Source organism: Xyrauchen texanus, chromosome 17 (assembly GCF_025860055.1).
Source record: "Xyrauchen texanus isolate HMW12.3.18 chromosome 17, RBS_HiC_50CHRs, whole genome shotgun sequence".
Classification (NCBI taxonomy): Eukaryota; Metazoa; Chordata; class Actinopteri; order Cypriniformes; family Catostomidae; genus Xyrauchen; species Xyrauchen texanus.
The window spans coordinates 9290338-9434516 of NC_068292.1; the positions used below are offsets into that span (position 1 = coordinate 9290338).

General features: G+C 42.2%; 2 protein-coding genes across 3 annotated transcripts; one reads left to right on the forward strand and one right to left on the reverse strand.

The window, feature by feature from the left end:
• Positions 1 to 8218: 8218 nt before the first annotated feature.
• On the reverse strand, positions 8219 to 31258 carry LOC127657563 (ELL-associated factor 1-like). The gene is made up of 6 exons (XM_052146421.1): positions 31045 to 31258; positions 27970 to 28064; positions 27656 to 27792; positions 27376 to 27542; positions 26357 to 26557; positions 8219 to 9447 (listed from the first exon to the last, which is right to left on the reverse strand). The coding sequence occupies exons 1-6, from the start codon at positions 31145 to 31147 to the stop codon at positions 9398 to 9400; spliced, it is 753 nt and encodes a 250-aa protein (XP_052002381.1). The 5' UTR covers positions 31148 to 31258; the 3' UTR covers positions 8219 to 9397.
• A 4950-nt stretch (positions 31259 to 36208) lies between these two features.
• Positions 36209 to 66475, forward strand: pmvk (phosphomevalonate kinase). 2 transcript variants are annotated; one of them, XM_052146423.1, is made up of 5 exons: positions 36209 to 36401; positions 36480 to 36543; positions 38016 to 38168; positions 39619 to 39748; positions 66422 to 66475. In XM_052146423.1, exons 1-5 carry the CDS (start codon positions 36313 to 36315, stop codon positions 66460 to 66462), a joined length of 477 nt encoding a protein of 158 aa, XP_052002383.1. In that variant the 5' UTR covers positions 36209 to 36312; the 3' UTR covers positions 66463 to 66475. The 2 variants fall into 2 exon arrangements, with proteins under 2 accessions (XP_052002383.1, XP_052002382.1); XM_052146422.1 differs by lacking the exon at positions 66422 to 66475 and adding an exon at positions 39834 to 41060 and having other exon boundaries at positions 36217 to 36401.
• The last annotated feature ends 77704 nt before the right edge of the window (positions 66476 to 144179 follow it).

Below are 144179 nucleotides of genomic sequence, written 5' to 3' on the forward strand. Positions count from 1 at the left end.
AGGTGTGGATGAGAAACGTCTCGGTTACTGTCGTAACCTCCATTCCCTGATGGATGGAATGAGACTTTGAGACAATGAACGAGACAATGATAATTGGCGAGTGGAATCTGCATGCCACTCCCTCTGACATACGGGTATATAAGAAGCTGGACTAACCTCCTCCTGGGGCAGTGCTTGCAGGTTCACCACCTGGAGGCTATGCTTGGAGGTGTCCGTCATTACCACGACGTGCCTGGAGACCTGGCCAAGGGGAACTCCTGCCCATACAGACGATGGCAGTCCTACGTGATGAACATGTGGTGTGCGGCGTGGCGCCATACCCATCTTGTGACGCGGTCTGTAGCCAGTGCTGAAGCGGTCTCATATGCATCAACCCGAGTGCCATGACAGCCGCTGAGGTTCACCACCTGATCCCTGAATGGAGTCATGGGAACCTTGGGCACATAGTCCGGTTGGGGTCTCAGGATCACGTGAGAGTAACCCAGACTGAACTCCAGGCATGGTTCGCTGACAGAGAACACCAGCAGGTCCAATACCCTCTTGATGGAGGTGAGCGCCGTCAGGAGGGCAGTCTTCAAGGAGAGTGCCTTCAACTCAACTGACTCTAGTGGCTCAAAAGGAGCTCCCAATAGGCCCCGAAGGACCATGGAGGGGTTTAAACTCCTCACGCCTCTCAGGAAACTGACGATCAAGTCATGCTTCCCTAAATACTTACCCTCTACTGCATTGTGATGTGCCGATATAGCAGCAACATACACCTTCAAGGTGTGCTGTCTGCTGTACTGTTGAGGTGGCCCAGGATATGAGTGGCCCGCAACGACTTAAATCACTGGTGATTCCAGAGGAGGAGAAGGTGGGCGAGTTGCGATATTTGACGAGAGTATAGGCCGCCTTGGTGATTTATGTATGCAATCATCGCTGTGCTGTCCGTCTGGAGCAGCATGTGCTTGCCCCGGATCAATGGCAAGAGCCTCCGCAGGGCAAGTAATACCACCAGCAACTCGAGGCAGTTGATGTGTCAACGCAGTCGTGGGTCAGTCCAAGGGCCGACGGCTGCGTGCCCGTTGCATACGCCACCCCAGCCATGCTTGGAGGCATCCGTCATTACCACGATGTGCCTGGAGACCTGGCCAAGGGGAACTCCTGCCCATACAGACGGCGACAGTCCTGCGTGACGAACACACGGTAAGCGCCACGGCGCCATACGATCTCATGACTCGGCCTGAAGCCAGTGCAGAAGTGGTCACCCGAGCGCCGTGACAGCCGCTGAGGATGCCATATGCCCCAGGAGCCTCTGAAAGGATTTCTGTGGGACTGACGTCTTCTGCCTGAATGTACTCAGACAGTTCAGCACCTCATAGAGACTGAGTCTAACTCCATACCGAGAAAAGCGATGCTCTGAACCGGGGAGAGCTTGCTCTTTTCCCAGCTGACCCGAAGCCAAAAAAGGTTGATGTGCCTGAGCACCAGGTCCCTGTGTGCACACAACAGGTCCCACGAGTGAGCTAGAATCAGCCAGTCATCGAGATGAGGATGTGAATGCCCTCTTCCCTTAAAGGGCTAAGGGCTGGCTCTGCGACCTTCATGAAGGCAAGAGGTGACAGGGACAGTCCGAAGGGGTCTATGTAGTAAGCATCCTACATGTCTACCACCGCGGGCGGAGTCTGGGACGGGAGAGGAAGAAGTTCGTCCTCATGACCCGTGGAGGCCTCACATCTGGGGTGGATTTGTGCCACAGCTGGGCGTGCAGGGAAACCCGACACAAAATCAAAAGAAAATAAGGATTCTCCACCAGGGGAAGGAGTGGTCTTCTTACCAGCTCCTGAAGTGCAGGTTCCGGACTTCCTGGGCTGCCCATCTCAGGGGCGCTTCGAAGCTTTTCTCTTGTTATTGGCTGCCGGCCGTGAGACGGGTGGCATCTATTTCCTGCGGGTGGCTCGACACTGAGGCCGGCCCACTGGGGCAGGCTGTGGTGGAGCCGGTGTTACCTCTGTAGGGGGACGCCCTTGGTGATAAGCAGACATGGTGAGGGGTCTTAGGCTGCGCAGGATGTGTTGAAGAGCCTCCGTCTGCTTCCTCACTGTCAAAAACTGCAGGGAGAAGTCTGTTCCACATCAGACATGATGAGCCCACTCTGATGCAGCGATCGATAGCTCATCCTCCTCACGAGACCGCAAACTCCCTGAGTCAGGTCTCATCCCAGAACTCGACCGCGGCATGCAAGCGTTCTGGGGAATGGGAGGACCGTGGGGGTTTTCCCAGCGGAGAAGCTCCCATTGAAATCCCCAAAATGCCCCCAGTGCAAAGATTTACCAACAATGGAAGAATTCATAAATTTACTTTTTACACAATGATAAATTTGTGTTCGGGTTTAAACAGGGGCGTAGCCAGAAGTTTTTTCAGGGCTGGCCAGGTAAGACCCAGTGATTTTATTGGGGTGGCCAAAAAAATTCACTACTGTACCAAAAGCAAATTCTACAGACATAAATTCTGTAAATTCTACAGAATTTATAGATCACAATTGTACTTAAAGTTATCAATTTATTTACAATGCCATACAAAAGAAGGAAAATATTTATTGGCTGCATATCTAAAAAAAAACACGGCTGGGTTGGTGTGGATGTTTGATGCATGTTTGTACTAGCTGTACCAATGTAGTCAGAACCCAACTTGATCCACTTTTCCATGTTGCTGAATGTGCCTTTATATACTTATCCTACGTTGTCATCGTTGGCACGGCTACATGCAGTTTATTTTTCTACGATACTGCAGTGAAATCAGAAACAACTGACCAAGTGTCCCCATGTCAATAATTAATGCAATAATGTTGGCTTGAAGTTCTTGATTCACAAATAGTCACAAATTTAGGGACAGTCTCTAAAGATACAGCAACAATGGAGCATACAAATACAAACCATTTACAAACATTTCCTTAACAGAGTATACAACTTCAGTAACATTTGAAGCAAATGATTTAAAGGCATACAACCAACTCCAAAGTGTGCATGATGGTGTCAGCATTAATGCACACCTTTTAGATTTTTTATATAATAAAAAAAAGCACATTGTTTCCTAGAGCTGGCAGAAAATACTCAAAACAGACAAAAGCAGTGTATGTATCAACCATTGGAGTGACGTCACCTCCCCTCTTCCAATAACTGGCTAGAGGAGGAGCTGTCGATCAAGAACTAGTGGACCAATAGGGATGCAAAATGCCCCCTGATTTACATGAAACTCTACTCACAAGTTTTGGAAAATCAAGTGCAGAACTTAGAAACAAAAGCAAAGAAAAATACAGGGTAACGTCCAAAAAAAATAAAAATAAGAGCAAAATTGTGAGAGCACAAAAAACAGTAATATAACCAATGAACACATGATTTTGTGTGCAATTCTGATGACTTTGCTTTAATTTTTCTGTTGTTTTTTGTAGCATATTTGAAATGTGTTTATATATTTTTGATTCATGCTTGTTATTTTTTTATCTGTGCTTATTGATTATTCAAATCAAAAAGTAATTTTTTGATTCACGCTTATTATTTATTTATTCAAACATATTATTTTTGGATCCGGGACCACAATATACAGGTGAAACTCGAAGAATTACAATATCGTGCAAAAGTTCATTAATTTCAGTAATTCAACTTAAAAGGTGAAACTAATATATTATATAGACTCATTACAAGCAAAGTAAGATATTTCAAGCCTTTATTTGATATAATTTTGATGATTATGGCTTACAGCTTATGAAAACCCCAAATTCAGAATCTCAGAAAATTAGAATATTGTGAAAAGGTTCAGTATTGTAGGCTCAAAGTGTCACACTCTAATAAGCTAAACACCTGCAAAGGGTTCCTGAGCCTTTAAATGGTCTCTCAGTCTGGTTCAGTTGAATTCACAATCATGGGGAAGACTGCTGACCTGACAGTTGTGCAGAAAACCATCATTGACACCCTCCACAAGGAGGGAAAGCCTCAAAAGGTAATTGTAAAAGAAGTTGGATGTTCTCAAAAGTGCTGTATCAAAGCACATTAATAGAAAGTTAAGTGGAAGGGAAAAGTGTGGAAGAAAACGTGCACAAGCAGCAGGGATGACTGTAGCCTGGAGAAGATTGTCAGGAAAAGGCCATTCAAATGTGTGGGGGAGCTTCACAAGGAGTGGACTGAGGCTGGAGTTACTGCATCAAGAGCCACCACACACAGACGGGTCCTGGACATGGGCTTCAAATGTCAAACGTCTTACCTGGGCTAAAGAAAAAAAGAACTGGTCTGTTGCTCAGTGGTCCAAAGTCCTCTTTTCTGATGAGAGCAAATTTTGCATCTCATTTGGAAACCAAGGTCCCAGAGTCTGGAGGAAGAATGGAGAGGTACACAATCCAAGATGCTTGAAGTCCAGTGTGAAGTTTCCACAGTCTGTGTTGGTTTGGGGAGCCATGTCATCGGCTGGTGTTGGTCCACTGTGCTTTATTAAGTCCAGAGTCAACACAGCCGTCTACCGGGACATTTTAGAGCACTTCATGCTTCCTTCAGCAGACAAGCTTTATGGAGATGCTGACTTCATTTTCCAGCAGGACTTGTCACCTGCCCACACTGCCAAAAGTACCAAAACCTGGTTCAATGACCATGGTATTCCTGTGCTTGATTGGCCAGCAAACTCGCCTGACCTGAACCCCATAGAGAATCTATGGGGCATTGCCAAGAGAAAGATGAGAGACATGAGACCAAACAATGCAGAAGAGCTGAAGGCCGCTATTGAAGCATCTTGGTCTTCCATAACACCTCAGCAGTGCCACAGGCTGATAGCATCCATGCCACGCCGCATTGAGGCAGTAATTAATGCAAAAGGGGCCCAAACCAAGTACTGAGTACATATGCATGATTATACTTTTCAGAGGGCCACCATTTCTGTATTTAAAATCCTTTTTTTTTATTGATTTCATGTAATATTCTAATTTTCTGAGATTCTGAATTTGGGGTTTTCATAAGCTGTAAGCCATAATCATCAAAATTATATCAAATAAAGGCTTGAAATATCTTACTTTGCTTGTAATGAGTCTATATAATATATTAGTTTCACCTTTTAAGTTGATTTACTGAAATTAATGAACTTTTGCACGATATTCAAATTTTTCGAGTTTCACCTGTATTTGGCAGGATTTTGATCCCATACAATGCAACAGTCGTGATATGACGTCACGGTTTGTGCCGCGTGAGCAGTTCGCAGCTGTTTATCATGAATAGTGCAGGCTGTTTGTGTAATAGAGCGGCGAAAATAAGTCACCTGTCTGTCAATGTTGTCAAAAGTGCTTTGCACAACAGGAGTGTCCAAGCTTCAATAAGGGGTGGCACTGGCCACCACGTAGCTTCACCCCTGGGTTTAAAGATGTGGAAGGTAGCCTACCAAGGATACTCCCCAAAAAAGATAAAGGGTTTTGTTCACTGTATGACTGAATCAACCAAACTGTGTAAATACTACACTGTAGCATTACCAATGTTAATTAAAGAATTCTGTTAGCATTATCTGACATTCATTACTTTGCACAAATATGTTAACACGTAAACACAAAGTTGAAGATTCTGCCTGGACCCTGTACTAAAACTTTTAGAATATGAAAATCTATTTGTGGTGATTTTTTTATTTTAAGGTATCATTGTATCTGTATAATAACTGGACTAGCTGGCACAAACCTTGAGAAATTAATGATATATATATATATATATATATATATATATATATATATATATATATATAAAATACAGAGATTTAAATTTTTTGTTTTTGTCAAATAAAAATCAATAAATCAGACACAATGCAGAATATAACCACATATACAGTGAGGAAAATAAGTATTTGAACACCCTGCTATTTTGCAAGTTCTCCCACTTAGAAATCATGGAGGGGTCTGAAATTGTCATCGTAGGTGCATGTCCACTGTGAGACACATAATCTAAAAAAAAAAATCCAGAAATCACAATGTATGATTCTTTAACTATTTATTTGTATGATACAGCTGCAAATAAGTATTTGAACACCTGTCTATCAGCTAGAATTCTGACCCTCAAAGACCTGTTAGTCTGCCTTTAAAATGTCCACCTCCACTCCATTTATTATCCTAAATTAGATGCACCTGTTTGAGGTCGTTAGCTGCATAAAGACACCTGTCCACCCCATACAATCAGTAAGAATCCAACTACTAACATGGCCAAGACCAAAGAGCTGTCCAAAGACACTAGAGACAAAATTGTACACCTCCACAAGGCTGGAAAGGGCTACAGGAAATCGCCAAGCAGCTTGGTGAAAAAAAGTCCACTGTTGGAGCAATCATTAGAAAATGGAAGAAGCTAAACATGACTGTCAATCTCCCTCGGACTGGGGCTCCATGCAAGATCTCACCTCGTGGGGTCTCAATGATCCTAAGAAAGGTGAAAAATCAGCCCAGAACTACACGGGAGGAGCTGGTCAATGACCTGAAAAGAGCTGGGACCACCGTTTCCAAGGTTACTGTTGGTAATACACTAAGACGCCACGGTTTGAAATCATGCATGGCACGGAAGGTTCCCCTGCTTAAACCAGCACATGTCAAGGCCCGTCTTAAGTTTGCCAATGACCATTTAGATGATCCAGAGGAGTCATGGGAGAAAGTCATGTGGTCAGATGAGACCTTTTGGTCATAATTCCACTAAGCGTGTTTGAAGGAAGAAGAATGATGAGTACCATCCCAAGAACACCATCCCTACTGTGAAGCATGGGGGTGGTAGCATCATGCTTTGGGGGTGTTTTTCTGCACATGGGACAGGGCGACTGCACTGTATTAAGGAGAGGTTGACCATGTATTGCGAGATTTTGGGGAACAACCTCCTTCCCTCAGTTAGAGCATTGAAGATGGGTCGAGGCTGGGGCTTCCAACATGACAATGACCCGAAGCACACAGCCAGGATAACCAGGGAGTGGCTCTGTAAGAAGCATATCAAGGTTCTGGCGTGGCCTAGCCAGTCTCCAGACCTAAACCCAATAGAGAATCTTTGGAGGGAGCTCAAACTCCGTGTTTCTCAGCGACAGCCCAGAAACCTTACTGATCTAGAGAAGATCTGTGTGGAGGAGTGGGCCAAAATCCCTCCTGCAGTGTGTGCAAACCTGGTGAAAAACTACAGGAAACGCTTAATTGCAAACAAAGGCTACTGTACCAAATATTAACATTGATTTTCTCAGGTGTTCAAATACTTATTTGCAGCTGTATCATACAAATAAATAGTTAAAAAATCATACATTGTGATTTCTGGATTTTTTTTTTAGATTATGTCTCTCACAGTGGACATGCACCTACGATGACAATTTCAGACCCCTCCATGATTTCTAAGTGGGAGAACTTGCAAAATAGCAGGGTGTTCAAATACTTATTTTCCTCACTGTAAATGAAGGGGTCAGACTATAAAACATACATTTTCTATTTCCACTCTTCCTCTAAACATGTGCACATAACTAGATTTGAAGATCAACATCATCTAACCTATTTAAAGTATTATTATTTTTACTGATGAGCAAATTTGGCCCTCATAGACAATTCTCTCTCTATATATATCAAACGTACCACACAGGTCGAGTCTGACCATTGTGTGACAAAGTTTATGCTGGAATTTTAATGTTTGATGTTTGAAATAAATGACTGGTAACAAAAATAATAACTCTGTCTTGTCATTGTTACACAATCAGATTTGACTGTGGAGCATCATCATTATTGGATATTGGAGCATTGTTGCAAAATCTGACACTTCAGCACAAGTGGTTTCCAAAACATACTACAATTTGACAAATAATATTCTAAATATATGTCCAATGAATAAGTTGTGATAATTTCAAGAAGTTAAGTTTGTTAGAACATGAGCATAGAGATCAGCCAATGCATAGAGCACTTAAGTAATCTATTGACCATAGTTATTTCATGTAAAAAAAAAAAAACAGGGACCCCCAATGCATGACAAACATTTTGATGTTTTGACACTTTCAAATAACTGCATTTTTTTCTTATTGAAGTGAAGATGAAATGGTGTAATTTAGTAAATTAGAGGTAAATAAGGTCTAAACTCTTAATACCATGAAATCCCACCAAAAATGCACAACTTCAGTATTTTTACTTTAGTCAAATGAGTGTTATTACATATCTTTAAAAAAAATTTATTTAAAAAAAAATATTACACATGTATGTTTGCATGTATTGCAAATGTGACTCACAAACAAACAGAAATAATAATAAAGTATTTCACACCAGCAGAAAAAAAAAAAAAAAAAGGAAAAACCGTTTTCTCTGTAGAAAGTCAATCTACCCACTGTGTACCTACTACAACCATTGGAATATGAAAATATCATATTAGTGAATTCTTGTGATTTTTTTATTTATTGAATACTGTGTGCGTAATTAGACATATTGGAATAATATTAGCTGCAGTAAACCATGCACACTAGAAACCTACAACCATTAGATGGAATGTGAACATGTAATTATGGTGAATTTTAGAGATTTATTTTTTGTTTGTTTTGTTTTTCAAAAGTAGTTGAATGCTGTATCTGTAAATCTCTTATATAGTAAGTCAGCCATCACACTTTAAAAAAAAAAAAAAAAAAGATGAATATCCAACTAAAATCTAACCTGAAACTCGAGTAAAAGCTCAGAGAGAAAAAAAAACGGTGTTCACCTGACCAGTGAAGCACTACAATGAACACATTCAATTCCTGTTTGTTTTTACTTTAAACTTACATAAAAAATGTGTTATATACAGCATTTATATTGTTTACAGTCTGAATGGATATAATGTATTTTTTAGTTAAAAACAGTCTTATAGAGTTCACTGGATCATAGACTGCGTGTTTGGAAACGAAATTACATTTTAGTCCTTTGTATTGGAAGTTTATCAAATCATATCAATTCAAACTGTAAAGCTGTTAACACACTTGACATGCTATGCCAGTTAGAATGAAGATCATGCAGTAAGTAGGTATATGTAACACACCAGCAAAAAGCCATGAACATGCCATGTGACTATTGGACAACAATTTTGACGTTTCAGTTTCATACAAAAACTGTACAACAACCAAAGTCATATGGTGCAATATCACACATATTTAATCTTTAGGTATGTTGTGTAATCTGGAAATATGATGATTTAAACCCTTATCTGTTTTAGAACAGATAAGGGTTTAAATCATCATATTTCCAGAATATTAAATATTAGTATTTAAATTAGCAATAACAAAATATACATCTTTAACATATTCAACATTCTTCAAAAACTTGTACAACATCTCTATGTTTGCATAAAACCATAAAAGCTAAAGATAAAACCACTGCAAATGGAAACACAATGTTTTCAAATGAAAGAGTGATGTGTGGTGTACAGCAAAGATCTCAGTCAATGTCACTGTCACTGCCAGATTCACTCAGCTGAAGATCATTCCCTGAGAACACAGAAAACACAAGAATCAATTCACACTGCCACAGAAAACACATTAACCACTTTCCACCATCGAGGCTGAACGGTTCTGAGCACAGTGAGTAACGGTTCCAGTAGCATTTCAACTTGAGCATCATTTGGTATGGAATGATTCTGGTTCCGGTTACTATTACTCAAAAGGGCTGATGGATGCCTTAAGTACGTGGTGACTCACAACTGTTCACTTGGTCAGTCAGTTCATCTAATCCTGATTTTGCATCACCACAATTAAAAAAGAAATCAAAATTGTCAATTCACTTTGTGATATGTGCCTCTGTACTAGCTATTTCTATTATCTACAGTCACACAGGCTGGGTTCATAGTGGGTGTCAATTGTTTGTTATAAAACACGTGTAAAGCAGTTCAATGGATAGGATGCGGCGAGAACCGGCTTGGCAATATAAATACTAGTTTAATCATAAACTGAACCAAAAACACACTACCATAAACACACAGAGCAGCTGCCTGTAATTCTCTCTCTCTCTCTCTCTCTCTCGAACTGTCAGGCTGATTGGGGACTGGGCGTGCGTTGTTTCAGACCGGCCCCGCCCTCCTCTGCTCTACACTCCTCCCGGCATTGCCTCAGGCCGGGGAGCCCCCAGCCGGGGGGGTGCCTGCCTTGCGCCCTGTCTGCCTGTGGGTCATCCCCACCTTGCTCGACCTGGGAGGAGGCAGGAGGGTAAAAACCAACAACAAAACAAAATAGGCGAGGGATAAAGGCCAACACGGAGCGACAGAGAGAGAGGAAAGAGAACACCGGTTCTCTGATGCACAGTCACGTGGTCCCCGATCACCCCTCCACCCTCCCCGGGCGGACCGGAGTCAGATCGACCCCCAGCGGACAGAAGGCCCCTCCGCATTCTCGGCAACCTGTGGGGACTCTCCTCCGCCCCTGGCAGCGGCCCTACAACTCCAGGCGGTTGGGGAGTCGCTTCCCTCCTCCTCTCGCGGACGGCGGTCCTCTCGACCCCTCCGTGTTTCTGGGGGCCGGCAGGGCACTCCTCCGCCCCTGGCAGTGGCTCCTTCGCTCCACTCGCTTCGCGGAAGCCGGCCGTTCTCCGCATCCGGGCGGTCAGGCTACTCAGTTCCCCGGCGGATGGCAGCGTCACTCCCCTGGGTGGACGGCAGTGTCGAGGACTTCGTAACAGACATCCCTCCTCCTTTCCGGGTTTCGGCACCAATGTAAAGCGGGTTATAAGGGAAAGGAGGCGGCGAGAACCGGCAATATAAATAATAGTTTAATGAAGAAATAAACGAAGAACACACAAACATAAACACACAGAGCAGCTGCCTGTACTTCTCTCTCTCTCTCGCTCTCTCTCGAACCATCGTCACCGTCTGCCTTTATCCCTCGCACGCCCCCATCAGGCTGAGCCCGGCCCCGCCCTCCTCTGCTCTACAACAGGTTTTAAATGTTCTAAATGTAGATTGCACTAATTGGATCAGAATGTATTTAAAAATTTTCCATTGTCACCACAATCAGCATGTGTCTTGTGTTCTGCCAGCCTGTAAAACAGGCAAATTTCACATGCTAACCCTAAAGAATAGTATATACTTTGTATTTCCATCTGTGTTACTATTTAAGACCAGCCTAGCACTCTAGCCTTTTGAAGAATACTCTTTTGACCGCAAACTCGTACATCCACCCATCACTGCATGCACACTACTATTCTCTTTAGTACAGTCAACAGCATATGCAAACGACACACAGAGATGCAGACTGTCGCATGTATAGAAGAATACCACACATATTGCGCTGATGACAAAATTTGCACCAAAGTAGACTTTGACCCTGTGCCATCCTATTCTTGCTATTTTCGCTAGGTCTATACTGCAGAAACCAGGGCCCGTTCTAGACATTAAAATGCCCTAGTCAAAATTTATGTTGGACTACTGATAGATAGTCATAACTTCTGTTAGATTGATAAAACTGACAATATTTAGCCAGGTTGAGATTATCAGCCAAAAACTGTACCCAATTGGCCGATTAATAGATGTAGTTACTTACTGTGATACTACGACTGTCAATTTAATGCGTTAATAACGTGCAATTAATTTTACAAAAAATAAGCTTGTAGTACCACCCGTTTACTCCAGAGGGCAGAAAGTGTAATTTCAGCTGTGCTGAACATTAACAACTCTTCAACATAAACGTGCGAACCAAGGGATCTCAAGATGTGTTTAAAGATTGAGTATTAAACTATATTTAACTTGACACAGTGACCTAAACATTTTATTTTTATGACGCAACACACCAGAGACGCGATACAAGCATGTCTGACGCAGGTCGTATGGTCTTTACCTCACAAATATTTAATTACCAACAAGGTTAAGGAGGTGTCATTTAAAGATAGACTGGGTAAAAATGGTGTAACAGTTTATTTAAGAAACATGCTCCCTGAAATAGATCCACTTTGCTCCTTCTGTAATGCTGTAGATGAATCTGCCCCTCACATTGGGAATGTGTCCACGCGGTAGTATTTTGGAGAAAATTGTGTTCCCTTACGACTTCAGTCCACTTGACATTGCGTTACTAACGCATATGGGGAGTGTCTTCATACACAACCTATTTGAAACCTCTCTACAATAACGCCAATATTCTAATATTGGCTATGGTGTTTGAGCCAGCCTGTTTTGGCGCGAAACTGACCGCTCGTTTCGGCGTGAACTGACCGCTATAAAACAGGTGCACAGACACCATTTCCTCCGAATTTCTTCCTTCAAGACAGCGATTACCTCTTGTCTCAAGGGCTCTACCTTCGCCGTCGATTCACAATAGTCAGCGGACGGAATCTTCACGGCAGCGAGAAGACTCTCCCCTGCAGTGCTCCGGCGAACATCACTCCGCCTCGCCGCTTGACGCTTCGCTGGTGAACGGACCTTAGCGAAGTTTACCGCTGTGTATAAATGTAAGTTATATAAGTTACATAAATATAAATCTATATTTATATATCTAGAAGAGCCACTTACGTGTTCACATCTTTTTCAAGATGTTGTTCCGTAAGTGTTCCTTGTGCGAGAGACACATCCCGCCGTCAGACAAGCATGAGAGCTGCGTTTTCTGTCTGGACCGCGCCCACGCAGAGTCAGCTCTCATGGAGACAGACTGTCCTCACTGTGAGGACATGAGTCTCAAGTCGCTTCGCTCACGAATCGCCCTCGTTCTGAGGGACGATTCAGCCTCTCGCACCCTCCCACCAGCCTCTTCTGTGATTCCCGAGGGTTCACACGAGGCGGCACGGCGGGGCCGCGAGGCAGAGCAGGACGAACTTGAGGTGGATTTCGTGCCGGCACACGCCCCACGAGCCCCTCAATCTCCACGAAGCGCATATATCCCCATACGCTATGTGCGAGAGGAGCTCCGGCCCTCTGATGAGCGTGCGGCCTCGTCTCGTTTGGTGGATCTGACGCTGGGGATGATGACGATGTCATGTCTCTCGCCACATCAGGCAAATGGTCAGTGGATAATGCTGCTGCCCCTCCCCCAGCGAGGGCGAGGAACATGCACGCGCCACTGACAGGGAGATGCTCCGCGTCCTTACAAGGGCAGTCGAAGAGCTTCACCCTGACTGGTCTCCCCCAGAGGAACAGTCTCGCCTCGATGAATGGTTCCAGCAGTGCGGGCGCCGTTAAACGGTAGCATCCCGCACATTTTTCCCTGAAGTTCATAATGAAAACTATTCAAGTCCTGGTGCGCGACCTTATATGGGCGCGCTCGCGCAGTGACGCCATCCTCTTTAATGTGGATCATTTCTTTGGGAAAGAAAACGGTTATGCCCAATTACCCCCTGTGGAGGAGGCTGTAGCGGCACACCTCTGCCCAGCGAGTAACATGTACATCCTTCCAAACCGTGTCGACAAACGTCCGCACTAGCGGGAAAAGCTTACTCAGCAGCAGAACAAGCTGGATCAGCACTCCACACAATGGCGGTGCTCCAGGGCAGAAATGAGTGATAAAGAAAATGCCACTCTTTTAGATGCTCTTGTGTCTCCAGCCGGCCTTTTTGGTGGCTCTATGAATAAGTTTGCTGAGCGTTATGTCGCGATTCAGCAGCAGTCACAGGCTATGAGACACTTTATGCCCACATGGAGTATATCACAGCCGGTTCGCCCTCGCTCTGTTTCGAGTAAGCGTGCAACTAAAAGCCTCACAGGCACCTGCGTATCATTACGCGCAGCAAAGCGCTCCTGACGGGCAATAGCATTTGAAGCGGAAAGCAGACCCCGCGATTCCCTCCGGGGCTGCTCCAAAAACGGCTCGATTGGAGAGACACAAAACACTGTTCCCCATCTCCCCACTTTTGTTGGTCGGGAAAGGGATTTTGTTATTCAAAATGTTGTTTCTGTGTCTTGCACTCAAATAAATGCAAAAATAAAAATAAAAATGCAATAAGTGCAAAAAAGAAAACAGCATTCGTTGCAAATGCACGAGATGCTCACACATTCTCACTAAAGAGCCCCCTTTTCCTCTTCAAAGCACACACATTATGCGCAACCGCTTCTCTAGAGTGAGCGTCACATCATATCATACAGTGAGCAAACCAAACTGCCCTCTGTCCCACTATGCGGATGTGTGGCGATCCCCAATGGGTATTTCAGAATTGGTGGAAAAACGATCGAACAAGGTTATACGATCCTTATTTGCACACCGGCCACGCAGTTTCAACAAGGTTCTGTCTTCTGTCTTTCAGAAAAGGATCTTATCGCATGTACGCCCACATGATTGGTTTGCGTTGATAGATCTGAAGGATGCGTACTATCATATGCAAATTGTATGACATCACAGGCTGTTTTTGAGATTCGCGTTCAAGGGAACAGCGTATCAATTCATAGTCCTGCCCTTCGGACAGACTTTGGCTCCTCGCACATTCACAAAGTGCATTGATGCGGTTGTTGCCCCTCTGAGACTGAGCGGCACGTGCATCCTAAACTACCTCGACAATTGGCTGTTACTGCCGCAATCAGAGGTTTTTTTATGCCGGCACAGTTTTACTGCTTCAGCCATTTTACAGTGTCCATCTCAGTTAAAACTGGGGAGAACATTTCCACTGAAACTAGTTTCAGAAAGCACTGGGATTTGTGGAGGCGGCATATATATAAACCGCCAAGGCAGAATTCAGGAGACTTCACCCTCAAACTGTATTGAGGATTTGGGAAATATCTTGCAAAGCAGAAATCAATCTATTTGCCTCAGTGGAGAATACGCACTGTCCCCTCTGGTACTCGAAGTCCCAAGTTGTCAGGCGAAAAGAGGTGACCACGGATGCTTCCAACACAGGTTGGGGGGCGGTGTGCAATGGACACCCAACTTTTGGCACCTGGACAGGTGTGAGGAGGGTGTGGCACATCAACCGCTTAGAGGTATTGGCTGTAATTCTAGCCTTAAAGGCTTTCAGTCTGAAATAGTGAGCTGTCACGTCCTGGTTTGCTCAGTCAACATGACAGTTTTGGTATATACAAACAGCCAAGGCGGAATTAATTCACCGCCACTGTCGAGAATGACGCGTCACCCCCTCCTATGGAGCGAGCATCATCTCTTCCTGAGAGTGACATATGTCCCAGGCTGCCTGAATTACTGTGCACGTCTACTGTTACGCTAAGGGGCGATACCGGGCGAATGGAGACTTCATCCTCAAACTATACTGAGGATTTGGGAAATGTTCAGCAAAGCAAAAATCAATCTATTTGCCTAAGTGGAGAATGCCCACTATCCCCTCTGTTCTTCGAAGTCCCAAGCCCCGCTGGGAAGGGATGCAATGGCACACAAATGGCCGGTGAAAAACAAATATGCGTTTCCTCCAGTATACCTGATCCACTCTGCCATATGCAAAGTCTGAGAGGACAAGGAAACGTTCTATTAGTTGCACCGAAATGGCCAACCAGCCAAGGTTTCTGGAAATGATGGAGATGCTGTACAGCTCACCATAGGAAATACCACTGAGGAGGGATCTCCTCTCTCAGGCACACAATTTGGCATCCCCAGCCCCAGCTGTGGAACCTGCATGTGTGGCTCCTGAATGGAGCGTACTAAATGCACCAACTGAAGTGTTCAGTCATAAACACCATTTTACAAGCCACAGCACCGTCCACTAGACACCTCCATGCACTAAAATGGAAGGTGTTCGCTGATTGGTGTCTCTCACACAGCAAGGGCCCCATACATGAAATTGTAATATTTCTTCAAGAGCGATTAGCCGCAGGACTCACCCCGTCAAAGCTCAAAGTGAATGTGGCAACTAGATCTGCGCATCACGCACATGAAACCGGTGCCTCTATAGGCAAGTATGATTTAATCATAAAGTTCCTTAAAGGAGCAAGACGATTAAACCCATCTCGGCAGGCTACAGTCCCGACTTGGGATTTAACTTTAGTCCTAAATGCTCACGCAGGGCCCCCCCTTCGAGCCTTTAGACTCTGTTGATTTGCGTATGCTCTCTATTAAGACCACACTACTGCTGGCTCTGGACTCAGAAAAACGGGTCGTTGACCTACATGTATTATCAGTCGACAATTCATGTCTGGAGTTTGGCCTGGTCTTTCAAGAGCCACTTGACCACACCCTTCAAAAAGCGCAGGTGGTTCATCTTCAGGCCTTCTCCCCTCCTCCATTTAATTCAGATGAGGAAAAATCATTGCATTTGTTATGCCCTGTGCGGGGCACTACATACATACGTTGAGCATACTTGCCAGTGCAGACTGTCTGATCAGATCTTTGTATGCTATGGAGGATGTGCAAAAGGGATGTCCTTCTCCAAGCAAAGACTTTCTTACCCTGGCTTATGAATCGCAGGTTAAGACTTGTCCAATTGGTGTCAAGCACACTCAAATAGAGGCATGGGCATGGACGAATGGTGTGTCCTTACAAGACATATGTTTTGCAGCAGGATGGTCCTCGCAAAACATGTTTGCAAGGTTTTACAACCTAGAAGTAACATCTCTTTCTTCACAAGTCCTTGCTATTCATTGGCTATATATATATATATATATATATATATATATATACACACACTCACCTAAAGGATTATTAGGAACACCATACTAATACTGTGTTTGACCCCCTTTCGCCTTCAGAACTTCCTTAATTCTACGTGGCATTGATTCAACAAGGTGCTGAAAGCATTCTTTAGAAATGTTGGCCCATATTGATAGGATAGCATCTTGCAGTTGATGGAGATTTGTGGGATGCACATCCAGGGCACGAAGCTCCCGTTCCACCACATCCCAAAGATGCTCTATTGGTTTGAGATCTGGTGACTGTGGGGGCCATTTTAGTACAGTGAACTCATTGTCATGTTCAAGAAACCAATTTGAAATGATTCGAGCTTTGTGACATGGTGCATTATCCTGCTGGAAGTAGCCATCAGAGGATGGGTACATGGTGGCCATAAAGTGATGGACATGGTCAGAAACAATGTTCAGGTAGGCCGTGGCATTTAAACGATGCCCAATTGGCACTAAGGGGCCTAAAATGTGCCAAGAAAACATCCCCCACACCATTACACCACCACCACCAGCCTGCACAGTGGTAACAAGGCATGATGGATCCATGTTCTCATTCTGTTTACGCCAAATTCTGACTCTACCATCTGAATGTCTCAACAGAAATCGAGACTCATCAGACCAGGCAACATTTTTCCAGTCTTCAACTGTCCAATTTTGGTGAGCTCTTGCTAATTGCAGCCTCTTTTTCCTATTAGTAGGGGAGATGAGTGGAACCCGGTGGGGTCTTCTGCTGTTGTAGCCCATCCGCCTCAAGGTTGTGCGTATTGTGGCTTCACAAATGCTTTGCTGCATACCTCGGTTGTAACGAGTGGTTATTTCAGGCAAAGTTGCTCTTCTATCAGCTTGAATCAGTCGGCCCATTCTCCTCTGACCTCTAGCATCAACAAGGTATTTTCGCCCACAGGACTGCCGCATACTGGATGTTTTTCCCTTTTCACACCATTCTTTGTAAACCCTAGAATTAGTTGTGCGTGAAAATCCCAGTAACTGAGCAGATTGTGAAATACTCAGACTGGCCCATCTGGCACCAACAACCATGCCACGCTCAAAATTGCTTAAATCACCTTTCTTTCCCATTCTGACATTCAGTTTGGAGTTCAGGAGATTGTCTTGAGCAGAACCACACCCCTAAATTCATTGAATCAACTGCCATGTGATTGGTTGATTAGATAATTGCATTAATGAGAAATTGAACAGGTGTTCCTAATAATCCTTTAGGTGAGTGTATATATATATATATATATATATACTTATTCCCCCTTTTAAGTTCGGCTCCACATCATTTACACAACCGCCTACATTCAGGCTGTTATAATGCCATAAATCACAAGCACTTCATTATAAATAAACTCCCTTCCCGGCCGGGTTCATAAGGAGTAATTCATACTATATGGCTATAGCTCATATAATCATTATGAGTGCTCTCCTCCTGGCCATCATGAGGATCACTCACTGCGGCATACACATGTCGGTCGCCGTCCCATAAGACTGCGCCGCCATGTTTCCTCTCTAGGAAGTTATGTCGTGTAGTGCGGTGTGATGGGATTCTGTTCCCCATATGCGTTAGTAACGGAATGTCAAGTGGACTGAAGTCGTAAGGGAACGTCTCGGTTACGTACGTAACCTCGGTTCCCTGAGACGAAGGGAACGAGACATTGCGAACGCTAGCCGCACCACAAGACTCAGAGTTCTTAAGGCACGAGCAATGCGCTCCTTGTTCTCAGTCAGAAATTCTGAGGAAATGGTGTCTGTGCACCTGTTTTATAGCGGTCAGTTCGCGCCAAAACGAGCGGTCAGATTCACGCCAAAACAGGCTGGCTCAAACACCATAGCCAATATTAGAATATTGGCGTTATTGTAGAGAGGTTTCAAATAGGTTGTGTATGAAGGCACTCCCCATATGTGTTAGTAACGCAATGTCTCGTTCCCTTCGTCTCAGGGAACCGAGGTTACGTACGTAACCGAGACGTTTGTTTGTACGTACCTCAATTTTAACTAGTTTTTCTTTGCTTTATAAAGATGTTTTATTTGGTTTTCACAGTTTTGATAACTTACATTAATATTTTCTGATTAATCTGTTTATTTTTCTTGCCAAGTTTTTTTTATACATAAGTGTAAATTTATGTCTATAGAGCCCCTATTTGCACTTTTTTGTAAAGACTTAAAATATTATTTAAATACTCTTTGTACCTCCAACAACTCCAAAGCATTGAAAACCATTGCACTCTGTAATGAATATAATGTCTTGGCATTATTGTCAAATATATCTGTAGTATTGTGTACTATGTATTCCCCTGGCTTGTTTAAAAAAATAAAAAATAATCGAGTTTTGCCTCTATATGGTTCATGATTTTTTTGGTTCACGATATATTAAAATTAGGGCCGTCGATTTAACACGTTAATTCAGTGCGATTAATCTTACAAAAAACGCGTTAAAAAAAATTTACGCCATTAATCGCAATGCCCCCGGACCATAATAAGGAAGATTCCTGAGAAATGCAAATTGTAGTACCACCTGTTTACTCCAGGGGGCAGTAAGTGAAACTTCAGCAACGTGCAGTTTATACAGTGAAGAAAACAACACTTCAGTAGGCAGAACAACACAAACATGCTGTTTTCAAGAACGTAACGCAAAAATGCGGACTAAGGGATCTCACGTGTTACGATCTCGTGTTGTCCGTCTCGTGTTTTCCGTTTTCACTTATCACGTTCCGTGTCACGCTCCCTTGTTGTCCGCTCCGTGTTTTCTGTCTTACCGCTCACGCTTCCTGTCATGTCTTCCTTGTTGTCCGCTCGTGTTTCACTGTCTCTGTGAAAAACTACACTTCCCTTCTTCCCGTCTTTTCCGGCCCCGTCACTGTGTTATTGTCCGCACCTGTCCGTCATTTTGTCATCACCGTGTCTCGTTATTTAAACCCCGCTGTTTTCCCTTCCCTTTGTTGTGCGTTAACGTTTCGTGTTTCATGGTTACCTTCTATGCTCATTCTCGTATTTGTCCATGCTCTGTATGCCCTTTGTACTTGTTCCCTGCAGCCTCCAGCCGTTCGTGTTTTCCCTGTTGTGTCGCCCGTTCAAGGACTACCCTCCCCTTCGTGGAAGTTGTCTGCCTGCACCCCTTCCTGTGTCTTACCCAGCACTTATATTTTCCCATCGTGGACTTTTTATTTGTTCCAGCGTTTGTTTGTTTTCGTGTTCCTACTCAATAAACTGCATTTGGATCCCAATCACCCTTCTGCCTTCTCCCACTTCCTCAGTTCATTACAGAACGCACGACCAAAATGGATCCAGCAGTTTTACGGGCCAACTACCGGCTGCTCTGTTTGCGACAGGGGGACCGTCCCATAGAAGACCACATCCAAGACTTCCTTGCTCTGGCAAACCTCACCGACTTCCCGGACTCTGCCTTGGTGGTTTTCTTCAGGGATAACCTGAACCCTTCGCTGAAGGAGCGGTTGCCTCAGGCGATGCACGGCTGGACCCTCTGCGACTTCCTGGAGGCGACCCTACTGGTGTGCGGCTCTCCGTTTACTGTGGGCGTGACAAAGGAGGACCCTACCTCACCACCCACAGTGGAGACTCTCCAGCCATCCCTGGCGCACCCTGCCGCACCAGCCCCACCTGTCAGCGAGCAAACCCCCGCACCAGTCGCCCCCCAAGAGCCCACGCGGACCACTGCATCGGCCCGGAGGAAGAGAAGACAGGCTTCCGCCTCCCGGTTCACGTCAGCCACGGTCAGCGAGCCTCAGCCCTCGTCAGCGAGCCTGAGCCCTTGTCAGCCACGGTCAGCGAGCCTGAGCCCTCGTCGGCCACGGTCAGCGAGCCTGAAGCCACGCCGACCAGGAACAGCGCTCCAGCGCATACCACGGTCAACCAGCCAGAGCCTGTCGCCCCAGAGGTCAGTGAGCCAGTGCCTGTACCCTCGACTGTCCCGGAGCCAGCACCTGTAGCCTCGACCGTCCCGGAGCCAGCACCTGTTGCCTCGACCGTCCCGGAGCCAGCGCCTGTAGCCTCGACCGTCCCTGTCCCAGTGCCAGTAGCCATGACCGTCCCTGTCCCAGTGCCAGTAGCCATGACCGTCCAAGAGCCAGCGCCAATAGCCAGGACCGTCCAAGAGCCAGCGCCAGTAGCCAGGATCGTCCAAGAGCCAGCGCCAGTGGTCGTGCCCGTCCTAGAGCCAGCGCCCCTCGAGCCTTCCAGGGCTCCACCTCTCAAGTCTCTCGAGTCTTCCAGGGCTCCTCCTCCCGAGCCTCCTAGGGCTCCGCCTCTCCAGTCTCTCGAGTCTTCCAGGGCTCCTCCTCCCGAGCCTCCTAGGGCTCTGCCTCTCAAGTCTCTCGAGTCTTCCAGGGCTCCTCCTCCCGAGCCTCCCAGGGCTCCGCCCCTCGAGTCTTCCTGGGCTCCTCCTCTCGAGCCTTCCAGGGCTCTGCCTCCCGAGTCTTCCAGGGCTCCTCCTCCCGAGCCTCCTAGGGCTCCGCCTCTCAAGTCTTCCTGGGCTCCTCCTCCCGAGCCTCCTAGGGCTCCGCCTCTCCAGTCTCTCGAGTCTTCCAGGGCTCCTCCTCCCGAGCCTCCTAGGGCTCCGCCTCTCAAGTATCTCAAGCCACCCAGGGCTCCGCCTCTCGAGCCTCTCAGGGCTCCGCCTTCCGAGCCTCCTTCGGCTCTGCTCCCAGAGACTCCAGAGCCTCCTACGGCTCCGCCTCCCGAGCCTCTTACGGCTCCGCCTCCCGAGCCTCCTACGGCTCCGCCTCCCGAGCCTCCTACGGCTCTGCTCCCAGAGACTCCAGAGCCTTCCAGGTCTCCGCCTCTTAAGCCTCCTACGGCACCACCTCCCTCGGTTCCGCCTCTAGAGCCTTCCAGGTCTCCGCCTCTTAAGCCCCCTATGGCGCCACCTTCCTCAACCCCGTCTCCAAGGCCTTCCTCGGCTCCGCCTCCTGAGGTACCCTGTGCTACGCCTCCTGAGCCTCCTTCAGGTCCGCCTCCGGAACCTCCCTCGGTTCCACCTCCAGAACCTCCTTCAGTTCCACCTACTGAGCCCCCATCGGCTCCGTCTTCAGAGCGTTCTTCGCCCTCGCCACCTACGGCTCCGCCTCCTGAACCTCCCTCGGTTCCGCCACCGGAGTCTCCTTCAGCTCCACCTCCTGAGCCACCCTCGGCTCCGCCTCCAGTGGCTCCCCCAGCTCCGCCTTCTGAGCCTTCTACGCCATCACCTCCCTTGGCTCCGCCCTACACTGTTCCGCCTCCTGACCCCCCCAAGGCCTTACCACCTGAGTCTGCCACGGCTCTGCCTGTCTCTGCTCCGCCCCCAGGGGCTCCGGCGTCCTTGCCTACGCCTCCTTCGGCGCCGCCACCCAAGGCCAGGACTGCTCCACCACAGAAGTCCCCCTTGGCTCCGCCAGCTTCCCCAGTGGCCACTCCTCCTCCCAGGCCCCCCGAACCGGCCCCTGCCCAGCGGACGCCCCCCAGACCTCCTGAACCGGTCTTTGCCTTGTGGCCACCTCCCTGGTCTCCTGGACCTGTCCCTGCCCGGTGGACGCTCCCCAGGCCACCTGACCCTGGCCCCGTCTCACACCCCCATGGACTGCCTGCTTGCCCCCTCGGCCTTCCTGGTCTGCCTGTCGGCCCCTTGCGCCTCCGTGGACTGCCAGTCTGCCCTCTCGGCCTCCCTGGTCTGCTTGTCCGTCCCTCGTGCCTCCATGGACTGCCTAATTGCCCCTTGTGCCCCCTTGGTCTGTCTCTGTGTCCCTTGTGCCTCCTTGGTCTGTCTCTGTGTCCCATGTGCCTCCTTGGTCTGTCTCTGTGTCCCTTGTGCCCCTTTTGGTCTGTCTTTTCTCCCCCTCTTCTAGCCCCCCTCGCCTGGAACATTTTGTGTTTGTTGTTTTTAGGTTTCTTTAGACCATCTGGAATCCGGTCCTTTTGAGGGGGGGCTATATTACGATCCCGTGTTGTCCGTCTCGTGTTTTCCATTTTCACTTATCACGTTCCGTGTCACGCTCCCTTGTTGTCCGCTCCGTGTTTTCTGTCTTACCGCTCACGCTTCCTGTCATGTCTTCCTTGTTGTCCGCTCGTGTTTCACTGTCTCTGTGAAAAACTACACTTCCATTCGTCCCGTCTTTTCCGGCCCCGTCACTGTGTTATTGTCCGCACCTGTCCGTCATTCTGTCATCACCGTGTCTCGTTATTTAAACCCCGCTGTTTTCCCTTCCCTTTGTCGTGCGTTAACGTTTCGTGTTTCATGGTTACCTTCTATGCTCATTCTCGTGTTTGTCCATGCTCTGTATGCCCTTTGTACTTGTTCCCTGCAGCCTCCAGCCGTTCGTGTTTTCCCTGTTGTGTCGCCCGTTCGAGGACTACCCTCCCCTTCGTGGAAGTTGTCTGCCTGCACCCCTTCCTGTGTCTTACTTTAGCCTATATTTTCCCATCGTGGACTTTTTATTTGTTCCAGCGTTTGTTTGTTTTCGTGTTCCTACTCAATAAACTGCATTTGGATCCCAATCACCCTTCTGCCTTCTCCCACTTCTTCAGTTCATTACAATGTGTTTAAAGATTGAGTATTAAACTATATTTAACTTGACACAGTGAACTAAACATTTTATGTTTATGATGCAACGCACCAGAGACGTTACACAAGCATGTCTGATGCAGGTCTACATTGACGGGTCCTTAAACAAGCCCTCACAATAAATCTCCAACTGATTGACAAATTCACTTGTGAAATGGATTGCTGTGAACTGTATGCCAATGATTGACTTATATGTTAATAATAATAATATGTTAGTAAACAATACATTGTATTCTAAAGCTGCTTTTTGTATTGTCTTATCAATGATTAACTATTCTGCCACAAGAATGTAATGCATTTTAATTATCTGAATAGTTTTAATTTTATATATATATAATTTTTTTTATATTTAAAGATAACTATGTATAATTATTTCATCATTATATATTGAATTATTGTTATTTATAATTTTTTAATATTTAAAGATAACTATGTATAATTATTTCATCATTATATATTGAATTATTGTTATATGAGGGGCTATCTCCGCAAATATTTGTATGTGCGATTAATTAATCGGGACACTATGTAATTAATTTGATTACAAATTTTAATTAAAAACGTTAACTGATAAACAATTTCTGTATTCTGCATTGCTTGTTTAGTAAGTTTTGAGAAAATATTTAAGTTTTGTTTCATTTAAACAATTTTATGAAGTGTTAATTCTCAGACAGTTTTACATTTTAGTGATACAAATGCCCTTTAAATTAAGTCAATATTTCATCATGTCATATTCATTCATTTTAGGCAATTTTTTAGCCATTTCCGGAAGATATGGTAGTCAAAGTCACACCTGACAATGAGTTGCACAGGGTCAAAATTGCATTGTTGAGAGAAATAAATACAGATATGTTGCATCTGTATATAAGTCGCACTGACAGAGGGTGCAAGCTGCAGCACTAGGACCCGGGAACAGCTGCCTGACTTCCCTTTACCAGTTTTAGAGATTCTTGACCAGTTCAGATGTCAAATGCACTCCGTGAAGATTACAGTACCTCAGAATCTACACATTGTATCACAATGGTTTGTTTTAAACTTTAGAATTTGCTTTAAGAAATCATGTGTAACAGTTTCTCATGAGAGAAACGTGACAAGTAAGCCAGCCACATCGGTTCATAACATCTGTAACTTTATGCTGTGCACAAATAAACAGCTTTTAGTCTGTGAGTAAAACAATACACCTGTTGTTTGTTAGAACAATAATGTTACGATGGACAAAATAATTAAACCGGTTACATAAAGTAATTTATAAAGGCAAACTATTCTGAATTGGCAAATTTTAAAACTCTTCTACCATCTCCATGACTGATGTTTTTATCTGTTTTGGTGCAAATGTGTTTGACCAGCGTGCATCAGTTACGTATAATACGTGCATTCAGAAAGAATTCAGACCCTTTTTCAAAAAAAAATATTTTGCAGCCTTATGCTAACATGCATTAAAAAACAATTTTTCACATCAATCTACACTCCATATCCCATAATAACAAAGCAAAAACCAGATTTTTCATAACTTTGCACATTTATTCAAAAGAAAAAACTGAAATATCATAAGTATTCAGACCCTTATCTCAGTACTTAGTTGAAGCACCTTTGGCAACGATTACAGCCTCAAGTCTTTTTGGGTAAGATGCGACAAGCTTTGCACACCTGGATTTGGGGATTTTCTGTCACTCTTCTTTGCAGATCCTCTCAAGCTCTGCCATGTTGGATGGGGACCATCGGTGAACAGCCATTTGCAGGTCTCTCCAGAGATGATCAATCGGGTTCAAGTCTAGGCTCTGGCTGGGCCACTCAAGGACATTCAGAGTTGTTCATTAGCCACTCCTGCATTGTCTTAGCTGTGTAGTTAGGGTCATTGTCCTGTTTGAAGGTGAACTTTCAGACCAGTCTGAGGTCCTGAGCACCCTAGACCAGGTTTTCATTAAAGAGATCTCTGTATTTTTCTGCATTCAGCTTTTCTTCAACCAGTCCCCAAGTTCCTGCTCCTGAAAACACCCTCACGGCATGATGATATCACCACCATGATTCACTGTTGGGATGGTATTGCGCAGGTGATGAGAGGTGCCTGGTTTCCTCCAGACATGACGCTTGGAATTGAGGTCAAACAGTTCAATCTTTGTTTCATCAGACCAGAGAATCTTGTTTCTCACAGTCTGAGAGTCCTTTAGATGCTTTTTTTTGTGTTTTGCACTGATGAGAGGCTTCGGTCTAAAGCCCAGATTGGTGGACTGTTGCGGTGATAGTTGTCCTTCTGAAAGTTTCTCCCATATCCACACATGATCTCTTGAGATCAACCAGAGTGACCATCGGGTTCTTGGTCATCTCTCTTACCAAGGCCCTTCTCCCCCAATTTCTCAGTTTGGCCAGCTCTAGAAAGAGTCCTGGTTATTCCAAACTTCTTCCATTTAAGAATTTTGGAGGCCACTGTGCTCTTGGGAACCTTCAATGAAGCCGACACAGTCCTGTCTCTGAGCTCAGCAGGCAGTTCCTTTGACCATATGGCTTGGTTTTTGGTCTTTCCAAGTTATGTCCAATCAATTGAATTTGCCACAGGTGGACTCCAATTAAAGTGTAGAAACATCAAAAATATTATCCAGAGAAATCGGAAGCACCTGAGCTAAATTTCAAGTGTCATAGCAAAGGGTCTGAATGCTTGTGTCAATGTGATATTTTAGTTTTTTTCTTTAGTTTTTTCTTTTTAATAAATTTATCAAAAATATGGTTTTTGCTTTGTCATTATGGGGTATGGAGTGTAGATTGATGTGAAAAAATTAAATAATTTTAAAGCATCTTAAAATTATTTATACAAGTTTCAAATATGTTAAAGATGAATATGTGAGATTAAAAAACAAGAGAAAACTGGTGAAAAGCTCAACTCCTGAAATAATCAAATATAATGAATATATTGATACATGAGCTACTTTTAAAAGTGACTGTTGTGAATCCCTCATGTTTAGACAAGATATTGTGTTACATATAGCATCTTTTATTTAATTTATTTTACTGCATATTTAAACACGAGTTACACATTCTGACTAGCGAGTAACTTGGTTCAAGTTCACCTGTTCATTGGCTTCACTGTGTGTGCAGATGTAAATTGTAATATAATATGTATGTTTTGGATAGATCTGATTAATGTCATATATCCATTATATGTTAGAGTGAGGTAATTAACCCGTTAGTAATGTTCATTGCACAGGTGTTCAGCTCATTCAGCACATGCGGGTAAATGTATATTTCAGCATTATATTGGCCATCGGCCACTGAAAAACCCATATCGTTTGAGAAGTAATCATGAGCAATGCATGCTAACACTCACTCAGTGTGTTCATGAGCTGGTTGCTGCCCTGTGATTGGTTGGTACCATTGGCAATGCTTGTCCTGTTGGGAGAGAGATGATGCGCTTCCTGTTCTGCATCACTGCATGAGCTGTCATCACCACTGCCAGAACAACTGCCAGATTCTGAAGAGCTGCTACTGCTGCTCATCTGCTCAATCATGTCCACCTCCGCACGCAGCTCTGAGAGGAGCGAGAGAGAGCAATTCAGTGCAAGCTACAACTGACAGAAGAAATTAAAGAAATAAAGCCAAACGTTGCAGTCATCATTATGCATGTACAAAACTACAGGTTTTCAAAATTGACTAGTCTTTCTTAAGTATGCCCTCTGTAATTACACTGGTCAGACAAGATTATAAAGGGGCGTTCACATAGGACGCATTCTTGTGTTTAAAAACAGCTGGATGGAGTGTAATTCAATGGAACAGAATGCAGGGATTTTGTGGTGCATTTGTAAAAGTTGAAACACTGACGAGATAAGATGCAACAGCCAAAGAGATCCATCTGTATGTGTACAGAAACCAACAACGTCAACATTGGGTAATATTGTTTTTAAGCCTTACTGCAGGTGGTTCACTGGTTGCAAAAGTGCTATATTTGATGTCGGTAGAGTGCTTTAAAGAGGACAATTCTTTAAATCACAATAAGCACACATTACTTTATATCGGCATAGATTACACATTATCGGCTGCATTTCTTTGCAAAAACTATATCAGATCAAGCTAAAAAGAATTTTAGTCACTCTGACATAAATACTTATTGTATGGACACTTAGCTCTTACATTTCTAATGAAAAAATAAATAAATAAATTTATTTATACACATATATATATATATATATATATATATATATATATATATATATATATACACACATACATACATACACACACACACACACACACACACATACATATATATATATTTTTTTTTTTTCTTGTCAACAGCACAACTACATCTGTGTTTAACTATAAGTAATCACATGAGCAGGAGGGTCTAACCTCGTTTAATGTCGTCCAGTTGAGGTTCAGGAGATGGGTTGTCTTTAATTGGTGACGTCTTGGCGCTTGCTCCGGGTTTGATGGGGGCACGAAACTGTGATGTCAGCTGGTTAGCTCTCACCGACTGCTGCTCGATCCGAGCCTGAATCTTACTGCTGCCCTCAGCTCTGGCAAACACACACACACATCAAAATGATCAGCATCTACAACATCAAACAAGGAGTATAGAGTAACTTATGCTGCAAGTTTATATTAAGTTGCCAATTTATTGGCTGCTCACCTTGTTTTCTTGACTTGTATGCTGCTGCTGAGCTTCTCCAGCATGAACTCACCAGTGTCATGATTTATGATCAGAACACAGTCTTTCTGATACGGCCTTTTATTACCCTTAAACACTGTCATTGGTGGAGTGGACCCCTTGGGAGAAATCAGACATGAGTGTTTCAAGTAAAGTCATTTTTATTTGTATAGCACTTTTCACAACACACGTCGTTTCAAAGCAGCTTTACAGGAATTCATGCATTAACAAAACATGAAACTAAATGTTTCAGACATGAGAAGGCACAGAAGCATCATCAAATGTGATGGTCTTACTGGTATGTGTGGTAATGTAATTGTGACCTCATCTCCTTTTCCTACTTGTAATTCTCCTTCACAGGACGTATCGATAGATGCTGGTTTAAAATCATCTGAAGAATAAAGCACAGGTTTGTAAACATTTGACATGGAGTGGTTTGATCATTAAATTAAATGTATGCATATATTTAGGGATGCAGAAGGGTTGGCACACCTAATAATGTGTAAAATTAAACTGCTATTCTTTCTCGTTCTCACGTTAATTTGGGAAAAACTGCCATACACGGACATGGCTATTGGCTACATGAGGGGGGCTTCCCTCTGACATAAAACTCTGGGATTTCCCCTATGTGGGTGTAGCTTATAGTGTATGTGATTTTCCCACTGTACACACAGAAATGTTGAATTATTTCCACTGTGTTGAGTGGGCTCCATCCTATGATGTTTATTATCCCGATCTGTTCCATGCATGTGCACTCTTCAAACACCCATCAGAACGCCTCTTACATGACCACATTAAGCCGTGTTCTCCGAGAGAAACCTAAGTGTGTTAAACCACTTTCTCTTAATCGCAATGAAATCAGTGTTCTTGTTTACATGATGTTTCAAAACGCTGCTTTCTGCTAAAACCCTGGAATAAACCGTTGTCTTAAGTGCATGTAATCTCATTCAGTGTGATAAAATCACTTACGTGTACTAACCTTTTCATGTAAATTTCAAGTATATCCAATTTTACAGCTTCATTTCCATGACGACATAAAACCATAAACCCTAAAACGACTGTAAAAACAACTATTTACAGCTCCGATAATAGAAAGTGCCTTTTTAAAGAAATTATACACTTCACATTTCTGCCTTTTAATCCCCCAAAAATTATGCTGTTTGACGGGTCATTTCATTTATGATCACATGGACAGAAAACAATGTTTCAAATGTAGAAATATCGAGTTTTGCCTCTATATGGTTCATGGTTTTTTTGGTTCACGATATATTAAAATTAGGGCTGTCGATTTAACACGTTAATTCAGTGCGATTAATCTTACAAAAAACGGGTTAAAATAAATAACGCCATTAACCGCAATGCCCCAGACCATAATAAGGAAGATTCCTGAGAAATGCAAATTGTAGTACCACCTGTTTACTCCAGGGTGCAGTAATTGAAACTTCAGCAACGCACAGTTTATACAGTGAAGAAAACAACACTTCAGTAGGCAGAAAAACACAAACATGCGTTACGTTCTTGAAAAGACTTGAAGGAGTGAAAATGCGGACTAAGGGATCTCAAGATGTGTTTAAAGATTGAGTATTAAACTATATTTAACTTGACACAGTGAACTAAACATTTTATGTTTATGATGCAACGCACCAGAGATGCTACACAAGCATGTCTGATGCAGGTCTACATTGACGGTTCCTTAAACAAGCCCTCGTAATAAATCTCCAACTGATTGACAAATTCATTTGTGAAATGGATTGCTTTGAACTGTATGCCAATGATTGACTTATGATCAATAATATGGTAGTAAACAATACATTGTATTCTAAAGCCACTTTTTGTATTGTCTTATCAATGATACTCTTCTGCTACAAGAATGTAAAGCATTTTAATTATCTGAATATTTTGTATTATTTATATATATAAAATTTTTAAATATTTAAAGATAACCATGTATAATTATTTCATCATTATATATTGAATTATTGTTATATAAGAGGCTTTCTCAGCAAATATTTGTATATGCGATTAAATGTGATTAATCGCGATTAATTCATCGGGACACCAAGTAATTAATTTGATTAAAAATGTTCAGTGATTGACAGCCCTACTTATAGTATCTATTTACTTATAGTAAATATATCATCCCATTCCTAATGAATTTGTAATGAAAATGTGAGTTGTGTTGTTTTGAACTGCAAAAACAGAAGTGCAGTGTTTTAGTATAAAATTACTTTTTTTCTCATCAACCATCATGTTAGCACATTTAGTTATATCTCTTTTTAAATATGTTTTTCTTCTATTTATCTGTTATTGTGGCTCTCTTTAAAATGTTGACTTGTCATGTGTTCAACAGATCCAATCCATGTTCAACAAAAATTATTTATTGTTAGAAAAGTAAACCAATTCTGTGCCTCTTTGTACATTTTGAAGCATAATTGTTCAAGCGAAAACAATCTGATGGCAAAATAAGGTACAAATTTTGATATAAATGTTTTTTTTCATATTGGTGCATATTATTACTGATGGTTCATTCAACATCATTGATCTTGTTTTAAGGATTTTTTGATATTTTTACAGGAAAAGAATACAAAATTATTATCAAGACTCAATATGATTTTTGCCCTAATATCAAAGATCTTACTAGAAAAAATACATTATGATCCAACATGAATTTTCTTGAAAGAAAATATGATTGTGCCTGGTAACATGTGCATGGTAAATGGATAGAAATAGCACTTTAGCTTAGCGTAAAGCTGAAAATTTACACAAGGTTTATTTCAATTTCTTGTGCTCCAAACAATTCTATCTTACTTCTCTGTCTGCTCGTCTGAATGAAACACATCATAACAAAGTGTTTCACTGCTGTTCTAATGCACTTTGGATCGCATCATTTATATGTATAAATGTTTTCCATCTGAAAGAACTAAATATTAAATTAATCAAATGACAATAAAATACAATGTAGTCTCTTCAGTAATCAAAATACATTTAGATGTAACTGTAATAATGTTCTAATTAACAATTATTTAAATTGTAACTGTAGTGGAATACAGTTACTTATATTTTGTATTTTAAATACGTAATCCCGTTACATGCATTCCGTTACTCCCCAACACCGAGTGTGTGTGTGTGTGTGTGTGTGTGTGTGTGTGTGTGTGTGTGTGTGGTCTTAAATAATTCCCATCACACCGAATCAAAACCTCGAGCTGGTCTGCAGGGTGGATATTCCGATTATTGGTTCCGTTATTTGCACTGGTATATCTCTCCATCAATGTGCTTGTTACTGATGATTGCGTGTAATATATGTTGCACTTGAAGCAATTATATGACATCTCGGTGATTTATGTTATGTTATTTATGTATGATGGACTCACATCTGATGGTGTGAAAAGATGATTTTGGTCTCTTCTCGAAACTCTCTCCGAGTTTTAACACGTGCTCTTCTTTATCCAAAGACGGGTTCGAGCTGCCATTCATCACTGCACATCACATCGAGCTCACAAACTCAGATCAAACTCTTCTGATGTAAACAAACACAAATAAACACTTGATGAAAACACACTTGACACATCCAACACTTCACTTAAGTAAAGTTAGTTTTATATTCGCACATTCGCACATTCGCGTATTCGACTTTTAATTCGCACATTCAACTTTTTCAATTAAATAGTCAATAAAGCTATTTTTTTTTTCAGATTCGAAGCAGCTACATGATATTGACAACAAAGGTTGTGAACTACAACATTTTTTACAATCGATCAAAATGGGCAAGTATATTTTTAAGCATGTACTTTAGAGATGAATATTCAATGTGTGTCGTAACCAAGATAGGGACCGTCTAAAAAGTTAATATTGTTTTTCATCGTGTGCAAACAGACAACTACATTTTAGCCAACTGTAGCCTACTGGCAAATATCTCTCACATTATGTGTTCTGATGCTATAGAATGTCCTTTAGCAACAAAACCTGCATTATAATGATGGTGTTTAGAAATGTGTTTATGAAATAATAATGAATGAATCTGTACATGAACTGTAATTTGGTAACAATCCAGACTGTAGAAAGGAAAATCATGTTTAATCTCCTGAACATACATAGTTAATTGCTTCATTTTACAACCGTTTATATTTATTTATTTATTTGAGAAAAAAAATGAAAAAGAACTGTGTAAGTGTGGTGGTTTTAATAATGACATATGATTTATTTCAAAAGGTTTTGAAAAGCATCGAGACGACTGCTACAAAGCAAGTTGGATCATCTTGTCTGGACCCTACAGAACATACTACAGCCCATGTCTTGCTGTTTTATTCACCTCTGTTTTTCTGTTTTTATCTGTGATAAAGAGTGTGTAACAGTGTTCTCCAGGTGTTCAATAAAAAGAATGGCTAAACTCTATTTTATGTTTTCCTGTTGTATGACATCTGTGTTTAACATGGAACTTTAACAATAACACAATTCATGTACATTGATTGATGTTTACAGTCCTGCAGGAATATTACTGTCCGTGGTACTGAATGTCATACAGTATCCTGTATTCCAGAATCCACTTCTTCAGGACTTCATAACAAAAACTTAACTTGAATCATTACAATAAGGGTGTTGCTTATTTATAACGTTGAAAATATGATTAATCTAAAGTATCTGAATTTCTTTAATCAATGAAAGAAATGTGTTGTACAAGGAACAGCAGTTATAATACATACTTTTACCTAATACATTGATCAAAGTTAATTGAGTAGAGTGATCACTAGGAACATGCTATAACCTCTGGAACATGAAAAAAGGTGAAAATAGAATAATTTCTTCAGAATAATATGATTGTAATATACTTACAGTAAGGTAGGTATTGGCAGTATTCAACATGTAGTAAGTCAGTCTGATCACTAGGAAAGCACTACAGCCATTGGAATATAAATATAAAAAAACACTATAGGGGAATTACAGTTTATTACATAAACATATGTAATAAACACATGTAATAATGTTTATTACATAAATATATTTGATAATTGTACAGTAAGGGAGTTATTGTGAACATTTCACCTGTAGTAAGTCAGTCTGATCACTAGGAAAGCACTACAGCCATTGGAACAGGAAAAAATACTTTAGGGGAATTACAGTAATGTTTTCTTGAACTTATTAGTTTATTGTATGTACAGTATGGTCAATAGGAAAGCACTACAGCCATTGGAACAGGAAAAAATTATTTGATAATTGTACGGTTTGGGGGGGTACAGTTGTAAGACCCAGGACCAGATAATATGATGAAAGAAGACCAGGAGTCGTGAAATTCAATCAAATAAGTACAATTTTACTGAAGAATAGTTTGCAGTTAAATTGGTAAAGCCAGCGTCAAAGTCACAAGGAGGTCGCAAGCCAACTCTACCTTACAAACAAATCTCACACAATTATACCTTTTCCAAGGACATGCATTACATAATCGTTTACTTCTGATTGGCTAAGACAACATAAAGTCTAAACAATAATACATTTTTGATAGATAAGTGGGTATATCGCCGTTAATCAGAATATTTGTCGTCCATTTCCGAGATTTAAGTCCGTGGTGACCTTCTTCCAGGGTCCGAGAATGTTTTAGGCTATATCACAAAGTTCAGAACCTGCAAAGAATATCAAACGCACACACACACACACACACACACACAGAACACTGACAAACAACAGTTCTCTTCGAGGCTGAAGAAGGCCTGAGCTAATTATCAGAAGAGCAGTCCACCTTAACAGGCTGATAAAACATTTCACTCCAGGAAAGCAGGAAAGATAATATGCCCCTTTACTCCACTCCCTAAAGAAATACACATGAGATGTTCACTTAATGAAAATAAGGTGAAATTATGTATAAATTGACCCTCAAACTTATACAAGTCAACTAAGACAGATATATAGATGCAGATATGTGGATATTGTTGTGAAATATGCAATTATTGTATTCTAATCATGGCTTTTGGTATATGAAGTATTTATGGGTCATAGTAAACCACAATTGTAACTAATAAAAAGTGGTTTTATAATGAAAGGTACCATAAGTAGTTGTTAAACAATTTATTAAGAATGTGTTTACTGTAAAACACTTGTATTAATAATCATTGTAACCATATATTGAGAAAATAGTTTATTAAGAAAAACACCTCAACTTGTTTTATAAAGATTTTTATTATGAAAATGGTTTATAAAGAAAAACATACTACACTGAATGTTGTAAGCATTTATTAAGCAGATGATGGTGGCAGAGTAGAGAGGAGTTGAAAATGTATTAGAAAGAGCTTTGCAAAAAAAAAGGAGAAAAATGCCATCATTACCGTCAATGTGTTGCGGACGAGATACAGAAGATACAGCGATGATGGAAAGGTCCAGAAAAAGAGGACAAAGAGACAGAGTTTTATATGCAAAAGTCCTAAGGGGTCTTCCAGAAATAATGACAGTTCAAGATTTTATGTTTGACCAATTGGCTGTAAAAGACTGAATGTATGCAGAGGGAGTTTCCAGGAGGGGATTTCTGAACATGTCAAAAAGTTGATGGACTTTAAAAAGGACTGTAAAGGAATGTCCAGCCAGAGGCAGATTCACCAAGGACGTCTCCGGTGTTATGATACCTTGCCATTGCACCTCATGAAGTTAAAAGCTTGTAAATTATTTGGTTTTGATTTACTTACAATATATATATAATATATATGCAATACATGAGTACAGAGTCTCATCAAATTATCATCAAAAGGCCCCTTGCATGTGAACACAACCCAAGGGCACACACTGGAATGCACCTAAAAGAAAATGAATACAGAAATGATTAGGATATTGATTGTTGAATTTTTAATAAGAATAAAGTAATCATTCAAAAGGATATATATAAAAAGGATATATATATATAATTAAATTGAAGAGACAGGGGATTCTGACCCCAACCCTTCAGTACGTACAGTAAGGGAGTTATTGTGAAAATTTCACCTGTAGTAAGTCAGTATGGTCAATAGGAAAGCACTACAGCCTTTGGAACAGGAAAAAACACTTTAGGGGAATTACTGTAATTTTTTTTAATTAATATTTGTATACTGAAAGTACAGTAAGGGAGGTACTGTCAAAATTCCACCTGTAGTAAGTCAGTCTGGTCAGTAGGAACATACTACAACCTTTGGAACATGAAAAAATCCCTTTAGTGAATTACTGTAACTTTTACATAAAACATTTTTGCGTACTGTATGTACAATAGCCTACACAAAAGTACACTAAAGCAGTCTAGGTGAATACGCAGCAAATATCAAACCTGAAACTATTTTTACCCTGGTTGGGTTTTTTTTTTTTAAACTTGACTATGTTCATGGTGCTGTCCACGTAGGCTATGTGGTCCTGAAGGTCCTACATGATCAAGTCTGCAACTTGGGTAAAGTTGCTTTTTATATTCGCTTCGCATATTTGCGGAGTTCCGCGTTCAATATCTCGTGAGCTGAATATTGTTACTACACAAATAACATTGTTTTATTATTTTAATCGCCTCAAAACGGGCTTTCCTTCGGGTTTGCACTTTGCAGATGGTCCCTTCTTAGCAGCCTGCGCATAGAGATCAATGTATTTTGTACAGTGCGAAGGAAAGATCGTTTTGAGGAAATTTATGTTGTAGCTTCTGGTGTTTTATCTGTAGTTATATGTGATAGGTGTTGTGTGTAGCAACAACGTTTAGTTCACGAGTTACTGAACGCGGAAGTCCGCGAATGTGCGAATGTGCAATATAAAAGCAACTTTACCTAAGTCAACACTTCCGGGTCAACCGTTAGCGGAAACAAAACCAAAACCACAGTGATTTAATTTATTTAGGGCTTCATTGTTGTTATTGTTATTGTTGTTATTGTTATTATTGTTATTATTATTATTATTATTATTATTATGTAGAGAACGTACATCCATCAGGCTCAAGCTAACATCTGCCGTTCATCTTTAACAATGAACACAAGAATCATATGACGAAAGGAAGAAAATAATTACAACTGAAAATATATTACAGATCACACCTATTGCATTTATTGGATTCAATAAGACCGTTATGTTATACAGCTGAAAATAAATATGTTGCACCTTTTATCTCCTAATAAGCAAATAAGAAAAACTTGCGTGTAACTTCCGGTTAAATAATAAAAGAAAATGAATAAATACCTTATATATATATTCAGTTGTATATAATTGTTTAATACAGTATATTCTGGTGTTTAAGTTGAAATTGGAAGAAAATTATCTGTTTATACTTTGAAAAATATAAATACATTTAGCACATGATCCATAGGTCGATGGCGTGACGCTCGTCCGATTACCGTAAACATACAATTATAACGAGCAATAAATCTTCCATTTACTGATACTTAAAACATACACATACACATGCATCACCTTTCACCTAAATCACTGAACTAATGCCTTAAGATAAATAATGCTTTTAGAGAAATAAAGATGAATGTCAACACAAGTAGGAAAGAAAAACTGAGATAGCAGGATCAAAGTGTATTTGTGCGTCATGAATGCATAATCTTTGTTCGTTACGGTAAAAACAAAACAAAAAAGGCGTTGCTGTCTCATTCATCCTGAACATGTGTCCATGCGTATAGTATGTACTTACTAGAGGACATGTAAGTAAAGCCATGACACCTGCACAGCCCAGGATTATTCTGTTATTCAGCGGGAAACGGAAGTCAGGAAAGGACTTCGTGACTGATTTAATCCAGAAAAGGTGAGATAAACACTTCTTTAGAACATTTGTACGTACAACAGAAATGAATGAATACAGATGCTGTAACTGTATTCCCAGAGTCACTGAAGAGATTTGCTGCATACTCCGACTGTCTGCACCTCTCAAACAACAGTATGCACAGGTACAGTACACACTGGAAACATCTTATCCTGAAGGAAATGGAAATCCATATCTAGCATACCCTCTTGAAAATGTTAAATGGTAACCATCCTTTCTGCAAAATTACAGTCACAGCAGAAGTCAATACCGTTATACTTAAGAATAATAATCTATTAATTCAATCAGTGCACGGATGGATGGATAGATAGATGGATGGATGGATGGATAGCTTTTTGTCCCTCATTAACAGTTGTGTAAACGACTTAATAATCAAAAATTGATGTCAATTTGTACTACGTTATTATATTATTATTCATATTTGCTGTCACACATTATGTTATTATAATATTTTAGGCAGTTTTTTTAAGGAAGATTGAGAGAAAGCTTGAAAGTTCTTGGAGTTGTAGTCAAAAATTTTATATTTGTGAAATTTGGATTGGAAAGCCAACATAATTATTTTAGCATTGTAACAATAATAGTAGTGACTATAGCATTTTTGTGGAAAGTTTGGTTACCATGGTAAATTCTTGCAAAGAATATTGTTGTAGCTCGTATTATATGAGGACCTTCAAATAGTTCACCCAAAATTGAAAATTCTCTCATCATTTCCTCACCCTCATGTCAATGTGTATGACGTTCTTCTGCAGAACACAAATGAAGATTTTTAGAAGAATATTTCAGCTCTGTAGGTTCATACAATGCAAATAAATGGTGACCAGAAATTTGAGGCTCCAAAAAGCACATAAGGGCAGCATAAAAGTAATCTATATGCAGGGCCGCCGATAAGGGGGGACAAGGGACCTTCTGTCCCGGTAGGGGAGGGGGCCCGGCTGGACTGGAGGGGGGGGTACAGATGGGCTGTTCCATATTGTATATCACATCTAAGCATGTTCAGCATGAACTGCAGATATAAACATGGAGACGATGCACAAAAGCGAAACCCACCCCCTTCAGACAACTAAATGGAGGAGGGCCTGCTGAATTCATTTTATACCCAAGAATTGCTAACTGCATCCCTGTCCATGTAATGCCACACAGTCTAGGCACATTCATGATTTCAAGCTCGATTACATTTCCTTTTGCTTGATGCATGCACATAGCACTAGATGGCGCTATATTAAGTGTAATCGAGCTTGAAATCATGATCGTCAAAGAGACTGCTGTCAAGATGTATAGTGAAAAAGGAGTTATATCAAGTCTGTTTCACCCAAAACTAAGTGGACTAACTTCTGAAGATAGGGATTAAACCACTGGAGTCTTTTTATGCTGCCTTTATGTGCATTTTGGAGCTTCAAAGTTATGGCCACCATTCACTTGCATTGTATTGACCTACAGAGCTGAGATATTCTTCTAAAAATCTTCATTTGTGTTCAGCAGAAGAAAGAAACTCACATACACATCTGGGATGGCATGAGGTTGAGTAAATGATTAGAGAATTTTCATTTTGGTGTGAACTATTCCTTTAAAGTATGTTTGTGTTTGCATTATCATCAGGATCATGATCTGGACTACGAGGCTCTCTTGGGTTCTGGTCAGTATAAAGAGAGTTATCGTGCTGATATGATCCAGTGGGGTGAGATGAAGCGACAGCAGGATTCTGGATTCTTCTGTAGACTGGCCATTAAACATGCCACACAACCGCTCTGGGTACGAGCACTCATTCTGACAACCAGCAGACTGGAGATCAGATAAACCACTCAGAGTAAAGTTTTAGTCTTAAGTGTGTCATAATTCTAAGAATGGCGTCATTTTGTTCTTATTCCTAGATTTAAGTGTTATTAATAAAGGTTCATTAGTGTTAAGATTTGGCCTCAGCTCTTTGATTATTTAAGAGTGCTGGAGAGGTCTCATAACCAAGTTAAGGTTTGCATGATGACTGTTGAAAGCATGCACTCTCCAACAAAGAATGAGTGTGTTAGGCTTACATGATAGTGGGATTTGGGCAACTCATTGTTGTGAATTAAGCATTTGAACAATTTGATGGGCTTCATGCCAAAACCTTCAGAGGTCTTCAACAACTAATCATTCAAATGAAAATATAATTAAAATGATAACAATCAATGATGAAAATAATTGATTATGAATTTAATAATGATTAGTTTAATATCTTTGCACTAGCACAGCAAACCTCCATTAGTGACAACACTTCACAGTAGTGAAAACATGTTTCCATGGGAAAAACAGACATTTGAAAAATGCTACAGAGCTGCATTTGAAAAGAGCCCAACACACACACAAACACTTTATAATACGTTTAATAAGCTCATAGTTTCATGTGGGGTTTCAGGTGATTTGACCGATTCCTTCTGGTGTTTAATGTGCTTTAACCCCAACTCATATCTTACGTTTCACAGATTTATTCTTATTTGTAAATATTCTAAACTCAAAGTCATGCAAGTTTTTATTTTGCAAAACAACTTGTCCAAAAATTTCTTAAAATACAGGAAATAAAATGTGGCTTTCTTATTTGATTAATCATTGAATTTATCTACTGAAGAAGAAACAAATTTTGTTTTATAATGTGTTAAGACTGTTCTTAAGAGCATATCTGAGAAGTTTTATAAGCCCCAGAGATGTTCTCATAGACCCTTAAACCTAGAAATATCATGGACATTTTAAATTGGAATTTCCAGGCCTGGAAATGTAATGGAAATTAATAAAATCTTCACGTCTATTTAAAAATATGGACATTTCTGTAGTGCATTTAATTTCTCGAGTTATGCTTGGTTATGAAATATTTAATCATCTAGCGATTACTCTGAGCACAATTTTTATATAAAGCCAAAAAAACAAAAAATCCTTATTCAGTATTATTACCCAGCTCGCTGGAAAACTTGATTCTGATTGGTCAATCACACCATCCAGCGGTCTGATATTTCTGAATAACAACCATACATTCTGTTCAAGTCATCTTTTCTACTTCTTGTATCATTTTGTGATCTCTACAAGTAAGCTAATAAAATAATTTCACTGCAACTCAATATTCCATGTCCATTTATTTATTTATTTGTTGGCAAATAGTCTTGTAATAAGTGAGATAATGAGCAGTCTCTGGTTTGAAATTTCATACACGATCATCATATATCACCCCGAACAGATAATCAGTGACTGCAGACGTGTGTCAGACGTGCAGTGGTTCCGTTGGGAGTTTCCTGATAAATGTGTGTGTGTTCGGGTGGAGGCGTCTGAGGAAACACGGTCACAGAGAGGCTGGAGGTTCACTGCAGGTAAAACACAACTGACAAACAGCAAACACACACACACAGACACATCAGTAGATCTGTGTTCATGTAATGATGTATATGTGTGTAGGTGTAGATGATGCCGAGTCAGAGTGTGGTTTGGATGAGGGGGTGACATTTGATTGGATCATCAGGAATGATGGAGATGCAGATGTTCTGCAGGTGCAGCTGGAGGGACTGCTCTCATTGGTCAAGTCAAAAACACAAAACAACATTCAACTGGTTTGATGAAATTTTACAGATTGTTTATTTGCTGTCAGTCTTAGACATGTACCTGGAGCCCTCAGAAACTCAAGGAATATCTCATTTAAAAAACGAAGGTGAAAACATCACTGACTCCACCCTTATGATTTTCTTCTTTAGTGTAACACAAAAGGAGAAATTCTGAAGAATGTTCACAGTGCCCTTTTCCATACAGTAACAAGCTCCAAAAGGACAAAAGACACTATTAAAGCACCATGAAAATAGTCCATATGACTCATGTTCTATATTGCAAATCTTCTGAAGTCCTACGATATCTTTGTGTGAGGAACAGAACACAAATCAGACTTTAAAAACTATTCACGTATTCTTAAAATCTCATTAGCTATTTTTTAAATTTGAAGGTTGCGATTAGTTGAGACACTATATTAAGTGTAATCGAGCTTGAAATCATGATCGTCAAAGAGACTGCTGTCAAGATTTATAGTGAAAAAGGAATTATATCAAGTCTGTTTCACCCAAAAGTAAGTGGACTAACTTCTGAAGATATGGATTTAACTACTGGAGTCTTTTTATGCTGCTTTTATGTGCTTTTTGGAGCTTCAAAGTTGTGGCCACTATTCATTTGCGTTGTATGGACCTACAGAGCTGAAATATTCTTTAAATCTTCATTTGTGTTCTGCAGAAGTCAGTAATACATATCTGGGAGGGCATGAGTCTGAGTTTTTAAATGACAATTAAAAATTTTGGGTTATCTGTCTCTTTAATGCAAAATCACCAAAACAGTACAGTCCTATGTCTCCATTGCTTATATGTGCCTGATTTTTAACAGTAAATTGTGGCTAAAAGCTGCTTCTGTAACTGTCAGTATTTAATTAATGCATTCAAAAATACTTGATATCATTAGTGCCTGAAATTGTATTAAAGCAAGAATTCACTCAAGACCTTACCTGCAGACGATTTTTACCACAGGTAAAATAGAATCTTAAATATTCTAGAATGTACATTTTGATTGTCTGAGCTTTGTAGCCACTGTAAAATAGAGACCAAGTAGGTCTTACAATTTTAATTTATCTGAAGTATGCTAAAAATAAAACGGGCAAAAAAATTACATTAAAAATGGTGTTCCTTTATTTATAAAAAAAAAATGTTTGTCATAAATTATTACAATGAAACAGTCAATAAACATTTACATCTTTAACACTGCAAGTTATCCACTATGCAAAAGGCTATTAACAACTGAACAGATTTTATATGACCTCTTGAAAGGTTTTAGACAGTAAACAAAATGTGTTTTCCTTTTTAACTGACCAAGTTCTTTAATATGGCAGTGCACTATGATTGACTGATCACCCGCCATCTCTGTCACCACCCCTCTGTAGATTAAACATGATTTCACATCAGTGGGGTTACAAGCATGCGGGGAGAATCGACCAGTGTTGGTCCAGAGCTGGATTTATGGCCCCCTTTTTTTTTTTAAATGTTCCACACAAACAAATAAATAAAAATATTAAACAACTAATATAATTTAGGAAAAATATAAATAAATGACTAAACACCACCATTGAAAGTAACTACAAGAAAATGACACCTGCTAAACAGAAACTTCAGAAAATAAAGCTGGTCCAAACACTGTGTTGGCACAGTCCAGATTGAGTGATTCAGTCAAGGTCTGTCCCTCCCTTCCATCCATCGTGATTAGTCCAAATAAATGTTGCAATTCTTGTTTTACGTGCATTGTGAAAAAGTGCCAGCTTCACCGAGTCACCCACAACAATCAGAGAGGAAACGGTGTGGTTTGCATGTGGAGGACAGACATCTAGACTTAAAAGTTGTTGAGTTCCTGCAGAGTTGAATCCAGAGTGGCATGAATCTTACTGTTCTCTTCTTGGGCTGTGGCAAGCCTCTCTGAAACACCACACAGCATATAGTGAGCACAGGAGGATATTTGATACACACACAGCGCTCCACATTAAGCTTATATAAAACTGATTGTTTAATTGTCCAAAAACTATTTTGGTGCATTAAAATGAAAACTGATAAAGGATGAAGCATCGTAAATTTACAGTCAACCTTACGGTGATCCTAAAATTCTGCACGATTCAACATGACATTTATGAGTAATACTAATTTTGATAAAGGGTGTTTTAACTTCTGGTCCACTTTGTAATTGGGGCTCAGAACATTTTCTTTTCACAGTAATTTCAGTTGATTATTTTAGTATTGAATGAATGAATGATTCATTCATTTTCTTTATTTCTCTTTCTTTGTTATATTGAATTTAGAATTTTATTAGCCTATACAACAATAATATATTTCTTTCATATGGCATCACAAAGCTGTCCGATTAAACCCTTAAGACTTCATTTCATTTGACTGAAGCAAGACCTATTAGGAGTTGTCATATTACATATATATATATATATATACACTTTATATTTGGAATTGCGCAAGTGTGAAAGTAGAGAGTACTTTAAGAAAAATATATGTTATAAACCAACCAGAGCTACCGACACAATGTCTCAAGACTCAAGCTGCATTATTCTACACCATATGGTAGTGAGTAGTGCGTACACACTGCAAAATGCAATGAGCTGTAAAGTACAGTGAGATTTTGCATAATGTACTTCTTCAACCGGAAAAACAAGAGTGTGGAATTCTGGACATTTTATGCACTCGCAGCATTTCCTCACACAGTAAAAGGGGCAAAGTTAAGGGTCTGTGATGCTGGCCTGATAAAATAGCCATAATTAATGGTGAATGTGGCAACTAAAGAAACTGAATATATATATTATTTGAGATTTAAGTGTTGAACTGAGGTTGGCTAAAGCGATCAGCAACACATCTCACATGTGTCTGAAACGTCACTTCCATCAGCTGAAAAGAGGTGAATGCTTCCATGTAGTAAAAACACATGAGTGTTTTATTAGAGACAATACTACACATTTAATATTCATACACTAGATGGCCGAGTGCATAAGGTACATTTTGAAACCCACTTTCTAGTCTGGGTTTTTCAAGTATACTGGAGTGAGTTTTACCTTCCAGGTCATCAATGGTTTTCTCCAGTTTGGACACTGATCTCTCGGCAAACTCAGCACGAGTTTCAGCCTGTTTGAAAATGGAGCACAATATGAAATGTCAGATGCTGTAAAATGTTACATTTATGCATTCAGCAAATGCTTATATCCATAACTTACAGTGCATTAATGGTATAAATTGTATTAGTTTGTGTTCCCTAGGAATTGCAACCATGTCATTGGACTCAACTGGTAGAGCATGGCACTAGCAGCATCACAGTACACAACATTCAAGTATGCTTTAATGTATCCATATGAAAAGCAAAGTTGACCTCTTTTAGTCTACTGGTCAGGATCTTGATCTCCTCCTCATATTTGTCCTCTTTCTTTGAATACTGTAAGAGACACAGTGAACCAATCAGATTTAATTAAGACTAAAACAATATTTAGTCTTTTAAAATGTCATGAAAATGCTTTAGTGCAACTGAAATCATATCAGTCTCATTTCTGTGAAGTCAAACTACTAGACATATACAATCAGACCATAATAGTGCTGTAAAAATCTGGTTCTGGGGAAAAAATAAATCCCTTACATTTTTCCACAGGCAAATTGATTATTAACCATAACTAAAAACTTTTAAAGTCAGACCTACCTTGAGCTCTAAAGGGTGTTAATTGATGGTATATGCTTCTGCTGAAGCCACTTATGTTAAATTATGTTAATTAGCTATGATCCTGAAGAAAAAGATCCATAAATCAGAGAATCCCAACCAACAAAGCACACCAATAATAAGAGCTTCGCAACGACCGCCCACTCCCATGATACAATCAAGTCGTCTCCCTACACTCTCCAACTACTTACAGTATATATTTGCATTTATCAGAATATTTCTCAATAGGTTGTTTTTGTACTTGATCAAAAATTTAATGAACAGTTTTACATATTTTCCATTGTTTTTAATTCAGTTATGTCAATCGCAATGCATCTTGGGATTGTAGTTCATTCCACATCATTTAAGTACACAGTCTTGCAACTTTTGTCCATTTTTTCAATATTTTTTTGCTTCAAATCAAAGTTTGTAATGTAGTGTTTCACCTCAGAGCTGATTGGTTTGGTTCATGGCTTATAACTCTTCTAAAGAATTGAATGAAATACCAATGGTAAAATTTAATGGAAAAATACTTACAGAAAAAGTGGGCGGGCACTGTTGCACTCCATTGGCTTCAGTGTTTTCCGCATGCGTGCTACAAAAGAAAGTGACATGCTGTGTATTTAACCCAGCATATTTAACTTTTTTTGGATTTCCTTAAAATATTTGCATCGAGTCATCAATGTGTGGATAGTCTAATAAAAACTGTAGCTCGACTACACAAAATCTTGACTGAATGTAGCTTGATTATAATTTCTCATGTAAACGTACTGACAGTGTACCTTGAGACAGACATACAGTGAGGAAAATAAGTATTTGAACACCCTGCTATTTTGCAAGTTCTCCCACTTAGAAATCATGGAGGGGTCTGAAATTGTCATCGTAGGTGCATGTCCACTGTGAGAGACATAATCTAAAAAAAAAATCCAGAAATCACAATGTATGATTTTTTAACTATTTATTTGTATGATACAGCTGCAAATAAGTATTTGAACACCTGAGAAAATCAATGTTAATATTTGGTACAGTAGCCTTTGTTTGCAATTAAACGTTTCCTGTAGTTTTTCACCAGGTTTGCACACACTGCAGGAGGGATTTTGGCCCACTCCTCCACACAGATCTTCTCTAGATCAGTAAGGTTTCTGGGCTGTCGCTGAGAAACACGGAGTTTGAGCTCCCTCCAAAGATTCTCTATTGGGTTTAGGTCTGGAGACTGGCTAGGCCACGCCAGAACCTTGATATGCTTCTTACAGAGCCACTCCCTGGTTATCCTGGCTGTGTGCTTCGGGTCATTGTCATGTTGGAAGCCCCAGCCTCGACCCATCTTCAATGCTCTAACTGAGGGAAGGAGGTTGTTCCCCAAAATCTCGCAATACATGGCCCCGGTCATCCTCTCCTTAATACAGTGCAGTCGCCCTGTCCCATGTGCAGAAAAACACCCCCAAAGCATGATGCTACCACCCCCATGCTTCACAGTAGGGATGGTGTTCTTGGGCTGGTACTCATCATTCTTCTTCCTTCAAACACGCTTAGTGGAATTATGACCAAAAGGTCTCATCTGACCACATGACTTTCTCCCATGACTCCTCTGGATCATCTAAATGGTCATTGGCAAACTTAAGACGGGCCTTGACATGTGCTGGTTTAAGCAGGGGAACCTTCCGTGCCATGCATGATTTCAAACCGTGACGTCTTAGTGTATTACCAACAGTAACCTTGGAAACGGTGGTCCCAGCTCTTTTCAGGTCATTGACCAGCTCCTCCCGTGTAGTTCTGGGCTGATTTTTCACCTTTCTTAGGATCATTGAGACCCCACGAGGTGAGATCTTGCATGGAGCCCCAGTCCGAGGGAGATTGACAGTCATGTTTAGCTTCTTCCATTTTCTAATGATTGCTCCAACAGTGGACTTTTTTTCACCAAGCTGCTTGGCAATTTCCCTGTAGCCCTTTCCAGCCTTGTGGAGGTGTACAATTTTGTCTCTAGTGTCTTTGGACAGCTCTTTGGTCTTGGCCATGTTAGTAGTTGGATTCTTACTAATTGTATGGGGTGGACAGGTGTCTTTATGCAGCTAACGACCTCAAACAGGTGCATCTAATCAAATCAAATCAAATCAAATCACTTTATTGTCACACTACCATGTACACAAGTGCAACAGTAGGTGAAATTCTTGTGTGCAGTTCCGAGCAACATAGCAGTCATGACAGTGACGAGACATATACCAATTACAATAAACAACATACTTACACAAAACAATTTACATATCAAATGTACACATACTTACACAAAACAATTTACAAATCAGATGTACACATACTTACACAACACAATAATTATATACAATGCAGAATATAGAACAGAATATACAATACAATACAATAAGTGGGAGTATATGAAATATATATGTGTATATATATATATATAGCAGTTGTATTGAGGAGAATATGTTGACAGTCCAGTGTGAGATTATAGATTAATAAAGTGCAGTGCTAATTATTGATCCTGATAGATCAAGAGTTCAACAGTCTGATTGCTTGGGGAAAAAGCTATCATGTAGTCGGCTGGTGCGGGTCCTGATGCTGCGATACCGCCTGCCTGATGGTAGCAGTGAGAACAGCCCATGACTTGGGTGACTGGAGTCTCTGATGATCCTCCGAGCTTTTTCACACACCGCCTGGTGTATATGTCCTGGAGGGAGGAAGCTCACCTCCGATGATGTTCCTGGCAGTTCGCACCACCCTTTGCAGGGCTTTGCAGTTGTACGCGGTGCTATTGCCGTACCAGGCGGTGATGCAGCCAGTCAGGATGCTCTCTACAGTGCTGGTGTAGAACCGTGTGAGGATGTGGTGGTTCATTCCAAACTTCCTCAGCCGTCTCAGGAAGAAGAGGCGCTGGTGAGCCTTCTTCACAACGGCCTCAGTGTGGACGGACCATGTGAGTTCCTCAGTAATGTGGACACCGAGGAACTTGAAGCTGCTGACTCTCTCCACCGGTGCTCCATTGATGGTGATGGGGCTGTGTTCTCCGTCTTTCTTCCTGAAGTCCACAACAAGCTCCTTGGTTTTACTGACGTTGAGGGAGAGGTTGTGCTCCTGACACCAGCGTGTCAGAGTGTGCACCTCCTCTCTGTAGGCTCTTTCATCATTGTCAGTGATCAGACCTACCACCGTCGTATCGTCAGCAAACTTAATGATGGCATTGGAGCTATGTGTTGCCACACAGTCATGTGTGTACAGGGAATACAGGAGTGGGCTGAGAACACAGCCCTGCGAGGGCTCCAGTGTTGAGGGTCAGTGATGAGGAGGTGTTGCTGCCCATTCTAACCACCTGACGTCTGCCTGACAGGAAATCCAGGATCCAGCTGCACAGCGAGCTGTTTAAGCCCAGAGCCCGGAGTTTCTCATCAAGCTTGGAGGGCACTATGGTGTTGAATGCTGAGCTGTAGTCTACAAACAGCATTCTCACATATGTGTTCCTTTTTCCAGGTGGGAGAGAGCAGTGTGTATTGTAGATGCAATGGCATCATCAGTGGAGCGGTTGTTGCGGTAGGCAAACTGCAATGGGTCCAAAGAGGGGGGCAGAACAGAGCAGATGTGATCTCTGATTAACCTCTCGAAGCATTTGCTGATGATGGGGGTCAGAGCAACAGGACGCCAGTCATTTAAGCATGTGATTATAGCTTGCTTCGGTACAGGCACAATGGTTGATGTTTTGAAGCATGTGGGGACTACAGACAGGGAGAGGGACAGATTGAAAATGTCCGTAAAAACACCAGCCAGTTGATTCGCGCACGCTCTGATGACGCGGCCCGGAATGCCGTCTAATTTAGGATAATAAATGGAGTGGAGGTGGACATTTTAAAGGCAGACTAACAGGTCTTTGAGGGTCAGAATTCTAGCTGATAGACAGGTGTTCAAATACTTATTTGCAGCTGTATCATACAAATAAATAGTTAAAGAATCATACATTGTGATTTCTGGATTTTTTTTTTTAGATTATGTCTCTCACAGTGGACATGCACCTACGATGACAATTTCAGACCCCTCCATGATTTCTAAGTGGGAGAACTTGCAAAATAGCAGGGTGTTCAAATACTTATTTTCCTCACTGTAAGTGAAAATTATCATATGGTCACAGCTCCTTATTAGGGACATAGTAGCAAACTACTTTCTAGCTAAAGCTGTTCAATATCAAAAGCTGGAGGCTGCATTAATATTCATATGATCCAATTTCCACATATCCATTCATGTCATCAAAAGAGCTGTGGAGAAACACGAGTAAAATATAATCAAATGTGTTTTTACAATGATTTATTTTTGTTCCATCAACTATTTCTGAAAGCCCCAACCACTAAATATCAACAAAATGAATTGTGATTGATCACGTGATCTTTTCCCATCTATGTGGGCGGTTTGTGGCTGCACGACTGATGTGACAACAGAAATAAGTTGTGTGAGCAATGAAAGGTAATGCACAGACACAGTGAATGCCATGAGCCCTAAGAGAAGCAGACATCACACGTGATAATGTACACACTGGCTGTCAGTGGGTTCTCTCCTTTGAACAAACACAAAATCAGTAAGACATAATATTTAACAGAATGTGAGTTCTGGTCACCCGAAACCAGGAATTATTGTGTTGCAAGATCATAGTAAATAATACCCACCACACACTACTATACATGGTGTTGCTGGAAGCTGTTCTGAGCATATATCACTTGAAACAGAGGTGTCTTCTACCATCACAAGAAAGTGGTCTTGGTCATTTTTGAAATTGGTTAGCAGCAACATCACTGCCCCACAAACATGATCCCCACCAGCTCTATACTTTGTGAGGATTCTCCCTGCTCTGCTTGCTCTTTCTGTGCACTGAAATTGAAAGTAGTCCAATATTCTTCTGAACTTACTGGAAGCAGATTCTTCAAAGCTGTTGTTTATGTCAATGCCAGTGAGCTCTTTAAAGTGTGCTTTCATTCCTGCTGGCTGAAAAAGATATGGCCACTCATCAAGTAAATCTTTGGTTTCCTTTCCAGATTGGATGTTGTTTCTTTGAGAGGTGTAAGTAGAAGTCATTAAGTCATAGATTGTCTTTACATCACTTTCATTATTTTGAAATATTACTAGCAACTTCTCTTTCTTTTCCTGCTGCAATTCGGATGTTTCTCCAACTAGCAGTTGTGCATCAGAATTTATACAACATATAACAATTTTCGTTTCTTTGTTGATACTTCTAGAGTACCACAAAGTGGTGTACTAATAGCTTTTGCTCTTTTAAAATTGTCAATTCTACACACCAGTTGTTTGAGGAGAGAATCATATCCACTTCCTACAACCTGGGAATTAATCTCATCTCTGAAAGACTTTGGGTATGCAATCACCATTTGTCGGGCTATTTCTGATACATGTTTTTTTGCTGGACATTTGCTGACTTCCAGGATCTCAGAAGCAACAATGCGGACCAACTGTCTTCTCTCAGAGCAACTTGGCCTTTCGCCATTTTGCAACTTTTCCATAAAACTTGCTGGCATTTTTTGCCATGGAACATCAAAACTATAATGCCAGTCATGGTCATAAAACAAAGTTTCACAGCTACTGTCACCTAGAAGATAAACCAATGTCCACAGGTTACAGGATGAACACTTTTCATGCAGCTGTAATTTTTTGGCAAAATTGCCTATTCCCAAGCTGCAGATTTATTGAAGTTTAATAACGGACAAACAGAGATGGCATGGGGCTTTGTGGGATGTTCATGTGCCACTATATAGAGTATGCATTTAAAGTGGTGCACAGACTTGTTTTATGTCCGCAGTGCATTATTGTCAGAGGGGAGACTGTTGTGCATTTTTGACAGGGACCGCAGGACCACAGTGTAACAAATCACTAGCATGAAATGGGCACATTTAACGTGTTGCTGGTGATTTGCTGCACTGTGGCCCTGTAGTTGCTCTGAACAATGCACAACAGTCTTCACTCTCTGTGGGCATAAGCTGCGGACCCAACTGGAGACGTTTTGGCCATTCATGCACCAGGTAATCACCACAGTGGCACATGTACGGATCACAATGTATGCAATTTCCAAAATCAATGTTTTGAGGCCCCGTGCCATCACAGTTTGATTTGTACCATCAAACTACACTAGTCAAAATTTTAAGAGGATCAAAACCTTTCATAATAGTTATCTTAAAACTAATACCCAAAACTCTTCAAATGTTGACTAGTGTACAATAAATCTGCAGATTTGTATACATATACACATATACATATACATATACAAACCCGATTCCAAAAAAGTTGGGACACTGTAGAAATTGTGAATAAAAAAAGGAATGGAATAATTTACAAATCTCATAAACTTATATTTTATTCACAATAGAATATAGATAACATATCAAATGTTGAAAGTGAGACATTTTGAAATGCCATGCCAAATATTGGCTCATTTTGGATTTCATGAGAGATACACATTCCAAAAAAGGAATGCCACTGTGTGGCATCCCCTCTTCTTTTTATAACAGTCTGCAAATGTCTGGGGACTGAGGAGACAAGTTGCTCAAGTTTAGGAATAGAATATTGTCCCATTCTTGTCTAATACAGGCTTCTAGCTGCTCAACTGTCTTAGGTCTTCTTTGTCGCATCTTCCTCTTTACGATGCGCCAAATGTTTTCTATGGGTGAAAGATCTGGACTGCAGGCTGGCCATTTCAGTACCCGGATCCTTCTTCTACGTAGCCATGATGTTGTAATTGATGCAGTATGTGGTCTGGCATTGTCATGTTGGAAAATGCAAGGTCTTCCCTGAAATGTCTCACTTTCAACATTTGACATCAAGTCTTCCACTTGAAGAGCTGGATGGTGAAATTGAGCATCCAGGAGCAGGTGAACCTGATGCATCAGAAGTGTATTCAGCAGACAAATCATTGGCAGTGTTTTGCAGAGTGGAAGCAATATCTACATGGCATAAACAAAAAACTGCATTAAAAACCATACTGCAGAAACAAGAAACACATTGACATACTGTAATACAAGTAAAGAGTACAGCTAACAAAGTACAGAATGAAAGAGACTGGGGTGTTGTTTTTCCAGTTCATCTAATTGTATGCATGTACACAAGTCAACATAGTGGATCAAACCTTTCATAATTGTTGTCTTAAAACCAATACCTGTTCTTGTGAACTTAATGAACTTTTTGATCTGCTTCAACTGTTGACTAGTGTATATGTAAAAACAACCATTGATTTGAAAACTTACTTGGGATTTGGGCTATTAGTTTTCTTGCTTCAATCGGTCTCAGAAAGCCACCTAGATCATCATCTTTCAAAAACTGTAGGTCATCTATGGTCTCCACACCTAGGCTGTTCAAACCCTCTATGGCTAGCTTTGAAGTTATAGGGTTTGGGAACACATTCTCAATAAAAATCAACAATGCATCCATTTCTGTTGGGAGAGGACAGTTTATCCTTTTTACAGATGAACAACGCTGTGCTTCAGAGTAATGACCTTCAGTCCCATAAAACTGTACTCATTTAAGGGATAATAATCCAGACATTCCTCAGCATTTACACAAATTAATTCCTTTGTCGCAGACAAAATCTCATAAAGTCCATAATCATGCAAATACACTGAGGGGCGGGGAGTCACAAGGAAAGTCACCTCATCATCTTTCACGAAAATCAGCTCAATCTGTCCAAACTGTAAAATAGAATACTCCTCTTCACATTTAAGGCAAATTAAGTTTCCTTTCCTGTACAGGGTACCCTTGTATTCTACCCATGTTGAAACAAAGTCTGGTTCATTAAGCAAGCTTGTCTCAACAGCTTTGCACACAGCATCACTGTACAAATGAGGAGAGTATGTGACCAAGTCAACACTTTTAAGCTTTGGTGAAAAAAATGACCATGAGTGAAGATATGCTTGAAGAAGTTGATGGTTGTGTGACAATGTCTTGCATACATTTTTGAAGTTCTGTGTTCTTCTCACACTTCTTTTGAAGTAGGAATGTTTGCTTTCAAATCTCAATGACCATAAACGAATTAAAGGTCCAAGACTTGAGTGACGTATAGTGAAGCATGTAATGATGTTTTGGTTTAAAATTTTCACCAGGAAACTTTCTTGTTTCCAGATATTCTGGTATTAAGACATTGAGATATGCAATCTGTGCAGTGGTAATCTTGGGAGCACACACTAGCTCAACCAGTTCTTTCAACTTAACAGTCAGTTGCCATACAGGGTCTTGTGACTCTACTCTGTTTCCAATTATGACAGGAAGAAATCTGAGGAGACACCAGTTCTCAGCTGCTTGACCACCTAACTTTCTGCCTTTTTCACATATCTGGGAGGGGGCAGAACCAGCATCAGAATCCAGATATTTGAATTGTGCAAGTAACCTGTTCAGCTGCGTATATGAAAACCACTTCCTTTTTACAAAGTATTCCAAGAAAATGGCAAGATCAATAGCTACAACGCCTTCAAACAAGTCGTGGCCAAGGCATGGGGGAAGTCCAGGCTGAGCAACATGAAAATATTTGAGAGAGCTGAAAATGGAGTCAAACTTCAACCCATTTACAACATTTTCTTCGGTCGTCCTTAGAGTTTCCACTGCCGCCTTATAGGACTCAACTGTGCGATTGGGAAAGTCTACACACACATTTTGAAGTTCACTGCGAGATACCAAGCAATACCTACAGCAATGCTTGGCAGTACTGAAGTTCTGTGAGTAACAACCGATGCAGTGAGACCCCAAATTATCACCGATAATAGCCACTATTGTTGCACGTACTATGTCACCTGAAGATGTCACAAATCCATGCTCTTCAAGTTCTTTGACATCTGCCAACAACTTAGCAAAAATCTTGGTTTGACCAAAATAGTTAAAGTCTCTCTCATAACACAAAAGTGATAACTGAATGTTATCAATGCATGATCTCTAAAATGGCTCAAAGTTGCCAAGTGTAAAATACACTCCAATCATTTTGTGTCTTTTTTTAGCTGACCCAAGGGGATTCACAATCTCAAAGGCATCCTGATACAAGATAAGTTGGATTGTAATCTCAGGCTGCTTAAACAAGTCATTGGACTGGGTCTATTAACATGGTTTTTAAAGTGTTCTTCAATGGAATATACTGTGCATAACGTTGGTTTCGGTTCTCATCACGACCAAGACACATACTTTGTGGATGGACGTACGAAAAACATTTCTGATAATACTGTCTTCTTTGGTATTCTGTGGAAAGTAATGAATTACAAGCTGAATGTAAATCTTGGCCTTGCAAAGTCTGCACCACAGATTCAATATCACATTGTGAAAGGGCCGTTTTTGACTTGAGTATTTCCCTGAACATCTTCTGTGTGTACTGATGACAGATAGAATTTAAACCACTGAATTCCTCCACAATCATCTGAATGGTTGACAATGGCACCAGGTATTTGGCTTGTAGCTGCATATAAAACAGGCAGAGATTTTTCATGTACAATGACTTTGCGTTACATTTCGTCAGTGAGTCTGTGAATTCACTTTCATCAACCTCATCCTCAGTAACATCAAAAAATGCTGAAGAAGTTTGCTCAGATAAAGGATCCATAATCCGTAAAAGTCCTGTGCTTTCGTGAAACATGGGCAGTGAAACTTGATCTTAAACTGAAATTTTTGTCACATTTTTCAAAAGGACAACACCACCTCTCCCTTGGCTAAATGTGACCTGAGATGAGAAAGGACATTGTTCATGTCTGTAAATTGTTGTTGACAGTCTGTATTGTTGCAAACAAACGTGCCCGTCGAATCATCAAAATGAGTATGTGGTCTTTCGTGATGGCGATAAACATGAGCTTTGAGAGCATTGTATTTTGAGAATTTACATTTGCAGTCTGGGAAGCAACATGGAAATTGAGCATTTGCTTCATGTCTGTGTAAGATTTGATGATTAACGTATCCCTTAACTGTCTTCAGAGAGCAATCACAAAATTTGCACAAATACATCATCATCCATATGGTTAAAGGTAACACACCTCATAAAATGAAATCCGTTGTCCATGTGTAACCAGAGTGTTTACTAAAATCTAGTAATAAATAGTAATCTAAAAATAATTGCTAAAATAAACTAAAATAAAATAATTAAAATCAAGGTTTGTGAAATTAAAAATTCATGTGATGTTTAATATTGTATATGTTCTCATGTTGCAGTATGAAACGAATGTATGTAGTTTAAGTGTATGTATCCCTTTAAGGGAAATGCGGGAAGAGTTTTACGGTTGACCAATGAGAAGTGATGATGGAGCAGAGGAAGACGGAGAGAAGAAGAGACAGGAGCACGGAGAGATCGGCGGAGAAAATAGTGATTATAACACAAGTGAAATTGTGATTTGAACTAGGTAATACATCTAGAAACAGAGTGATTACGTTTGTTTTGAAAGTTATTTGTGATACAGAAGTTTTGAGTTGTTTTTGTTGAGTTTCTATCTGTGAAAACGGTGACGCAACGAACTGCATATCACCGCATGAATACTACATGGAATCTTGAACGCGCGAGGGGGAGCCAAGATGGCGTCCGTCTAATCAGACATGTGCTTTAGGCGTCTTCGATAAATTTGGAAGTTGCAGCTGGAAGTTATGCCATAGCTCTTAATTTTCTCAATAAGTACTGTCATGTAATAGCCTACTTAAACTCGCATCTTAACGAGGTTGGATAATTCAAACTTTTGAATGGGCAAAAGGAGAAGAAGAAAACTTCAATCCCCTTCTCATAACGTTGACACTAATGTGATGGAACCTGCGTGCGAATCCGAGATGGAGACCAGTCGGATTTTATTCAGTCATTAGTGTCAATTTTTTTCCCCTCGATGTACGCATATGGACCACGAAACACTGCTCTTTTACCTTCCTCTCGTGCCTTTCCTCGTCTGCCTGAATTACCTCAAAAAAGCGATTCGCCGGCTAAAAAAAGAAATAAAGTTGGTTCGAAGACTGAATCTGAGAATTCTTCGGAAGTGCTTGAAGCTATTCATACGCTTGGCCTGAAACTTGATCAGACGCATTTGAAGATTTCGGCGATTGAGAAAAACACGGAGCTTACTTCGGCCAAGGTGGACAGTTTAGCTACTTCGGTGCAAAAGCTCATCGCTGAGGTTAATACTCACGATGAAAGATTATCCCTGATGGAGAAAGAGTTGCATGCTCTAAAAGCTGAAAACGTGGCTTTGAAGACTAATATAGCTGAATCTCAACGTTACACTCGACGATGGTCCCTCAAACTGCATGGCTTGACAGAGGTTGATGCTGAAGATGTCCGATGGATAACTATTGAACTCTTGCCAATGTTGCTCCTGATATTCATGACCAGCTGGATCGGGTGATAGATGTAGTCCATCGTCTTGGTCGTAAATCTACTTCGTCAAATATATTTCACAAGCGGCCCATTGTCATTTTATTTTCGATGCGCCGTTACCGGGACATGATCTGGAGAGCTGGGAAAAACTCTAAATTTTTATTGGACAACGGGCTTCGCATCTCCGAACTGATGTCACCTGAAGACAAAGCGGCTAGAGAGAAAGTGTGGCCGATGGTGAAGAAGGCACGAGAGGAAGGTAAAAGAGCAGTGTTTCGTGGTCCATATGCGTACATCGAGGGAAAAAAATTGACACTAATGACTGAATAAAATCCGACTAAAATTTCACATGTGGCAGTCTATCTTCAAACTTTTTTTCACATGCCGGGCTATTTTTTATTTTTTTTCCTGATTCACGGAATGTTTATTGCCCGCTGCATTTCTGGGTTTTTTCAAATTTAGTCAATTTCGGCTTTAAGGCATTAGGTCTTGAAGCTTGGTAAATTGTCATTTAAACTCTTGTTTATTCTGTTCAGATTATAGTTTTATATTGAAAAAAAAAAAAAACATTTTTTGATTTTTTTTTTTTTTTTAATGGATTTTAAGTTTAATTCTTTAAGCATAGCATCCTTGAATGTAAGGGGCGTCCGAGATATTACTGAGCGAAAGGCTTTATTTCTTTTCTTTAAACGGACCGATGCTGACATTGTTTTCTGTCAAGAGACTCATTCTACGGACCTGGATGAAAAATTTTGGAAAGCTCAGTGGGGTAACTCCATTGTATTCAGTCATGGAACCTCACATTCAGCAGGAGTTATGGTTTTGATGAACAGATTTAAAGGAGACGTTCTTAACTCTGTCACGTGTGAAAATGGAAGATGGGTTATTTTGACTGTGAAATTGGACAACTCTACATTTATACTGTGTAATATATATAGTCATAATTCCAGAGTATTGAACAAGGCCTTATTTGCAAAGGTTTCTGATACTATTAAGGGTAAATTGGATACATTCCATGCTTCTTATGTTATATTTTCAGGCGATTTTAATGAATGCTTGGATAATTTGATTGATAGGCATCCTCCTCGTTCTTCTCTAAATGATACACAATCTAACCTAACATCTCTGTGCGCCAACTTGTCACTTACCGATACTTGGCGTTTCTACAACCCCGGGAGTTTAGAATATACATGGTCTAACAAAAACAAGTCTTTGCAATCTAGAATTGACTTGTTCTTAATTTCTACATCTGCTCTACAATTTGTTAAGGAAATTATTCATAGTTATGCCCCTTTGACTGATCATAAGCTTATTTCTTTAATGCTCACAGGTACCAAAGAGTACTCTAGTCTCAGAGGGTACTGGAAATTTAATAATACTCTTCTTAATGATGACTATTTTAATAAAGATGTTAAAACAATTGCCACTGATATCTTTGGAGGGTTAAGGGAAGAAGGTTTTAAAAATAAATGGGAATTTTTCAAATATAATGTCAGAAAGATGGCTGTTAAACGTAGTAAAGAGTTAAAAAAAAATAGTAGACAAAAGGAGTTAAATTTAATAGATAAACTAGGAATATTGGAACAGAAGCAAAATCTCACAAAGGAGGAAGAAGCTGAATTAATTATAATTCAAACCCAACTTGACAAAATGTATTTAGATTTAGCTAAAGGTGCTTTTATTCGTTCTAGAGCAAAATGGCTTGAAGAGGGTGAAAAAAATACAAGTTATTTTTTTGCTCTTGAAAAAAGAAATTTTAAAAGAAATGCTTTAACAGCGTTAAATATTAATGGTAGTCTTTGTCTAGATCCCAAAAAAATCTCTGACTTTGTTTTTTCATTTTATAAAGATTTATATGAGTCTAAATTTGATCTATATGACTGTGTAGAGTTCATTCAAACAATTCATCAAAATATTCCTATTATTGATTTAGAATTTCATGACTTATGTGAATCTGATATAACACCTTCTGAGATTAAAGATGCCCTTTATGGAATGAAAAAAGGGAAAGCACCTGGTATAGATGGGTTAACTGTGGAATTTTATTTACATTTTTGGGAACTGATTGAAACTCCTCTTTATAATATGTATAATGAATGTATTAGTAATGGAGAAATGTCCACTACTATGAAACAAGGTATAATTTCATTAATTGCTAAACCAGATAAAGATCCTCATTTAATAGAAAATTGGAGACCAATTTCTCTTTTGACAATTGATTATAAACTAATTACTTTAGTGTTTGCTAATAGACTACGGGGAGGTTTAAATAAAATTATTAGTGAACCTCAATCAGGCTTTCTAAAAGGTCGGCATATAACTAACAATATTAGACTGGTGCTTGACCTGTTAGATTATGCTGAAAATGTTGATGAAGGTGCAGTCATTGTTTTTTTGGACTTTTATAAAGCATTTGATACAATTGAACATGAATTCTTATTCAAAACTATGACCCTTTTAGGATTTGGAAATACATTTTTGAATGCAGTTAAAATGTTGTACAACGATATCAATAGTTCTGTAATAGTTAATACTTCCACCTCTAAAAGATTTAACATTAATCGTGGTGTACGGCAAGGTTGCCCAATTTCCCCCTTTTTATTTCTGTTGGTAGTTGAATTATTATCCATTGGTGTGGTTAATAATCAACAAATTCAAGGTCTCACAATTTTTGGTAAAGAAATTAAAATATCGCAATTGGCAGATGACACTACCTTATTTTTAAAGAATATATCATGTATTCCTAATGTGATCTCCTTCATCAATACTTTCTCTAAGGCTTCTGGTTTATCTTTAAATTTACCCAAATGTGAAATCCTTCCGTTACACAGTTTAAATGATAATGTTATTGCTGACATTCCAGTGAAACCCTCTGTTAAATACTTAGGAATTATGGTAACAAAGGATGTCTTAAAAAGACAAAGTTTAAACTTCTCCTCTAGACTAAAAAAGACCAAAGCATTATTAAACTGTTGGTTACAACGTGATCTTTCAGTTTATGGCCGTGTCTTATTATCTAAAGCAGAAGGCTTAGCTCGTTTTGTCTATCCCTCCTTATCTTTGTATGTTAAAGACTCTTATTGTAAAGATATTAATAATTTGTTTTATTCTTTTGTTTGGAAAAACCAATCCCAAAGACTTAAGAAAAGAGTTCTTACTAATAAGAAAGCGGAAGGGGGACTGGAGGTACTTTTCTTTGAGGATGTTAACAGAGCTTTTAAAGTTAATTGGCTTAAAAGATGTTTGATCAGTGGTAACTCCCTTTGGAACCATATCCCACATAGTATCTTTAACCAAATAGGTGGTTTAGTATTTTTGTTAACTTGTGACTTTAATATTTCTAAACTCCCTCTGAAACTTTCCAAATTCCACCAGCAAGTTCTTTTAGCCTGGAAAATTTGCTACTCCCACAATTTTTCTCCTCACACCTCCTTTATTTGGAATAATGCCAATATTTTGGTTGGCAATAAATCTTTATTTTTAAGGAATTGGTTTAACAGGGATATTAATCATCTTGTGAACTTGTTTGATAATTATGGAAATCTTTTATCATACGAACAATTTATGCAAATCCATAGTTTTCCTGTGCATTTTAAGGAGTTTAATTCTGTTATTAAAGCTATTTCCCCTATTCTGATTCATCTTATCAAAAGTCATATTCAATTTAATCCTACATTAATGATAAGTCCAAAATTAATATTAAACGGCATTGAATTGATTGATAAAAAATGCAATAATAAACATATTCGTGCAGTATTTCAAATACAAAATAAAATAGCACCTAGAGGAAAATTCTTTTGGAACTCTATTATTGATAATATTAATTGGAAGACTGCTTGGTTAATTCCCTTTAAATATTGCATTAATAATAAAACCAAAGAAATACATTTTAAAATTTTGCATACCATTTACCCTGTTAAATCATTAATTGCAAGATACTCTGATATCGATGAATTATGCTCTTTTTGTAAAAGTGGGAAAGAAGTGTTGACACATTTGTTTTTTGAATGCGATATTATCCAATGTTTCTGGAAGGAATTGGCAGAATTTATCTTTAACTTGGTAAAAGTTAAATACTATTTTACTTTAAAGGATATCATTGTGTATTATGAAAACAATGTTAACAAAGGTCTTGAATACATTGTTAACTTATTTATTCTGTTGGCTAAATTTTATATCCATAAGCAAAAATATCTAAATTCACCACCATTATTTAAGTTGTTTAAATTAGAATTTGATTGCTTCATATCATCTTTGAAATTGTTAACAAACAAAAAGTCATTAACGTGTTTAAAAAATTTTGATATCATTTTTGGACCCCCTGCTACAAATTAATTATTTGTTTTTCTCTCTCTTGTTGTGATACATTTGTATGCTATGTATGTTATGTTTACCTGTTCTATCTGCAATAAAAAAAAAAAAAAATAATTAAAAAAAAAAAAAATACTACATGGAATCAAGATGGCGAGCCACCAAACGAATCTTAAGTATTGCTGATTTTCCGTAGCATTCCTTATATTATCTTTCCTCTGGACAGAGGCAGGAAATCCATCAAAACGACGGAGTGAGTTGAAGCTGAGTTGTTTAATCAACAATCGTTTTTAATCTGTTGATTTGTTCATCACGATGGTAAGACTGAAATAACGTTTTCTAAACTTCACAAGGACGTGGAAAAAAGTTTTTTTCTGCAAACTGAAAGCTGATTTGTGCTTTTAGAGACTGAGTTATTTCAAATACATACTTATTTGTCATACTAGAGACTGATTTGTTCAACCTAAAGACTGATTGACTAAATGTGAATTGTTTTCTGTATTTTCTGATTATTTTTCTGTTGTTAATTGCTCTGTATTGTGAATTTAAGGTTTTATTTGTGAATTGAAACGAAATTTAAGTGATTGGATTTGAATATCAAATGTAAACAAATTTCTGGGAATATAAGAGAGCAATAAATACATTAAAAATAAATAATTTGACTTAAATAGGTTTTAATTAAAATTATAAAATATATTTTCACTAGGGAACAAAATTAGTTTAAATAATTAAGTAATAAAAAGGGAATCAATTAGTAAAAACCTAAAAGTAAGTTTAAAAGAGTTCAATTAGTAAGCGGAATCATAAAATTAGTAAGCTGAATCATAAAATTAGACTAAAATAGAGTAAATAAGATTTGATAATTAAATAAGAGTTCATAATTCTTTAGAAATAAAGACTAAGCATAGAAAATAATTTATTTTCATTTAATATTTTTATTTTTGCTCATTGTTTACAGTGACATTGCTGTTATTGATGTTTGTTTTATTTCTTTCTGGAAAAAGGTAAACAGTCACTACAATACTTTTCAACATAAACCAATGAATGGTTTAAACTCATCTTTATTGTCTGTCTGTTCATTCTATTCTCACTACGGCTCCCTACGAACCTAGGCACTGGTCCACACCACCCTTATACGAGCTTAACCTGGTGCACTGAGGGTGGGCGTTACAGTTTTGGCGAGCCAGCCAGGAGCCGTAAGTAGAGAAATACCCTAGTAACAAAGAACAGACAACTATAAAGAGACAGTAAACAGTGACTATGGAAGTCGATTGAACATGAAAATGTAAAAGTTCCAAACTCACTCATTGTGAGTGGGGTGACAAATACTGAGAGAGATAATGATCTGACTGAACATCTCAGCAGATATGGGCACATTAATAGGATTTTACACCTGGACAGCCCCATGTCCCCATATCACAAAAATGTGATAATTGAGTATGAGAGTGGGGTCGCTCTTAAAAATTTGGAGCCTCAGTTACCATTTATTTTTGAAAGCCCACATCAGCCCAACCTCAAATATGAGGTTAAGGCTTTGTCCAGTGTTTATGTCCCGACAGTTGCTAGCAGTGCAACAACATGCTATTATGCAGGAACTAAAACGCATTGCCAAGCTTAGCGGCAAATCGTTTGAAGACCTCTTAAATGAGGAGCTTTCAAAGTGTCAAGAGCCCGTATCTCAAAACAAAGATGTCCAAATGAACAAAGTGAGTCCTCCCGAAATTCAGTCACTCGCAAATATTATGCCTGAGATACAGTCAGATTTTTCTCAGGTCAGCTTAGCTCAGGGGAACCAAGAAGCATCAGTTGGTGTCTCGAGTGAAACTCCCTTTATTCCATTAACTAGAATCTCTGTGCCTAATGTGAATCCCCCCAGAAGTACAGCGTGTTGTGGTTGAGCATATCGTGAAAAGCGAGGATGCTGCTTCACACACACATGCCCTCCTTAAGCTAAGGTTCTTTTCTGGAAGGTCCCCTCGCCCAGGGGAACGAGGTAGACTATGATATGTGGCATAATAGTGTTGAACTCATGCTACAAGATCCTTCCATTTCTGATTTAACCCGATCCAGAAAAATAATTGACAGCCTTTTACCTCCAGCTGCAGATATTGTCAGAACACTGGGTTCACATGCTACACCCAGAGCTTATCTTGATCTTTTAGATTCAGCTTTTGGCACCGTGGAGGATGGTGATGAGCTGTTTGCAAAATTTTTGAATACTTTGCAGGACGCTGGAGAAAAACCATCCCAGTTCTTGCAGCGGCTGCAAGTGGTTTTGATGATGGTCATTAAAAGAGGTGGTGTTTCCTCCAGTGAGGCTGATCGACACTTGCTGAGGCAGTTTTGTAGGGGATGCTGGGACAATACCCTCATTTCAGAGTTTCAGCTTGAACAAAGAAAAAATGATCCCCTTCCTTTTTCTGAGTTCTTACTGCTGCTGCGTACGACAGAAGACAAGCAGAGTACAAAAGAGTTTCGTATGAGAAAGCATCTTGGGGCATCTAAGCCACGCACTTCTTCTTACTCTTTGTGTGCCGCCACACAAGACGAAGTGTCAACGCAAGCTACTGTTTGTGACTTGAAGAAGCAAGTTGCAGAACTTCAAGATCAGGTGGAAAAACTAAAAAAAGCCAAAGAGCAAACCAGAGGGTCTAACGAAAGTACAGTTCGTGACTTGCACAACCAAGTAGCAGAATTACAGAGTCAAATAGTTGCTGTTAGGTCCGTAAAGCCAGCAACCACAAAACCCGCTGTAAAAGTTAGCAGATCGCAGTCTGTGCAAACAAACTTGGGTGATGTTTCCCACAGTTTTTCTAAGACGCTAATGAGTAAACCTAAGCCCTGGTACTGCTTTCAATGTGGTGAGGATGGCCATATTGCTTCTACATGTGATAATGTTGCAAACCCTGCTTTGGTAGCCTCTAAAAGAAAGCTTCTAAAGGAAAAGCAGTCTGCCTGGGGGGCTCAAGTTGAGTCATCCCATTCTTTTCATTTAAACTAGAGTCAGCGCCGGTTGTGGGACAAACGGGGGCTGGAAAAAATACCAGAGGTCCCAAAAAGTACATGAGTAGAAGTTGTAATTGGCATGTTAACACCAAGTACAAACCTTTTGTTCTCCCAAAAGGTTTGGTTGGTGCAAAATGTACTGCTGAAGTTCTTATTGCAGGCAGTAGATGCAATTGTCTTCTAGATACAGGTTCACAAGTGACCACTGTTTCTCAGACATACTATGAGCAGAATATGTCACATTTGAAAATCAAGCCTCTTGAAAACCTTGAGGTAGAAGCAGCAAATGGTCAGCTTGTTCCGTATCTCGGGTACATCGAGGTAGATTTAGTGTTCCCCAAGGCATTCCTTGGAACTGAAATTAAACTTTCCACCCTTGCCTTGGTCACTTCAGATAGTAAGAGTAGTACTCAGCCTTCTGTACTCATAGGCACAAACACTCTCGATTTGGCTTATGAGAGCCGCTCTGATCCAGACATGACAAAACCTCATCAAGCCTTACCTTATGGGTTCCAGGCCATTCTCAATGTTCTTGGGCACAGGTTCAAGCAAAAAGCCAATAGCAGTGTTGGATCAGTGCGGCTGTCTGGTGCAAAGCCTGAAGTGGTTCCTGCCGGAAATAGTATTGTTCTTGAAGGCTCAGTCAGCACACAAGAGTAGTTCACAGACAAATGGGTTTTGATGGAGCCTCCTTCCGAGTCATTCTTGCCAGGTGGTCTCTTGTGTACATCTTGTCTAGTCACACTTCCTTCTAAGGTGTCACGGAAAATCCCAGTAATCCTAAAAAATGAGACCGAACATGACATTGTAATCCCTGTAAAGTGTGTCATTGCAGAATTACATTCATTACAGAGTGTGATTACCAAAGAAAACACTACTGATTGTAGCATTAAGTCTGAATGTGCCAAAACATTTATGATTGATTTTGATGACTCACCGGTACCTGCCGAATGGAAAGACAGAATTTCCCAAAAATTACGTTCCATGCCAGAGGTTTTTGCCTTGCATGATCTTGATTTCGGCAGGACTAACAAGGTGACCCATCATATAAAATTAAATGACGAAACTCCGTTCAAGCAGAGGGCTCGCCCTATACACCCGCACGATTTTGATGCTGTTCGTAAACATCTGCAAGAGCTGTTAAATGCTGGTGTCATACGAGAATCAGAGTCGTCTTTTTCCTCACCCATTGTTGTTGTTCGGAAAAAGAATGGTGATGTTCGGCTCTGCATTGACTATCGTAAGCTTAACCTGCAAACGATAAAAGATGCGTATGCTCTACCGAACTTGGAGGAAACTTTTTCTGCTCTCACTGGTTCTCGATGGTTTTCAGTGCTTGACCTTAAGTCTGGGTATTACCAGATCGAGGTGGAGGAGTCAGACAAGCATAAGACCGCTTTTGTCTGCCCTCTAGGCTTTTGGGAATTTAACAGGATGCCGCAGGGAGTCACAAATGCTCCTGGTACTTTCCAGAGGTTAATGGAGAGGTGCATGAGTGACATCAATCTAAAGGAGGTCATTGATTTCCTTGATGAAATTTTTCCAAACCTCTGTAAAGTATCTTGGACACATTGTATCAAGAAATGGCGTAGAGACAGACCCTGACAAAATTGAGGCGCTGAAAAGTTGGCCGATTCCCAAGAATCTGAAAGAGCTGCGTTCATTCTTAGGATTCTCGGGGTACTATCGTCGGTTTATCCAAGATTACGCCACAATTGTGAAACCCTTGAATAATTTAACATCCGGATACCCACCACTCCGCAAAGGTTGTAAAATTAAAGATAGGAAAGACTACTACAATCCTAAAGAGCCTTTTGGGAGTCGCTGGTCTGAGAGTTGTCAGCAAGCGTTTGAAGCTGTCATTGAGGCGCTTACCACCACTCCGATCCTTGGCTTTGCTGATCCAAAACGTCCTTATGTTTTGCATACTGACGCAAGCACGGTGGGTCTGGGAGCAGCCTTGTATCAGGAGCAGGATGGGCAAATGAAGGTAATTGCCTATGCCAGTAGAGGTCTTTCTCATAGTGAAGCTCATTATCCAGCACACAAGCTGGAGTTCTTAGCTCTTAAGTGGGCTGTCACAGAGAAGTTTAGCGATTACTTGTATGGTAATCAATTCATTGTTGTTACTGACAGTAATCCGTTAACATACATATTGACCTCAGCCAAGTTAGATTCAACTAGTTACAGATGGCTTTCAGCTCTTTCAACTTTCTCGTTCAAATTGCAGTACAGAGCTGGGAAGCAGAATCTGGATGCTGATGGTCTATCCAGACGTCCTCATGGTGGTCTGAGAGATGATGTCACATCTCAAAAGGAGCAAGAGAGAATTCGTCAATTCACCTTGAATCATCTGCTTGATGATGATGGTTATACTGTTCCTTGCAATGTTTTCCAGGCCATATGTGATAAACACATTGTTCACCACGATTCTGATGTTGGTGGTGACTCTTTTGCTCTGGTTGAATCTCTAGCCATGCATGTTGACGCAGTCCCATGCAGTCTCGATCAAAATGAGGTTTTTGATGGTTTCCCTGTAATTCCAACTTTTGGTGAAGATGATCTAAAAGAAAAACAAAGATCCGATCCTGTAATTCGAGAAGTAATTTTGCAGTTGGAATCAGGAGAGACAATTCCTCCTTCTGTAAGGAAAGAACTTCCTATGCTCCCCTTGCTAATGAGAGAACTGAGAAAGTTGGAGTTGCAGAATGGAATTCTGTATCGGAAAAGGCAAGAGGGAGAACATACTCAATATCAGTTGGTTCTTCCCGAGTCTTTGCGTAGCATGGTTTTAACAGGCCTACATGACGAGATGGGACATTTAGGCATAGAGCGTACACTTGATCTAGCCAGATCAAGATTCTATTGGCCTAGAGTGGTTGCAGATGTAGAGAGTAAAGTTAAAACATGTTCTAGATGCATGTGTCACAAATCATTACCTGAAAAGGCAGCTCCTTTAGTTAATATCAGGGCTACCCGACCTCTTGAGCTGGTCTGCATGGACTTTTTGTCTATTGAACCAGACTCAAGCAACATCAAGGATGTGCTGGTGATCACTGATTTTTTTACAAAATATGCGGTGGCAGATCCTACTCCCAACCAGAAATCGCGTACGGTAGCCAAAGCCCTGTGGGAGAATTTTATAGTCCATTACGGGATTCCTGAGAAGTTGCACAGCGATCAGGGTGCTGACTTCGAGTCAAAAACTATCAAAGAGCTTTGTGAGTTGATGGGAATCCGTAAGATCAGGACAACACCTTACCACCCCAGGGGAAATCCTGTTGAGCGATTCAATCGTACTCTTCTGAGTATGCTGGGTACATTGAAGGAGTGTGATAAATCTCATTGGCATGATTTTGTAAAGCCTCTTGTACACATGCATATGGGTGTTCTTAAATGATTGTGAAAGCAATGTTCTAAAACAATTCTGAAACCTATTTAGTACTTTTTAATGCAACTTGCATCAAACATTAAGAATAAGATTTAAAAACGTATGTGATTAGCCATTGCAATTGTATTCACCTGTTGCCAATGAACTTTTAAATTACGTTGGATGATACGTCAACAGATTTTTTTAAACACCATTCACCACTCGACATCGAGGTCCATGAGTGTTTTGTTGTCATTCTGTTATATATTGCATTCATACAGCAGAATATGTTGCCTAAACGGTCACGTTTACACACAAAGCTACTTAACAAAGTCACTTACGATTTTTGAAAACAAACTGACGCCTGTAAATATTCCAGCGAACCCAACAACGCTCCGTGTTTTAGCTTATTTGCCATGTCAATGAGCACGTTTCCCGACCAAAACAAAAACACAGGGATTTTTCCTTGAGGCATTTTTACGCTGTTTTGGAGCCATGATGTGCCTTAACAGGCTGCTGCTTTGTCTCTTGGCTGATGCCGACATGCCGTTGGGCCGAGGGCAATGATTGAGAAGCAGTTTGACCAATGGCGTGCGTGAAGGCGGGACTTAACAAGAAAGGTCAAAACAGTGCAGAAAAAAAAATGTCTACCATAGAAAGCAAAAGGGGAAATTTCCTGCGACATTGTGAGGTAATCATACTGGGTAAATATGCTGGCATGTAATATTAAATATAAAATTGTAATCAACAAGTGTTACTGTATTTACGTTGTTTCTGCTGTTGCAGTGCACCCTTGGCCTTGTCAGTGGGTGAGGTCACATCACTAAACTGTCTGAAGAAGTAAGGCGTCCTGGACCATCATAAGTGTATTACATATTTAATGAACAAATATTTTTTTAAGTAAAAACCAATAATTTTTTATGTAATAAACGCAATAACATCTAAAAAGAGTAACATGATCAGACATTATAATGAATATAGATATGTGATGTATGATATCTAACCATTTTCTCTCTTATTTTTTAAAGGCATCAACATGGAGATTGAATTGGAGACCATTGTTCCGTTCGAAGTGTAGTTTGTGGAAGATGCAATGATGAAATTAATTTGAATTGTCAATGTTGTATTTTAAGCATATAAGCAATGTTCAGATGATGGTACTGTAGCACTCTTTAAAGTTTTTAATATTGTTGTTATTTACAATGGAAACTACTGTAACAGAAGAAAATAAAGAGGGAAAAATACAAATGATTTTCTCTAATTACTTTTTGTGTGACATATAACATACATTTCATGAACTACATATAAAATTATCTGTAAGCCAAAATCAAAATGCTGTACATGCCTTTAAAAATTATGGTCCATCACAGTTCATTTTTTCAAATAACGGTCAACACATGTTATTTCAATTTACAGTCAAACTCTGTTAAATAATTATTAAAACATGATTTCAGTTTACAGTCAAAACATGCTTTATGAAGTAATGGTGTCAACATGTAATTTATATCTATTCAAATCATGTTTAGTTAAACAACTGCTACACCATGTTTTTACATTTACAGTTAAAACATGTTCCCTTTACAAAAAGCTTCACTTTGATGCTGCGCTGCTAAGCGCTACAGGGAACAACTCTAGCTGTGAACCGAGCTGAAATAGTGTGTGGAACACGTCAATGAAAATTGAACGGAATTTATAGCCTCGGCTGATGTAATCATTAGATGCACCTGCGGCCAGGCTATAAATGGATACGTCACCAGGTGTTGTCAGAAACTCTTTTTTCAGAGCGATTCTGTTTCTGTGTGTTTCACAAACCCTGTCAAAACTTTCTTTCCTCTGTTAGGAGTTAGAATCAGTTAGGCAGTGTGCAGTGAACGTTGTTCTCTTTGTTCTCTTTTCTCTTCTGTTTAGAAAATATAATATATATATATATTTCAAAAAAAAAAGAAAAAAAAGAGAGAATGACTGAAAGCCGCAAACGGTGCGTGTTCCCCTCTTCTTGCTCTATAGCTGAAGAGGACACACATCAGTTTTTGCTCTGTTTGTTTGGGGGTAAGAGCGCGCTGCTCTCGCGTTGCAGCAGGGCGGGTGCGAGCACTGCGATTTGCTTTAACAGGTAGAGTGCTTCGTGCTCGCCTCGCTTGCTTCCGGGAGTCAGCACTCACGAAAAAGAAAAAAATAAAGATCATTCGTGGGGCTCTTGCATGGATTTGGCTGAGGAGCAAGAGACGGATTGATCCCTTTCTCTCGCTCTCTCCCCAAACCCAGCTGGTCCTTCACATGATCTCGAAGCGCGTTCCGACGCTTCTTCGGATCATGAGGAGGATCGCGATTCTCTTCCCGCCTCCGAGCTTTCCGTCCGCGATAAAAAAATCTACGGAGGAATTGCTCGAATGTTGTTACTCAAGCGGTTGCCAGATTGGACTGGCCACGCGAAAAAGAGACACCAAACCCTCCAAATTAGGGGATAGATTTTATCTTCCAGTCTAAGAAAGGGAATGCCTCATGAGTCCCTTCCCTTCTTTGATAACCTCCATGAAGAGATTTTTCGCTCATGGAGGAACCCCTAAATTTTATATATATATATATATATATATATATATATATATATATATATATATTTTTTTTTTTTTTTTTCTTCCCTGTTCAAATACCCTCGACCTCATTATATTCGACCATCGTGGGTGCTGAGGCACGGGGGTATTCAGTGATGCCGCCGGTCAAAGAGATGCTTGCGAGCTATCTCTCGCCGGGCTCAGCATCGTCACTTAAGAAGCCCTCTCTCCCCTCAAAGCCTTGTAGGACAAACTCCACTTTAGTGGGAAGGGCTTATCAAGCAGCAGGTCAGGCTGGTGCTGCTCTGCACACTATGCTGTTTTACAGGCGTACCGGAATGATCCCCGGACGACCTGAGTGTGGGTTCTGCGCTTGACGAGCAAGCCTCAGACCCTCCTCAGTCCTGTCTGAACGGAGGCTCAAAAGCAAAGCGTGGCGAGTCGTGGTCCTCCTCCCAGGGATTGGGGACAGTCTCGCCTCCCTCGCCAGCCCCCGAAGCAAGACCTCAGGGCTATCATTTCTAGTAAGAGAAAACCCTGACGGTCTTGCGCCTAGATTAGGGGGTAGCTCCCCCGGGACGGGGCGCGTGCTTCACTTCACCCCTCCCGGTACCCCCTCGAAGCCCCTCCATTCCCGCCACCTCTTGGTGTTTCGGGTTGCAGAGGCTTCCGTCAAAATTGGGTGTTTTCGCTGTTCCTGCATTTTATTCAGGACGCGAAACACTCGACAACCCCTCAACAGGAAGTGTTCAAATATAATACCCATCTCAGAGATCCTGGCAGCGTGGAAACTTCTGCCAGATATATTCTTTTCTGTGGGTCTTATAAGGGCGTCAGGATTTAATTCACTCGCCTCTTTTCCATGTTTCCACGGCGTGTTCTCACTACCGTAAACCGGATTTCTTTTTTATGTAAAAAAAAAAAAACCTCAATCTCCTGGTTAAAGGGGCCATGATATGTGTTCCCCTTCCAGAGAGAGAGGGAAACGGGAAGTATTTATTACACTAAATACTTCCCGTTTCCCATGGAGGGTGAGGGGTGGCGTCTGGCTTAGGTCTTAAAGCTTGAACTGCCCGTGGGTGTTCAAGTCCAAGATGATGCCTGTCAAGACGGTCGTGTCTCAAGCCCTACAACTCGTTTGGCTGGTCACCATCGATCTTATGACGCACTTCTATACTTCATTTAGAAGTTCTGCCACAACATGGAAAGTTCCTGAGGTTCGCTTCCGGGGGCGAAGTCTTCCAGGATCAGGTTCTTTCACTCGGCCTAGCCCTTTTTTACCCGCACATTCACAATGCATGATGTAGCGCTGGCTCCTTGCGACTCCGGGGCATCTGCATTCTGAATTATGTAGACGACTGGCTGATCCTAGCGCAGTTCCAGGAACTGGCAGTTCAGCACAGGGACATCGTCTTAGCTCATCTGTTTCTCTGGGGTTGAGGCTCAACGCCAAGAAAAGCATCCTCTCTCCCACTCAGAACACTGTCTATCGGGGCATCATATGGAGTTCAATCACAATGCGGGCACAACTGTCTCCCGCTAGGATTGAGTCCATTCAGATCACCCTGAGCAAAGTCAGGCTAGGTCAAGGTTGCACTGCTATCAGTATCAACGATTTCCAGGTCTCAGGGTGACCGCGTCCACGGTGATCCCTCTGGACCTTCTGCTCATGAGACCGTTTTTGTTGTGGCCAAAAGCCAGGGGATTTCTTTCAATGGCCAAAACCCCTAGGCTAAATAGGGTTACGCGCCTCAGGCTTCATTCCCTTCCTATGTGGTTCAGACCCTGGTTTTTTGCCTTGGGTCCCACTCTAGGTGCGTCTTGTTGTCACAGGCTGCTAACGACAGACGCCTCCCTGACAGGCGGGGTAGCGGCCTTAAGTGGTCGTCCAGCTTAAGGGGATAGAAGGGTCGTCAGCTCGGTTGTCACAGTCACTGTCTCGGGTTGATGGCTGTATTTCTGGCCCTGAAATACCTCCTCCTGAGGCTGCCATGTCTTGGTGCGGGTGGACAATACAGCGGTAGCCTCTTACATAAATCATCAAGGAGACCCACGTTCCTGTCAGCTGTATTTCTGACACGTCGGATTCTCCTTTGGGCCCAGGGCAAGCTCCTGTCACTCAGGTCAGTTATATCCCTGGATGCCCGTATATGGGAGCAGATTTACTGTCCAGACAGAAAATACCAACAGGGGAGTTAAGAACTCCACCCTAAGGTAGTAGTTGGCCAGAGTTCGCCAGCAAGGGTTTTTGCCTCTTACTGATAGCACTGCGCTGGCCGAACAGGGCTTGGTTCTCGGAGCGAATTTCTTCCCTCGACGGCTCGCCTTGGGCGCTTCCGAAGAGGAAGGATCTTCTATCTCAGGCACAGGGCAACATTTCATCCCTGCCCTGAATTGTGGAATCTTACATGTTTGGCCCCTAAGGGTACCAACTGAGGGACACAGGGCTCTCTCCTGAGGTTATTGAGACCTTTTTAAATGCCGGGCTTTTTCCACTTGGAACAAGTTTGGGTGAGATCTTAGGGCAGAAGAGGACCTCTTCGCCTCTATGAATAGTGCAATGTCTCCTCTACTTCTCCCTGAAATCACCCAGCCCCCTTGGGTCTGGACGTTAAGACACATACATGACCCAGAATGCGTCTGTATGCTTTTCTTTCCCCGGTGTCTCTGCTCCCGGGAGTCTTGGCAATGTTCACCAGCAAGGGTCTTGCCTCCTATTAATGGTGCTGCGCTGGCCGATCAGGATATGTTTCTCTGAGTTAATTCCTCTCCTCGACGGCTCGCCTTGGGTGATTCCGGACAGGGAGGACCTTCTCATCCTTGGCCCGAATTGTGAAACCTTTCATGTCTGACCCCTAAGGGTACCAAATGAGGTTCACAGGGTTTTCTCTTGAGGTTATTGAGACCATTTCAAGTGCTAGGGCTCCCTCCACTTGAAACTGATCTGGGTAGATTTTACAGCAATGTCTCCTCTACTTCTTCCCGAGTCACCCAGTCCCCCCCCTCCCCCTCGGGAGGGGCTGAACATAGTAACGCAAATGCGCCTGCATGCATTTCCTTCTAAAGTTCTTATTACAGAACCAGCTAACTGCCAGTTTGCTTCAGTTCTGGATTTTCTGTAGAAAGAACTGTTAGCGGGCACTTGCCTCGCCACTGCCAGGTTCTATGTGGCCACTGCGGTTTGCCACGGCTTGGTGGGCGGGGTGCCCTCAAAGAGGCATCCTCATTATTGCCCGGGCCTATGAGGTGCGCGGTCAAGCTTCGTTAGTAGGTTTTAGGGCGCACTCTACCAGAGGGCTCTCCTCCTCTAAAACCTTGGCTAGAGGTCTCCCTCTGCAGCAAGTTTGTGATGCAGCAGGTTGTCCTTTCCGCACACATTCATTGGACTTTTTTAGTTTGGATGTTCTGCACTCCGGGCTCTTATGCCCTTGAGTCGACATCTCAAGCTCATGTCTGGACAAGTTTGTGATGCGGCAGGCTGGTCCTCTCCACTCACATTCATCAGTTTTTATGACAAGTTTGTGTTGCGTTAGGGTTCTCTTCACACACATTCTTTGAACTTTATGGGCTAGATGCTTTGCTACTCCGGGCTCTTATGTTCTTGAGTCGACATCTCAGCCCATGCCTAAACAAGTTTGTGATGCAGCAGGTTGTCCTCTACGCACACATTCATTGGACTTTTTTAGTTTGGATGTTCTGACTCTGGGCTCTTATGCCCTTGAGTCGACATCTCAGCTCATACCTGAACAAGTTTGTGATGCGGCAGGCTGGTCCTCTCCGCTCACATTCATCAGTTTTTATGACAAGTTTGTGTTGCGATAGGGTTCTCTTCGCACACATTCATCGAACTTTATGGGTTAGATGCTTTGCTACTCCGGGCTCTTATGCCCTTGAGTCGACATCTCAGCTCATGCCTGAACAACTTTGTGATGCGGCAGGCTGGTCCTCTCCGCACACATTCATCAAAATTGAATGGTTTAGATGTTAATGCTACTCCGGGCTTTTATGCCCTTGAGTCGACATCTCAAGCTCATGTCTGAGACCTCTCGCATTTTTGTGAGTAAACTGCACAACCGTAGGGGTCCGGACAGCCCCAAGTGCGGCGGTGTGGGTATTGCGTTCCCCGTAGCGCTTAGCAGCGCAGCATCAAAGTGAAGCTTTTTGTAAAGGGAACATCTCGGGTTACATGTGTAACCCTTGTTCCCTGAAAAAAGCGGAACGAGATGCTGCGCTGCTGTGCCACACTGGGACGTCCCAGGACTGCTCTTCAAAAAGAAGTATCTGAAAACACCTGGTGACGTATCCATTTATAGCCTGGCCGCAGGTGCATCTAATGATTACATCAGCCGAGGCTATAAATTCCGGTCAATGTTCATTGACGTGTTCCACACACTATTTCAGCTCGGTTCACAGCTAGAGTTGTTCCCCGTAGCGCTTAGCAGTGCAGCATCTCGTTCCGCTTTTATCAGGGAACAAGGGTTACACATGTAACCCGAGATGTTTTATTAAATAAGGGTTTAAACATTACGTGAACGAAAGTTACGTGAACTTACAGTCAAATAATGCCATTACATTTAATGGTCTATGCATGTATTTGCAATTATACAGACAAAATATGTTATTTCAGATTACGTTTTAAACATTTTTTAGTACTGTATGGTCAATGTTCTTTTTTCATGTTGCTGTGTAAACATGTTACTTCAGTTCATGGGGGTTTTACTGTTATTTTCATTAATGCAAACGTTTGGCACCCTGTGCTGCCATGCATTTGCTCTTTTTTTTCTGTGTTTTTTTTTTTACAGTGTAGGCCACAATTGTTTTCCACCTTCTCTCCTTCAGTGGGTCATCCTGTCCTAACTTGCTTCAATGATGGCAACAGCATGACTATTTCATTTTATATTCATAAAGAACACTGTAATCACCTCATATGGTTACATGTTTTATATTAACTAACAATCATCACTTTCTGCATTCATTTGGTTAGTATATTAAATGATTTCCCTTATTACAGTCATTTGCTACACACACATTTGTTGCATCTCATTTCTATCACTAAATAACACATGGGTCCTCTGCCTCCTCCTGGTGTTCCTTAACTTAAAACTCCCTACTCATTCACTTATCACATACATTTCATTTCCTCCTGTTTCCCAAGGTCTCTCAATGTCTTTATCACGTTAATTAATTTTCCCTGCAATCTAAACTGTTTTCCATAGTTTCAGACTGCATCAGAGTAATTCAGATTATTAAATCAATAAAAGAATGATCAAATATATAACATATCATTGGAGGAATCAATTTCCTCCCAGTTTGGTCTTTCTGTTGCATTGGGCCATTTACATTGATCAGTACTGGTTTTTTATTTAACCAATGGTAACGCACAATATTATATTATTCCCCTCTCACAAATTGTTGTTTCAATTATTATACCAGTTGTAGCCAACCCTGCACCCTATTTCTTAATTAATTCAATTTATATTGTTACAAACAAACAAGACAAACAATCTTAATCTTTAGTCACCACCATGTATCTTTTCCATTCTTCATTACTTTTAAAATGTACATGAGTTCAATTAAAGCATAAGTAAAAGTAATATATCATATTCCAGTCTAAATTCATTATCATACAAACATTCCCCATGTTTGTTTAATACTTCTATAAAAAGTCAAGCACTCCTTTGTCTGCAACGGTTCTCAAAACTTTACCCCCAAAACCAATCTACACTCACCTAAAGGATTATTAGGAACACCTGTTCAATTTCTCATTAATGCAATTATCTAATCAACCAATCACATGGCAGTTGCTTTAATGCATTTAGGGGTGTGGTCCTGGTCAAGACAATCTCCTGAACTCCAAACTGAACGTCAGAATGGGAAAGAAAGGTGATTTAATCAATTTTGAGCGTGGCATGGTTGTTGGTGCCAGACGGGCCGGTCTGAGTATTTCACAATCTGCTCAGTTACTGGGATTTTCACGCACAACCATTTCTAGGGTTTACAAAGAATGGTGTGAAAAGGGAAAAACATCCAGTATGCGGCAGTCCTGTGGGCGAAAATGCCTTGTTGATGCTAGAGGTCAGAGGAGAATGGGCCGACTGATTCAAGCTGATAGAAGAGCAACTTTGCCTGAAATAACCACTCGTTACAACCGAGGTATGCGGCAAAGCATTTGTGAAGCCACAACACGCACAACCTTGAGGCGGATGGGCTACAACAGCAGAAGACCCCACCGGGTACCACTCATCTCCACTACAAATAGGAAAAAGAGGCTACAATTTGCAAGAACTCACCAAAATTGGACAGTTGAAGACTGGAAAAATGTTGCCTGGTCTGATGAGTCTCGATTTCTGTTGAGACATTCAGATGGTAGAGTCAGAATTTGGCGTAAACAGAATGAGAACATGGATCCATCATGCCTTGTTACCACTGTGCAGGCTGGTGGTGGTGGTGTAATGGTGTGGGGGATGTTTTCTTGGCACACTTTAGGCCCCTTAGTGCCAATTGGGCATCGTTTAAATGCCACGGCCTACCTGAGCATTGTTTCTGACCATGTCCATCCCTTTATGGCCACCATGTACCCATCCTCTGATGGCTATTTCCAGCAGGATAATGCACCATGTCACAAAGCTCGAATCATTTCAAATTGGTTTCTTGAACATGACAATGAGTTCACTGTACTAAAATGGCCCCCACAGTCACCAGATCTCAACCCAATACAGCATCGTTGCGGGAGCTTCGTACCCTGGATGTGCATCCCACTAATCTCCATCAACTGCAAGATACTATCCTATCAATATGGGCCAACATTTCTAAAGAATGCTTTCAGCACCTTGTTGAATCAATGCCACGTAGAATTAAGGCAGTTCTGAAGGCGAAAGGGGGTCAAACACAGTATTAGTATGCTGTTCCTAATAATCTTTTAGGTGAGTGTATAAATAATCCTCTACACAGGGTATGATCCCCTGACAACACAGTGACAGAATGCTTAAAATGCAGTCGGGTTCACTGGAACTTTCAATTTTTGGGCAGGTCTCTTCTAGACCTCCCTTTTGATGCTTCTGATCTAAGAGCATTCATCCACTTCCTTAAAACCCTTTCAAACCTTCTTGGGCGGTGACGCCATTGTCAAGTCTTACCCGTCATTGGGTCGTCACCTCTTGCCACTGGTCTTGATGCTGCTCAGTCCTCAATCCTTAATAATTTGCTATCAGTAAACAGATATTTTCTTTTTCAGGGAGTATCACCAGAGAACCGACACAGCCAGTGGAACATCTACATTTGCTTAAATATGGAGACAATTCAAAACATGGTTAAATTCAAATTCATTATTAAAAATTCATCAATCTATTAAAATTGTCCAAAGTAAAAGTAAAATATGCTAAAATTGAACTCATTTATAGATCATTAATTTCCATTCCGATTTTATTTCTGCTACTTTAGCAAATGTTACACAAAACTATGTATCATGGTGGGGACTAATATCAGAACAAAGCCTCTCAAGCTTCTAGAAAGCTTAATTAAAAACATCACCTTAATTCAATAATAGTCTCTAGATAGTTTTTTAACCTACATTTATTCTTTTAGATGAATTTTCAACTTAATCTGTTGTCTTCAGTATAAACCCTTAACTTTAGTTTGCCATCTGAATATTTACAATCTTTAATCATTTATGAGGAGAGCTGTTTGAACTCCTTCGTATCACTCTATCTAACATTATTGTCAAGGCACATCTTTTTACATATAAAAATCAAATCAAAATAAAATGAAATAAAACAACTTATGGATATTTCTTCTAAATCTGCTCTTGTGTTTCTGTTTCAAGCAGACTCTTATCAATTTTAGACTGAGAGTGAGAGGGAGGGGGCATTCCTCTCCCTCACACTGTTTCTAATCTCATTACAGCTATTTCTTATTTTTTCATTTTACAATATCACAATAATATATTTAATTTATTCTTCAACAGTAGAAAGTGATATTTATAATAACTGATTATAGTAACTGCTTTCAAACTTTCTCATCGCACACCATTTAAAAACAAAAAACTACTCTCAACTTACTTTCTTCTGCCCATTCAAACAACACACAAATAACCTTCTAATCTTTAATAAGACAGAACACAATGTCTTTTTCGACATTCTCTATATAATCAATACAACTTATTTCTAGCCTTCTGTTCATGCAGGGCTTTACATTTACAACACATATCTTATTATTAATATATTATAAAAACATATCTCTTTTCTTGTGTTTTGAAATAATTGCTCAATAAAATACACTACGTCCTTTAAATTTCTCACTATGGCAAACTAAAATAGTAGTCAATCAGCTACTCAGCCCAGCTACTCAGAAAAAGACACTCAATCAGCACTTTGTAGCACACACTAAGCTCCTTTTTTTATTTCTTTATTATGAGGGTACTCTCTGGAAAATTTGGGGGAGTAACCAATCCAATAGGTAACTCTATAACTTTGCCATATGTTTGTAATATTTACTCTTCAAATCAATAAATCAGTGGTTAGCTGCCGGATTTAAATTTAGACCCTCAGAACAATTTAGACATGGGCATTGAACCCCATTGATGGCATTCTGGAAAATCATAAAATGATTGTATAAGACTGAAATAAACTTTGAATCCACATTATAAATGGCAAATCAATAATGATTACCAGCAGCAATGAGTGCAGGAGGATATATCAGATCAATCACATCATTTTCAGTCTTCTTTGTCTCTGGATTTCCTCCTGCAGCATTAGTAACTTCTACAAAATCATCTTTCTCAGCCGTCTGCAATGGTGAGAAACTAGTTCCAGAATGAGTTAGTGAAACAACATACACATAATGATGACAAAAGAAACACATAATAGACACATGAATTTGAAGTTATAAACATTCATATTTGAGGAAGTTATGATGTTCAATTTAATCTTAACCTTTCTCCATGGGCTTCACCTGCCCCAAAGACCAATTTTTAAATGATCCAAATCATTCTTACATTTATTTTCCTTTAATTTTAGTCTCAAATGCAGCTTCTCAGTGTGCCCATGATCAACCAAGACCTATTCTGTGTATACCAAACATAGAATAAATAAAATAAAAATAAAATATCTAACTATTTGCTATCTATCTTTTTTCTAAAGTCGGGGCCCCTTTCTGTCTGTCTGAAGACATCAAGAGAGGCCTGTTTCCCCTCAAAGTCATCCTCAATGCCTTCATCAGACAGTCCCTAACAAAAATAAAAAAATCTCTGCCTATCTTTTGTTGGTTGATCAAGTTTACACCGACAACGCTGCACTTACATTTAAATTGTTCTTCAGACATTTTTAAAATCATAGAAAATTCAAAAACAACTTTCTAGTGTTTAATTTAATAATGTTAAAATAGTATTCTCTCATAAACTGGACCAGACAGAACATAAAACAGACACATGAATGTGTTCTCATTTGTTTAACTGCATAAGATACAAAATATAATTTTCTTATTAGATATTTTATCATATCATTGGCCCTCTTTTGCCATTTGCTTGAATATAACAACACTTATCTTAAATACAACCTTGGTTTAAAATTCAATAACTTATTTGACTTTAGTTTAACGCAATACACTCAAAGCTTTATTGTTTGTCCAGATAATGTGATTTCCCAAATACAATTCAATCATTTTAAAGTGATCACTTTTTTATAATCTAAATATTCTTACTCGTCACTTTGATATAAAAGGAGTTATGATCTGACACATGTCCATTCAGCAGCTGCTCCCTCTCAGTTTAGTTAATCTTACATCAGGCTTCATTCATGACATGAAAAGAACAGCCCAGAATAAACATTGTCCAGTCCGCTAAGGGTTAACTTTTTGATTTCATGCACATTTTTGTTTTACAGCTATTTGTTTGTTTATACTGTATTATATTTATCCTTATACATACATACATACATACACACACACACACACACACACACACACACACACATTTACACAGACATCCACATATATTTTTATCATTGGTTTGCATTCTACAACCAGAATATTTATTAAGTGCCCTCTTTGTCTTTAATCATCAGATCTCTTCTGCCTCTTATATTGATGAAAATAGTCTAAATAGATTTTCTTTTATGTAAATTGCATACATGCTCCTCATTAGTTACGCAGCAAAGGATCAACCTCTCTATCTGGATGAATATTTATAGGGCTCATATAACACTTCCATACGCAATCACACTTCTGTCATACTTCCCATACTTTAAAACACAGATACTCTCACAAACACAGAACCTTTCACACTTTTTACAAACACAAGGCCTTTATAAACACAGAGCTCTCAAAAAATATTATACTAAAACAAACCTATTACTTCTGCCCCTCCTTTTGCTCTCCTCTTATTATCCCTCTCTCACTTTTATTTCCATAAAAAACACTCATTATTTACAGTGGTTGATTGCTATATCTGTCAATTATTTTTATATTCCACCCACAGCTGTCACACCCATTTTGGGTCTCTTTTCAAGACAATTTCTACATTGGTGCTAATTCTCCTTTACTCTCCCTATTAAATATCACCTTAAAATGTTTGACTGTATTTAATTTGTTCATAATTCCAGAAATGATCACTAATTCCCTGTGTTTCTATTATTATCTTTTTAATTCTATTTCTTTTCTCCTCTCAGTTAGTCTCCTCTCAAATTCAGTAACAGCTTATTTCCACATTATGATTTCTGTTTCAGGAGGAAAACTGAGTCAAGGAAAAAAAAGTCTCTCTGTTTCTGGGCATGCTCACAGCCCTCCCTTTACAGCTCCCTTTTCTGGCTCTAGCAGCCCCTCCCCTACAGCTCTTCACAGCACTCAGTCTCTAGTGTACTGTATGAGAGAGAAATGTTACCTGCTGTAATTTCTTTCCAGTCAACAAACGGCCATTCTTGTAAGGTCTCCGCTAAGTTTACTACTTTAATCAGACCCTTCACCAGTTCCTTTTTTTTTTCTTTTTCTTAGTTAACTTCCTCCTCTGCCCTGTATAATCTATATACTCAGATTTTTTCCCCAAAAATAATCACTGATCCCCTTTGACTCTCAGTGTTTTCTCCAATTCTCTCTCTCCCACTCTTCATATCTGCATTGATCTCCAACTTTTACAAAACTCGCTTGTCTCTGCATTTTTCTCTAGTCTTGTTCACTGCAATGGAAAACATTTAGCCTTTTCTTTATCTTTTTCACAATTATTCTATTTTTTCTCTTCTGAATCTCCTCTTCCCCTCACTCACAGAGCTGTCCGTTCAGCTGACCAGTGAGCGAGAGCAAGGCAGGGAGATATCAGAGAAGCAGGTGCCTTTTGCGTCTTTATACTTTTTCAACAATTGTTTTATTCAATTCACTGTTTCAATTCATTTGTCCACTTTTGCCCTCATTTAGCATTTCCTTATTGCACCTGATTCTCTGTATTATTCTGCCTCCGCACACAATACATCATCACACTGCAATCATGCATTTGAATAAACACAAGAACAGCGCAATTAGTACCGTAAGCACACATGCACCAACAACAGTTAGTCATGCATATTATTCATTATCTCAAACATGCACATAGTTCAACAATTCCCCGTTTTCTGCACAGTCCGGGATCCGTCAAACACTGCAATAAATAACTTAATCTAACACCTGGAGGAATTTTACGCGAATTTTCACTTCTCCACCCGTGTTAGGATTTTCACCTGTACAGGATTTTCAGCCACTCTTCTGGCAAAACCTTGAATAAATGCACCTAACCGGGAATTGTCGCTTCTCGACTCACCCCCAGGCTTTTTCTACCTTCTTTAAATAAACTTTCTTAAACAATCCCACCCCCAATTTTTTGAAATCTGGAACTCACCTCTATTTTAGCCAATTAGTCCAAATTATTCTATGTCCGGACTGGCAAAAGTCTCAGGGAAGTCACTTACTGGGACTTGCTATCACAGATCACACAAGATCACCTTAAGCAAAACGCTTACCTTGATTTTGTGGCGCCGGTGATCTTGTGTAACTCGTGCAAACCGTCCTGTCAGTGACCTTTCGACCCCTTTGACCTCACTGCCGTCCCTTCGTCGGTCGCCAGCAATATGTCGTGGAAAATCACGATGAATCTCTCTAAGTTGTAAGAAAGTTGAGTTCCAGATGCCAAAGTTGTCGTTTATTGAACACCAACAAACATGAGACCGGTCAGCTGTCCGTTCTGACATTATCCTCCAAAGTTCTCAGTTATATACCTTTTGTTATCATTTACCCACTATCTCTGACCAATGGGATTATTGCCCTTGTCTCTTTCTCTCGCCACCAATATGTTTTATCTCCTTCATTAATTAAATATTGGTGGAAAATCCCCCCCCCTATCTATTTTTAAAAAACATACATCAGCTGGTAACTTCACATATTTTGGACATATGTCATAGTTAATGGAAACCCTTACAATGAGGCGGCCTTGTTTGTTCCTTCACATTATCATTTGATTAATGAAAGAAAATGCAAGCTCCAAAGATATTGAACTCATCAAGACAAAACACCGTGGCAGAAACATACCATATAAGAGATATCGTCAAGGATATATGTTAGAATACTGCTGATTAACAGAAAAAGCAAAACAACAGCTGCAAAGATATCGTACATTCAGCTTATTAGAACAAGACACCATTCATATAATAACTGATTAAAAGTATCTTTGAAAAGATACATGCCAGCACAAAAGAAACACACCAAGGACTCTTATCAGTAAACTATTGATTAACAGAAACACATTTTGTCTTTGAAGAAATACATATTTTGTTTTTGAAGAAATACACCTGTTTTTCAAGGTTATATACCATTCTTTGTGTTCTCTGCAGCATCAACAATTTTAGTAACCTCATATGCTCTCTCCTGGGTCACACAAAGGCCTGGAAACTCATATAAGTATTTTGATATATAAAAACATACTAGAATATTGAAAATATATAAAAACATACTAGAATATTGAAAAATATACTATAAATGCACAGTGAATTCTGATGAGAACTGATTCCTAACAACTTTCTATTCTTAAAAAGGTGATTTTGGATATTTGTGAAATGTTCGATCAAGTTTGAACAATTCTGAGTTGACTTTCAGATTTCAGCATTAAAATGATTGTTTGTGTCTTAAAATGCATTCAAACATGTTGTAAAGATGCATTATGACTTGTAATGCTTTCATTTGCAATGCACAGTGAATTATGATGAGAACTGATTCCTAACAACGTTTTATTCTTAAAAAGGTGCTTATGGATATTTGTGAAATGTTTGATCAAGTTTGAACAATTCTGTGTTGACTTTCAAATTTCAGCTTTAAAATGACTGTTTGTGTCTTAAAATGCATTCAAATATGTTTTAATGATGCCTTTTGACATGCAGTGCTTTCTTTTCAATGCACAGTGAATTATGATGAGAACTGATTCCTAACAACTTTCTGTTCTAAAAAAGGTTATTTTGGATATTTGTGAAATGTTTGATCAAGTTTGAACAATTCTGAGTTGACGTTCAGATGTCAGCTTTAAAATTATTGTTTGTGTCTTGTCATTCAGACATGTTGAATTGATGCTTTTTGACACACAGTGTTTAAAAAACTGTTTGTGTCTTCAAATGCATTCAAACATGTTGTAAAGAATCATTAAGACTTGTAATGATTTAATTTGCAATTCACAGTGAATTATGATGAGAACTGATTCTTAACAACTTTCTATTCTTAAAACGGTGCTTTTGGATATTTGTGAAATGTTTGATCAAGTTTGCACAGTTCTGAGATGACTTTAAAATTTCAGCTTTAAAATGTCTGTTTGTGTCTTAAAATTGATTTATATATGTTTTAATGATGCCTTTTGACACGCAGTGCTTTCTTTTGCATTGCACATTGAATTCTGATGAGAACTGATTCCTAACAACTTTCTATTCTTAAAAAGTTTATTTTGGATATTTGTAAAATGTTTGTTTAGGTTTGCCCAGTTCTAAGTTGACTTTCAAATTTCAGCTTTAAAATGACTGTTTGTGTCTTAAAATGGATTCATATGTTTTAATGATGCCTTCTGACATGCAATGCTTTCTTTAGCAATGCACAGTGATTTCTGATGAATTTTATTCTTAAAAAGGTGCTTTTGGATATTTGTGAAATGTTTGATCAAGTTTGAACAATTCTGAGTTGACTTTCAGATGTCAGCTTTAGAATGATTGTTTGTGTCTTGTAATGCATTCAGACATGTTGTATTGATGCTTTTTGACACGCAGTGTTTAAAAAACTGTTTGTGTCTTCATATGAATTCAAACATGTTGTAAAGATGCATTATGACTTGTAATGCTTTTATTTGCAATGCACAGTGAATTCTGAATAGAACTGATTCCTAACAACTTTCTATTCTTAAAAAGGTGCTTTTGGATATTTGTGAAATGTTTGATCAAGTTTGAACAATTCTGAGTTGACTCAGATTTCAGCTTTAAAATGACTGTTTGTGTCTTAAAATGGATTCATATATGTTTTAATGATGCCTTTTGACATGCAATGCTTTCTTTAGCAATGCACAGTGATTTCTGATGAATTTTATTCTTAAAAAGGTTCTTTTGGATATTTGTGAAATGTTTGATCAAGTTTGAACAATTCTGAGTTGACTTTCAGATTTCAGCATTAAAATGACTGTTTGTATCTTAAAATGTATTTAAACATGTTTTAATGATGCCTTTTAAACTGTACAACATCTTTTAATATGCAAAGCAGCCTATGAGTGAAATTAGAGAAATGTCATTGAAAAAGAAGTTAATTCAGATGGGAAAAGACCCCAAACATTTCAAAAATATCTAAAAGCACCTTTTTAATGTCATAAATCTGTTTGATCATGTTTGAACAATTCTGAGAAATGACTTCTGAGTTGACTTTCAAATTTCAGCATTAAAATGACTTTTTGTGCCTTATAATGCAGTCAGACAGATGCTTTTTGACACGCAGTGTTTAAAATGACTGTTTGTGTATTAATGTCACGATTCCCTTGTTGTCTGCCCCGTGCTTTCTGTTTCACTCGTCACTGATCATATTCCATGTCACGTTTTCCTTGTTGTCTGCCCCGTGTTTCACTTGTCTGTCAAAAAACTACACTTCCCACAATTCACTGCCATCATTGCATCATTGTTCTCACCTGTGTCTCGTTTTGTCATCATCATGTCTCCTGTGTATTTAAACCCTGCTGTTTCTTCATTCCCCTGTCGATTGCCGATGTGTTTGGATGCTTGTTTCCGTGTTCGTTGATGTTCACCCTGCCAGTTTACCTTTGTATGTTTTCTGTGTTTTTGTTGTGTTTCCCCATTGAGGGTATTTCCTTTGTTTTGGTTTTGTCTATTTTAGTTGTCCAATAAAGCTACCCTGCATTTAGATCATCGCCCCTCGTCTGCTGTCCTGCTCATCGTAACAGAACAATCGACCAACTATGGATCTAGCAGGGTTCCTCACGGAGCTGACACAGGCCGACTTGTCTGTCCGGGAGTTCTCCCACTTCACCAGCGTGGCCAGTTACACCGGCTGGGATGACCACACTTTGAAGGTGGCATACCGGTTCGGTGTTCCCAAACACCGATGGTGGGAACTCCCGGAGACTACACTTGGCAAGAGTATTTGGGTCTCATCGTAGAGGAATTCGCTGCCGGGGAGCCACCTCTCCTGATCCCGGCTCCCGCCTCTGGGCTTTCCTCTCCAGCCACGGTGAGTGAGCCAACCCCCACACCTGCTGTGGTCAACGAACCCGCGCTGCCGACTTCATCCGCCCGGAGGAGGAGGAGAAGAGGAAAGGCCTCTGCTCACCAGCCTCCGCCAATCATGGTCAACCAGCCAGTGCCTGTAGCCTCGAACGTCAGTGAGCCAGCGCCTGTAGCCTCGAACGTCAGTGAGCCAGCGCCTGTAGCCTCGAACGTCAGTGAGCCAGCGCCTGTAGCCTCGAACGTCAGTGAGCCAGCGCCTGTAGCCTCGAACGTCAGTGAGCCAGCGCCTGTAGCCTCGAACGTCAGTGAGCCAGCACCTGTAGGCCGTCCCAGAGCCAGCCCAGTCCAGAGCCAGCGCATCTCGAGCCTCCCAGGGCTCCGCCTCTCGAGTCTTCCAGAACTCCGCCTCTCGAGTCTCTCGAGCCTCCCAGGGCTCCGCCTCTCGAGTCTCTCGAGCCTCCCAGGGCTCTGCCTCTCGACTCTCTCGAGCCTCCCAGGGCTCTGCCTCTCGACTCTCTCGAGCCTCCCAGGGCTCCGCCTCTCGAGTCTCTCGAGCCTCCCAGGGCTCCGCCTCCCAGGGCTCCGCCTCTCGAGCCTCCCAGGGCTCCGCCTCTCGAGTCTCCCGAGCCTCCCAGGGCTCCGCCTCTCGAGTCTCCCGAGCCTCCCAGGGCTCCGCCTCCCGAGCCTCCCAGGGCTCCGCCTCTCGAGCCTCCCAGGGCTCCGCCTCCCAGGGCTCTCGAGCCTCCTAGGGCTTCGCCTCGGCTCCGCCTCCAGAGCTTCCTACGGCTCCGCCTCCAGAGCCTTCCAGGTCTTCGCTTCTAGAGCCTCCTACGGCGCCACCTCCCTCGGCTCTGCCTCCCAGAGCCTCCTACGACTCCGCCTCCAGAGCCTTCCAGGTCTTCACCTCTAGAGCCTCCTACGGCGCTACCTGCCTCGGCTCCGCCTCCAGAGCCTTCCAGGTCTCCGCCTACCGAGCCTCACTCTGCTCTACCTCCTGAACCTTCCAAGGCTCAGCCTCTAAAGCCTCCTATGGCGACGTCTTCCTCGGCTCCACCCCCGTGAGCCTTCCAGGGCTCCGCCTCTAAAGCCTCCTATGGCGCTGCCTTCCTCTGCTCCACCTCCTGAGCCTCCCACGGCTCCGCCTCCTGAGCCCCCAGGGCTTTCCATGGTTCCGCCTCCCTTGGCTCCACCTCCTAAGCCTCCAGAGCCTCCCTCAGCTCCCAGACCACCTGATCCAGTCCTCGTGTGGCCACCTTGGACTGCCTGTCTGCTCCCTGTGCCTCCTTGGACTGTCTGTGTGCCCCCTTGGACCGCCTTCTTGCCCCCTGTGCCTCCTTGGACTGCCTGTCTGCCCCCTGTGCCCCCTTGGACCGCTTTCTTGCCCCCCGTGCCTCCTTGGACTGCTTGTCAGCCCCCCGTGCCTCCTTGGACTGCCTGTCTGCCCCCCGTGCCTCCTTGGACTGCCTGTCTGCTCTCTGTGCCCCCTTGGACTTAATTTGTCTTGTCCCCCTTTGGACTGTCTGTTTGCCCCTTGTGCTCCCTTGGTCTGTCTGTTTGCCCCTTGTGCTCCCTTGGTCTGTCTGTTTGCTCCCCCCCCCCCACTCCTTGGACGCCTTTTGTTTTCTTTGAGTATTCCCTTTGTGTTTTTTTCTGAGGAGCGTCTGGAAGCCGCTCCTTTGAGGGGGTTATGTCACGATTCCCTTGTTGTCTGCCCCGTGGTTTCTGTTTCACTCGTCACTGATCACATTGCATGTCACGTTTTCCTTGTTGTCTGCCCCGTGTTTCACTTGTCTGTCAAAAAACTACACTTCCCACAATTCACTGCCATCATTGCATCATTGTTCTCACCTGTGTCTCGTTTTGTCATCATCATGTCTCCTGTGTATTTAAACCCTGCTGTTTCTTCATTCCCCTGTCGATTGCCGATGTGTTTGGATGCTTGTTTCCGTGTTCGTTGATGTTCACCCTGCCAGTTTACCTTTGTATGTTTTCCGTGTTTTTGTTGTGTTTCCCCATTGAGGGTATTTCCTTTGTTTTGGTTATGTCTATTTTAGTTGTCCAATAAAGCTACCCTGCATTTAGATCCTCGCCCCTCGTCTGCTGTCCTGCTCATCGTAACAATTAAAATGCATTCAAACATGTTGTAAATATGCATTATGTCTTGTAAAGATTTAATTTGCAATTCACAGTGAATTATGATGAGAACTGATTCCTAACAACTTTCTATTCTTAAAAAGGTTCTTTTGGATATTTGATGGCTTTCAAATTTAAGCATTAAAATGACTGTTTGTGTCTTATAATGCATTCAGACATTTTTTTTTATGCTTTTTGACCTTCAGTGCTTTTTTTTGCAGTGCACGTTGAATTCTGAAGAGAACTGATTCCTATCATCTTTTTATTCTTAAAATGTTTATTTTGGATATTTGTGAAATGTTTGATCAGGTTTGCCCAGTTCTAAGTTGACATTCAGATTTCAGCTTTAAACTGACTGTTTGTGTCTTCAAATGCATTCAAATATGTTTTAATGATGACTTTTGACATGCAGTGCTTTCTTTTCAATGCACAGTGAATTCTGATGAGAACTGATTCCTAAGAACTTTCTATTCTTAAAAAGGTGCTTTTGGATATTTGTGAAATGTTTGAACAATTCTGAGTTGACTTTCAAATTTCAGCTTTAAAATGACTGTTTATGTCTTAAAATGCATTCAAACATGTTGTAAAGATTCATTAAGACTTGTAATGATTTAATTTGCAATTCACAGTGAATTCTGATGAGAACTGAATCCTAACAACTTTCTATTCTTAAAAAGGTGCTTTTGGATATTTGTGAAATGTTTGAACAATTCTGAGTTGACTTTCAGATGTCAGATTTAAACTGATTGTTTGTGTCTTATAATGCATTCAGACATATTCACGCTTTTTGACACGCAGTGTTTAAAATGACTGTACAACATGCATTCAAACATGTTATAAAGATGCATTATGACTTGTAATACTTTCATTTGCAATGCACAGTGAATTATGATGAGAACTGATTCCTAACAACTTTCAATTCTTAGGTGCTTTTGGATATTTGTGAAATGTTTGATCAGGTTTGCCCAGTTCTAAGTTGACATTCAGATGTCAGCTTTAAAATGATTGTTTGTGTCTTGTAATGCATTCAGACATGTTGTTTTGATGCCGTTTGACATGCAGTGCTTTCTTTTCAATGCACAGTGAGTGAATTCTGATGAGAACTGAATCCTGTAATGTATTTACCTGTAATTCCCATTTTTGCCCACTAGATGTCCCTAGTTCTCTTTTGTGCCCTGTTTTCCCGCCATTTTTATCATCATTGTTTTCACCTGTGTCTTGTTTGGTACTATGTATTTAAGTTACCTCAGTTCCCTTGTTTGTCACTTGGTTTTCGAATGTGCTCTCTCAGCCTGCCCTGTAACTAGGAGGAGTGAATTCTAAGTTTTTTCCCTTGCTGGAATTACTGAGCTTTGTGTTGGATATCTCCTCTTCAAGTTATCTTCATTGGTTTGAGAAGATTTGTATTCAGTTTTTCCCCTTGTGCCAAGTTGACTCTTTTGGGACATTACTTTTTATTATTACATTTTTTGGCTCATCTTACGTGCTGCGTTTGTCTTCCTTCTGGGTACAACCTTCTGCTCTGTGGCTCAGTGGATAGTCAGTGCCACTCTCTCATCAGAGACCCGGGTTCGAGACCTGCTTGTGACAGAATTCTAAGAACTTTCTATTCTGAAAAAGGTGCTTTTGGATAATTGTGAAATATTTTATCAAGATTGCACAGATCTGTGATGACTTTCACAGTTCAGCTTTAAAATGATTGTTTGTGTCTTATAATGCATACAGACATATTGATGCTTTTGACACGCATTTGCGCTCCACTTATGCCCCGGAAGCCCTACCACCTGGCGGGGCCTCCCTGTACTCCCTTCGCGGACCTGTAGAGCAACATCCTTGCTCGACCGCAAAGGCCTACAGCGCCATGGCTCTCCTGCAGGTCCATCAAGCCAAGGCACTACGAAACATGCACAGGGGTGGTCCTGATCCCGACACGCTGCAGGAACTGCGCTCAGCGACCGACCTCGCCCTGAGAGTGATAATCCCCCCTGCATGCCGCCAAAAACTCAAACTCTGGACAGACCTCTGCTTTCTACGGGCAGGAGTGCCCCTGCAGCAGGTGTCCTGACGCGTCCTGGTCACTACCCACTACCAGTTGTTGACTGTTTTCTTTGCCCTGCGACAGTTCCTCCCGTTAATTAGAGACAAACATGCCCTAATCAGGTCAGACAGCACCACTGCGGTAGCGTACATAAATCACCAAGACGGCGTACGCTCCCGCCACATGTCACGACTCGCCTGTCGGAGCTAGCAGCGACTCAGGTCGAGTGTGACGAGGAGCAAGTCACTCTAGTGGCTCCATACTAGCCCAACCGGGCCTGGTTCTCGGACCTCGTACTCCTCGCTACAGCCCCTCCCTGGCAAATTCTCCTGAGGAAGGACCTTCTTTCTCAGGGGCAGGGCACGCTCTGGCATCCGCATCCAGACCTCTGGAAACTCCACGTCTGGTCCCTGGATGGGACGCGGAAGATTTAGCTGGCCTACCACCCACTGTCGTAGACACGATCAACCAAGCCAGAGCCCCTTCCACCAGGCAGCTCTACGCCCTGAAGTGGCGCTTGTTTTCAAATTGGTGTTCTTCCTGGGCTGAAGACCCACAGAGGTGTGCAGTTAGGTCAGTGCTCCTATTCCTGCAGGAAAGGTTGGAGGGGAGGCTGTCCCCGTCCACCTTGAAGGTGTATGTTGCTGCTATCGCGGCCCACCACGACGCAGTAGACGGCAAGTCCCTTGGTAAGCACGACTTAATCATCAGGTTCCTAAGAGGCGCCCGGAGGTTAAATCCGTCCCGGCCAAGCCTGTTCCCCTCCTGGGACCTCTCAGTAGTCCTTGCGGGCCTCCAGAGACCTCCCTTTGAGCCGCTAGAATCAGTTGGACTCAGGGCCCTCTCTCTTAAGACTGCCCTGCTGATCGCGCTCGCCTCCATCAAGAGGGTCGGGGACCTGCAAGCGTTCTCTGTCAGCGACACTTGCCTGGAGTTCGGTCCGGCAGACACTCATGTGATCCTAAGACCGCGACCGGGCTATGTGCCCAAGGTTCCTACCATGCCACTGGGTAGTAGATGCCATTTCATTGGCTTATCACACTCAGACAAGGAGTGTTGCGTCCTCGTGGGCACTGGCCAAGGGTACCTCCCTGGCAGACATTTGTAGAGCAGCGGGTTGGGTGACACCCAACACCTTTACGAGATACTACAATCTCAGGGTTGAGTCAGTTTCATCCCGTGTTTTCTCAGGTCCGAGCCAGTAGAACTCGGTAACACGCTGATGGGCTGACCGGATGAATCGCTTGCATATAGCGCCCTTTCCCTCGCTTGAGGTAAAACTGTGCGTCTTTTTTCCCAGGAGATTCCACTCAACCCGAATCCCTGGTCGATTCCTCCCTAGCCCTCATGGGTCCGCAGTTCGGCGGAAGAACTTGCCGACCCAATCCACTGCGGGTACTCAAATCTACCCTGTACTGGAATAGGTGCTCCACAGGGTGAGGACTCCTATGCGGACTCCCCCTGTGTGTATTTTCCGGTCCCCTTACGAGTCCCCTTACGAGCGGACCCGCGTTTTCCTTGGGTAAGTTTTGGCTGCCCTTCGGTCGCCGTGTGTAGCAACTCCCCCTCGCTGAGGCAGGATCTACCACCGCGCCACTTCCACGTGTCGCCTAAAAACACATGTGATGTATTCACCACCTTACCTCCCCAGCTGGGTAGGGGTGGTCTCCGCAGGGTCTTTTCCCCCTGAAAGAATAGGAAATTGGGTAAGACCCCCTTCCCTCAGTGCGTATAAGGGCCCCGGCTGTCTATTGCTCTATGCGAGAAACATAGAGAGAAAAAGAGGCCCAGCCAGGCTTGGCCCGTTCCCAGGTTGGCAAGCGTCGCCTTGTTCTCCTGTCAGGGTAACCAAAAGGATCCCGACGACTTTTGTGGGGCATTGGGGAAGGGTACATGTAGTCTGATACAGCTGGTCGTCTGGCACGTAATTGCCAGACGTAATTTAAATTGGACCCCTAGTGTAGCTTCTCCGACACAACGTGGAGAGAGCGACAGAAGGGGAATGTCTAGGTTACGAATGTAACCTCCGTTCCCCGATGGAGGGAACGAGACGTTGTGTCCTTCCCGGCCACGTCGCTGAGCCGAGCCGCTGTAGTGGCCAGACCATTTCCGGCTCCTCTGAAAAATCCTGAATGAACTCTAGTATTTGCCTCGCCTTTATACCTGTATGTCCGGGGGCGGGGTATGCAAATACTGACTGCAAACTTCTCATTGGCTTTTTTTCATAGATCAGAGGTATATTCGGTGGCTCAAGAGAGACCCCTAGTGTCGCTTCTCCGACACAACGTCTCGTTCCCTCCATCGGGGAATGGAGGTTACATTCGTAACCTAGACGTTTGTGTCTTATAATGCATTCAGACATATTGATGCTTTTTGACACTCAGTGTTTAAAATGACTGTTTGTGTCTTAAAATGCATTCAAACATGTTGTAAAGATTTTGCAATTCACAGTGAATTATGATGAGAACTGATTCCTAACAATTTTATATTCTTAAAAAGGTGCTTTTTGATATTTGTGAAATGTTTGATCAAATTTGAACAATTCTGAGTTGACTTTCAAAATTCAGCTTTAAAATGACTGTTCCCTTTACAAAAAGCTTCACTATGATGCTGCGCTTTTGCTAAGCGCTATGGGGAACAATCCTGCATTGTGAACAGCTGTGAATTTGTGTGTAACACATCAATGAACATTGACCTGAATTTATAGGCTCGGCTGGTGATGATCATTAGATGCACCTGTGGCCAGGCTATAAAATAGAGGCGTCACCAGCGTGTCATCAGATATTTTTCATTCAGAGCATACTGTGCTGTGTGTCTCACAAAAAAACTTTCTTCCCTTTTGTTAGGAGTTAGAAATTGTTAGGCAGTGCGCAGAAATTTCTTTCCTTTCTCTCTCTGTTCTGAAAGAGATTTATATATATATATATATATATATATATATATATATATATATATATATATATATATATATATATATATATATATATATATAAAGAGAATGGCGGAGAAACAGAGCAAACGATGCGTTTCCTTGTCAACGTTTCATGACTGACAAGGACACGCATGAGTTTTGTTTTGTTTGTTTTGGGGGAAGAGCACGCGGCTCTCGTGTTGGGGCAGGGCGGGTGCGCGCATTGTGACCTTCTTTCGGTCAGAATGCTTCGTGCTCGCCTGGCTTACTTCCGAGAGCCAGCACCCACACTGCATTCGTGGGGCTCTCGTATGGATCTGGCTGAGGAGAGACGGGTGCATCTCTTTCGCTCGCTCTCTCCCCAGATTCGGCTGGTCCTTCGCGTGATCTTGAAACATGCTCCGGTGCCTCTTCAGTTCAAGAGGAGGACCTCGATTCTCTTGGATCTGTAGATTTCGAGTTACCCACATCCGAGCACTCAAAGCATGACACAAAAACCTCTGAAGAGTTACTCGATGTGGTTACTCGTGCAGTGGCCAGACTTCAATTAGACTGGTCACGTGCATAGATCCAAGATGGCGTGCATACGTTCATAGATCCAAGATGGTGGCGCGGTAGCACGCAGCGGCCACTCCGGATCCACAATGGTGCTATTTTTGTGAAAAAAGCCCGACTTTTGCAGCACATGGACATCGGAGCAACCGGTGTTCGTGTCTACCATCGCCAGACACTACTAAAATATAAGACTCATGCAAAAACCAAGCTGCATGATGACCTGCAGGAGGCGCTACGCGTACTCTGCTTGCTGCGGAGACCAGGCCTCCAGTCCTCGGCGTCGCCTGATGCCGGTGGCCAGGGGAAAGGACGTCGTAAGCGATGTGCGAGAAAGCGGAAGCGCGGCAAGAAGGCGGGGGTCCATGCTAGGCTAAAAACAAACCCTAGTCGGCCGGCTCTCCCGTCTATCCTGCTCTCAAATGTTTGCTCCCTGGACAATAAACTGGACTATATCCGACTCCAGCAGGCTACGCAGCGTGAGTTTAGAGATTGCTGCGTCTTTGTTTTCACGGAGATGTGGCTCAGCGACAGAGTTCCGGATGCCGCCATTCAGCTAGACGGACTCACCTCGTTTCGTGCCAACAGAAATACAGCTATCTGCGGTAATAATAATAATAAATTGAATTTGTATAGCGCTTTTCTCGAACTCAAAGTCGCTTTACAGAGCAAGTGAAAAAAAAAAAAGATATTATTCAGGAACATATAGAGTTGGGAGGGGCGGGGGGCTATGGATAGGCAGAGGTGAATAGATGGGTCTTGAGGCGGGACTGGAAGATGGTTAGAGACTCGTGCGGATCTCATGGGGAAGAGAGTTCCATAGCCTGGGAGCTGCCCTGGAAAAGGCTCTGTCCCCAAAACTGTGGAGCTTGGACTTGTGAATGCAGAGGAGACCGGCTGAGGTGGACCTGAGGGACCGTGAGGGTTGGTAGGGGGAGAGGAGGTCAGTGAGGTATGAGGGGGCCAGGTGATGGATGGCTTTGTAGGTAAGTACCAGGATTTTGTATGTGATCCGGTGAGAAAGGGGAAGCCAGTGTAATTGTTTTAGGACTGGAGTGATGTGGTGCCAGGATTTGGAGCGGGTGATGAGTCGGGCAGCTGCGTTCTGGACCAGTTGGAGTCTTTTTATGTAGTTTGAGCTGATACCAAAGAGTAGTGAGTTGCAGTAGTCCAGTCGTGAGGAGATGAAGGCGTGAATGAGTCTTTCAGCTCAGAGGGTGTGAGTAAGGGTCTGATTTTGGCGACGTTACGGAGGTGAAAGAAAGAGGTTTTAATGACATGACGGATGTGAGGCTCCAGGAAGAGGGTTGAATCAAAAATCACACCGAGGTTGTGGGCCTGGGGAGATGGGGAGACAATGGTGTCGTCAATGGTGATAGTAGTGTTATTGGTTTTGCTGAGAGTGGATTTGGAGCCTATGAGGAGGAATTCTGTCTTATTGCTGTTGAGTTTGAGGAAGTTGTGTTGCATCCAAGTTTTAATAGCAGACAGACAGGAGTTGATGTGGGAGAGGGGAGGATTCTGAGGGGATTTGGTGCTGAGGTAGATCTGGGTGTCATCGGCATAACAGTGGAAATTCAGTTTGAAGTGGCGAAGTATCTGCCCAAGGGGGAGAATGTAAATGATGAAGAGCAGGGGGCCAAGTACGGAACCTTGTGGAACGCCTTGGGTGACTGTGACTGTTGCAGAGGTGAGGTTATGAAGAGAGATGAAGTGGGATCTGTCGGAAAGGTAGGAATGGAGCCAGCTGAGTGCAGTACCTTCGATGCCAAGATCTTTGAGTCTGGTGAGCAGGATGTTATGGCTCACAGTATTGAAGGCTGCACTCAGACTCGAGGTGGTGGCTTGTGTGTTTACATCAACACGGAATGGTGCAAGAACTCTATGCTAGTCTCTAGTTACTGTTCATCGCTGTTGGAGCTTGTGACTGTTAGATGCAGACCTTTTTATCTACCATGGGAATTCACCACTGTTTACATAACTGGAGTTTACATTCCCCCCAGCGCTAATGCTAAGGAACCGCTCTGTGAACTGTATGGGGCTATGAGCGAACTGCAGAACGCTCACCCCGACGGACTGTTTATTGTCGCCGGAGATTTCAACCATGCGAATCTCAAGACAGTGCTCCCTAAATTCCATCAGTATGTGGACTTTGCAATGAGAGGGGCGAACGCGCTTGATCTTGTTTACACAAACATCGCAGGCGCGTACCGGGCGGAGCCCCGCCCCCACCTCGGCTACTCAGACCACAACTCTGTTATGTTAATTCCAGCATACAGACCGCTCGTCAGACGCACAAAAACGCTTCAGAAGCAGGTGAAAACCTGGCCAGCAGGAGCCATCTCTGCTCTTCAGGACTATTTTGAGTGTACTGACTGGCACATGTTCAGGGAGGCTGCAACATATGGCGATTCTACCAACTTGGAGGAATACACAGCATCAGTGACCAGCTACATCAGCAAGTGCATTGATGATGTCACTTTCTCCAAGACCATCACCACACGCTCCAACCAGAAGCTGTGGATGACTGCGGAGGTGCGCACGCTGCTGAGGTCCCGAGACTCCGCCTTCAGAGCAGGCAATAAGGCAGCACTAAGAACAGCTAGGGCCAAACTGTCACGGGCAATCAGAGAGGCAAAGCGCGCACACGCCCAGAGAATCCACAGTCACTTCCAGGACACGTGGCGCATGTGACACGCGGCGCATGTGGCAGGGCATCCAGGCCATCACCAACTACAGGACAACATCAGTTGCCTGTGACAAAGATGCCTCCCTTCCAGATGCGCTGAATGACTTCTACGCTAGGTTTGAAGTGCAGAACGACGTTGTGGTGAGGAAGACCACCCCTCCTCCCAACGACCAGGTGCTCTGTCTTACCACAGCAGATGTGAGGAAAACTCTACGTAGAGTCAACCCACGGAATGCTGCTGGACCAGACAACATTCCTGGCAGAGTGCTCAGAGGATGTGCAGACCAGCTAGCAGATGTTCTTACCGACATCTTCAACATCTCTCTGAGCAGCGCCGTCGTTCCAATGTGCTTCAAGGCCACCACCATCATCCCCATGCCAAAGAAGTCTTCAGTGTCCTGCCTCAACGAATACCGTCCCGTCGCACACCTATCATCATGAAGTGCTTCGAGAGGCTCGTCATGAGGCACATTTAGACCCAGCTGCCCCCTCACTAGACCCACTGCAGTTTGCGTATCATCTAAACCGTTTAACGGACGATGCCATCGCCACAACCCTCCATCTGGCCCTCACCCACCTAGACAATAAGGACACATACGTTCGAATGCTGTTCATAGATTTCAGCTCAGCATTCAACACAATCATTCCCCAGCACCTGATTGGAAAGCTGAACCTGCTGGGCCTGGACACCTCCCTCTGCAACTGGATCCTGGACTTCCTGACTGGGAGACCTCAGTCAGTCCGGATCGGGAACAGCATCTCCACCACCACCACTCTGAGCACTGGGGCCCCCCAGGGCTGTGTGCTCAGTCCACTGCTGTTCACTCTGCTGACTCATGACTGTGCAGCAATGCACAGCTCGAATCACATCATCAAGTTCGCCGATGACAGGACCGTGGTGGGTCTCATCAGCAAGAACGACGAGTCAGCATACAGAGAGGAGGTGCAGCGGCTGACAAAATGGTGTAGAGCCAACAACCTGTCCCTGAATGTCGACAAAACAAAAAAGAGATGGTTGTTGACTTTAGGAGAGCACAAGGTGAACACACTCCACTGAACATCGACGGCTCCTCTGTGGAGATCGTCAAGAGCACCAAATTTCTTGGTGTTCACCTGGCGGAGAACCTCACCTGGTCCCTCAACACCAGCTCTATCACCAAGAAAGCCCAGCAGCGTCTCTACTTTCTTCGAAGGCTGAGGAAAGCACATCTCCCACCCCCCATCCTCACTACATTCTATAGAGGGACTATTGAGAGCATCCTGAGCAGCTGCATCACTGCCTGGTTTGGGACTTGCACCGTTTCGGACCGCAAAGCCCTGCAGAGGATAGTGAGGACAGCTGAGAAGATCATTGGGGTCTCTCTTCCCTCCATCAAAGACATTTACAAAAAACACTGTATCTGCAAAGCAACCAGCATTGTGGACGACCATACACACCCCTCACACAAACTCTTTACCCTCCTGCCGTCTGGCAAGAGGCACCGAAGCATTCGGGCCCTCACGGCCAGACTGTGTAACAGCTTCTTCCCCCAAGCCATCAGACTTCTCAATACTCAGAGACTGGTTTGACACACACACGTGTCCTGAGTTGCATTTTAATTACTGTCACTTTATAACTGTTTGCTACCTCAATAACTGCTATGTGCATAGAACACTATCTCATAGTATGTTATGTTTACGTTTTTAGAAACTGTCATCTTTTTGCACTACTGTGTACTGGTCGGCGCTGCACTGTGTCTATTGTCCTGTTCATTGTCAGACATTTGTTGTACTGTCCCCTACTTTGCACATGTTTGCATGTGCACTTTATATAGGTATATATAGGTATTTTATATAGGTATTTTATTTCGTTGTGTTGTCTCATGTGGTCCTGTGTTGGTCCTTTGTTGTTTTTATGTAGCACCATGGTCCTGGAGGAACGTTGTCTTGTTTTGCTGTGTACTGTACTAACTGTATATGGTTGAAACGACAATAAAAACCACTTGACTTGAAAAAAAAAGTTAGAGGACAGATTTCTGTCTGGTGGCCAAGGGAAGGGAACACCTCATCAGTGCCTTCTCTTCTTTGATGACCTCCACGATGAGCTTGCTCGTTCGTGGAGGAAACCTTATACCTCGCGCGTTCACGTGCCCTCGACGTCGTTATATTCGACTATCGTGGGTGCTGAGGCACGAGGGTATTCAAGGATGCCACCGGTCGAAGAGACACTTGCGGGTTAAATCTCGCCGGGTTCGGCATCGTTTTTGAAAAAACCTGCTCTCCCCTCTAAGCCATGCAGAACTACCTCCATGCTAGTGGGGAGGGCTTCTCAAGCGACAGGTCAGGCTGGTGCTGCGCTGCACACCATGGCTGTGTTACAGGCGTACCAGGCTGAGCTGCTAAAAGATCTGAGTGCGGGTAAAACTCTCGACGAAGAGGCCTTTTCAGAGCTTTGTCGAGCTACAGATTTGTCTCTCCGTGCGACCAAGCAGTCAGCCCGTGCCATTGGCCGGTCTATGTCTGCTTTGGTCAGTACGGAGAGGCATTTATGGCTTAACCTTTCAGGCATCCGAGATAAAGACAGAGTTTTCTTACTGGATGCCCCGGTTTCGCCTTCTGGTCTCTTCGGAGACGCCATGAATACGGTTATCTCCAGATTCCATGAGGCGAAAAGCCACAAGGAAGCCTTTGGCAGTTTCTTCCTTGCCGCACTCAGGGGGCGGGGCCGTCGGCCACCCAGTCTCGCCCCGATTCTGCTAGGAGAGAGGCTCAAAAACAGAGCGTGACGAGTCGTGCTCCCCCTCGTAGGGACTGGGGACAGGCTCGTCGCCCTCAGCAGCCGCCCAAGAAAGACCTCAAGGCTGTGATTTCTAAAAGAAAGAAGCCCTGACGGTCTTGTACCCAACCTTGTGAGGGTAGTTCCCTTCGGGATGGGGCGCGTGTATCATCCGATTTGGCCCTCCCGATACCCACATGAAACCTCTTCACTCCCGCCGCCTTTGGTGTTTCGGGTGATAGAGGCTTCCAACAAAGAGTTGGGTGTACCGTTGCTTCCTGCCTTAATCAAGGACACGGAACACTCAACACCCCCTCAACAGGAAGTGTTGAAATTAGTACCCATCTCAGAGAACCTGGCATTGTGGTAACTTCTGCCAGGTATTTCTATGTGGGTTCTAAAGACAGTAGAAAGAGGCTACAGAATTCAATTTGCTCGCCGCCGCTTGGTCAGGGTGTTCAAGGTCAAGATGCTAACTGTCAAGTCGGTCGTGTCTCAGGTCCAACATCATGATTGGCTGGTCACGATCGATCTCATGGACGCATATTTCCATATTGGAATTCTGCCACAGCACAGGAAGTTCCTGAGGTTCGCTTTCGGGGACAAAGCCTTCCAGTATCGGGTTCTTCCATTCGGCCTAGCCCTACATTCACGAAATCCATGGATGCAGCACTGGCTCTTTGCGACTCCACGGCATCCGCATTCTGAATTATTTAGATGACTGGCTGATTCTAGCACAATCTCAAGAACTGGCAGTTCAGCACAGAGATATCGTCTTGGCTCATCTAGGTTCTCTGGGTCTGAGACTCAACGTCCAAAAGAGCATTCTTTCTCCAACCCAGGAAATTACCTATCTAGGGATTATATGGAACTCAATCACGATGCGGGCACAGTTGTCTCCCGCTCGTGTCAGGTCCATCCAGAACACCCTGAGCAATCTCAGGCTAGGTCAAAGTTGCACTGTTCGTCAGTATCAACGAATACTAGGTCTCATGGCATCTGCGTCCACGGTGATTCCTTTGGGCCTTCTCCATATGAGACCGTTTCAGCTGTGGCTAAAGCCAGGGGATTTCATCCAAGGGCCAGTCCCCTAAGGCAAATAAGGGTTACGCGCCGAGCGCTTCGTTCCCTTTCTATGTGATTCAGACCCCGGTTCCTTACCTTGGTCCCACTCTCGGTGCGTCATGTCATCGCAGGATGCTAACGACAGACGCCTCTCTGACGGGTTGGGGTGCGGTCTTAAGTGGTTGTCCAGCCCAAGGGGAATGGAAGGGTCATCAGCTCGATTGGCACATCAACTGCCTCGAGCTGATGGCGGTATTTCTGGCCCTGAAATACTTCCTCCGACATCTGAGAGGCTGCCATGTCCTTGTGCGGGCGGACAACAGAGCAGCAGTCTCCTACATAAACTGTCAAAGAGGTCTACGTTCTCGCCACCTGAATTTGCTGGCACGTCGGATTCTCCTTTGGACCCAGCGCAAGCTCCTGTCACTCAGGGCAATTTATATCCCTGGACGCCTAAATGTGGGAGCAGATTTTCTGTCCAGAAAAAAACATACCGAGGGGCGAGTGGAAACTCCACCCAGAGGTGGTACAACAAATTTGGGAGAGATTTTACAGAGCAGAAGTGGACCTCTTTGCCTCTCAAGAGACTGCACAATGTCCCCTCTACTTCTCTCTGAGTCACCCACGCGATGGCGCATACATGGTCCAGAATGTGTCTGTATGCGTTTCTCTGCTCCTGGGAGTCTTAGCAAGAGTTCGTCTTGATGGACGGGTTGCCTTTGGGGAGGCACCCTCTACTCGCTCGCTTCATTCTTGGAGCCAGGCGGCTGAGGCCTCCTGTTAGGACCAGAACTCCCTCATGGGACTTAGCAATAGTCCTGGAGGGTCTGGTTGAGACCCCCTTTGAACCTCTAGAGTCAGCGTCTGACAGACTTCTGACTCTCAAGCTGGTTTTTCTTATGGCGATTACCTCTCTTAAGAGGATCGGGGATCTACAGGCTCTGTCTGTTTTGCCGACCTGTTTAGAGTTTGCCCCAGGTATGGCCAAAGCTATCCTGCATCCTAAGGTGCCTTTTTCTACACTACACCCTATCACTCTGGAAGCCTTCTGCTCCCTGCCGTTTTTAACGCCGGAACAGGAAAGTCTTCACGGACTCTGCCCAGTCCATGCCCTTCAGACTTATGTCCACCGCACTAGCCAGTGGCATAAGTCAGGGCAATTATTTGTCTGCTTTGTGGGCCGCAACAGGGGGGTGGCCGCAACCAAGCAGACTATGTCACATTGGGTGAGGGATGCTATTGCCCTGGCCTATGAGGCGCGCGGTCAAGCTTCGCCAGTAGGTGTCAGGACTCACTCAACCAGAGGGGTCGCCGCCTCTAAAGCCTTGGCTAGAGGGGTCCCTCTGCAGCAGGTTTGTGATGCGGCAGGCTGGTCCTCTCCGCACACATTCATCAGATTTTATAGTTTGGATGTTCATGCTACTCCGGGCTCTTACGTCCTTGAGTCGACATCTCAAGCTTAGCAAAAGCGCAGCATCATAGTGAAGCTTTTTGTAAAGGGAACGTCTCGGGTTACATGTGTAACCCTTGTTCCCTGAAAAAAGCGGAACGAGATGCTGCGCTGGGACGTCCCAGGACTGCTCTTCAGAAAAAGGTATCTGACGACACGCTGGTGACGCCTCTATTTTATAGCCTGGCCACAGGTGCATCTAATGATCATCACCAGCCAAGGCTATAAATTCAAGTCAATGTTCATTGACGTGTTACACACAAATTCACAGCTGTTCACAATGAAGGATTGTTCCCCGAAGCGCTTAGCAAAAGCGCAGTATCTCATTCCGCTTTTTTCAGGGAACAAGGGTTACACATGTAACCCGAGACGTTTGTGTCTTAAAATGGATTTATATATGTTTTAATGATGCCTTTTGACACGAGGTGCTTTCCATTGCATTGCACAGTGAATTCTGATGAGAACTGATTCCTAACAACTTTCTATTCTTAAAAAGTTTATTTTGGATATTTGTGAAATGTTTGATCAGGTTTGCCCAGTTCTAAGTTTACATGCAGATTTCAGCTTTAAACTGACTGTTTTTGTCTTAAAATGCATTCAAATATGTTTTAATGATGCCTTTTGACATGCAGTGCTTTCTTTTGCAATGCACAGTGAATTCTGATGAGAACTGATTCCTAACAACTTTCTGTTCTTTTGGATATTTGTGAAATGTTTGATCAAGTTTGCACAGTTCTGTGATGACTTTCAGAAATCATCTTTAAAATGACGGTTTGTGTCTTAAAATGAATTAAACATGTTTTAATGTTTTAAAGAAGTTAAAATGTATGACATCTCTTAAAATGCAAAGCAGCCTATGAGTGAAATTAGAGAAATGTCAAGATTCATTAAAAAAGAAGTGAATTCAGATGGGGAAAGACACCAAAAAGTTTTATGACATTAAAAAGGTGCTTTTAGATATTTGTGAAATGTTTAATCAAGTTTGCACAGATCTGTGATGACTTTCACATTTCAGCTTTAAAAGGACTGTTTGTGTCTTAAAATGCATTTAAACATATTGTAAAGATGCATTATGACTTGTAATGGTTTAATTTGCAATACACAATGAATTCTGATGAGAACTGATTCCTAACATTTTTCTATTCTTAAAACGGTGCTTTTGGATATTTGTGAAATGTTTGATCAAGTTTGCACAGTTCTGTGATGACTTTCAGAAGTCAGCTTTAAAATGATTGTTTGTGTCTTGTAATGCATTCAGACATGTTGTTTATGCTTTTTGACCTGCAGTGCTTTCTTTTGCATTGCACAGTGCATTCTGATGAGAACTGATTCCTAACAACTTTCTATTCTTAAAAAGGTTCCTTTGGATATTTGTGAAATGTTTGATCAAGTTTGAACAATTCTGAGTTGACTTTCAGATGTCAGCTTTAAAATGATTGTTTGTGTCTTCAAATGCATTCAAACATGTTGTAAAGATGTATTATGACTTGTAATGCTTTCATTTGCAATGCACAATGAATTCTGAAAAGCATGAAGATTGTTTGTGTCTTGTAATGCATTCAGACATGTTGTATTGATGCTTTTTGACAAGCAGTGTTTAAAATGACTGTTTGTGTCTTAAAATGCATTCAAACATGTTGTAAAGAAGCAATTATGACTTGTGCAGAGTGACAACTGATTCCTAACAACTTTCTACTTTTAAATGTTTATTTTGGATATTTGTGAAATGTTTGATCAGGTTTGCCCAGTTCTAAGTTGACATTCAGATTTCAGCTTTAAACTGACTGTTCCCCTTCTGTCGCTCTCTCCACGTTGTGTCGGAGAAGCGACACTAGGGGTCTCTCTTGAGCGCCGATATTCACCTCTGATCTTATTGAAAAGGGCCAATGGGAGTTGGCAGTCAGTATTTGCATACCCCGCCCATACGGGTATTTAAGCGGGGCAAATACGGGAGTTCATTCAGAAAAATTTATTCGGAGCCGATGGTCTGTCTGCAGTTTGCTGCGAGTTACACGCCACTTAAACGTTCCTGTTTTCCTCTGACGATCTGCATACTGTTGGATCTTGACGGCGCACAACAGCGGCTTTCTCCTTCTCAGTGCACGGCGTGCATTGTTGCTCCTGAGCGCTTCGACAGCGCAGACACGTACACACACACTGTGTATTAAAAGAGTTTTTACTAAAAGAGTAATTTTCTCTAAAAGAGCAAACAGCGGCGTTGAACGTCCTTTTAAGGATGCATCTTTTTCAAGATGCCTTTCCGCCCCTGTGTCGTTCCTGGATGCGGTAGAGTGCTCTCTGCTTCAGACGGCCACAGGCGCGGTCTCGTGTGTTTGGGCCGCGATCACACCGAGGAGGCGTTTGTGGATGGTTCATGTTCTCACTGCGAGAACATGACCATGACCACGTTGCGGTCGCGGCCCCAGCTGCACCCCGCATTGCTCCTTCTTCCAACGGGATTAAGGGCGGTGCGGTTGGCGCTGGGGGCGATTTGGGGGCGGCAGCGGGTGCAGTTTCGCCGGGTAACCCCCCTCGAACCTCCCGTTCCCCGACACGCTCGCTGGTCTCCGTCCAAGCTCGCGGCGATAGCGGCTCGCCTCACGGCCCGGCTGTCTATCCTCCCGAGTCCGAAGCAGATGAGCTCGCCGCTGCATCGGAGAGTGCGGTGTCTGATGCCGAGACTCCCCTGGACTGCCGCCTTCGGGCCAGCAGGCCCAGGCTGAGGCCGACGCTCAGATGTCCGACATGCTTGCCCGGGCCGCCTTGAGCGTGGGGTTGGACTGGAACCCTCCATCCTCCCCACAGCCTTCTCGGTTGGATGACTGGTTCCTGGGGGCAGCGCGACGTTCGCGGCCTCGCATCCCCCCGGTCCCTTTCTTCCCGGAGGTGCATGATGAGCTGACGTCTACGTGGAGAGCCCCGCTCTCCGCTCGTCTAGGTGCCACCCACTCCACTCTCTCCACCCTCGACGGCGGAGAGCGCCACGGGTACGACGCGATTCCCCAGGTTGATAGGGCAGTTGCGCACCATCTATGCCCCGGTAGCACTACCTCCTGGCGGGGTCGCCCCGTACTCCCATACAAGCCCTGTAGGACAACATCCTCGCTTAACGCGAAGGCCTACACTACGGCTGGACACGCTGCCTCCACCCTGAATTGCCCTCCTGCAAGTCCACCAGGCCAAAGCTCTCAGAAACATGCACGGGGGTTAGCACGGGGGTTAGCCTTGCCAAACCGTTCCCAAATCAGCTGAACCGACTGGGGGTGAAGCCTCCACTCCCCGCCGGGCAGGCGTTGTCGTGAGCGCGTCCACTACGATGTTGAGCTTGCCGGGGATGTGAGTGGCACGCAATGACCTGAGTCGCTGCTGGCTCCATAGGAGGAGACTGCGGGCGAGTTGTGACATTTGGTGGGAGCGTACACCGCCTTGGCGAGTTATGTACGCCACCACCTCGGTGCTGTCCGATCTCACGAGGACATGTTTATCCCGAACTAACGGGAGGAACTTCCTGAGAGCAAGAAGGACGGTCAGCAACTCCAGGCAGTTGATGGGCCCCTTTCCAACGGCCCGCTGCACACGGCACGCCACCCGAACCGGGAGGCGTCGGTTGTGACCAGAACGCGTCGGGACACCTGCTGCGGGGGCACTCCTGCCCGAAAAAAGCAGAGGTCTGTCCAGGGTCGGAGTGTTTTGAGGCAGGCGGGGGTGATTCTTACCCGATGCGTGCTGTGGTGCCATGCTTGTCTCGGGACTCGAGTGTGGAGCCAGTGCTGGAGTGGTCTCATATGCATCAACCCCAGCGGCGCGACCGCCGCGGAGGACGCCATATGCCCCAGGAGCCTCTGGAAAAGTTTTAGAGGGACCACTGTGCCTGGCTTGATTGAAGCGAGGCAGTCCAGCACCGACTGAGCACGCTCGCTCGTGAGACGTGCTGTCATTGAGACTGAGTCTAACTCCAGCCCGAGAAAAGAGATGCTCTGAACTGGAGTGAGCTTGTACTTTTCCCAGTTGACCTGAAGCCCCAAGCGGCTGAGGTGCCGGAGCACCTGGTCTCTGTGTGTGCATAGTAACTCTCGAGAGTGTGCGGATGCCGGCTACTCGTAGCGGGGCAAGGGCCGCCTCTGCGACCTTCATGAAGACGCGAGGGGACAGAGACAGGCCGAAGGGGAGGACGTTGTACTGAAACGCCTGGCCGTCGAACACGAACCGTAAGAAGGGTCGGTGTCGTGGCAGAATTGAGACGTGGAAGTACGCGTCCTTCAGGTCGACCGCTGCGAACCAATCTAGATGCTGAACGCCAGCTAGAATATTTCTCTGCGTGAGCATTTTGAATGGGAGTTTTAACAAGGCCCGATTGAAAACTCACAGGTCCAGGATTGGTCGTAACCCGCCGCCTTTCTTGGGTACAATGAAGTAAGGGCTGTAGAAACCATTCCTCATTTCGGTTGGAGGGACGGGCTCTACCGCGCCCTTGGCTAAGAGGGTCGCGATTTCCGTGCGCAGGGAACTGGCATGCTCGCCGTGTACTGCGGAAAAGCGGACGCCCCTGAAGGGGGGGCGGGAGCCGGGCAAACTGAATTGCGTAACCGAGTCGAATGGTCTGGTGCAGCCAGCGTGATGCGTTGGGAAGCGAAAGCCACGCTTCCCAGCTCTGCGCTAGGGGCACCAAAGGGACGAGTATTTTGGACGTACCCGGCGGGGCCTCGCAGCGGGGCGGAACAGGTAATGCAGCGTCGGGCGGCTTCGTTGCGGCCTGAGGCTGAGGTGCTGAGAATAGACTCAAAGCACTTACCTTGCTCCGCACTCCCGGCAGGGGGTGGGCTCGTGACTGAGGAGGAGGTCTGATGCTGGCATCCTCTGGACTCGTCTGAACCGGCCAGCCGGGGGGCAGTCGAGGGCAAGCGGAAGGTGGGATCGCCGCGTCCGGTGTACCGGGACTGTCGTGATCTGAAAGCAGATTGCTGTGAGAACAGCATTTGCGGGCCAGGTGACCCAGAGGCAAAGGAAATAGCTCTTTTATTGAGAATGTGGGTACCACAGCCCCCGTCAACTTAGAATTGTTCAAACTTGATCAAACATTTCACAAAAGGATTCTCCTCCCGGCCCTCCACCGGGGGACGGAGTGGTCTTACCACCTCCGGAGCTAACGTCTTCGGCTCTGGGTCGGCTGTCTCAGGAACGCTTTGGAGCCTTCCGGGTCCTAGAGGGGGTCCATACAGGGGGCGTGCGCAGCCTGCGGAGTGCTCGACGCTGGGGCTGAGAGCTGGGCCCGGGTTGAGGCAGAGCAGGAGCTGGTTTCTTCGCAGGGGGACGCCCTCGGCGGGCAGACAGGGCAGGGCCCGTAGCGGCAGGTCTGCGGCGGGGCATGATGTGGGAGATGGCCTCCGTCTGCTTCTTCACCGCGGAGGACTGTTGGGTGAAGTCCTTGACGGTGTCACCGAAAAGGCCAATCTGGTAGACAGGTGCGTCCAGGAAGCGACTCTTATCAGCCTCACGCATCTCGACCAGATTGAGCCAATGATGGCGTTCCTGGACCACTAGGGTGGCCATCATCTGTCCGAGTGCCTGCGCTGTGGCCTTCGTCGCCCTCAGGGCGAGGTCGGTCGCTGAGCACAGTTCCTGCAGCACATCAGGATCAGGTCCACCCCCGTGCATGTTTCTGAGAGCTTTGGCCTGGTGGACTTGCAGGAGGGCCATCGCATGCAGGGCAGAGGCAGCGCGTCCAGCCGCACTGTAGGCCTTCGCGTTAAGCGAGGATGTTGTCCTACAGGGCAAGCTGATGGGAGTACGGGGCGACCGCACCAGGAGGTAGGGCTACCGGGGCATAGATGGTACACAACTGCCCTATCGACCTGGGGAATCGCACCGTGGCTGAATGGTGCTCTCTGCCGTCGAGGGTGGAGAGAGTGGAGCGGTTGGCACCTAGACGAGCGGAGAGCGGGGCTCTCCACGTAGACGTCAGCTCATCATGCACCTCCTGGAAAAACGGGACCGGGAGGATGCGAGGCCGTGAACGGCGCGCGCTGCCTCCAGGAACCAATCATTAGACCGCGAAGGCTGTGGGGAGGATGGAGGGTTCCAATCCAACCCCACGCTCACGGCGGCCCGGGAAAGCATGTCGGACATCTGAGCGTCGGCCTCAGCCTGGGCCTGCTGGCCCGAAGGCGGCAGTCCAGGGGAGTCCTCGACATCAGACACTTCACTCTCCGATGCAGTGGCGAGCTCATCCGCTTCGGACTCGGGAGGATAGACGGCCAGGCCGTGAGGCGAGCCACTATCGCCGCAAGCATGGACGGGGACCAGCGAGCGTGTCGGGGAACGGGAGGTTCGCGGGGGGCTACCAGGCGAAACTGCACCCGCTGCCGCCCCCAAATCGCCTACAGCGCCAACCGCATCGTCCTCAATCCTGTGGGAAGAAGGAGCAATGCGGGGTGCAGCTGGGGTGGCTTGCCTTCTGTTGAAAGCAAGCCGCGACCGCAACGTGGTCATGGTCATGTTCTCGCAGTGAGAACATGAACCATCCACAAACGCCACCTCAGTGTGATCGCGCCCAAACACACGAGACAGCGCCTGTGACCGTCTGAAGCGGAGAGGCTTCTACCGCATCCAGGAACGACACAGGGGCGGAAAGGCATCTTGAAAAAGACGCGTCCTTAAAAGGACGTTCAATGCCGCTGTGTTTGCTCTTTTAGAGAAATTTGCTCTTTTACAGGAAATTGCTCTTTTAATACACAGTGTGTGTGTGTCTGCGCTGTCGAAGCGCTCAGGGGCAACAATGCACGCCGTGCAAAGTACAGAGAAAGCCGCTGTTGTGCGCCGTCAGATCCTCAGCAAGCAGATCGTCAGAGATACAGGAACGTTCAGGGTGTGTATTCTCGCAGCAGACTGCAAACAGTCTGACTAAACTTCCGTATTTGCCCCGCTTAAATACCCGCGGGGGCGGGGTATGCAAATACTGACTGCCAACTCTCATTGGCCGTTTTTAATAGGTCAGAGGTGAATATCGGCGCTCAAGAGAGACCCCTAGTGTCGCTTCTCCGACACAACGTGGAGAGAGCGAAAGAAGAGGAAAGAAAGTTGTTAGGAATCAGCTCTCATCAGAATTCACTGTGCAATGCAAAAGAAAGCACTGCGTGTCAAAAGGCATCATTAAAACATATATAAATCCATTTTAAGACACAAACAGTCATTTTAAAGCTGAATTTTGAAAGTCAACGCAGAATTGTTCAAATTTGATCAAACATTTCACAAATATCAAAAAGCACCTTTTTAAGAATAAAAAGTTGTTAGGAATCAGTTCTCTTCAGAATTCAATGTGCATTGCAAAAAAAAAAGCACTGCAGGTCAAAAAGCATAAACAGCATGTCTGAATGCATTTTAAGACACAAACAATCATTTTAATGCTGAAATCTGAAAGTAAACTTAGCAAACTTGATCAAGTTCAAACTTGTTCAAACATTTCACAAATATCCAAAAGCACCTTTTAAGAATAGAAAGTTCTTAGGATTCAGTTCTCATCAGAATTCACTGTGCATTGCAAATGAAAGCATTACAAGTCATAATGCATCTTTACAACATGTTTGAATGCATTATAAGATACAAACAGTCATTTTAAACACTGCGTGTCAAAAAAGCATCTGTTTGAATGCATTATAAGGCAGAAAAAGTCATTCCACTTCTGTCGCTCTCTCCACGTTGTGTCAGAGAAGCGACACTAGGGGTCTCTCTTGAGCGCCGATATTCACCTCTGGACTAAAAAGGCCAATGAGAGTTGGCAACCAGTATTTGCATGTCCCGCCCCCGGACATACGGGTATTTAAGCGGCGCAAATACGGGCGTTTATTCAGAAAATTTCTTCGGAGCCGATGGTCGTGCATGAACTCTGCTGCGAGTTACACACCAAGTTCCTGATTAATCCTCTGACGCTCTGCATGCTGTTCGATCTGACGGTGCATAACAGCGGCTTTCTCCTTCGTGCACGGCTGTGCATTCTTGCCCCTGGGCGCTTCGACAGCGCAGACATCTCGAAAGAGTTATTCTAAAAGAGTAATTTCGCTCTAAAGAGCAAAACACAGCGGCGTTGAACGTCCTTCTCAGGGCACACTTGCTTGATTCTGTCTGAGCTTGGGATGAGCATTCTCTCCAATGGGTTATGTTTTCAGTGTGAGAACATAGCCGCGGCAGCGTTGCGATCTCTGCTTTCTCTTGTAGTGAGAGAGAGCCTTCTCAGCCGCCCCCCGCGCCTCGCCTCCTTCCTACGGGATTGAGGCAGGCGCCGCGGGCGATAGAGACCGATCTGGGGAGAATAACGGGATGCTTTCGCCGGGTAAATCCCCCCGAAAACCTCCCGCCTCCCCGGCACGCTTGCCTGCTTCCCTCAAGCTCGGGATTAGTGCGGTCCGCTTAACGGCCTACCGTCCGGTCCCTCGAGCTCCCCAGCATTGGATGATGACATCACCGCTGCATCGGAGAGCGTAACAGCGGCGTCGGATGCGGATAACTCGCCTGGGCCGCCACCTTCGGGTCTCCGCCCCTCTTCGTGGGCGTACATTTTTCCGCAGTACATGGCAAACATGCCCATTCCCTGTGCGAAGAAATCGCCTCCCTTCTATTAAAGGACGCGATAGAGCCTGTCCCTCCAAACGAAACGAAGAAGGGTGTCTACAGCCCTTACTTTGTTGTACCCAAGAAAGGCGGCGGCTTACGACCGATCTTGGACCTGCAAGTTTTCAATCGGACCTTGTCCAAACTCCCGTTCAAAATGCTCACCCAGAAACAAATTCTATCTGGCATCCGGCATCTAGATTGGTTCGCAGCAGCAGACCTGAAGGACGCGTACTTCCACGTCTCAATTTGCCCTCGACATCGACCCTTTCTACGGTTCGCGTTCGACGGCCAGTACAAAGTCCTCCCCTTTGGCCTGTCTCTGTCCCCTCGCGTCTTCACGAAAGTCGCAGAGGCAGCTCTTGCCCCGTTCCGAGTAGCCGGCATACGCATACCTAATTACCTCGATGACTGGCTCATACTGGATCACTCTCGAGAGTTACTATGCGCACACAGAGATCAGGTGCTCAGGCACCTCAGTCGTTTGGGGCTTCAGGTCAACCGGGAAAAGAGCAAGCTCTCCCCGGTCCAGAGCATCTCTTTTCTCGGTCTGGAGTTAGACTCAGTCTCAATGACAGCACGTCTCTCCAACGAGCGTGCTCAGTCAGTGCTGAAATGCCTCGCTTCCTTCAAGCCAGGCGCCGTGGTCCCGCTAAAACGTTTCCAACAGCTCCTGGGGCATATGGCATCCTCCGCAGCGGCTGCGCCGCTGGGGTTGATGCATATGAGACCACTTCAGCACTGGCTCCGGACTCGAGTCCCGAGACGAGCATGGCGCACGCACAACGTAAAAGTTACTTCTGCCTGCCGCTAAACCTTCAAACCCTGGACAGACCTCTGCTTTCTAAGGGCAGGTGTACCCTTGCAACAGGTGTCCCGACGCGTTCTGGTCACAACCGACGCTTCCAAATTGGGTTGGGGTGCCGTGTGCAACGGGCGCGCAGCCCCAGGCCGGTGTAACCGAGGCCCGCTGCGCTGGCACATCAACTGCCTAGAGCTGCTGGCTGTTTGTCTGGCCCTGCAGAAGTTTCTCCCGTTAACTCGGAACAAACACGTCCTAGTCAGGACAGACAGCACCACGGTCGTAGCTTACATAAACCGCCAAGGCGGAGTACGCTCCCTCCACGTCACAGCTCACCCGTCGTCTCCTCTTTTGGAGTCAGCAGCGACTGGAGTCACTGCGCGCCACTCACATCCCCGGCAACCTCAATGTGATAGCGGACGCGCTGTCAAGACAAAGCTTGCCTGGCGGGGTCGCAGGGTCTAAGACCCCCTTCCCTCAATGCGTGTAAGGGCCCTGGCCTAAGTTTCTCTATGCGAGAAACATAGAGAGAAAAGAGGCCTGGCCAGGCTTGGACCGTTCCCAGGTTGGCAGGCAGCACCTTGTTCCCCCTTCCGGGGTAACGATAAGGAATCCTGATGGCTTAAATGGGGCATTGGGGAAGGGTACGTGCAGCCTGATACAGTTGGTCGTCCTGCACGTAAGAATACCTGCTCGCTCCTGTATCAGCAGTTCACGTACACGGCTCAGCGCGTGGCGCTTTTATAAGTGGACCCCTAGTGTCGCTTCTCTGACACAACGTGGAGAGAGCGACAGAAGGGGAACGTCTAGGTTACGTATGTAACCTCTGTTCCCCGATGGAGGGAACGAGACGTTGTGTCTCCCCTGCCACATCGCTGAGCCGACCATTTCCGGCTCCTCAGAAAAATCCTGAGTGAACTCCCGTATTTGCGCCGCTAAAATACCCGTATGTCCGGGGGCGGGGTATGCAAATACTGACTGCCAACTCCCATTGGCCCTTTTCAATAAGCTCAGAGGTGAATATCGGCGCTCAAGAGAGACCCCTAGTGTCGCCCTTCAGGGGCGTCCGCTATTCCGCAGTACACGGCGAGCACGCCAGTTCCCTGCGCACGGAAATCGCGACCCTCTTAGCCAAGGGCGCGGTAGAGCCCGTCCCTCCAACCCAAATGAGGAAGGGTTTCTACAGCCCTTACTACATTGTACCCAAGAAAGGCGTCGGCTTACGACCAATCCTGGACTTGCGAGTTTTCAATCGGGCCTTGTTAAAACTCCCGTTCAAAATGCTTACGCAGAGAAATATTCTGGCTGGCGTTCAGCATCTAGATTGGTACATAAATCGCCAAGGCGGCGTACGCTCCCACCACATGTCACAACTCGCCCGCCGTCTCCTCCTATGGAGCCAGACTCAAGTCGCTGCATGCCACTCACATCCCCGGCAAGCTCAACGTCGTAGCGGACGCGCTATCACGACAACGCCTGCCCGGTGGGGAGTGGAGGCTTCACCCCCAGTCGGTCCAGCTGATTTGGGAACGGTTTGGCAAGGCCCAGGTAGACCTGTTTGCCGCCCAGGAAACCTCCCACTGCCCGCTCTGTCTGGTACGCCCTAACAGAGGCTCCCCTCGGGACAGACGCGCTGGCACACAGCTGGCCCTCGGGGCTGCGCAAGTACGCATTTCCCCCAGTGAGCCTTCTTGCACCGGTGCTGTGCAAGGTAAGGGAGGACAAGGAGAAAGTCACGTTGGTGGCCCCCTACTGGCCCACTCGGACTTGGTTCTCGGAACTCAGACTCCTCACAACAGCTCCTCCCTGGCGAATTCCCCTGAGAAAGGACCTCCTCTCTCAGGGACGGGGCATGCTCTGGCACCCGCGCCCAGACCTCCACGTCTGGTCCCTAGACAGGACGCGGAAGAGCTAGGCTTACCGGCGACCGTTGTGAATACCATCAACCAAGCCAGAGCCCCCTCTACCAGGCACCTTTACGCCCTAAAGTGGCGCTTGTTCGCAGATTGGTGTTCTTCCCTAGCTGAAGACCCGCAGAGGTGCGTGATTAGGTCAGTGCTTCTGTTCCTACAGGAGAGGCTGGACAGGAGGCTGTCCCCGTCCACCCTCAAGGTGTATGTTGCCGCTATTGCCGCCCACCACGATCCTGTAGACGGCAAGTCTTTGGGTAAGCACGACCTGATCCTCAGGTTCCTGAGAGGTGCCCGGAGGTTGAATCCCTCCCGGCCAGGCCTAGTTCCCTCCTGGGATCTCTCGGTAGTCTTGAAAGGGAATGCCGTCTCCAAGCAGAGGCTCGCCCACTGGGTTGTCGACGCCATCACACTGGCTTATCACACCCAGGCCGTGCCCCTACCCTTGCGGGTCCAAGCTCACTCAACAAGGGGTGTTGCGTCCTCGTGGGCACTGGCCAAGGGCACCTCCCTAGCAGACATCTGTAGAGCCGTGGGTTGGGCAACACCCAACACCTTCGCAAGGTTTTACAACCTCCGCGTTGAGTCGGTTGCGTCTCGTGTTTTCTCAGGTCCGAGCCCGTAGAACTCGGTAACACGTAGACCGACCGGCCGGGTGGATCGCTTGCGCCCAGCGCCCTTTTCCTGACGTCAAGGTAAAGTAGTGCGCCTTCTTCCCAGGGCGCCCCACTCCGAGTCGGGCCCCTGGTCGATTGCTCCATGGCCCTCCAGGTCCGCGGTTCAGCGGAGGAACTCGCCGACCCAAGCCACTGCGGGTACCCTGATGGCTACCCTGTACTGGTATAAGTGCTCCACAGGTAAGGCCTCCTGCTCGGACTCCCCCTGTGTGTAATTCCATGGTTCTGTCCCCTTACGAGCGGACCCCCGTGTCTCCCTTAGGCAGTTACAGCTGCCTCGGTCGCCGTGCTGTAGCAACTCCCCCCTTTCGAGGCTGGATCTACCACCGCTCCATACTTTCCACACGAGCCCTAAGACGGCCGTGTGACGTGTCTACCACTTTTCCTCCCCAAGAAAAAGGGCAGGTGTGGTCTCCGCAGGGTCTGGGTAAGACCCCCTTCCCTATATGCGTGTAAGGGCCCCGGCCGTGATTGCTCTATGCGAGAAACATAGAGAGAAAAGAGGCCCAGCCAGGCTGGCCCGTTCCCATGTTGGCAAACATCGCCTTGTTCCCCTCCCAGGGTAACTAGAAGGACTCCGATGTTCTTATGGGGCACTGGGGAAGGGTACGTGCAGCCAGGTATAGACGATGCGTGGAAATGGATGAAATCCCTGCCCGCTTCTGTATCGGCGGTCCACGTACAAGGTTCAGCGCATGGCAAAATTGGAATGGCTCCCCTAGTGTCGCTTCTCCGACACAACGTGGAGAGAGCGACAGAAGGGGAACGTTTGGTTACGTATGTAACCTCCGTTCCCCGAGGGAGGGAACAACACGTTGTGTCTTTCCTCCGCCATGTCGCTGAATCGAGCCACTGTTGTGGCCGGACCATTTCCGGCTCATCAGAAAAATCCTGAATGAACTCCCGTATCTGCCCCGCTTAAATACCCGTATGTCCGGGGGAGGGGTATGCAAATACTGACTGCCAACTCCCATTGGCCCTTGTCAATAAGATCAGAGGTGAATATCGGCGCTCAAGAGAGATCCCTAGTGTCGTTTCTCCGACACAACGTGTCGTTCCCTCCCTCGGGGAACGGAGGTTACATACGTAACCAAACGTTCTTAGGATTCAGTTCTCATCAGAATTCACTGTGCATTGCAAATGAAAGCATTACAAGTTATAATGCACCTTTACAACATGTTTAAATGCATTTTAAGACAAAAACAGTCATTTTAAACACTGCGTCTCAAAAAGCATCTGTCTGAATGCATTATAAGGCAGAAAAAGTCATTTTAATGCTGAAATCTGAGAATCAATTCAGAATTGTTCAAACTTGATCAAACATTTCACAAATATAAAAAAGCACCTTTTTAAGAATAGAAAATTTTTAGGATTCAGTTCTCATAAGAATTCACTGTGCATTGCAAATGAAAGCATTACATTAATGCATAATGCATCTTTACAACATGTTTGAATGCATATTAAGACAAAAAAAGTCAAACACTGCATGTCAGAAAAAGCATCTGTCTGAATGCATTATAAGGCAGAAAAAGTCATTTTAATGCTGAAATTTGAAAGTCAACTCAGAATTGTTCAAACTTGATCAAACATTTCACAAATATCCAAAAGCACCTTTTTAAGAATAGAAAGTTGTTAGGAAACAGTTCTCATCAGAATTCACTGTGTTCACTTTTAAACACTGCGTGTCAAAAAGCATCAATACAGCATGTCTGAATGCATTTTAATACATAAAAAATCATTTTATTGCTGAAATCTTTGTCAAATCAGAATTGTTCAAACTTGATCAAACATTTCACAAATATCCAAAAGCACCTTTTTAATAATAGAAAGTTGTTAGGAATCAGTTCTCAATCAGACAGAATTCACTGTGTATTGCAAATGAAAGCATTACAAGTCATAATGCATCTTTACACCATGTCTGAATGCATTATAAGACACAAACAATCATTTTAAAGCTGACTTCTGAAAGTCATCACAGAACTAACTGTGCAAACCTGATCAAACATTTCACAAATATCCAAAAGCACCTTTTTAAGATTAGAAAGTTCTTAGTATTCAGTTCTCAACAGAATTCGCTGTGCGTTGCAAATGAAAGCATTACAAGTCATAATGCATCTTTACAACATGTTTGAATGCATTATAAGACACAAACAGTCATTTTAAAAACTGCGTGTCAAAAAGCATCAATACAGCATGTCTGAATGCATTTTAAGACACAAACAATCATTTTATTGCTGGAATCTTTGGCAATTCAGAATTGTTTAAACTTGATCAAACATTTCACAAATATCCAAAAGCACCTTTTTAAGAATAGAAAGTTGTTAATAATCAGTTCTCATCAGAATTCACTGTGCATTGCAAATGAAAGCATTACAAGTCATAATGCATCTTTACACCATGTCTGAATGCATTATAAGACACAAACAATCATTTTAAAGCTGACTTCTGAAAGTCATCACAGAACTGTGATCAAACATTTCACCTGATCAAACATACCACAAATATCCAAAATAATATTTTTAAGAATAGAACGTTGTTAGGAATCAGTTCTCATCAGAATTCACTGTGCAATGCAAAAGAAAGCACTGCGTGTCAAATCTTTGTCAATTCAGAATTGTTCAAACTTGATCAAACATTTCACAAATATCAAAATGCACCTTTTTAAGAACAGAAAGTTGTTAGGAAACAGTTCTCATCAGAATTCACTGTGTTCACTTTTAAACACTGCGTGTCAAAAAGCATCAATACAGCATGTCTGAATGCATTTTAATACATAAAAAATCATTTTATTGCTGAAATCTTTGTCAAATCAGAATTGTTCAAACTTGATCAAACATTTCACAAATATCCAAAAGCACCTTTTTAATAATAGAAAGTTGTTAGGAATCAGTTCTCATCAGACAGAATTCACTGTGTATTGCAAATGAAAGCATTACAAGTCATAATGCATCTTTACACCATGTCTGAATGCATTATAAGACACAAACAATCATTTTAAAGCTGACTTCTGAAAGTCATCACAGAACTGTGCAAACCTGATCAAACATTTCACAAATATCCAAAAGCACCTTTTTAAGATTAGAAAGTTCTTAGTATTCAGTTCTCAACAGAATTCGCTGTGCGTTGCAAATGAAAGCATTACAAGTCATAATGCATCTTTACAACATGTTTGAATGCATTTGAAGACACAAACAGTCATTTTAAAAACTGCGTGTCAAAAAGAATCAATACAGCATGTCTGAATGCATTTTAAGACACAAACAATCATTTTATTGCTGGAATCTTTGTCAATTCAGAATTGTTCAAACTTGATCAAACATTTCACAAATATCCAAAAGCACCTTTTTAAGAATAGAAAGTTGTTAATAATCAGTTCTCATCAGAATTCACTGTGCATTGCAAATGAAAGCATTACAAGTCATAATGCATCTTTACACCATGTCTGAATGCATTATAAGACACAAACAATCATTTTAAAGCTGACTTCTGAAAGTCATCACAGAACTGTGCAAACCTGATCAAACATTTCACAAATATCCAAAAGCACCTTTTTAAGAATAGAAAGTTCTTAGTATTCAGTTCTCAACAGAATTCACTGTGCGTTGCAAATGAAAGCATTACAAGTCATAATGCATCTTTACAACATGTTTGAATGCATTTGAAGACACAAACAGTCATTTTATTGCTGAAGTCTTTGTCAATTCAGAATTGTTCAAACCTGATAAAACATTTCACAAATATCCAAAAGCACCTTTTTAAGAATAGAAAGTTCTTAGTATTCAGTTCTCAACAGAATTCACTGTGCATTGCAAATGAAAGCATTACAAGTCATAATGCATCTTTACAACATGTATGAATGCATTTGAAGACACAGTCATTTTAAAAACTGCGTGTCAAAAAGCATCAATATATCTGAATGCATTTTAAGACACAAACAATCATTTTATTGCTGAAATCTTTGTCAATTCAGAATTGTTCAAACTTGATCAAACATTTCACAAATATCCAAAAGCACCTTTTTAAGAATAGAAAGTTGTTAATAATCAGTTCTCATCAGAATTCACTGTGCATTGCAAATGAAAGCATTACAAGTCATAATGCATCTTTACACCATGTCTGAATGCATTATAAGACGCAAACAATCATTTTAAAGCTAACTTCTGAAAGTCATCACAGAACTGTGATCAAACATTTCACCTGATCAAACATATCACAAATATCCAAAATAAACTTTTTAAGAATAGAACGTTGTTATTAATCAGTTCTCATCAGAATTCACTGTGCAATGCAAAAGAAAGCACTGCGTGTCAAATCTTTGTCAATTCAGAATTGTTCAAACTTGATCAAACATTTCACAAATATCCAAATGCACCTTTTTAAGAACAGAAAGTTGTTAGGAAACAGTTCTCATCAGAATTCACTGTGTTCACTTTTAATCACTGCGTGTCAAAAAGCATCAATACAGCATGTTTGAATGCATTTTAAGACACAAACAATCATTTTATTGCTGAAATCTTTGTCAATTCAGAATTGTTCAAACTTGATCAAACATTTCACAAATATCCAAAAGCACCTTTTTAAGAATAGAAAGTTGTTAGGAATCAGTTCTCATCAGAATTCACTGTGCATTGCAAGTCATAATGCATCTTTACAACATGTTTGAATGCATTTGAAGACACAGTCAGTCATTTTAAACACTGCGTGTCAAAAAGCATCAATACAGCATGTCTGAATGCATTTTAATACATAAACAATCATTTTATTGCTGAAATCTTTGTCAATTCAGAATTGTTAAAACTAGATCAAACATTTCACAAATATCCAAAAGCACCTTTTTAAGAATAGAATGTTGTTAGGAATCAGTTCTCATCAGAATTCACTGTGCATTGCAAATGAAAGCATTACAAGTCATAATGCATCTTTATACCATGTCTGAATGCATTATAAGACAAAAACAATCATTTTAAAGCTGACTTCTGAAAGTCATCACAGAACTGTGCAAACCTGATCAAACATTTCACAAATATCCAAAATAAACTTTTTAAGAATAGAAAGTTGTTAAGAATCAGTTCTAATCAGAATTCACTGTGCAATGCATAAGAAAGCACTGCGTGTCAAAAGGCATCATTAAAACATACATAAATCCATTTTAAGACACAAACAGTCATTTTAAAGCTGAATTTTGAGTCAACTCAGAATTGTTCAAATTTGATCAAACATTTCACAAATATCAAAAAGCACCTTTTTAAGAATAGAAAGTTGTTAGGAATCAGTTCTCATCAGAATTCACTTTGCAATGCAAAAGAAAGCACTGCGTGTCAAAAGGCATCATTAAAACATACATAAATCCATTTTAAGACACAAACAGTCATTTTAAAGCTGAATTTTGAGTCAACTCAGAATTGTTCAAATTTGATCAAACATTTCACAAATATCAAAAAGTACCTTTTTAAGACTAGAAAGCTGTTAGGAATCAGTTCTAATCAGAATTCACTGTGTTCACTTTTAAACACTGCGTGTCAAAAAGCATCAATACAGCATGTCTGAATGCATTTTAAGACACAAACAGTCATTATAAGACTGACATCTGAAAATCAACTCAGAATTGTTCAAAATTGATCAAACATTTCACAAAGATCCAAAAGCACCTTTTTATGAATAGAAAGTTCTTAGGAATCAGTTCCCTTCAGAATTCAATGTGCATTGCAAAAAAAAAAAAAAAAGCACTGCTGGTCAAAAAGCATAAACAACATGTCTGAATGCATTATAAGACACAAACAGTCATTATAAGACTGACATCTGAAAATCAACTCAGAATTGTTCAAAATTGATCAAACATTTCACAAAGATCCAAAAGCACCTTTTTATGAATAGAAAGTTCTTAGGATTCAGTTCTCATCAGAATTCACTTTGCATTGCAAATTAAATCATTACAAGTCATAATGCATGTCATAATTCGTATCAAAAAGCATCCATATGTCTGAATGCATTATAAGGCAGAAAAAGTCATTTTAATGCTGAAATTTGAGTCAACTCAGAATTGTTCAAACTTGATCAAACATTTCACAAATATCCAAAAGCACCTTTTTAAGAATAGAAAGTTCTTAGGATTCAGTTCTCATCAGAATTCACTTTGCATTGCAAATTAAATCATTACAAGTCATAATGCATCTTTACAACATGTTTGAATGCATTTTAAGACAAAAACAGTTATTTTAAACACTGCGTGTCAAAAAAAGCACCTGTCTGAATGCATTATAAGGCAGAAAAAGTCATTTTAATGCTGAAATTTGAAAGTCAACTCAGAATTGTTCAAACTTGATCAAAAATTTCACAAATATCCAAAAGCACCTTTTAAGAATAGAAAGTTCTTAGGAGTCAGTTCTCATAAGAATTCACTGTGCATTGCAAATGAAAGTACTACAAGTCATAATGCATCTTTACAACATGTCTGAATGCATTTGAAGACACAAACAGTCATTTTAAACACTGCGTGTCAAAAAGAATCAATACAGCATGTCTGAATGCATTTTAAGACACAAACAATCATTTTAATGCTGAAATCTTTAAGTCAATTCAGAATTGTTCAAACTTGATCAAACATTTCACAAATATCCAAAAGCAACTTTTTAAGAATAAAAAGTTGTTAGGATTCAGTTCTCATCAGAATTCACTTTGCATTGCAAATTAAGTCATAACAAGTCATAATGCATGTCATAATTCGTGTCAAAAAGCATCCATATGTCTGAATGCATTATAAGGCAGAAAAAGTCATTTTAATGCTGAAATTTGAAAGTCAACTCAGAATTGTTCAAACTTGATCAAACATTTCACAAATATCCAAAAGCACCTTTTTAAGAATAGAAAGTTCTTAGGATTCAGTTCTCATCAGAATTCACTGTGCATTGCAAATGAAAGCATTACAAGTCATAATGTATCTTTACAACATATTTGAATGTATTATAAGACACAAATAATCATTTTAAAGCTGACTTTTGAAAGTCATCACAGAACTGTGCAAACCTGATCAAACATTTCACAAATATCCAAAAGCACCTTTTAAGAATAGAAAGTTGTTAAGATTCAGTTCTCATCAGAATTCACTTTGCATTGCAAATTAAATCATTACAAGTCATAATGCATCTTTACAACATGTTTGAATGCATTTTAAGACAAAAACAATCATTTTAAAGCTGACTTCTGAAAGTCATCAAAGAACTGTGCAAAACTGATCAAACATTTCATAAATATCCAAAATAATTTTTTTAAGAATAGAAAGTTGTTAGGAATCAGTTCTCAACAGAATTCGCTGTGCGTTGCAAATGAAAGCATTACAAGTCATAATGCATCTTTACAACATGTTTGAATGCATTTGAAGACACAAACAGTCATTTTATTGCTGAAATCTTTGTCAATTCAGAATTGTTCAAACCTGATCAAACATTTCACAAATATCCAAAAGCACCTTTTAAGAATAGAAAGTTGTTAATAATCAGTTCTCATCAGAATTCAATGTGCATTGCAAATGAAAGCATTACAAGTCATAATGCATCTTTACACCATGTTTGAATGCATTTGAAGACACAAACAGTCATTTTATTGCTGAAATCTTTGTCAATTCAGAATTGTTCAAACTTGATCAAACATTTCACAAATATCCAAATGCACCTTTTTAAGAACAGAAAGTTGTTAGGAAACAGTTCTCATCAGAATTCACTGTGCATTGCAAATGAAAGCATTACAAGTCATAATGCATCTTTATACCATGTCTGAATGCATTATAAGACACAAACAATCATATTAAAGCTGACTTCTGAAAGTCATCACAGAACTGTGCCAACCTTATCAAACAATTCACAAATATCCAAAAGCACCTATTTAAGAATAGAAAGTTCTTAGTATTCAGTTCTCAACAGAATTCACTGTGCATTGCAAATGAAAGCATTACAATCTTTACAACATGTTTGAATGCATTTGAAGACACAAACAGTCATTTTAAACACTGCGTGTCAAAAAGCATCAATATGTCTGAATGTATTATAAGACACAAACAGTCATTTTAATGCTGAAATTTGAAAGTCAACTCAGAATTGTTCAAACTTGATCAAACATTTCACAAATATCCAAAAGCACCTTTATAAGAATAGAAAGTTCTTAGTATTCAGTTCTCAACAGAATTCGCTGTGCGTTGCAAATGAAAGCATTACAAGTCATAATGCATCTTTACAACATGTTTGAATGCATTTGAAGACACAAACAGTCATTTTATTGCTGAAATCTTTGTCAATTCAGAATTGTTCAAACCTGATCAAACATTTCATAAATATCCAAAAGCACCTTTTTAAGAACAGAAAGTTCTTAGTATTCAGTTCTCAACAGAATTCACTGTGCATTGCAAATGAAAGCATTACAAGTCATAATGCATCTTTACAACATGTTTGAATGCATTTGAAGACACAAACAGTCATTTTAAACACTGCGTGTCAAAAAACATCAATACAGCATGTGTGAATGCATTTTAAGACACAAACAATCATTTTATTGCTGAAATCTTTGTCAATTCAGAATTGTTCAAACTTGATCAAACATTTCACAAATATCCAAAAGCACCTTTTTAAGAATAGAAAGTTCTTAGGAGTCAGTTCTCATAAGAATTCACTGTGCATTGCAAATGAAAGTACTACAAGTCATAATGCATCTTTACAACATGTCTGAATGCATTTGAAGACACAAACAGTCATTTTAAACACTGCGTGTCAAAAAGAATCAATACAGCATGTCTGAATGCATTTTAAGACACAAACAATCATTTTAATGCTGAAATCTTTAAGTCAATTCAGAATTGTTCAAACTTGATCAAACATTTCACAAATATCCAAAAGCAACTTTTTAAGAATAAAAAGTTGTTAGGATTCAGTTCTCATCAGAATTCACTTTGCATTGCAAATTAAGTCATAACAAGTCATAATGCATGTCATAATTCGTGTCAAAAAGCATCCATATGTCTGAATGCATTATAAGGCAGAAAAAGTCATTTTAATGCTGAAATTTGAAAGTCAACTCAGAATTGTTCAAACTTGATCAAACATTTCACAAATATCCAAAAGCACCTTTTTAAGAATAGAAAGTTCTTAGGATTCAGTTCTCATCAGAATTCACTGTGCATTGCAAATGAAAGCATTACAAGTCATAATGTATCTTTACAACATATTTGAATGTATTATAAGACACAAATAATCATTTTAAAGCTGACTTTTGAAAGTCATCACAGAACTGTGCAAACCTGATCAAACATTTCACAAATATCCAAAAGCACCTTTTTAAGAATAGAAAGTTGTTAAGATTCAGTTCTCATCAGAATTCACTTTGCATTGCAAATTAAATCATTACAAGTCATAATGCATCTTTACAACATGTTTGAATGCATTTTAAGACAAAAACAATCATTTTAAAGCTGACTTCTGAAAGTCATCAAAGAACTGTGCAAAACTGATCAAACATTTCATAAATATCCAAAATAATTTTTTAAGAATAGAAAGTTGTTAGGAATCAGTTCTCAACAGAATTCGCTGTGCGTTGCAAATGAAAGCATTACAAGTCATAATGCATCTTTACAACATGTTTGAATGCATTTGAAGACACAAACAGTCATTTTATTGCTGAAATCTTTGTCAATTCAGAATTGTTCAAACCTGATCAAACATTTCACAAATATCCAAAAGCACCTTTTTAAGAATAGAAAGTTGTTAATAATCAGTTCTCATCAGAATTCAATGTGCATTGCAAATGAAAGCATTACAAGTCATAATGCATCTTTACACCATGTTTGAATGCATTTGAAGACACAAACAGTCATTTTATTGCTGAAATCTTTGTCAATTCAGAATTGTTCAAACTTGATCAAACATTTCACAAATATCCAAATGCACCTTTTTAAGAACAGAAAGTTGTTAGGAAACAGTTCTCATCAGAATTCACTGTGCATTGCAAATGAAAGCATTACAAGTCATAATGCATCTTTATACCATGTCTGAATGCATTATAAGACACAAACAATCATATTAAAGCTGACTTCTGAAAGTCATCACAGAACTGTGCCAACCTTATCAAACAATTCACAAATATCCAAAAGCACCTATTTAAGAATAGAAAGTTCTTAGTATTCAGTTCTCAACAGAATTCACTGTGCATTGCAAATGAAAGCATTACAATCTTTACAACATGTTTGAATGCATTTGAAGACACAAACAGTCATTTTAAACACTGCGTGTCAAAAAGCATCAATATGTCTGAATGTATTATAAGACACAAACAGTCATTTTAATGCTGAAATTTGAAAGTCAACTCAGAATTGTTCAAACTTGATCAAACATTTCACAAATATCCAAAAGCACCTTTATAAGAATAGAAAGTTCTTAGTATTCAGTTCTCAACAGAATTCGCTGTGCGTTGCAAATGAAAGCATTACAAGTCATAATGCATCTTTACAACATGTTTGAATGCATTTGAAGACACAAACAGTCATTTTATTGCTGAAATCTTTGTCAATTCAGAATTGTTCAAACCTGATCAAACATTTCATAAATATCCAAAAGCACCTTTTAAGAACAGAAAGTTCTTAGTATTCAGTTCTCAACAGAATTCACTGTGCATTGCAAATGAAAGCATTACAAGTCATAATGCATCTTTACAACATGTTTGAATGCATTTGAAGACACAAACAGTCATTTTAAACACTGCGTGTCAAAAAGCATCAATACAGCATGTGTGAATGCATTTTAAGACACAAACAATCATTTTATTGCTGAAATCTTTGTCAATTCAGAATTGTTCAAACTTGATCAAACATTTCACAAATATCCAAAAGCACCTTTTTAAGAACAGAAAGTTCTTAGTATTCAGTTCTCAACAGAATTCACTGTGCATTGCAAATGAAAGCATTACAAGTCATAATGCATATTTACACCATGTCTGAATGCATTATAAGACACAAACAATCATTTTAAAGCTGACTTCTGAAAGTCATCACAGAACTGTGCAAACCTGATCAAACATTTCACAAATATGCAAAATAAACTTTTTAAGAATAGAAAGTTGTTAAGAATCAGTTCTAATCAGAATTCACTGTGCAATGCCTAAGAAAGCACTGCGTGTCAAAAGGCATCATTAAAACATACATAAATCCATTTTAAGACACAAACAGTCATTTTAAAGCTGAATTTTGAGTCAAATCAGAATTGTTCAAATTTGATCAAACATTTCACAAATATCAAAAAGCACCTTTTTAAGAATAGAAAGTTGTTAGGAATCAGTTCTCATCAGAATTCACTTTGCAATGCAAAAGAAAGCACTGCGTGTCAAAAGGCATCATTAAAACATACATAAATCCATTTTAAGACACAAACAGTCATTTTAAAGCTGAATTTTGAGTCAACTCAGAATTGTTCAAATTTGATCAAACATTTCACAAATATCAAAAAGTACCTTTTTAAGACTAGAAAGCTGTTAGGAATCAGTTCTAATCAGAATTCACTGTGTTCACTTTTAAACACTGCGTGTCAAAAAGCATCAATACATCATGTCTGAATGCATTTTAAGACACAAACAATCATTTTAATGCTGAAATTTGAAAGTCAACTCAGAATTGTTCAAACTTGATCAAACATTTCACTAATATTCAAAAGCACCTTTTAAGAATAGAAAGAATAGAACCGGACCGGGAGGCGTCGGTTGTGACCAGGACACGTCAGGACACCTGCTGCAGGGGCACTCCTGCCCGTAAAAAGCAGAGGTCTGTCCAGGGTCGGAGTGTTTTGAGGCAGGCGGGGTGATCCTTACCCGATGCGTGCCGCGGTGCCATGCGTGTCTCGGGACTCGAGTCTAGAGCCAGTGCTGGAGTGGTCTCACATGCATCAACCCCAGCGGCGCGACAGCCGCGGAGGACGCCATATGCCCCATGAGACTCTGGAAAAATTTTAGAGGGACCACTGTGCCTGGCTTTAGGAATCAGTTCTCATCAGAATTCAATGTGCGTTGCAAATGAAAGCATTACAAGTCATATTGCATCTTTACACCATATCTGAATGCATTATAACACAAACAATCATTTTAAAGCTGACTTCTGAAAGTCATCACAGAACTGTGCAAACCTGATCAAACATTTCACAAATATCCAAAATAAACTTTTTAAGAATAGAAAGTTGTTACGAATCAGTTCTCATCAGAATTTACTGTGCAATGCAAAAGAAAGCACTGCGTATCAAAAGGCATCATTAAAACATATATAAATTCATTTTAAGACACAAACAGTCATTTTAAAGCTGAATTTTGAAAGTCAACGCAGAATTGTTCAAATTTGATCAAACATTTCACAAATACCAAAAAGCACCTTTTTAAGAATAAAAAGTTGTTAGGAATCAGTTCTCTTCAGAATTCAATGTGCATTGCAAAAAAAAAAAAAAAGCACTGCTGGTCAAAAAGCATAAACAACATGTCTGAATGCATTATAAGACACAAACAGTCATTATAAGACAGACATCTGAAAATCAACTCAGAATTGTTCAAAATTGATCAAACATTTCACAAAGATCCAAAAGCACCTTTTTAAGAATAGAAAGTTCTTAGGATTCAGTTCTCATCAGAATTCACTTTGCATTGCAAATGAAATCATTACAAGTATTAATGCATCTTTACAACATGTTTGAATGCATTTGAAGACACAAACAGTTTTTAAACACTGCGTGTCAAAAAGCATTAATACAGCATGTCTGAATGCATTTTAAGACACAAACAATCATTTTAATGCTGAAATCTTTGTCAATTCAGAATTGTTCAAACTTGATCAAACATTTCACAAATATCCAAAAGCACCTTTTAAGAATAAAAAGTTGTTAGGATTCGGTTCTCATCAGAATTCACTTTGCATTGCAAATTAAATCATTACAAGTCATAATGCATGTCATAATTCGTATCAAAAAGCATCCATATGTCTGAATGCATTATAAGGCAGAAAAAGTCATTTTAATGCTGAAATTTGAGTCAACTCAGAATTGTTCAAACTTGATCAAACATTTCACAAATATCCAAAAGCACCTTTTTAAGAATAGAAAGTTCTTAGGATTCAGTTCTCATCAGAATTCACTGTGCATTGCAAATTAAATCATTACAAGTCATAATGCATCTTTACAACATGTTTGAATGCATTTTAAGACAAAAACAGTTATTTTAAACACTGCGTGTCAAAAAAAGCACCTGTCTGAATGCATTATAAGGCAGAAAAAGTCATTTTAATGCTGAAATTTGAAAGTCAACTCAGAATTGTTCAAACTTGATCAAAAATTTCACAAATATCCAAAAGCACCTTTTTAAGAATAGAAAGTTCTTAGGAGTCAGTTCTCATAAGAATTCACTGTGCATTGCAAATGAAAGTACTACAAGTCATAATGCATCTTTACAACATGTCTGAATGCATTTGAAGACACAAACAGTCATTTTAAACACTGCGTGTCAAAAAGAATCAATACAGCATGTCTGAATGCATTTTAAGACACAAACAATCATTTTAATGCTGAAATCTTTAAGTCAATTCAGAATTGTTCAAACTTGATCAAACATTTCACAAATATCCAAAAGCAACTTTTTAAGAATAAAAAGTTGTTAGGATTCAGTTCTCATCAGAATTCACTTTGCATTGCAAATTAAGTCATAACAAGTCATAATGCATGTCATAATTCGTGTCAAAAAGCATCCATATGTCTGAATGCATTATAAGGCAGAAAAAGTCATTTTAATGCTGAAATTTGAAAGTCAACTCAGAATTGTTCAAACTTGATCAAACATTTCACAAATATCCAAAAGCACCTTTTAAGAATAGAAAGTTCTTAGGATTCAGTTCTCATCAGAATTCACTGTGCATTGCAAATGAAAGCATTACAAGTCATAATGTATCTTTACAACATATTTGAATGTATTATAAGACACAAATAATCATTTTAAAGCTGACTTTTGAAAGTCATCACAGAACTGTGCAAACCTGATCAAACATTTCACAAATATCCAAAAGCACCTTTTTAAGAATAGAAAGTTGTTAGGATTCAGTTCTCATCAGAATTCACTTTGCATTGCAAATTAAATCATTACAAGTCATAATGCATCTTTACAACATGTTTGAATGCATTTTAAGACAAAAACAATCATTTTAAAGCTGACTTCTGAAAGTCATCAAAGAACTGTGCAAACCTGATCAAACATTTCATAAATATCCAAAATAATTTTTTTAAGAATAGAAAGTTGTTAGGAATCAGTTCTCAACAGAATTCGCTGTGCGTTGCAAATGAAAGCATTACAAGTCATAATGCATCTTTACAACATGTTTGAATGCATTTGAAGACACAAACAGTCATTTTATTGCTGAAATCTTTGTCAATTCAGAATTGTTCAAACCTAATCAAACATTTCACAAATATCCAAAAGCACCTTTTTAAGAATAGAAAGTTGTTAATAATCAGTTCTCATCAGAATTCAATGTGCATTGCAAATGAAAGCATTACAAGTCATAATGCATCTTTACACCATGTTTGAATGCATTCGAAGACACAAACAGTCATTTTATTGCTGAAATCTTTGTCAATTCAGAATTGTTCAAACTTGATCAAACATTTCACAAATATCCAAATGCACCTTTTTAAGAACAGAAAGTTGTTAGGAAACAGTTCTCATCAGAATTTACTGTGCATTGCAAATGAAAGCATTACAAGTCATAATGCATCTTTATACCATGTCTGAATGCATTATAAGACACAAACAATCATATTAAAGCTGACTTCTGAAAGTCATCACAGAACTGTGCCAACCTTATCAAACAATTCACAAATATCCAAAAGCACCTATTTAAGAATAGAAAGTTCTTAGTATTCAGTTCTCAACAGAATTCACTGTGCATTGCAAATGAAAGCATTACAAGTCATAATGCATCTTTACAACATGTTTGAATGCATTTGAAGACACAAACAGTCATTTTATTGCTGAAATCTTTGTCAATTCAGAATTGTTCAAACCTAATCAAACATTTCACAAATATCCAAAAGCACCTTTTTAAGAATAGAAAGTTGTTAATAATCAGTTCTCATCAGAATTCAATGTGCATTGCAAATGAAAGCATTACAAGTCATAATGCATCTTTACACCATGTTTGAATGCATTTGAAGACACAAACAGTCATTTTATTGCTGAAATCTTTGTCAATTCAGAATTGTTCAAACTTGATCAAACATTTCACAAATATCCAAATGCACCTTTTAAGAACAGAAAGTTGTTAGGAAACAGTTCTCATCAGAATTCACTGTGCATTGCAAATGAAAGCATTACAAGTCATAATGCATCTTTATACCATGTCTGAATGCATTATAAGACACAAACAATCATATTAAAGCTGACTTCTGAAAGTCATCACAGAACTGTGCCAACCTTATCAAACAATTCACAAATATCCAAAAGCACCTATTTAAGAATAGAAAGTTCTTAGTATTCAGTTCTCAACAGAATTCACTGTGCATTGCAAATGAAAGCATTACAATCTTTACAACATGTTTGAATGCATTTGAAGACACAAACAGTCATTTTAAACACTGCGTGTCAAAAAGCATCAATATGTCTTAATGTATTATAAGACACAAACAGTCATTTTAATGCTGAAATTTGAAAGTCAACTCAGAATTGTTCAAACTTGATCAAACATTTCACAAATATCCAAAAGCACCTTTATAAGAATAGAAAGTTCTTAGTATTCAGTTCTCAACAGAATTCGCTGTGCGTTGCAAATGAAAGCATTACAAGTCATAATGCATCTTTACAACATGTTTGAATGCATTTGAAGACACAAACAGTCATTTTATTGCTGAAATCTTTGTCAATTCAGAATTGTTCAAACCTGATCAAACATTTCATAAATATCCAAAAGCACCTTTTTAAGAACAGAAAGTTCTTAGTATTCAGTTCTCAACAGAATTCACTGTGCATTGCAAATGAAAGCATTACAAGTCATAATGCATCTTTACAACATGTTTGAATGCATTTGAAGACACAAACAGTCATTTTAAACACTGCGTGTCAAAAAACATCAATACAGCATGTGTGAATGCATTTTAAGACACAAACAATCATTTTATTGCTGAAATCTTTGTCAATTCAGAATTGTTCAAACTTGATCAAACATTTCACAAATATCCAAAAGCACCTTTTTAAGAATAGAAAGTTGTTAGGAATCAGTTCTCATCAGAATTCACTGTGCATTGCAAATGAAAGCATTACAAGTCATAATGCATATTTACACCATGTCTGAATGCATTATAAGACACAAACAATCATTTTAAAGCTGACTTCTGAAAGTCATCACAGAACTGTGCAAACCTGATCAAACATTTCACAAATATGCAAAATAAACTTTTTAAGAATAGAAAGTTGTTAAGAATCAGTTCTAATCAGAATTCACTGTGCAATGCATAAGAAAGCACTGCGTGTCAAAAGGCATCATTAAAACATACATAAATCCATTTTAAGACACAAACAGTCATTTTAAAGCTGAATTTTGAGTCAAATCAGAATTGTTCAAATTTGATCAAACATTTCACAAATATCAAAAAGCACCTTTTAAGAATAGAAAGTTGTTAGGAATCAGTTCTCATCAGAATTCACTTTGCAATGCAAAAGAAAGCACTGCGTGTCAAAAGGCATCATTAAAACATACATAAATCCATTTTAAGACACAAACAGTCATTTTAAAGCTGAATTTTGAGTCAACTCAGAATTGTTCAAATTTGATCAAACATTTCACAAATATCAAAAAGTACCTTTTTAAGACTAGAAAGCTGTTAGGAATCAGTTCTAATCAGAATTCACTGTGTTCACTTTTAAACACTGCGTGTCAAAAAGCATCAATACAGCATGTCTGAATGCATTTTAAGACACAAACAATCATTTTAATGCTGAAATTTGAAAGTCAACTCAGAATTGTTCAAACTTGATCAAACATTTCACTAATATTCAAAAGCACCTTTTTAAGAATAGAAAGAATAGAACCGGACCGGGAGGCGTCGGTTGTGACCAGGACACGTCAGGACACCTGCTGCAGGGGCACTCCTGCCCGTAAAAAGCAGAGGTCTGTCCAGGGTCGGAGTGTTTTGAGGCAGGCGGGGGTGATCCTTACCCGATGCGTGCCGCGGTGCCATGCGTGTCTCGGGACTCGAGTCTAGAGCCAGTGCTGGAGTGGTCTCACATGCATCAACCCCAGCGGCGCGACAGCCGCGGAGGACGCCATATGCCCCATGAGACTCTGGAAAAATTTTAGAGGGACCACTGTGCCTGGCTTTAGGAATCAGTTCTCATCAGAATTCAATGTGCGTTGCAAATGAAAGCATTACAAGTCATATTGCATCTTTACACCATATCTGAATGCATTATAACACAAACAATCATTTTAAAGCTGACTTCTGAAAGTCATCACAGAACTGTGCAAACCTGATCAAACATTTCACAAATATCCAAAATAAACTTTTTAAGAATAGAAAGTTGTTACGAATCAGTTCTCATCAGAATTTACTGTGCAATGCAAAAGAAAGCACTGCGTATCAAAAGGCATCATTAAAACATATATAAATTCATTTTAAGACACAAACAGTCATTTTAAAGCTGAATTTTGAAAGTCAACGCAGAATTGTTCAAATTTGATCAAACATTTCACAAATACCAAAAAGCACCTTTTAAGAATAAAAAGTTGTTAGGAATCAGTTCTCTTCAGAATTCAATGTGCATTGCAAAAAAAAAAAAAAAAGCACTGCTGGTCAAAAAGCATAAACAACATGTCTGAATGCATTATAAGACACAAACAGTCATTATAAGACAGACATCTGAAAATCAACTCAGAATTGTTCAAAATTGATCAAACATTTCACAAAGATCCAAAAGCACCTTTTTAAGAATAGAAAGTTCTTAGGATTCAGTTCTCATCAGAATTCACTTTGCATTGCAAATGAAATCATTACAAGTATTAATGCATCTTTACAACATGTTTGAATGCATTTGAAGACACAAACAGTTTTTTAAACACTGCGTGTCAAAAAGCATTAATACAGCATGTCTGAATGCATTTTAAGACACAAACAATCATTTTTAATGCTGAAATCTTTGTCAATTCAGAATTGTTCAAACTTGATCAAACATTTCACAAATATCCAAAAGCACCTTTTTAAGAATAAAAAGTTGTTAGGATTCGGTTCTCATCAGAATTCACTTTGCATTGCAAATTAAATCATTACAAGTCATAATGCATGTCATAATTCGTATCAAAAAGCATCCATATGTCTGAATGCATTATAAGGCAGAAAAAGTCATTTTAATGCTGAAATTTGAGTCAACTCAGAATTGTTCAAACTTGATCAAACATTTCACAAATATCCAAAAGCAACTTTTTAAGAATAAAAAGTTGTTAGGATTCAGTTCTCATAAGAATTCACTGTGCATTGCAAATGAAAGTACTACAAGTCATAATGCATCTTTACAACATGTTTGAATGCATTTTAAGACAAAAACAGTTATTTTAAACACTGCGTGTCAAAAAAAGCACCTGTCTGAATGCATTATAAGGCAGAAAAAGTCATTTTAATGCTGAAACTTGAAAGTCAACTCAGAATTGTTCAAACTTGATCAAAAATTTCACAAATATCCAAAAGCACCTTTTTAAGAATAGAAAGTTCTTAGGATTCAGTTCTCATAAGAATTCACTGTGCATTGCAAATGAAAGTACTACAAGTCATAATGCATCTTTACAACATGTCTGAATGCATTTGAAGACACAAACAGTCATTTTAAAGCTGAATTTTGAGTCAACTCAGAATTGTTCAAATTTGATCAAACATTTCACAAATATCAAAAAGCACCTTTTTAAGAATAGAAAGTTGTTAGGAATCAGTTCTCATCAGAATTCACTTTGCAATGCAAAAGAAAGCACTGCGTGTCAAAAGGCATCATTAAAACATACATAAATCCATTTTAAGACACAAACAGTCATTTTAAAGCTGAATTTTGAGTCAACTCAGAATTGTTCAAATTTGATCAAACATTTCACAAATATCCAAAAGCACCTTTTTAAGAATAGAAAGTTCTTAGGATTCTGTTCTCATCAGAATTCACTGTGCATTGCAAATGAACGCATTACAAGTCATAATGCATCTTTACAACATGTTTGAATGCATTTTAAGACACAAACAGTCATTTTAAACACTGCGTGTCAAAAAGCATCAATATGTCTGAATTATAAGACACAAACAGTCATTTTAAAGCTGAAATTTGAAAGTCAACTCAGAATTGTTCAAACTTGATCAAATATTTCACAAATATCCAAAAGCACCTTTTTAAGAATAGAATTCATCAGAATTCACTGTGCATTGCTAAAGAAAGCATTGCATGTCAAAAGGCATCATTAAAACATATATGAATAAATTTTAAGACACAAACAGTCATTTTAAAGCTGAAATTTGAAAGTCAACTCAGAATTGTTCAAACTTGATCAAACATTTCACAAATATCCAAAATAACCTTTTTAAAAATAGAAAGTTGTTAGGAATCAGTTCCCCTTCTGTCGCTCTCTCCATGTTGTGTCGGAGAAGCGACACTAGGGGTCTCTCTTGAGCGCCGATATCCACCTCTGATCTATGAAAAAAGGCCAATGAGGGTTGGCAGCCGGTATTTGCATGTCCCGCCCCCGGGGGTTCATTCAGAAAATTTCTTCGGAGCCGATGGTCTGTTTGCAGTCTGCTGCGAGAATACACACCCTGAACTCCTGTATCTCTGATGATCTGCTTGCTGTTGGATTTGACGGCGCACAACAGCGGCTTTCTCCTACTTTGCACGGCGTGCATTGTTGCCCCTGAGCGCTTCGACAGCGCAGACACACACACACACTGTGTATTAAAAGAGCAATTTCCTTTAAAAGAGTAAATTCCTCTAAAAGAGCAAACACAGCGGCGTTGAACGTCCTTCTAAGGACGCATCTTTTTCAAGATGCCCTTCCGCCCCTGTGTCATTCCTGGATGCGGTAGAAGCCTCTCCGCTTCAGACGGCCACAGGCGCTGTCTCGTGTGTTTGGACCGCGATCACACCGAGGCGGCGTTTGTGGATGGTTCATGTTCTCACTGCGAGAACATGACCATGACCACGTTGCGGTCACGGCTTGCTTTCAACAGAAATCAAGCCACCCCAGCTGCACCCCACATTGCTCCTTCTTCCCACGGGATTGAGGACGATGCTGTTGGCGCTGGGGGCGATTTGGGGGCGGCAGCGGGTGCAGTTTCGCCGGGTAGCCCCCCGCGAACCTCCCGTTCCCCAACGCACTCGCTGGTCCCCGTCCATGCTCGCGGCGATAGCGCCTCGCCTCACGGCCTGGCTGTCTATCCTCCCGAGCCCGAAGCAGATGAGCTCGCCACTGCATCGGAGAGTGTGATGTCTGATGCCGAGGACTCCCCTGGACTGCCGCCTTCGGGCCAGCAGGCCCAGGCTGAGGCCAACGCTCAGATGTCTGACATGCTTTCCCGGGCCGCTGTGAACGTGGGGTTGGATTGGAACCCTCCATCCTTCCCACAGCCTTCACGGTTGGATGACTGGTTCCTGGGGGCAGCACGCCGTTCGCGGCCTCGCATCCCCCCAGTCCCGTTTTTCCCAGAGGTGCATGACGAGCTGAGCACCACGGATACGGGGCGATTCCCCAGGTCGATAGGTCAGTTGCGTACCATCTATGCCCCGTTAGCCCTACCTCCTGGCGTGGCCACCCCGTACTCCCATCCAAGCCCTGTAGGACAACATCCTCGCTCAACGCGAAGGCCTACAGTGCAGCTGGACGCGCTGCCTCCGCCCTGCATGCGATGGCCCTCCTGCAAGTCCACCAGGCCAAAGCACTCAGAAACATGCACGGGGTGGACCTGATCCTGATGTGCTACAGGAACTGCACTCAGCGACCGACCTCGCCCTGAGAGCGACAAAGGCCACGGCGCAGGCACTCGGACAGGCGATGGCCACCCTAATGGTCCAGGAACGCCATCTCTGGCTCAATCTGGTCGAGATGCGTGAGGCCGACAAGAACTGCTTCCTGGACGCACCTGTCTCCCAGATTGGCCTTTTCGGCGAAACCGTCGAGGACTTTGCCCAACAGTTCTCCGCCGTGAAGAAGCAGACGGAGGCCATCTCTCACATCATGCCCCGCCGCACACCTGCCACTACGGGCCCTGCCCCGTCTGCTCAGCAAGGGCGTCCCCCTGCGGCGAAGAAACCAGCTCCTGCTCCGCCCCAACCCGGGCCCAGCTCTCAGCCCCAGCGTCGAGCACCCGCAGGCGGCGTCGCCCCTGTCTCACGAACCCCCTCTAGGACCCGGAAGGCTCCCAAGCGTTCCTGAGACAGTCGACCCAGAGCCGAAGACGTTAGCTCCGGAGGTGGTAAGACTGCTCCGTCCCCCAGTGGAGGGCCGGGTGGAGAATCCTTTGTTTTTTCATTTGCCACACCCCCTGAAGGGGGCTGTGGTACCCACTTTCTCAATAAAAGAGCTATTTCCTTTGCCTCTGGGTCACCTGGCAATGTGCTTTCAGATTACGACAGTCCCGATACACCGGACGCGGCGATCCCGCCTTCCGCCTGCCCACGACTGTCCCCCGGCCGGCCGGTTCAGACGAGTCCAGAGGACGCCAACATCAGACCTCCTCCTCAGTCACGAACCCGCCCCTGCGGGCGCGCGGAGCAAGGTAAGTGCTTTGAGTCTATTCTCAGCACCTCAGCCTCAGGCCGCAACGAAGCCGCCCGACGCTGCATTACCTGTTCCGCCCCACTGCGAGGCCCCGCCGGGTACGTCCAAAATACTCATCCCTTTGGTGCCCCTAGCGCAGAGCTTGGAAGCGTGGCTTTCGCTTCCCAAAGCATCACGCTGGCTGCACCGGACCATTCGACTCGGTTACGCAATTCAACTCCCACCCACCTTCAGGGGCGTCCGCTTTTCTGCAGTACACGGCAAGCATGCCAGTTCCCTGCGCACGGAAATCGTGACCCTCTTAGCCAAGGGCGCGGTTGAGGAAGGGTTTCTACAGCCCTTACTTCATTGTACCCAAGAAAGGCGGCGGCTTACGACCAATCCTGGACCTGCAAGTTTTCAATCGGGCCTTGTTAAAACTCCCGTTCAAAATGCTCACGCAGAGAAATATTCTGGCTGGTGTTCAGCATCTAGATTGGTTCGCAGTGGTAGACCTGAAGGACGCGTACTTCCACGTCTCAATTCTGCCACGACACCGACCCTTCTTACGGTTCGCGTTCGACGGCCAGGCGTTTCAGTACAAAGTCCTCCCCTTCGGCCTGTCTCTGTCCCCTCGCGTCTTCACGAAGGTCGCAGAGGGAGCACATTTTTTTGTAGATTCTGGGGCTAGCAATTTTATTATATGACCATGTGACTTGTCATGTGTCCCAAAATTGACAGGTTCAGTGTATAAAGAGCACTTTGGCCTAGGGCCATTTGATTTCTGGAAAATTCACAGTGCCCTTGGAGTGTGAGACAGAGAAGGGGAGAACATTTAAACATGCGTTTCTGTGTTCACCATCTTGTCCAGTACCTCAAATGGCCAGAGATTTAATGTGTGAATTGAATTTGACCCTTTGAATTAGCACTGAGGAAGAACCAAAAATATGTTGTTCTAAATTTGAACCGCAGTGGGCATATGATGGCATGTGAAAAATGATGATTGGGCAAATATGATCTTGAAATTGGCAAAGGATCGAACAATGTCATTTAACACAAAAAATATGATGCCTGACCTGCATAAGGGAAGCCAAGTCAAACCAAGTGAAAAATCCAAAAATGTCATAAAATAGGTGGTCAATAGCCAGTTGCGATATGGGAACGTGTCCGAGGGTCCCTGTACCCTGCGCGCCAGCCTCAGAAAATTTTTCGGTGCCCCGGGGCGGGCGCCCGATCGTTCGGGGGGTCCGACGGGGAAGGTCTGTGACGTGGAGGACCGCCTCGGGCGCAGCGGACCCCCGCCATGGGCGTTTAAAGGAAGACCCCCGAATATAGCCTCTCCAGTGCAGTTCAGCCTTTACCCACGTGAGGGCGGCCTCACGTCCCACCTCTGGCCCTCTGGGGGGGCTGTCCACGGACCCATTATCATCCCCCTGACCCACTATTTTTCCAAAAGTGACCAGTGAGACCCCCTGACCACCCTGGGGGGCGGGGCTGTCCACGGACCCATTATCATCCCCCGACCCACTATTTTTCCAAAAGTGACCAATGAGACCCCCAGACCACCCAGGGGGGGCGGGGCTGTCCACGGACCCATTATCATCCCCCTGACCCACTATTTTTCCAAAAGTGACCAGTGAGACCCCCAGACCAGACTTTGCTAAGTGGAATTCTTAGCAAAGAATCACAGACAGGGATTGCTGAGATCCCACATACAATTTGTCCCATTAAATTGATTGTAATTGGGACCCACATTAAATTTCTGGGATGTGTATCTCAGCTCTAGACAGACTTGGGAAGCTGAAACTTGTATTTCTGTTGTTCTCCAAGCCTCCTCTATCTATGGTATCAATTTCATTACGATCGGAGGATGTCGAAAAATTCGTGCATACACCTTTAAGGATTTGGAAGTTCAAATTTCGACTTCCTCAGATTTTCTTGAAACTCACAAGATAGAAAGAGGAGGGTTGGAGAAGCACAGAAAAAGAGGTTTGAGCACAAAAAGTCTGTCCAGAGCTGAGATCTGGACATCCAACATGCAATTTATTTGCATTGTCTGAAATCATCACTTTTTGGACATGGTTTTTTTAACTCCTGGATCACATTTTTGACTTAAAAATCACATTTAGGTGACTCTAGGACTCCCCCTGAACATCATAAGCCCTTCAAAACATCAAAATTCCACTGACCACGAAACCTTCATTTCTGTGAATGGGTCAAATTGGAGTTGGGATATGCATATCTCAGCTCTGGAGAGACTTGGGAAGCTGAAACTTGTATTTTTGTTGTTCTCCAAGCCTCCTCTATCTATGGTATCAATTTCATTAAGATCGGAGGATGTCGAAAAATTCGTGCATACCCCTTTATGGATTTGAGAGTTCAAATTTCGACGTCCTCAGATTTTCTTGAAACTCACAAGATAGAAAGAGGAGGCTGAGATTAGGACAGAAACACAAGTTTCAGCTTCCTAAGTCTGTCCAGAGCTGAGATCTGGACATCCCACATGCAATTTATTTGCATTGTCTGAAAATCATCACTTTTTGGACATGGTTTTTTTTAACTCCTGGATCAAATTTTTGACTTAAAATCACATTTAGGTGACTCTGTGAAGCCCCCTGAAACACATAAGCCCTTCGAATTTGTGTATTCTGTACAGAATACGCAAATACAACATGTTTATGCAACTTACAACTCATAAACATGCATCATTTGCCTAAAAAATGAAAGTGTCCATAAGCATTTTGTCCTATGGAGACTCAACAGCAGGTTTATGGGCTATTCATTTGAAACACTTAACATTTACATGCAGTTTTATTGGCAAAATCCCTTTGGCAGCACTCAGAATACACAATACAACAAGTTGATGCAACTATCAACTCGTAAACATGCACAATTAGCTTCAGAGTGAGACTCAAAGGTCAATGATTAATCATTACCATTGTAATTGTCTTATAGTTGGAGAACCATTGAATCTGGCTTGAAAATGGAGATGGGGGAGGGATCCAAATACAAGCCAAAACATGCAATTGAGGTTGGAGTGGGGAAACAGTATGCTTTATTATGTTCCTTTATGAAATAGGACTCAACTCAGCCTAATATAACAAGCTGATGCAACTATCAACTCATAAACATGCACAATGAGCATAAAAAATGAATTCCCACGAGCCATGCATTTGGTCCCATTCAAACAAATTGGAAGTGGGCACTTCCTGTATGATTCGGTGAAAAAAGCCTTGAATCATATGCCAGCAACTTCAGCCGTCGAGTACTCCTTCCTGAGGCCTTCAGATACAACATGTAACGAATTCAAGTCCCTCGGTGTTAAGCAAGTACTTTAAAAAAAAAATCAAGAAAAATATTCCTGAAAACTGATTGTCACATTACACACATTAGTCAGCCAATGAAGCACTTAACAAAGTCATTCAGACTTGAACCGTTTCACAGTGACTAAGGGGCCCCTGAGAAGCTACAGATTTCCATTTGGAGCCATTTGGAACTTTCCAATTCATGTCCACGGTCCCGCTGTGAAAATGAATGGTACAAATGGTAAGTGGGATTGCTCTTCCCGATGTCCCAAAGACCCCAGATTTCGCACGGTGACACGTCAAGGGCCCCTTATCGACATACTAAGAGGACTAAGGCCTAGGGTGCAAAAAAGTATTTTTCATTAATTTCAACAGATCTCTCTGCCTGTCACAGGAATCAATGAGACAGGCTGCATTTTGGGCCTGTGTGCGACAGTCCGTTCATCGGAGCCTTTAATACTCAGCAATCCCCCAGGGCTTCCAAACTCTAGGACCTGACTCGGGGGCCCCTGGCGATCGAATATCTGAAATTTCGAGGTCCTGCGACCTCGGTAACCCCCTTTTCTAGACGTCCCACTATCCCTTTGAATCCATGCATTTTTCACAACGTGTTTGTGGACAACGTCCCTAAATGGCCCAAATGAATGGAAAATAAGGTCGAAAGGTCACGAGACTCTCCACGCTGTCTAAGGGCACCCCGACGATGCGCATATGTCGTTTTGGAGTCGTTTGGACCTTTCGGTGCCCCGTCCTTCGACCCCTCGTTGACAACGAATGAAACGAATGGCACGTGGGCTTTTTCTAGAAAGCTCCCCCAGCCCCCAAATTTCACACGGCGGTAGCCTGACGTCCCCCGAAACACATACCGAGAGCACGTGGCTCTAGAAAAAAGGAAAGGTTTTTGGGGTGAGTTTGTGCAAGATTCCCTCAAAATCCTTTTGCACTTAAAGCTTGAAAGAGCCTCTTGAAGGATGAGAGGCCACTAGGGTTAGGGTTTGAATATAAGCTCAGGAAGGTTCTAGAGACCCCAAACTTTGGTTCCTGATTCGTGGGGACCGGACGCTCGCGGTTCGGGAGTTTCGAGAGCCTGCGACCTTTTGACCCCTCTTTAAAAAGCGCAATTCTCTAGAAAGAATTTTTTTTCCCATTTTTTTTTGGCTTGAATGCGAGAATCAACCTCACAGGCCTTTTGCTCTCAAAGCCAGAAAGAGCCTCTTGCATGTGCAAAGTCATTTGGGTGTTCATTTAAGGTCTAGAGCTGGAAGAGTGCATTCGGAAAATGTCTAGAGCTTCCAAATTTTAGGCACTGATTTGGGGGCCCCTGGGGATCCAGAATCCCAAATTTTGAGGTCCTGCGACCTTTTGACCTCTTTTTACAAGAAATCCCACTTGCCCATTGAACCAATGCAATTCTACAGCGGTTTCAGGTATGCGGGGTTAAAATTGATGCTCAGACCCGGGGCTTTGAATGCTTCATTGTTGGGCCCTCAGAAACAACCTATTAAAAAGGTGTGTCCCTCAGAGTTAAGGAAGTACTTTAAAAAAAATCAAGAAAAATATTAGAGGAAAATGTTTGTCACATTACACACATTAGTCATCCAATTAAGCACTTAACAAAGCCATTGGGACTTGAAACTTTGCCCACTGACTAGGGGGTCCCTGTGAAGCTACTGATATCAATTTGGAGTCGTTTGGAGCTTTCGGAGTCGTGTACACGGTCCCGCTGTGAAAATGAATGGTACAAATGGTCAGTGGGACGTGTTCTAACGTTGCACCCTGAGCTCCAACGGACCCCAAATGTCACACGGTGACACGTCAAAAGCCCCTTATCGACATACTAAGAGGACTAAGGTCTAGGATGTAAAAAAGTATTTTTCATTATTTTCAACAGATCTCTCTGCCTGTCACAGGAATCAATGAGACAGGCTGCATTTTAGGCCTGTGTGCAACAGTACATTCATCAGAGGTTTTAATACTTAGCAAGCCCCCAGGGCCTCCAAAATGTAGGACCTGAATCAGGGGCCCCTGAGAAGCTACTGTTGTCAATTTGGAGCCGTTCGGACCTTTCGGGGTCGTGTACACGGACCCGCTGTGTAAATACAATGTACAAATCGTACGTGGGATGTGCTCTAACTTTGCTCCCCGAGCTCCGACGGAGCCGAAATTTCACTCGGTTGCACACCTGGTGCCCCTCTATCACATACTAAGAGGGCAGACACCTCCTGCCATTCTTTTTTTTCACCTTCAAAATATGCCATTTCGAGGGTGTGGGCGGGCACCCCGGCCACCAAACGTGTGGCCCGTGAAATCCCAGAGCGTAAAAACCTATTTGGGAAAAACAGTTGGTCAGGGGGATGATAATGGGTCCGTGGACAGCCCCGCTCCTCCTGGGTGGGCTGGGGGTCTCATTGGTCACTTTTGGAAAAATAGTGGGTCAGGGGGATGATAATGGGTCCATGGACAGCCCGCCCCCGGGTGGTCAGGGAGTCTCATTGGTCACTTTTGGAAAAATAGTGGGTCAGGGGATGATAATGGGTCCGTGGACAGCCCCGCCCCCCCAGGGTGGTCAGGGGGTCTCATTGGTCACTTTTGGAAAAATAGTGGGTCAGGGGATGATAATGGGTCCGTGGACAGCCCGCCCCCAGGGTGGTCAGGGGTCTCACTGGTCAGTTTGGGTAAAATAGTGGGTCAGGGGGATGATAATGGGTCCGTGGACAGCCCCGCCCCCCCAGGGTGGTCAGGGGGTCTCATTGGTCACTTTTGGAAAAATAGTGGGTCAGGGGGATGATAATGGGTCCGTGGACAGCCCCGCCCCCCCAGGGTGGTCAGGGGGTCTCACTGGTCAGTTTGGGTAAAATAGTGGGTCAGGGGGATGATAATGGGTCTGTGGACAGCCCCACCCCCCCCCGGGTGGTCACTGGTCATCGTGAGTGGTCAGCGGGCAGACAGTGGGACCGTGGGACGCCGGGGGTCTCACAGCAGCTTACAGCACCCCCTATGTGTGTCCATTCGGTCATGTATTCCGGACCGCAGACTCCATGGAAATTTTACCATCCACAGACCCATAAGCTCCATCTGTCCATTGAGATCATTTACAGGAGGGCGGTACATGGAGCTGGTATCGTCCCTCGCATCCATCAAACGTACAATGGCCGTTGATCTCAATGGGACTTTTTCCACCAACCCTCTAAGTTCCTTTACCAATTGCATTGCACGTCACATGTCGTAATTGAACGGGAACCACAATATAAGGAGGGGTGGTTTAACGTGGTAGAAAATGAGACTGTGAAATTTGCTAAGAATTTCTGGACAGAAAATGTGTGTGTGCTCTCAGCTTGCCTGACAGAAAAACAAATGCAGTTCTATTTGATAGCAGGAGAAGCTGTGCCACATTTATCTTTGGTCAAGGCCAAAGAGCAGCTGTGGACAGATCTGGGCGCTTTTGTGAGAGAATGCATAAAAGAAACAGATTAGACTGAAATAAGTGCAGGAGCGAAACACAGCAGAAGTATAGAAGCAATTATGTCAAAATGTGATTTTGAGATTGAAGTACAGAGAACTGTAACTGCTATTGTGAAGTGTGCGGTGGAGAAAAATGGGAGGGGCATTCACCCTGCTCTGACAGAAGTACCTACTAGACTGTGAGCAAAACACAAATATGATGTGGGTCTAGTAAAAGGCTGTGAACCGGTTGTAATCACCCTAAAATATGATTACAGACCGTGTCAAGCGCAATACCCCTAAAACGGGAGGCATTGCAGGGTATTATGCTAGTTTTTGACTCCTTATTGAAAGAAGGCATAATTATACCACGTCATGATTCTCCAGTGTGCACTCCAATCTACCCTATGAAGAAAATAAGAGATAAAAATTCACAGACTGAGTGGCGATTTGTGCAAGATCTTCAGGTCGTAAATTCAGCTGCCATTGCTAGGGCGGCACGTGGTTTGATTTTGACAATAAGGGTTATACGTTCACACGGTTGTGCCAGGGGTACACTGAATCCCCGAAGATCTATAATGAAGCGCTTCGAAAAAGCCTTGAACCCTTAACACTGACAGCTGGAACGGCTTTGTTGCAGTATGTGGATGATTTGTTGATCTGTGCATGTGATGAAGCTACATGTGTGGCTGACTCTGTGTCCCTTTTGAAGCACCTAGAAGAAGAGGGACACAAAGTCAGTCTTTCAAAATTGCAGTTTGTGACACAGGAAATAAAGTTTTTGGGACATGTTATCAGACCAAACAGTAAATCCATCTGTGACAAACGTGTACAGGCCATAAAAGATGTGCCAAAACCAATTACGAAAAAAACAATTATTGTCATTTTTAGGAATGTGTGCTTATTATCGTACATTTATTCCTAATTATGCCATTCTTGAACAGCCTTTATGAGCCCTGATGGCAGGGAAAGGGCTGAGGTCATGTGACAAGCTTTTTTGGACAAGCAAAGCCGAGGAGGCATTTGCTAACATGAAAATACAAATGGCTCTGGCTCCCACTTTGGGTCTGCCAGATGTAAACAAACCATTTGTTCAGATGGTTGATGAGAAAAATGGGTTTATGACATCTGTTCTTTTGCAGACTCATGGAGACAGACTGCGAACTGTGGCATATTTTTCAACCAAATTTGATGCAGTAACAGCAGGTCTACCACATTGTTTGAGGGCTGTGGCGGCTGCTGAACTGGCAGTATTGGCATCCAGGGAATTTGTGGGGTATTCTGATATAACTTTGATGGTTCCACACGCAGTCTCCATGATTTTGCAGGAACAGAGAATGTCACATTTATCTACAGCCCGATGGCTGAGGTACCACACAATTTTATTGGACATGCCAAACATAACTGTTAAAAGATGCACAACCATGAATCCTGCCACACTCCTCCCCACAGAGGAGGATGGCGAGGGACATCATTGTTGTCTGTCAGCGCTTGAACAGGTGTGCACACCGCGTCCAGATCTATTAGACACGCCATTAGACAATTGTGACAATATCATCTTTGTGGATGGTCGGCTTCCAAAGATCCACAAACAGGAAAGAATAAGGTTGGTTATGCGATAACCACTGAATTTGGGGTCGTGACATCTGGCAAACTGCCATAAAATTATTCAGATCAGGCAGCTGAACTGGTTGCTTTAACAGAAGCATGTAAGCTTATGGCAGACAAATGTGTGACAATTTACACAGATTCGCGTTATGCCTTTGGGGTAACACACGATTTTGGTGCTTTATGGAAGCACAGAAAATTTCTGAAGTCAGATGGTCATCCAATATTAAATGCATCTCTTGTGTTTGAGCTTTTGGATGCCATTCTTTTACCAGACAAGGTCGCAATTTGCAAATGCGCAGAGCACACTAATGATAACAGTTCAGTTTCAACAGGAAACGCACGAGCAGACTCGGCAGTGAAGGCAGCAATGGAGACAAAAGAGACTACATGTGCTTTGATATCTGACAATAACCTCAACATTTCTTCTTGTTTACACAGCATGCAAACTTTTTCCACAGGTGAGGACAAAATCAAGTGGAAGGCGGCTGGCTGTAGCTTTAAGGAGTATGTGTGGATGAGCTGTGATGGCATGCCTTGTTTACCCAAACACTTCTTTCCTCATTATGGAAAGTTGATACATGGGTTAAACCATGTATCAAAAGCTGGGATGGTCGCGCAAATGAAAGAATTGTGGTTTACAAAGGGTTTCACAATATTTGCTGAAAATCTTCTCAAAAGATGTGTCATTTGTAACACACATAAGAGGGATAAAAACACCTATAGTATCTCAACCACCATCAGGGGGGCCTTTTGAGTATCTGATGATGGATTTCATCGAGTTAACCCCTTGTGAGAAACAGAAATATTGCCTGGTGATGCCTCGGCAGCAGTAGCGAAAGCTCTTTTAACTGAGATTGTTCCGAGATGGGGAATTCCAAGGAAAATCAGCTCGGACAATGGGACACACTTTGTCAATGAAGCAATAAAGCAGGTGGGTCAGTTTTTGGGAAATGACATGAGAACACACTGCAGTTACCATGCCGCCAGTGGAGGCGCTGTTGAGAGGGAGAATCAAATGATCAAGAACAAATTGGCTAAGTGCTGTGAGGAAACTGGGCTCACATGGGTTAAAGCACTCCCAATTGTGTTTATGTACACCAGAATGAGAAAAAGAGTCAAAACAAATTTAAGTCCATTTGAAATACTTTTTGGTGGACCCCCATTCATGGGAATAGAGGGGGGTAGCCAGAGGCTGACATCAACAGATCTGTGTGAGAATGACATGTTGAATTATTGCAAAGAAATTCTTCTCTGTTGTCCAATGTTTGTGTTCAGGTGAAAGCCGCTCAGGGGAAGGTTGCTGAAACTTTCCTGCATAAAATCAGGCCTGGCGATTTCGTTGTGATTCGTGACCTGAGGAGAAAGGGCTGGAAGGTGAAAAGGTGGCCGCTACTAACGGCTCACACGGCGGTGAAGGTCGCAGAGAGAGCTACGTGGGTTCATGCCAACCACTGCAGGAAAGTTCCGCCCACATCGCAGGAGAATCAGCAACAGGAGGAGATTGCTCCGAGTGAATGTCAATAAACGCAGAGATCAAGTTTGAACACCAAGTACCACTATCAGTGGAAGAGCAAGGCCAACCACAGAGAATAACACGGCCTGTGTGCAGAGTGAACCCCATCGTGTGGTCACAAGCAGTAATCATCATGAAAAGGTACAAACTGAAAAGAATTCAAGAACAATGCGAGAAGGTTTAAAGCAGGATGGTTTGACCACAGGGTCAGAATCAACGTGAAGGACAGAACAGCGGACAACTGTACAGCCGTCATCAACAACAAAGAAGTCAACTTCACATGCCCATTCAGCAAGCCACATGAAACTTCACCTGCAGCAGTGTGGGTGTGTGGCAACAGGGCATTTCATCGGATGCCAAAGAAATGGTCAGGGTGTTGTTATCCAGCTTTGATGAATGTGGGTACATCTGTGTATTTGCCACACAAGGCACCTGGGGTGGTCATTGTTCTTAAGGGTGGGTACAACGGTAACAATTAATAAGATAAATGGGCTAGGATGGACAGTATTAGCAATCGCTAATAGCACAGAAAATGCTTTGACAATGATAAATGATGAAATGAAACAGTTAAGAGATGCAGTCATTCAAAACAGGTTGGTTCTTGATATGTTAACGGCAGAGAAAGGGGGAGTTTGCAAAATGTTGGGAATGTCTTGTTGTTTCAATATTCCAGATTACAGCGACAACATCACAAATGTAACTGAACACATGAGAAAAGCCGTACAGGAGCCAGAACATGTTGAGAGTACATGGTTTACTTGGTTTATGAATCTCTGGGGAGGATGGGGGTATTGGCTGATTCAAACTGTGTTACCAATTGCGGTGATAGGACTGTTGATATTGCTATGTTTACCATGCATTATAACGTGTGTTTCCAGCTCAGTACAGAGACTGGTTAAAGCAGGGATGTCTGTTCAATTGAAAAACATGACAGTCTATCCAGATGATGATGAACACAAATATGATGATACAAGTAGCGAGAGCTACTGTGAAATGTGTTAAAATGAGGTATGTCTTTTCTTTCTGAGAATGTTTTGATATGTAAAGAGGGTTATAAGCAGCG

Bases quoted from the DNA above. Each gene is read 5' to 3' on its own strand.
- LOC127657563 (XM_052146421.1), bottom strand. From the start codon at position 31,147: ATGAATGGCAGCTCGAACCCGTCTTTGGATAAAGAAGAGCACGTGTTA. The intron at 28,065-31,044 runs GTGAGTCCATCA...TTTATTCTTCAG, and splicing joins ATCTTTTCACACCATCAGAT to ATGATTTTAAACCAGCATCT. The intron at 27,793-27,969 runs GTAAGACCATCA...ATTTCTCCCAAG, and splicing joins TTACATTACCACACATACCA to GGGTCCACTCCACCAATGAC.
- pmvk (XM_052146422.1), top strand. From the start codon at position 36,313: ATGACACCTGCACAGCCCAGGATTATTCTGTTATTCAGCGGGAAACGG. The intron at 36,544-38,015 runs GTACAGTACACA...CATTATCATCAG, and splicing joins TCAAACAACAGTATGCACAG to GATCATGATCTGGACTACGA. The intron at 39,749-39,833 runs GTAAAACACAAC...ATATGTGTGTAG, and splicing joins AGGCTGGAGGTTCACTGCAG to GTGTAGATGATGCCGAGTCA.